General features: G+C 34.4%; 5 protein-coding genes across 7 annotated transcripts; 4 read left to right on the top strand and 1 right to left on the bottom strand.

The window, feature by feature from the left end:
- The first annotated feature begins 16625 nt into the window (after positions 1–16625).
- On the top strand, positions 16626–32766 carry LOC127170276 (uncharacterized). The gene is made up of 5 exons (XM_051118131.1): positions 16626–16753; positions 21983–22346; positions 24087–24392; positions 25195–25375; positions 31643–32766. The coding sequence occupies exons 2-5, from the start codon at positions 22121–22123 to the stop codon at positions 32445–32447; spliced, it is 1518 nt and encodes a 505-aa protein (XP_050974088.1). The 5' UTR covers positions 16626–16753; positions 21983–22120; the 3' UTR covers positions 32448–32766.
- A 3974-nt stretch (positions 32767–36740) lies between these two features.
- arpc5la (actin related protein 2/3 complex, subunit 5-like, a) lies at positions 36741–41519 on the top strand. The gene is made up of 4 exons (XM_051118135.1): positions 36741–37133; positions 38773–38844; positions 40952–41128; positions 41215–41519. The coding sequence occupies exons 1-4, from the start codon at positions 36993–36995 to the stop codon at positions 41275–41277; spliced, it is 453 nt and encodes a 150-aa protein (XP_050974092.1). The 5' UTR covers positions 36741–36992; the 3' UTR covers positions 41278–41519.
- Positions 41520–48676: 7157 nt separating this feature from the next.
- On the bottom strand, positions 48677–71310 carry golga1 (golgin A1). 2 transcript variants are annotated; one of them, XM_051118126.1, is made up of 23 exons: positions 71158–71310; positions 70278–70564; positions 67441–67531; positions 66655–66729; positions 63520–63650; positions 63241–63369; positions 62797–62966; positions 62463–62574; positions 60969–61064; positions 60180–60305; positions 60000–60095; positions 58577–58672; positions 58405–58500; positions 58075–58227; positions 57884–57979; positions 57005–57094; positions 56814–56916; positions 55168–55328; positions 54912–55067; positions 54746–54805; positions 54398–54664; positions 52154–52240; positions 48677–50223 (listed from the first exon to the last, which is right to left on the bottom strand). In XM_051118126.1, the coding sequence occupies exons 2-23, from the start codon at positions 70401–70403 to the stop codon at positions 50146–50148; spliced, it is 2595 nt and encodes an 864-aa protein (XP_050974083.1). In that variant the 5' UTR covers positions 70404–70564; positions 71158–71310; the 3' UTR covers positions 48677–50145. The 2 variants fall into 2 exon arrangements, with proteins under 2 accessions (XP_050974083.1, XP_050974084.1); XM_051118127.1 differs by lacking the exon at positions 66655–66729.
- A 3665-nt stretch (positions 71311–74975) lies between these two features.
- On the top strand, positions 74976–115475 carry si:ch211-158d24.2 (multiple epidermal growth factor-like domains protein 9). The gene is made up of 6 exons (XM_051118130.1): positions 74976–75635; positions 86282–86480; positions 97445–97584; positions 103055–103204; positions 109335–109604; positions 113587–115475. The coding sequence occupies exons 1-6, from the start codon at positions 75191–75193 to the stop codon at positions 114072–114074; spliced, it is 1692 nt and encodes a 563-aa protein (XP_050974087.1). The 5' UTR covers positions 74976–75190; the 3' UTR covers positions 114075–115475.
- A 10871-nt stretch (positions 115476–126346) lies between these two features.
- si:ch211-158d24.4 (uncharacterized protein LOC560966 homolog) lies at positions 126347–133965 on the top strand. Of its 2 annotated transcripts, none has more exons than XM_051118134.1 (5): positions 126347–126479; positions 130821–131229; positions 131824–131854; positions 132146–132211; positions 132372–133965. In XM_051118134.1, the coding sequence occupies exons 2-5, from the start codon at positions 131041–131043 to the stop codon at positions 132821–132823; spliced, it is 738 nt and encodes a 245-aa protein (XP_050974091.1). In that variant the 5' UTR covers positions 126347–126479; positions 130821–131040; the 3' UTR covers positions 132824–133965. The 2 variants fall into 2 exon arrangements, with proteins under 2 accessions (XP_050974091.1, XP_050974090.1); XM_051118133.1 differs by lacking the exon at positions 126347–126479 and adding an exon at positions 130163–130443.
- Positions 133966–141489: the final 7524 nt, after the last annotated feature.

The raw sequence follows: 141489 nt of genomic DNA, 5'->3' as shown, positions 1-141489 counted from the left end.
ACAACTAACTCAAACTTGACATTTCACAGGAGCTTGAGAATAGTTTAGAAATTTACTCTAATACGCAGCATTTTGCAAAATTCCAAATCATTCTAGCGAATTGATTTATTCTAAATAATTATTTCTTTTATATGTAGCGTTGGAAAATCTGATTCATTCTAGTGAACTGATTCATTCTAAATACAGTAATTCTTTCTTTTATAAGTAGCTTTGGAAAATCTGATTCATAATAGTGGATTGATTCACTGTGAACAGTTCTTTCTTCTATATGTAGCATTAGAAAATCTGAATCATTTTAGTGAATTGATTCATGCTAAATAATTATTTCTTTTATACAGCATATAGGGTTGGAAAATCTGATTTATTCTAGTAAACCAATTTATTCTTGATAATTCTACTTTTATATGTAGTGTTAGACAATGTGAATCATTCTAGTGAATTGATTCACTGTAAACAATTCTTTCTTTTATAGGTATAGTGTTGGAAAATCTGAATCATTCTAGTGAACTGATTCATTCTAAATAATTCTTTATTTTTATATGTAGTGTGGAAAATCTGAATCATTCTAGTGTATTGATTCATTCTAAATAATTATTTTCTTAATATGTAATGTTGGAAAATTTGAATCATTCCAGTGAACTGATTCATTCTAAACAATTCTTTCTTTTATATGAGTTGTTGGAAAATCTGAATCATTCTAGTGAACTGATTCATTCTAAACAGTTCTTTTTTTAACATGTAGTGCTGGAAAATCTGATTCATTCTAGTGAACTGATTCATTCTGAACAATTCTTTACTTAATATGTAAGCATTGAAATATCTGATTCATTTATAGTGAACTGATTCATTCCAAACAAACTTTCTTTAATCAATCTGAATTAAACTTTCTTTTTAAAATCTGAATTATTCTAGTGAGCCATTTCATCATCAACAATTCTCTCTCAAGATAACCCATAATCATTCTCATGAATTGGTTTGTTCAAAACATTAAATCTCTCTCATTTGTTGCACTGAAGTCTGAATAATTATAATTAATCGATTTTTCCTAAATGATTCTATCATAGCGCTGGAAATCCAAATCATTCTAGTGAATCAAATCATCCTAAACTGTTCTTTTTCTCAGTGAAAATCATAATCATTCTTGTGAATCAGTTTATTCTAAACACAGACAAGTCTGAATCCTTCTTGTGAATTGGTTCATCCTAGATGATTCTACCTCATACATAGTGTTGGAAAGTCTGAAACATTCTAATGAATCATTTTAGTCAATTCATTATAAATGATTCTTTCTCTCATATATAGCATTGAAAAATCTGAATCATAATAATCATGTACTAACAACTCTCTCTCAGAGCACTGAAGAGAAAAATCAGAATCTTTCTAGTGAAGTGGTTCAAACCAAATGATTCTCTTTTTCAAATGTAAATGTGTGAAGTCTGATTCATTAGACTAAATTGGTTCATTCAGATGTTTTATGTAAATTAACAGATTACAAGAAAATGATTCAGTTCATTTCATGTAATTTTAGTGTGAATTTAAGCTATTATCATTGTTTAAAAATAATAAAATGGCTTCAGCCATTCACCATTAAATTATTTTACTGCAAACTTTAATCAAAAAACATGGCTCTATTAAACTAGCTTTTTCACTGATGAAAGCTAAAAAACTGGAAAAACATGACTCATTCTAACTCAAGACACAGTTTCAAAACAGATTCCGCAACACTGATTGAAGTCAATGTTCAAAAGAGGAGTCAGCGAGGCTAGACTCTTTCAGTAATAGATGGCAAGTATTCGGTGTGTCCTGTCGTGTGTGCAAGCATTTGCTAACAGGATGTGAGGGGTACTGTATGAACAGCTGTAATCAGCAAAGTAGTAGCCCTCGTGACTTACACACACACACACACACACACAGAGTGAACGGGCACTGTAGGAAGCCATTGTAAAAACACAATGCAGTCTTTAGGAACGATGGAGTCAAATGTGAAGAATCAGAGGAATTCAGAGGTCCCACTCATGATGACAAAAGAGAGATTTATGTTCAGATAAATCTTTGAATGCAGTTATGCTTCACTTTCATACATCACTGCCTGAAATAAACAGCAGAAATATTGATGAAAAAACTGTTTCTACTCTGACCCTAAAGAAATACGGCCAACCCAAGTCATTGCTTGCTCAGAAAATGTCTGGGAGTCATCGCTTGATTGTTCAGATATAAAGTGCACTGTATTGGAGTAGGCCTTGGTGTAACACTCATCAACCACACTGCTGAGAGCTTCAGCTGCAGCAGAAACTGAATTAATGCAGCTTGTCTTCATTTATAGTAAATGTCATCCATGGGAAGACAGTCCAGAGAGAGAATAATGACCCGTGTTGTGACAGAAAAAGCTCAACATATTCAGACTGTGAGGTAAACTCCAGTCACAAGGGCTAAACTACTGCGCTCAAAGTCTCAAACTGAGAGGAAACAGAAATGACAAGAAGGGTCATGTACAGGAAGCTAAGGACATACATCTTAATATGCTGAACCACAAGGGGCACATTTGCCACAAAGCAGCACTACACCACTTAATAAATCTATGATAGAAAGCAACAGAAATCTTTTCCCATGGTTAGTATGTGGCAATGTACATTTTTATACAGAGGTCATATGGCAAAAAATATGACTTTCTTCTTCACTTCCGTGAATATGTGTCGAAGTATGACACCCATGGTGAAAAAACCAGCATATGCTGCTAGGTATGTTTTGATGCTGGAATGCTAGTTAGGTAGGTTTTGATGCTGGTTTATGCTGGTCCTTTGCTGGTTTATGCTGGTCCTTTGCTGGTTCATGCTGGTCCTTGACCAGCAACATGACCAGCAAAAACCAACAAAGGACCAGCTTAAACCAGCATCAAAACCTACCTAACTAGCATTCCAGCATCAAAACATACCTACCAGCATATGCTGGTTTTTTCACCAGGGACCATAGAGAAGAAATTGTGTTAAGTTGTTATTTTTGTTTTCTTTGCACACAAAAAGTATTCAAAACATTACGGTTGAACTACTGATGTCACATAGACTATTTTAACAATGTCCTTACTACCTTTCTGGGCTTGAACGTGTCAGTTGCATTTCTGTCTATGCAGGGTCAGAAAGCTGTCAGATTTCATCAAAAATATCTTTATTTGTGTTCTGAAGATAAACAAAGGTCTTGCGGGTTTGGAACGGTATAAGGGTGAGTAATTAATAACAAGATTTTCAATTTTACATAAAAGTCTTTTCAGTACACTTCAGTAGCCTTTTATTTCAATACAAATATAGCCGATTATTTTTCAGAAGGGAAGTTTTCACAAATAAAACTAATTTCTACTTTCCAAAGAAAAATTCCACATTTCCCATGTACTGTAAAGTGTAACAAACCTACAAACACAAGCAGAACATATTACTTCCAGACGCATTGAGAGATGACACAAGAGGAGAAACACAAAAGACAAAACACATCAAATTCAATGATGCAAAAAACACTTTTATTGATTCAGCAGTGCGAGCAATGGCGCTTGAAAGACCAAAAATATGTAACGAAGGGGTTACCCAGCTGCTTGCTTCAACACAATGGTGAGGCAAATGGCCAAGGAAAATACACCCTCAACACATGCTCAATCACCCATCCATCCACACAAACACATGCACACACAGAGTGTGCTGTCAAACGCCAGAATAATCAACTCTCGCGTGCTGTCCAGACTGAGTTCAGCATCATTGAAGGCAATGTAATGCTGTAAATAAACCTTGTGATTCAAGTCATTCAGCTGTGAAAGTATCTCTTTCAGCATGCTGGGAATGACGGGGTCAAACAAGCACAATAAACACAAGGTAAAGAGGTAATATATTTTAATCAATGTCCCAGCGTTGGCTAACACAATAAGCAATGTGGATGAAACAAGAATCCAAGGTGAAGTGTGCAATTTCAAGTGCCATTAGTGTCACCAAATGCGATTAAACCAAAATTCCCTTGCTCTTTTGACAAAAAAATTGCTCAAAATTTTGTTGTTAGTCTAAAAACAGCAGAAACCAAATGATAAAGATCGCTCTGAAGACAACAATAGGCTGTGCAGTGCCAAGTTTTGGAAAAAACAGTATTTGCATTGCCTTTCTTCTGATCCCAACGCTGAGAAAGAGTCAATGAATTTTATTTTTAATGACAATCCAGACTGCATCAATAAGAACTCCATTTCTTTATTTACTTAATTTTACCGCAGATTCGTAAGACACAATTCGCCCCGGATTTTCAAAAAGACTGAAACTAAAAGACAATGCTGTGCTGTCTATATTGGATCTGACAGTAATGTCACAGCACACAAGTATGAGTAACTTTTTATTACGTGATCACTATTGCTTTGTCTGTTAAAGGAGAACTCAACTTCCAGAACAACAATTTACAGATAATGATAATGAAGATGTTCTTGTCTTTCTTTCTTCTCTATAATGGAGTCATATGGTGCCCTGAGTTTAAATTCCAAAATGCAGTTTAAATGTGGCTTCAAACGATCCCAAATGTGGTTGTAAATGATCCCAACCGAGGAAGAAGGTCTTATCTGGTGAAACAATCGGTTATTTTTATTAAAAAATACAATTTAAATACTTTTTAATATCAAATGCTCGTCTTGTCTTTCTCTCCCTGAACTCTGTGTATTCTGGCTCAAGACAGTTAGGGTGTGTTGAAAAACTCCAATCATATTTTCTCCCTCAACTTCAAAAATCATTTCAAAATCATCCTACATCTCTGCAGAAGTACCGACCCAATCTTTGCAAAGTGAACATGCAAAGAAGATCAAACACCCTTAATAAAAAAGGTAAAACAGCGATATAGGATGATTTTTAAGTTGAGGGAGAACATGAGATGGGAGTTTTTCAACATACCCTAACTGTCATGAACCGAAAAAAAAAAAAAACAGAGGTCGGGAAGAGCAAGACAAGACGAGTGTTTGACATTAAAAAGTATTATTTTGGTATTATTTTTGTGAAAATATCTGATCGCTTTGCTAGATAAGACCCTTCTTTCTCGGCTGGGATCATTTACAACTGCATTTAGGATCCTTTGAAGCTGCATTTAAACTGCATTTTAAAAGTTCAAACTCGGGGCACCATAGTCCAAATATAAGGAGAAAAATCCCGAAATGTTTTCCTCAAAAAAGATAATTTCTTTACAACTGAATAAAGAAAGACATGAACATCTTGGGCGACAAGGGGGTGAGTACATTATCTATAAATTGTTGTTCTGGAAGTGGACTTCTCATTTAAACAGATCAGTTTTTTAACAATATATGTGGACCTCAGAGAACTGTACAAAATTAAAAAAAAGTTCATGACCCCTTTAAATATGAAAATAACGACTGTTTTTAAACAGGTTTCCGTGAACACTTCTACAGGCTGTCATTGGTCAGTCAAACAGATAGCCCCGCCTCAAACTCACACCATTGGTTGAAGGTTCATATTGTAGTTTCAATGCAGCTTCAAAGGGCTCTACACAATTCCAGCTGAAGAATAAGGCTCTTATCTAGCAAAATGACAATTTTATCTAGCAAAATGTTATTTTCTAAAAAAAAAATAATTAGGACATTAATTGGACGATTTTAAAGCTGGAGGAGAAAATGAGATGGAGTTTTTCACCTTACCCTACCTTTCTGAACCGAAGTACACAGATGAATAATAATAAACATGACCTTTTTTACAACGTGATTACGTAATGTGTGAAGTCCTCGACGTGCATCAGAGCTAGATGAGCATTTGTGGCTAAAAAAAGTACTGTATATATATATATATGTATATATATATATATATATATTTAGATAAAATTATCAACTGTTTCGTGAGATGAGAATCTTATTCTTATCGTGTCTGGATCGTGAGCCCTTTGAACTGCAATTTGGACCTTCAACCCATTGGCTCCCATTAGAGGCCACTATATCTACAAAAATTCCTGGAATGTTTTCCTCAAAAACCTTAATTTCTTTTCTGAAGAAAGAAAGACATGTACATCTTGGATGATATGGGGGTGAGTACATCATCAGGAATTTTAATTCAGGAGTAATCTAATCCTTTAAATTAGAAATGTCTGAAACAAAATTGCTACTTAAAGGGATAGTTCATCCAAAAATGAAAATTTGATGTTTATCTGCTTACCCTCAGGGCATCCAAGATGTAGGTGACTTTATTTCTTCAGTAGAACACAAACGAAGATTTTTAACTCAAACCATTGCAGTCTGTCAGTCATATAATCTCAGTCAAAGGGAACCACAGCTTTGACAGTCAAAAAAGCATACACAGACAAAACCAAATTATACCCTGCAGCTCGTGATGATACATTGAGGTGTTGAACAGTATTTATATCATTTTTTACCTCTAATTCTCCACAATGTCCAACTGTCCTGAGCATGTTCACAACAGCCGGCACGTGACGAGTCAGCGTGCTCTGGCATAGGCAATCAGGCTCAAAAGTTGGGAGTCGGTAAAAAGTCAACACTCCCAGATGAATTTGCACAAGCAAACATAATCTTTTAGGTTTTAATTGGTTGCAGCAATCAGAATAAGCACAAGTAGTTACCAATCTCGCTGTATAAACAATGAGTGACGTATACGCATTTACTATGCCAGAGCACATTGACGCATCACGCACCGGCTGTTGCGAATGCTCTCAGGACATTACGGTGGATCAGAGGTAAAAAAAAAAAATGATATAAATACTGTTCAGTTTCTTGCACAGACTTATTGTTATGTGTCTTGACACCTCAATGTATCGTCACAAGCCACTGGGTTTCATTTGGTTTTGTCTGTGTATGTTTTTTTGACACTCAAAGCCATGGATCCTATTGGCTGCCATTACATGGCTGACATACAGCAACGGTTTGAATTAAAAATCTTTGTTTGTGTTCTACTGAAGACACAAAGTGACCTGCATCTTGGCTGCCCTTGGGGTAAGCCGGTAAACATCAAATTTTCATTTTTGGGTGAACTATCCCTTTAAATGCAACATAACTGAGAAAAAAATCCTGTGAGAACTGGAAAGAGCTGAAACATATAAAACAATAATAGATGCTACATGAATATTGATGGAGCTTTAGACTGTCTGTTTAACATGACAGACAAAAAAAAAACAGAATGTGTTGCTCTCAGCAGCACTGCTGAAATGTGTGTTATTCCTCTGCAGAAATGTACTTTCATTTGTTTGGAAAGCAGTGGACTGTTGAAATATTTTCACTGTTTCTTGCTCTCTCTCTCTAGATGAAGGAGATTCCAGTTGCCTGGAAGCCATGAGTAATCGGAATCATGTAAAAACGAATCACTGCTCTAAACATTGGGAAAATACTTATAAAAAAGGCTGTTGTCAACAACAGTCGTCCCCAAAGGCATGTACTCTGGCATAAAACTAAAATCATTTGCTGGAATCATTATTTTATTCTCATGTGCATCACAAATTTCTAATAAAAAGCATTATTTTATTCCTGCTGTAAATTAATTGTCGTCTGGACAGACGACATTTAATAAATATTATGCAATAGAGTTTTATTGCACCCAATACTGCAAAATTATCATTGCATCAATTTTAGCTTTTTCACACATGAAAATTTACACATTCTATCACTACATACCAATTTCCCATGCAAGGTCAGAGTGTGTTCACAATATTTGACAAAAACACTAATCATTTGTTTCCTGTTCTGGCCCTGTTCCTGCCCAGACCCAACATGAAGAAACAACCCAGTAACTTGAACCCATAATGTGCACTTACATTTGTTATTCTAACTAATGCCTTTAAAAGTCACTCAGAAAAAAGGCTTGATGACATCACCCAAAGCCCCAGGTGATGCTGATACAAACCATAAAAGGCGGAGGCCTTACATAAAAGAAACCCTTCATCTGGCGCACTGTGTTTTACAAATGACACACATGAGCAACTATTTTTTTTTTCTTCAGCTTTTATTTATTTTTGTGTGTGATGCATTGCTCTGTTCAGCTGAGAGTTGAATTTTGTGGGTGTGCATTGTAATTTTTATTTTTATACAGGGCTAGTTGTCGCTTCTTACGCCATTAAACTGAAAAAATAAATCACTAATTTTGCCAGCACTAATAAAATTACAAACATTTAAAACACCTTATACATAACCCATTTTTCAATATATGCTAATATTGTTTTAATGCATATACTGAGATTTTGTAACAATTTTCAACTTCCTTGTAATAGCTTCCTTGTGTGACAACTTGCACCAATAAAATCTGATCTGCAGGTCCAAACCTCTGAGTAAAATCAAATACACATTTAATTAATAGATTAACCAACCCACCCTCCGTAAACTGGGTCAAAAATAGGGTGTAATATTACATATCTCTCTAGGACATGCTGAGATATGAGATATGCTGTGAGTGATATAACAGGATTTAGTGCATTACGAGTTTGAGAGCAGATTCAGTCAGGCATCTGAAAAATCCTGTTTAATGTGAGAATGATAAATTGGCCACAGATGTTTGAATGGGAGACACTGGGATGAGTGATATGCTTGAGAACAGGTGATGCCACATGTTGTGAAATCAGATCGCCCTGCATCTCCGATGGTTGTGGCTCATATCGTAACCAATTGTTATGCCTCGTTCTGCAACTGGCTTTGAAGCCAACGAGATTCAGATGCTGAGCCAATGCAAACAAGGGGTGAAAAGGAAGGTTTTGAAAAATAAACTTTGCTATCACCCGGAACTGAATCTGAGAAGGTTGAAGTTTGTCAGCGCTGGTGTCTGGAAAGAGTGGATAAGGAAACAATAGCTAACCAGCATGCCAAAACTCATGTTAAAGGCATAGTTCACTCAAAAATTAATGTCACTTGACTTTCTTTCTTTTGGAGAACATAATATGAGAAATATTGAAAACTGTACTGGTCACTTTTTTTTTTTTTTTCAATTTGGAATGATATTTTAAGCTTCAAAAGGACACACCATAAGTATCATATGGTTTTTGCACTCTATTTCAAGTCTTCTCTAAAAAACCCTCTAGAAAAAAGAAAAAGAGGAAGGCCAAGAAACACCTGATGCTGAGACCTTGAGGAAAATTGCAAGAAGATGGGCTACTCCTGGAAACGAAGTTAAGAAGAAAGCCCAAAACAGACATCCCTGGTTGACGGCCTGCAGCTTGAGGAACTGTATCTTGAGTATCTTGATGCTAAGACCTTGAGGAAAATTGCAAGAAGATGGGCTACTCCTGGAATTGAGGTTAAAAAGAAAGCCCAAGACAGAGATCACTGGTTGACGGCCTGTACCATGAGGAACTGTACCTTGATGCTGAGACCTTGAGGAAAATTGCAAGAAGATGAGCTACTCCTGAAATCGAGGCTAAGAAGAAAGCCCAAGACAGAGATCCCTGGTTGACGGCCTGTACCCAAGAGGGGTGGAAAAGTAAAATGATGATGAAAGAAGGACTTAAATTTTGTTTTGTTCCTTCTATAAAACTATTGTATGATTTCACAATACTTGCAATATAGTGCACAAGTCATATGGATGACTTTTATGACACACTAAAGGTGGGTGAACTATTCCTTTAACAATAATATAAAAGGCCAAAATGACATAAAACAATGGAATTAATACAGCTTGTCCGGCTCATTTGCAAACACACAAAGTTATATAAAGTTCTGAAACTCTAGTATCTCTATTTCACTCTCACATCTCCTCCAGAGGCTGAGGTGGACTGCGGTATCTGCATGTGCTGGGTAGTAAGATAAAGAGCTAATATAAAAGTGGATTTACTGGTGTCTTCCACAGAGCAGATGTTGGCAGGGCACAACTCCATTTGACTTGTAAAAGTCGAGCGGGAAGACAAAGATCTGGTGCAAATTCCTAGACGCTCATTCCATGGAATTGCCTGTTGGGTTTTTATGAAGGAAATAGCAGCATCTCTGAATCCAGCAGCACCAGAGTTATTTAGAGAGAGGATACATTACAGTGGATATGTAAGCCTTCAGTTCATCTTTCCATTGTTTGTCTTAAAGGGAACCCCGGGTATTAAGCCTTGCATGGCTTAATATAATGTAAATGATGTCTCTTACTGAAATATGTAATATTTAATGTTATTTAAAAAAAAATCCACATCATTTTATACATATTTTGGACTGTGGGGGCACCATTATTTCAGTTACGTCAAATGGTTGCAATTGCTGAGCTACTGGCACTACCTGTTGCTATTTTTACTGCAACACAACAATAAAATACTGATACAATGCCACATTGTGCAGGTTTTGGGTGTAATTTTCAGTCGAAGGGCAACAAGAGAATCGATTCCCAGCGATAAGAAGCCTGTGGATGAATAAAACTTTCTAAAGACCCACGTCTTTGTCCTCTCCACTTTAGCCCTGGTGCCTTTGAGACTTTTAGCTGACGACAGCTACTGAAAAAGCTTACATTCCTGGGAGGATGTAAACATGCTGACACTGAAGGAGTTTCTCAGCATGGATTTCACTCCATATCCAGGAGCATTTAGACTTTCTGTGGAGAAAAATCGATTATCGTATTTTATTTTCCGAGTTGTGGTAAAAATAGCAACAGGTAGTGCCAGTAGCTCACCAAGTACAACCATTTTATGTCATTGAAATAATGGTGCCCCCCATAGTCCAAAATATGTTAAAATAATGTAAATCTTTCATGGGTATTTCACATATTTTAGTAAGAAACATCATTTATATTATATTAAGCCATATAAGTCTTAATACCGGGGATCTCTTTAATGGGAGGGCAAAGCTATGGGAGCGCTATAAAAAATGTTTTCAATACATCTGTTTTTTATTACTTTATGGGCTGCCAATTGTAGCAAATATGTACTGATTTTATTAAGGAGCCACTGCTGAGGTTGCTGAGAAGATGAATGTGAACAAGTGTAAACTTAAAACAATGTGACAGCTTGAAATACATGCTGTTCCTGTGCTGTTTATTAAATATGTTCCACTTAGTCCAAGACGGCTACTTCATCTTTAGCGCTACTCAAAATCCAGCTTCAAACAATGTTAAAATACTTCTGTCATAATAAACCTCATATGTTTGAAAGCAGGGCCTTTGTAGTGATCCAAAGGATGTTAAATATCCAAGATGAACTTCTGAATGTGAGATAAACATGAATTTACCTTTACATTAGAAACTTTATAAGACCTGATAACAGTGTATCCATAGGATTAAAGCATTATTCCACACACAAAAAAAGAAAACTCTGTCTTCATTTGCTCTTCCTAATGCCGTCAGACATGTATATGTACTTTCTTTTTTTCTGTGGAACACAAACTATTTTGAAGAATAATCCATGTAATGCCAGTGGATGGGACCCTCAACTTAGAAAACATTGCTTCTAGAAGTGTGTTGTGAAACTTACACAAGTGTGTGAACTCATGAACATGCATGATGGTTGGCCAAAAGCAATGGTTTATAGTTTAAAACATTAAATTTTTTTTCCCAAACACCTATCGTTTCTCTTTAGAAGACACTGATTAATCAACTGGAGTCATGTGGGTTGCTATTGTGTTTGTTTTACATTAATTTTTTTAGATTCAACTTTAAGTGTCCCATTCACTTTATTATATAGACTCACAGAGTTGGATCTTTTTTTTTTTTCCAAATCTGTTTGTGTTCCACAGTGGAATGGCATTGGGGTGAGTAAATGATGAGAGAGCTTTCTTTTTTGGGTGGAGTATCCCTTTAAAGACTCCAGTTTCCAGTTAAGTCATTGTTAAGAAACATTTTCAGTCTATACGTATTACTTCCAAATATGTTCTTGGAGAGTAAAATAGCATATTTAATGGAAAAGGGCGGGATGAAACTTGACTCTGTTGATTACAAATTGAAAAATGTTGACAAATTTTGATGTCTGCTGAAAAGAAAGTTTTCTCAAAGTTCTGACATTTTTTAAGAAATTACAAATTTCGCCTGTCTTCTTTCTAAAAAGAAATTAAGGTTTTTGAGGAAATCATTCCAGGATTTTTCTCTACAGTGGACTTCAACAGGTTGAACAGGTATCTAATTTTTTAATTTTTTTTTAAGAAAAAGACTGATTGTTTCACTAGATAAGACCCTTATTCCTCGGCTGGGATCATTTAGAGCATTTTGAAGCTGCACTGAAACTACAATTTGGACCCACTGATTCCCACTGAAGTCCATGGAGAAAAGTCCTGGAATGTTTTCCTCAAAAACCTTCATTTCTTTTTTGAAGAAAGAAAGACATGAACATCTTAGATGACATGGGGGTGAGTAAATGATCAGGACATGATCATGGACAAATCCATGCAGTGGTTGTAAAAATAATATTCCCTTTTTCAAATTGAGAAGTTCTCAGATGCCTGTCGGTGTGCCGTCACACCGACAGAGGCCGCTCCCACGATAGTTGATTGACAAGAGCTCTTACCTCAGACCAGCTGTCACAGTCCAGTAACTTTCCTTGTTTCGATGCCAGAGCAGGGATGTAAGTTAGACAAGAATATCTCAGATTGAGCGATTAAGGTGTTGTGTTGCTGGATGTAATAATGAACATAGTGGTCGTCATTTACTCCCGACATCTGAGCAGCTGAAGATGCAGTGGATTACATTTGTTTGTGAAGGGAATGTGCCTCCCGATCTACATATATCAGTCTATGCTCGCACGAATCATTCATGATCCAGCTTCACTTACAGCAGAAGTGTGTATAAGCGTTTTTTATGAACCTTTGCAATCGCCTTTCCTCATAACGTGGTAGTTAGGAAGTTTAGCGGCTAAACGCGGCTAAATGTGGCTAAAGTAAACAAGATCGTCATTCCACAGAGAGAAGAGAGGGGCGGGGTGAGCAGAGCTCATTTGCATTTAAAGGAACAACCCCTTAGAATGAGATGATTTTTGAAGAGCTGATTTTGGCAAAGTAAAAAGGGTGTTGTTTTACAAAACCATTGAGAATTTTTAGTCAAAGTATATTAGAGACTTTAATTAAGACACTAAAGAATCATATCAACTTGTAGAAAATGGGCATCCGATGACCCCTTTAATAAGTATGTTTTAAATCTTTTAATTGAGTGTTTCCCATTCATGTCCCGTGAGGTTCTGAGGTTGAAAACCTCCAGAGCAGGAATAGGAAATACTGTTATTGAGCTTATGAGCTCCTTTCTGAGCCTGAGCATATTGGATGTAAGCTCAGTCAAGGAATCCTTATGTGTTTTAGACCTCAAACTGAGTGTTGAAAAATTACACGGACATTCACAAGCGATTTATCTCAACCCTCGGGCTATAATATGTGCTGCTTGAATTTCTACAGCACCGAACTGTTTGTTTGAGATGATATTAAATTCGATAAAGTAAGTATTCATTGCATTCCTTACCCGGAGACTTCCCTCGGTGACTCTATTGCCAACTGTCTTCTCTGATCCATCTGAAATGTAGAGGAAGAATGAGCGAGCAGCTGACACAGTCAGCATAAACTGTTCAACACTGGGATCTCACTGATTCTATCCAACACAAGCACAGCACCAAGCAAATCGCATTGACAAAGAATGCGTCTTATCATGCTTTACTGCTAAAATAATAAAAACCATGACTGAAGAGCTTGGCTGGAGTGGTTCCTATCTGTTTTTACTGCTAGTGGGCAATTTTAAAGCAACGTGGTTCTCCTAATACACATGATAGCATGTCTATATACCAGCAAGCTCAGCTCCATATGTGAAAATCAACAGACAAACGGAGAAAAGAAAGAGCTCTTGGATGTAAGGGAAATACTGGACCCCTGCCTGTCGCCAGATAAAGTGTAAATCCATAATATGCAGAGACATTCACTTTATAATGCTAATGTTATAGTTGGTTAATGTTGGGAAAGTTGTCATTATACAAAGAGCACACCGAGAGAGGCATTTGAGAGAGAAAAATGTACAATATTTCTCTTATATTTAGGTAATATAACTTTAACGTGAGAGGAGGCAATGCCTCCATCATGTTATGATTGGATATGACTGGTTATGATTGGATGTGACTGATTCATGTGATAAATCCTGTCTCTTGCGTTTGTGCATAATTCGTGTTTGTGAATCAGTCTTGAATGAATGATATAACAGTGTTCATGGGAAAACTAATTTTAAAAAGTAAGTAAACAACTCACATATAACCACTTTGTTACATGTAAGATTACATGAAAACATGATCTGTAGGAGTTTTTAGTGAGTAATCAGCTTGGTGAAATTTAAAGTAAATCTCTTTGTCTGTGACTAATATTTACTACAGAAGCCCTGAACTGCATGGTGGGGAAAAAAAAGAAAACTTATCTCGTTATTTAAACATCAGAACTCATTATTTCAACATAACTCGTTATTTTGAGATATTAAGTCGTTATTTCAATGTAAGATCTCGTTATTTTAACATAATATATCTCGCTATTTCTACATAACTTGCTATTTCAACATAATTCGTTATTTTGAGAGATTAAGTCATTATTTCAGAGTAATAACTCATTATTTCGAGATACTAATTTATTTCGACATAACTCATTATTTTGAGATATTAAGATGTTATTTCAACATAACTTGTTTTGAGATATTTAGTTGTTAATTTGACATAATTACTTGTTATTTTGAGAGATTGTTATTTTGACATAATTTGTTATTTTGAGAGATTAAGTTATTTCAACATAACTCGTTATTTCGAGATATTAAATCGTTATTTCGATATTACTCATCATTTTGAAAGATTAAGTTGTTATTTCGACATAACTCGTTATTTCAAGATATTAAGTTGTTATTTCAGCATTACTTGTCATTTTGAGAGGTTAAGTTGTTATTTCGACATAACTCGTTATTTTGAGATATTAAGTCATTATTTCAACATTACTCATCATTTCGAAAGATTTAGTTGTTATTTTGAGATAACTCATTATTTCGAGATATTAAGTTGTTATTTTGACATAACTCATTATTTCAAGAGATTAAGTCGTTATTTTGACATAACTCTTTATTTCAAGATATTAAGTTATTTCAACATTATAAGTCATTATTTCCACATAACTCATTATTTTGAGATATTAAGTCATTATTTCAACATAATAACTCGTTATTTCAACATAACTTGTCATTGAGATATTAAGTTGTTATTTCGATGAATTTTATCATTTTGAGAGATTATTTTGACATAACTCGTTATTTCAACATAACGTTACTTTGAGATATTAAATTATTTGAACATAACTCGTTATTTCGAGATATTAAGTCGTTATTTTGGCATAACTCGTTAATTCAACATAATATCTCGAAATAAGGAGTTATTATGTTGAAATAAGTTATGTGTTAAAATAAGTTATTACATTGAAATTATGACTTATGTCAAAATAATGAGATATTACGTTAAAATAATGAGTTATTATGTCAAAATAAGATATTATGTTGAAATAAAGAGATATATTGTTGAAATAACAAGTTATGTCGAAATAACAAAATACTATGTTGAAATAACGACGTAATATCTTGAAATAACAAGTTATTATGTTGAAATAATGAGATAAGTTCTCTCTTTTTCCCCACCATAAGTTTTCTTTCTTTTCAACAACATAAGTTTTTCCCCCGATACCACGTGGTTCAGGGTTTCCATAATTTACTGTGCTTTGATAACCGATGATCCAAAAAATTCAAAAATAGTTAAAAGTTAACTATTAAAAAGAATAGCTGAACATAAGTTCACAAATAAAATATATTGTTTACATTTTTACTACCTTGAGTTATTATTTTGGAACAAATGTAAAATGCATAAAAACACTAACTTGATGAGATTCATAGTTCTGGAGTGTTAAAAGAACAAAACCAGCTATTTCTGAAGAACTTACAATGATTAAATCACATTTCCCTCATTGCAAAACCCATCAGACAGAGCGATTTTATTATGCTTGCTAGCTGAAATGCCAAAATTTCAAACTTTTTTTTCAAGCATACTCTCAATGGAAATTACATCACCTGTGCTGCAAGGTAAAGTACATCTGTAGAGCTGACACAAGTCAGTAGCACTAAAGGATCATGGGGGCTTGCGTTGGCCAGTGTGCTGACAGACAGACAGGGCACATTTGGCGAGGTACTGAGACTATAGAATGAGACTTGTGATAACATTCAAATCAAAATTCTGACTATCAGGCCACTTGTAATAAATTGACAAAGCATTATTGTTATTGGAACCAAAGGTACATGCTGTTGAAATGAATACACATGGTTATAAATTTAAAACATGCTTTTCTTTAGCTAGCAGCCATCATCATGCCCTGACAGTTTAACAATGGGCGGGGGGCTGGGGAGGGGAATGAGAACGAGAACGTTAATCCATCTGTGATGTGTTTCACAATCTTTAGATGGTGTTTTTGCAGTTCACTACGGCTTTTCGAATGACAAAATGAGCAGAATGTGGATTACAGATGCATAGATCAATCGCGCTGCACATGTGAACACATTTGCCTGGAATGAAATTAAAAAAAGAAATCATGGAAACGCTGAGCGTTCTTATTTGAAACGGCACCCTGGTTTAACACTGAAACATATAATTACATAGTGCTCATATGAGGTTTTGTTGTTGTATCCAATGACTACATAATAGGTCTTGCTCATTCACCTTTGCCACCAGACTCTAAACAAACCACAAGCCAAAGCTGCAAGTTCCCTAGGAAACTCCAAAGATGGTCAAACCTCCAGCAAAGAGACATCTACACTTCAGAACTGCAGTTTAAAAGCAGAAGAATCACTCAGGACCTGAATTTTACAAGCAGGTAAGAGAGCAACTTTCTCAAACAAACAAATTGAAGCCTGTGAGGAAATCTTCCTACATGTTTCCCCATTTCTCAAAGGAGCTGAAGGGGTTTTCATGAACAATCCCTTTCCAGGGTTGGGCCATATGAAAGGGAATATATGCATCTCGGGTTGGTGGATCATTTAAAGATTTACAGATGTTGTGTATTTGTGAGAGCACAGGAATAATGCGGGACCTTCTCCATGTATTTCTGCATATTCCTAACATCACATACTAGAAACCTAGCTTCTGGTTACTTTAACTGTAAAGTTAATCGATATTACATTTAATTGATTACATTACATTTAAACTTAATATATATTTCAACAACTTTATTTTTGATGAAATCCAAGAGCTTTATGACTCTGCGTAGACAGCAAAGCAACTGATACATTCAAGGCCCAGAAAGGTAGCAAGTACATTGTTAAAATAGTCCATGTGACATCAGAGGTTCAACTGTAATTTTATGAAGCTACGAAAACACTCTTCTTCGTTATTTTTGTTCTTTGTGCACAAAAAGTATTCTCGTAGCTTCGTAAAATTATGGTTGAACCACTGATGTCACATGGACCAATTTTAACGATGTCCTTACTACTTTTCTGGGCCTTGAACATATCATCCCCATTGTTATAAATAGCAGGGTCAGAAAGCTCTCAGATTTCATCAAAAATATCTCAATTTGTGTTCTGAAGATGAACAAAGGTCTTATGAGGTTGGAATGACATGAGGGCGACTAATTACTGTAATGACAGGATTTAAATTTTTGGGTGAACTAACCCTTTAAGCCCCCTTTTTTCACAAGAAAATGCTCTGGATTTTGTATCAGTGCAAGGTAAACACTCAGACCATATATGATGAACATATGGATGCATGGTATGCAAAACATAATAAGCAGCTCACAATCTGTTGCTTTGGGAAAGCAGTTTGTATAATTGCTCTTTGTCATATTCAACATATAATGAATAGAAACAAAGTTAATTGCCTAAAGCTTGACTGAACGTCTTGCTGCAACATGAGGCACAGAGAGAAAAATCAAACCCACAAAACTTTGCACGATGAGCTAATTATGGACTAATGATGATGCCCTTATTGGTGTACTGTGACCTCACATTCCATATGCCATCAAGAAGCCTTTTCATCATGGGATTATAGTTTAACTGACTGTCCAAAATCATAAAACATCAAACGCAGAAAACACATGGGTTACGTACAGCAGATGCAGCTGTGACTTACATTCATTAAATGAGTCATGCTGGCACAGACTGATGGATAATCCCGGCTTAGAGGGGCTATTCTTCATTCTAGTACATTTTCATGACCCTGTTGTACGTCTTAATATGTTGGATAAAATATTAAACCTACAGTTGTTTAATTGTAGTTAGTATTCTATTATTACATTAAACAATGTAAGTTTTATCAAATGGCATTTTTGTCATGTCCCCGTGTTCTGCACTAATCTTTAACATAAAAAATAAGCGATTTATTATGATTTTTTTTTTTCAGGTAATTCTCTATATTTTTACTTTCTGTAAATCCAATAGTTTGTAATGTATAAATATTGTTTTATATGGTATATCGCAAGTTTTTCTGTCCTTTTCTATCTTTTTTTTTTTTTTTTTTACTTTTATCTATCCACTTTACTGCAAAACTTTCACATTTTCTTGTAAAAGTTCTGCATTAAAGAAACACTCCACTTTTTTGGAAATGGGCTCATTGTCCAACTCCCCCAGAGTTGAACAGTTGAGTTTTACAGTTTTCGATTCAGCTGATCTCCGGGTCTGGCGGTAGCACTTTTAGCATAGCTTAGCATATATCATTGAATCAGATTAGACCGATAGCATCATATTTTTCCTATTTAAAACTTGACTCTTCTGTAGTTACATTGTAACACAGTTGCAGCAGAGTTGGCGGCTGCGTAATATCATTGTGCCTGCAGCAAAGTTCCTTGATTATTGAAATGAGAGTATAGTTCCTAGCCATATCGACCTAGAAGATCACAACTTTTCATTTGTCGTCAATCTTTGTACACAATGTAACTACAGAAGAGTCAAGTTTTAAATAGGAAAAATATCAAAACTCCTTCGTCATTTTTGACTGAGATGCTATCGGTCTAATCAGATTCAATGATCTATGCTAAGCTATGCTAAAAGTGCTACCGCCAGACCTGGAGATCAGCTGAATGGATTTGAAAACGTTAAAACTCAACTGTTTAACTCGGGGAGTTGGAAAATGAGCCTATTTTCAAAAAAAGTGGAGTGTTCCTTTAATACAAGAGCTTGTGCTGACCCACAAATGGAATGAAATATTGTTTTATATCTCAACTTGCATTCACTTGCAAAACTATATATTTGGTAAGTAAACACATGCAAACTTGCAAACTAACACAAAAGCATTAAAATATAATTATTCCTACTTTTTCATATTATTGTTATACATTCACATTCAAAAGTTTTGCAATAGAATGCAAATGTTTTGCAAACAAACACACACACAAAAAACAAAAACAATATATAATTTTTCCTACCATCTCATATTGTTTAAATCTACTATGGAAACCTGTTTCCGCCACTGAATAAAAAGTAAAAAAGGTAATTGTTACTTTTTATCCCACAATTCAGACTTTTTTCAAATTTACATCTCTCAGAATTATGACATAAACTCACGATTCTGTCACCGCCGATAACCTTGTGGTTAGTGAGCTCACATATAGCGCAACTGTGCTCGATTCCCGTCTTGAGGTTCTTTGCCAGTCCTGCGCCTCTCTCTGCCCAGTACTATCCTGTCATCTTTCTACTGTCCTGTCCATTAAAGCCACAACCCCCCAAGAAATGAGGTCAGAACTGTGAAATATAAACACTAATTCTGAGAACACATCATTTTTAATAACTTGCAATTGTGAGTTTATATCTCACAATTCTGAGAAAAAAGTACAATCTGTGACAAAAAAAAGTCAGAATTGCAAGATATATTTGCAAGAAAAGATGAGAATTGCAGGTTTTTATCTCACAATTCTGACTCTTTTTCTCACAACTGTGAGTTTATATCTCTGAACTGCGAGTTTATAGCATGCAGTTCTGAGGAAAAAAGTTAGAATTGTGAGATATAAACTAGCATTTGGGAAAAAAACAGTAACACAATTGGCGGTTTATATCACAATTTTGACTTTATTTCTCACAATTGTGAGTTTTTATCTTGCAATTCTGATTTTATTTCTCAAAATTGTGAGTTTATATCATGCAATTCTGAGGAAAAAAATATAAATTGCGAGTTTCTATCTCATAATTCTGACTTAACTCACAATTCTGAGTTTATATCTCAGAATTTGGAGAAAGAAAGTCAGAACTGCAAGATAGAAACTCACAATTGCGAGAAATAAAGTTAAAATTGTGTGATATAAACTAGCATTTGCAAGAAAAAAGTCAGAACGGTTTTTATCCCACAATTCTGACTTTATAAATCACAACTGGCAGTTCATATCATGCAATTCTGATTTTATTTCTCGCAATTGTGAGTTTTTATCTCACGATTCTGACTTTATAACTCACAATTCGCAGTTTATATCACACAATTTTTAACTTATGTTAACTTTAACTTGGGTGTATTCACACTTGTAGTTTGGTTTGTTTGGTTCATTTGGTCCAGACCAAAAAGGAAAATGATAGCATTAGTGTTCACACTGGCATTTTTGACAGCGAACCTAAAGATACTGAACCTTAAGGCATAGTGATACGTTCACAACTTGATTGGTTGGGTTGAATGATGTATATTTCGCAGTGGAACTCACCGAACATCCCAAACAAAAAGAAAAGGTGCGTTCGACTTAAAGCGGCACTGAGGGTGTATGAAATCAAATTACCCTTTCACTGATTGGTCTGCTTAGAGTCGCTTTAAGTCGAATACATCTAATGCCGTCTGCTAGACTAAGTGCTCATTGTTGCATGTATATAATTTTATTTTCACTACCTGCGAACTCAGGAAAAGCACATAAAAGGTACATTACCTCCTCGTTGCTCGTTTGCCCTAAGCTCATTTTGTTTTGGATACACCGCTTGTGAAATCATGTCGCATAGCATCGCATCTTGTCATTACTTACTGTTTTCGGTTAGTTTACAAGTATTTGGTATAAACTGAGATATAAACTCAGAAATGTGAGTTAGTCAGAATTGTGAGATAAAAAATCGCAATTTTGAATTTTTCCTCAAAACTGCATAATATAAACTCAATTCTCAACAATTTTGAGAAATAAAATCAGAGTTGCAAGATAAAAACTCACAATTGTGAGAAATAAAGTCAAAAAGGCAGTATATAAATAAAGGTGATTTGACTTGATTTGGTCCTTGTTGCGTTCATATTTCATTCAAACCACACCGGAGTTTGGAAGCGGACCTATATTTTTAGCGGTCTCGGTACACTTGTTTGGTGCGCACCAAGGTTCGGATGTCAGCGTTCACACTTAATCAAATGAACCGCACTAACAGAGCAAATCGAGTTCATTTTAATCTAACCAAACATGACAAGTGTGAACACACTTTTTATTATTAATTGTGAGTTTATATCTTGCAACTTTGACTTTATAACTTACAGCTGAGAATTTATATCACACAATTCTGACTTTGTAACTCGCAGTTGTGAGTTTGTATCGCATTTCTGATTTTATAACTCACAATTTTGAGTTTATATCTTACAATTCTGTGAAAAAAAGAATAATTCGCAATAACCTTTTTTATTTTTTATCCAGTGGTGGAAACGAGCTTCCATACCCATCATCAGTTCTGTGTTTGCATACAAATGTTTTGAAAGTGAACAAACATTTTCTTGGTGGGATGGAAAGGTTTTGTCCCAGTGTACGCTTAGCTCATTCTGTTTGAAATATTATTTGTATTATAATGATAAAATATCAAAAGTAGTTAAAAAATATCAGTAGGTACATTCAGCTCTTTATTTTCATCTTGTTAGATTGCAACATGTTCATTTTCTTTCTGCTGTGTAAATAATCAAGTCATCATTAATTAAGTTGAGTTTGACCAGAACGTATTTTTGCAAGTCTGGAATATCGTTTATAGAAATATGGCCCCAATGGCACAGTAATTGTGTTAAATCTTAGAACATAGTTCAAAAGATAATACATAACAGAAATGACAGCACATGTTAGCACAAGATTTATAGTTTGCTGAGTTTCTCTGTTGTTCTTTCTCCTTACATTCTCTAGGTGTAACTTGTAAGCAATCACTTTAAATTCGGTGAGGTGGCCCTTGTTGACCCGTGAACAAAAATGGGCACAGCCATGCGATGCATTTCTGTTGTGTGAGACGTTTCTTACACAGGATCCATCAGAACAGCAGGCTCAATGGCATGGAACTCCATAGTGAAACAAAGACTACAGCTCCAAGTCACAAACCAGAGAGGGGTCCCACCTCTTAAAACATTTCCAGTACATCAACATGGATCATCTTCTCCAAACACTGGTGCCTATAGCAACAGCATGCTTCAGGGGAGGCCCCTGAGAGACTCAAGAAATCTCTCTGACAAAAATGCTAGGAAATCATTCACAGCCAAAAAAGCTCTGCTCATAGGTAACTACGTGTCAATGCTTCTCCAAAATGTGAGCCAAATGTTAAGCAAGTATAAAATATATGTTTAAACACAACATTACACGTGCTTAACAGGGGTTTACACACACCAATTAAACAGAGACTGTTTATTATATTACATTATATTATTTTATTATATTATATTATATTATAACAATAATTTCGGTTTATAATGTGTTCAAACCATGTCTGTGTAAAATGTATTGTTATTAAATGTAATATTATTAAAAGTATAAATATGATTAAAAGTATAAATTATATAATATTATATTATTAATTGTAACTGTAAGTTATATTTATAAGTTTTATTATTATAACCATAATCTCTTAAGAAAGCCCAAAACATAGTATCCCTTTCACATCATTCCTTATTAATATGATAAATTATGTACAGTTTATTATTATATTATATTATATTATATTATATTATATTATATTATATTATATTATATTATATTATAACCATATTATCTGTTTAGAAAGTGTTCAAACCATATTATGCCTTGCTCATTTTCCATTATATATTATTAATATTATCAATTATACATAGTCTATATTATACTATATTATGACCATAAATATGTATTTGAATGTTGAAACAAATTATCCCTTGCACATTATTCATTACATATTAACATTATCAATTATATATAATTACTATTACATTATATTATATTTATTATATTTAGAAATGTGTTTAAAATGTATTCAAAACATATCCCTCACATGTTATTCCATATATATTATTATTAATATTATAAATTATATAATATTTATATCATTAATTATAACTGTTTAGAATGCTGAAAACATATCATTTTCACATTATTCCTTATGTTATTATTATATTATATTATATTATATTATATTATATTATATTATATTATATTATATTATATTATATTATATTATATTAAAACCATAATATCTGTTTATGTGTTCAAACCATGTTATACCTTGGACATTAACCCATTATATATTATTAATAATATCAATTATAGTTAAAATTATATTATATGGTATTATATTATATTATTGTTATATTACAATATATTATACTATATTCTATCCATAAAAGTCTGTGTAAAATGTATTCAAAACATATTATACCTCACATGTCATTCCATATATATTATTAATATTGTATTATTAATTTTAATCATAAGTTGTATTTATAAAAGTTATATTATTAATTATAACCATAATACTACATTATTATATGATATTATTTGATATGATATTATATTATTATACAAAACTCAAAACTAATATAAAGCCAATGACAAAGCAAACTAATATGACTAACAATAGAATAAAAATATAATAAAATAGGTTAATAGGACAAAAACAAACAATTTCCATATTTTTCCAGCTAAATTAACTTTTATTATCTATCGACTCCCCTTTGTGTTGCATTACTTTTGCATTTTTTCAATAATTCATCAGGTGTCCATTATTGCTTACTGATACTTTGTTATTCAAAGGATTATGTACAGTCAACCGGTGATTACTGCAAAATAAATCCCATAAGGGTTATCATATTAAAGAGGTTTATTTTGCAATAATGAACATACAACTGTACATTATCTGGTTATTATTCAGGTACTTAACAGTTAAATAAATTTGCCTAATACATTACCAAGATTCAGTTGTCGCTGACAGCGGGTGCAGCAAAAGCTGTTTAAACCCTGTTAATCAAGATCTCTGTTTATGTTCTCACAGCATGCGGAGTGCAATGTGTCCTGTCACCACGACCCTCCAACTGCTCCACATCATCACCCCATAAAGATGAGAAAGACAGGCCTCATTCCACCTCCGCAAGAGGACAGAAAAGCAGTAGAGAAAACCGTGTTGAAACCGAGGGTGAACTGAAGGTATGGGATGCATACACTGTGATAAAAAGAACAGAGGAGAGACAGAGAGCGAGGAGCAGTATACACAGACAGAGAGTCCCGCCAGATTCAAGCCAGCGGCCTTCCACTGTCCCACTAGAGAATCAAACGGGACGCCGAGCACTAAGCACACCAGGTACAACTATGAAACACTTGTGTATTTCTGTGTGAGAACTATACCATTTTTTTAACTATTAAAAGCACAAACTGAACTGAATTGTTTTTGTTTAAAAGAACAGCTCTCCAAAAAATGAAAACGTACTCACCCTTAGGCCATTTAAGATGTAGATAAGTTTTTTCATCAGCACAGATTGGGAGAAATTTAGCATTACATCACTTGCTCACTAATGGATCCTCTGCAGTGAATGGGTGCCGTCAGTCCGAACATCTGATAAAAACATTACAATAATTAATAAGTAACAAGTAACAAGCTCTATTAACATCTTGTGAACTGAAAAGCTGTGTGTATAAAACAAATCCATCAACTGTGGACTATTGAGATGCTGCAGAGGATCCACTGGTGAGCAAGTAGTGCTGAATTTCTCCAGATCTGTTTGGATGAAGAAACCAGCACATTTCATTCTGCATGAATTCCATGTGAAATAAACACGATTCAATTACTGACAACAACAACAAAAAACTGCTTCAGAGATTTAACAGATATTCTGTGAGCAAAGGTAGGCCTACACTCAGAGTTTTGTATGGCGTCTGAGATGAGAAACTTGTTAACATGAGATGGAGTAAACTGTTTATATCATTTTGAAGGTCTCATGATCAAAGTTATAAACTAGCGGAAGAATGTTGTTGCTGTGTTCTCCCTCTCAAAGTAAATAGTGTCAAATGCTTACAAGACACAAAACAAGAGCAGCAAATTAAAAGATCATTCGCACAGTCCATTTCTCATGCACTAATTCACAATAATGTCATTCTTGTTGGAGAAACTCCTATCTGTAAGATTCTCTGGAGAAGAAAAGATGACCAAAATGTCCTTCAAGATAGGCCGCAAGATTTTACTGAAGATGAGAGTCTCAATCTAACCCCATCACTACATCTCTACCTGCCTTCATCATATCAGCTGCAAGAGCAGAAAGAAGACACAGCACCCTCACAGGAAAATAGGTAAAACTAAAACTTACCTGACAGATGATCATCATAAGAAGACCAGTACAACAAATTTTAAAACAGCTAAGCCCACAACTTCAAAAAGAGGGGTTTAATCAGAAACAGAATGCTTCACTGATTTGATAATATAAGTTTAACCAAGGTAAACAACCCCATCCGATAAAGCCGTATGTCCAAAAGAAAAACGCGCCTGTATACCGACACGAAAAGCGTCTGTCTTCATAGCGGAAAATCTTACCGCGCCGTCACTGTTACCAAGTCTGTGGTTTTCCCGCAGAATTGAGCTACTTTAACACTGTTGCCACGTATTATTCGTGTACAATACAATTAGCCCCTGGAATGCGAATTTTACCAGGGGAACCCCGCCAAAAATGTGTTTTTTTCCCCGCCGGTACGCAATTTTTACCGCGGGACCCCATCCGATGCACAATTGAGCTAGCTTGGTCTATTTTTGAGTAGTTTTTAATAGTCTAATAATTTTTAATCTAATAATTTTGAATAGTCTATTTTTGACTATTTGTAACTATTTTTAGCAGTTGGGTGGGTTTGGTTGTGAAAACCTGGCAACCCTGCGCTCCGTGAACGCATTCATACCTCATTCAAATGCGTTGAACTTACCATTTCTTACCGAACTTACCCAAATGCACTGGAGCCAGTGACTAACGTTTACACGCAGTTTACGATGAAATTGAATGCTTGGGTGCCATAATCAGTTATTTAAGTCTGAATCCACCTTATTCTTCTTCACATAAGTAAGTATATGGACGAGATATCCATTTTATTAGTCGCGATAGAGGATTTGCACTTACAGTACGTCACAATTTGGTCAGTTACATTACAGCGATATTATGTAAACAACAACATGGCTTACACAGCTAATGTATTACTGAATACTTTGTTCTGCTAATTTATACTGTCTAAACCACAGAAAAAGCATGTGGAAGCTGCAAACTCACATAGAAAAGGACTTAGTAAGCAGGAAAGGGCGCAATATTTTGACAAATTCAAGTTAATAGGAGGTAACGATATGTACGAGCAGTATTAATTAAGATTAGCCTAATATTTCACTTACCTGACCGGAAATGATAAGAACAAACACTAATGTTGTCAAAATTCTTGCTCTGGAAATCTGGTTCAGTTTGGCCAACCACAAACGCCTATTGTTCTTTAGACAGTTTTTTGCACTTTTCTCCTTGGTTTTTTATCACTTTTGGCAGTCTATAGTACTCCAAATGTTTTTCCTGGTCCGACCGATTAGTACAGCCCAAAACATGACAATAATTGACCATTTTCAGCAGCAATAATCAGTAAAATTTGTGAGTTCCGTGGCATTGATTGCATTGAGTGCCACCAATATGGCCAACTGATGGGGCGTTGTGAAAACACTCTTTACTGACACGAAAAGTCTACATAACTGGAAGTCTTACCACGCCATCAGTGTTGCCAAGTCTTTGTTTTTTTTTCTGCGTGATTGGGCTACTTTAACACTGTTGCTACGGGGTGTTTTTCATGTCTGCGGGTTGAAGCAACCCCAATAACGCAATATTTAGTCCATAGAACGCGATTTTTACCGGAGGACCCCCTCCAAATGCGACAGGGCTACTTTTGAGTAGCAATTGGGTGAGTTTTACTGTGAAAAACTGGCAACCCTGCGCACAGTGAACGCACTCATATCTCATTAAAATGCGATTATGAACTTACCATTTCCCTATCATGAAACGCACAACAGCCGGTGGCTTTTACGTTTGCACACTTCTACAGGGGGCAATTTATGATGAAGTCGAATGCTTGAGTAATAAATTATTTGGGCCTTATTATTCCCCAAACATAATTTCATGACAATACAATTGTGTCTAGTCACCTTATTTTTCAACACAGATGTAAACCTATGGGCGAGACTTTCGGTTTATTAGCCTATATGAAAACAATGGGAAGAATAACAATTGCAATAAAAACTGTAAAACTGTTTGCACTACAAACCAGTGTGCTCATAATTAAGATAATACATTAAAATAATACGGTAAGACACACCAGTTTGCAACATCAAGCAGCAAAACGATCCATTTTGTACTGCTACAAATAGCAGGATGTGGATGAGACAGGAAGCCAGACCCATAAAATTTACACACAAAAAATAAGGTGGATAGAGTGCTATAGGGGTGACGAGTAGGCTAAAACCCCAAATCGAGTTAGCAGTTTAACCCGCCAGGGTCCATCAACCTGAAGTCAATAGGTTTTTAATCGGGTTTTGGTTAATTGCCTGAAATAAGGTCTTAAGATATTTATTTGATCTTAGATATTTCTAAATCCTACTTGTATTGAACAAGCAGTTGCTAACAAGTAGTGTCTAAACGTTAAACTTAGATTACCTTCTTTCATAAACTTTTGTTGGTCACTGAGCTTATTTTCTGCAATCCAAAAGTCAGTACAAAAATCCTATTGGGTTTTTATGTAGGGAACCAGGGTGATTCTAGGTTACTAAAATTAACCATGGTTACTAAACTATGGTATTACTGTGGGTATAGTTTACCCATGGTACCTTGTAGTAAAAGTTGTTATACAAAGTATAATTAACCAAAACAATGGTTAGCCTACACTTTTACTGGAATAAAACCATCCCTAAAGGCTGCAGCACTCTATAAACGGCATATATTTCTCATTGATAGCATGTCTCTTAAACATGCGGCACTATTACCACTATATGGACGCCTTGGGGGTGAAAACATGTTGAGGGTGAAGCCCTTAAAATCTAGATGAAACGAAATAGATGACTGGCATATTCAAACCCCAAAAATAATGGAATCATTCATCCACCCCTCTAAGCAGTTAATGAGGACTCATGAGTGATATGATGAGTCCTCTGTGCCACTGAGGCACTATTAAGTGTCATTGTGAGCTGTGTGGTTAGTGTCTGGCATTCAGCTGGTGACAGTGTGATGTTCTCACTTCCATGGAAACTCACAACAGAGGCCAGACTAGAGTAACCCATGCTAGGAATGGCATTAACCTGATGTTCACAGATGAAGTAAATTTAACTCAACAACTGCACTTAAGAGATATTACAGAGCTGCGGGCCGCCGTCAGGGTAGGAACATTGTCTCAGCCCCTGTGGTGAGGGGGTCCCACTAAGGTCCTCTGTGATATAGGCTATTCATTTGTCTGGGATAGTGGGGTCCCACTCATATGGGAATCAGTAAGATTTTTTATGTTTTTTAAAGAAGTTTCGTATGCTGGTCAAGGCTGTATTTATTTGATCAAAAATACAGACAAAAACAGTAAAACTGTAAAATATTATTGCAATTAAAAAAAGTTTCTTATTTTAATATACTTTAAAATACTATTTATTTCTGTGATCAAAGCTGAATTTTGAGCACCATTACTCCAGTCTTAAGTGTCACATGATCTTTCAAAAATCAGTTTTGGAAACAGTTGCACTGCTTAATTTTTCGAAAACTTTTGATACCTTTTTTAGGGTTTCTTGATGAATAAAAAGTCTTTACTATCACTTTTGATCAATTTAATACATCCTTTCTGCATAAAAGTATAAATTTCTATCAGAAAAAGAAAAGAAATACATTTTCATTTTTACATAGTTGCATTAAATGTTACCATCTATATTTGAATCAAGTTAAAAAGAATTCTACAATTATTATTTTTATTAATAGTAGTATTAGTATTAGTATTATATAGATACACTATAGATATATTGAGGGATACATTTTTATATATTAGATATATATTTTTCATGACTTTCAGGCTTTTTTTCTTCATTATGATGTCAGGACAATTTTACTGACTATTTTTATTGTATGCCCCTAGAAATATATAAAAATTTATTTTATGCCCCTAGAAAAATATAAAAATAAATTTTAATACAGAAATTACAAACATGCTCACTCCAGAAGAGGTATTCAAGTCAATGTGTGCATACAGTGCATACGGTTGAGGTTTAAAAGTTTACATACACCTTGTACAATCTGCAAAATGTTAATTATTTGACCAAAATAAGAGGGATCATACAAAATGCATGTTATTTTTATTTAGTAATGTCCTGAATAGGATATTTCACACAAAAGACATTTATATATAGTCCACAAGAGAAAATAATAGTTAAATTTATAAAAAAAAGACCCCATTCAAAAGTTTGCATACATGTGTTGTTACCTGAATGAGCCACAGCTGTTTTTTGTTTTGTTTAGTGATAGTTGTTCATGAGTCCCTTGTTTGTCCTGAACAGTTAAACTACCTGCTGTTCTTCAGAAAAAATCCTACAGATCCCTCAAGTTGTTTGGTTTTTCAGCATTTTTGTCTATTTGAACCCTTTCCAACAATCACTGTATGATTTTGGAGATTCATCTTTTCACACTGAGGACAACTTGAGGGACTTTAAACACCATTAAAGGAGAAGTCCACTTGCAAAACAAAGATTCACATATAATGTGCTCACCCCCTTGTCATCCAGGATGTTAATGTCTTTCTTTCTTCAGTCATAAAGAAATAATGGTTTTTGAGGAAAACATTTCAGGATTTTTCTCCATATAATGGACTGATATGGTGCCCCGATTTTGAACTTGCAAAATGCAGTTTAAATGCAGCTTCAAATGATCACAAATGCGGTTGTAACCGATACCAGCCGAGGAAGAAGGGTCTTATCTAGCAAAATGATCGGTTATTTTTATTTAAAAAATACAGTTTAAATACTTTTTAATCTCAAACGCTCGTCTTGTCTTTCTCTCCCTTAACTCTGTGTATTCTGGCTCAAGACAGTTAGGGTATGTTGAAAAATTCAGACCGTATTTTCTCCCTCAACTTCAAAAATCATTTCAAAATCATCCTACATCGCTGCAGAAGTACCGACCCAGTCTTCGCAAAGTGAACCTGCGAGGAAGATCAAACACCCTTAACAAAAAAGGTAAAACAGCGATATAGGATGATTTCGAAGTTGAGGGAGAACATGAAATGGGAGTTTTTCGACATACCCTAACTGTCATGAACTGGATAAAAACAGTCCAGGCAGAGTAAGACAAGATGAGTGTTTGGTATTAAAAAGTATAATTTGTATTATTTTTATTAAAATAACCCATTGTTATGCTAGATAAGACCCTTCTTCCTCATTTGGGATCGTTTGAAGCCGCATTTGGGATCGTTTGAAGCCGCATTTAAACTACATTTTGGAAGTTCAAACTCGGGGCACCATATCAGCCCATTATATGGAGAAAAATGCTGAAAATTTCTTTACGACTGAAGAAAGAAAGACATGAACATCGTGGATGACAAGTGGGTGAGTAAATTATTTATAAATTGTTGTTCTGGAAGTGGACTTCTCCTTTAAGAGCTGGGGGGTGAAAACTTTTTGAAGTTGTAAATCAGGGTAAACTGAACTTATTTTGTCTGGGAAACATATTCTGTAGCTTCTGAAGGGCAGTACTAAATGAAAAAAAATGATATTTTGGCAAAATAAGAAAAATGTACACATCTTCATTCTGTTCAAAAGTTGCATCATTTTTCCTTCTGGAGCATCAGTGAGCATTTGAACCTTCTGTAATAGTTGTATATGAGTCCCTCAGTTGTCCTCATTGTGAAAAGATGAATCTCAAATCATACAGTCATTGTTGGAAAGGGTTCAAATACACAAAAATGTCACAATGAATATGTCAAAACATGAGCATCACTGACTAAAAAAGATTTACTAATGCCCACTGGTAATGTAAAAGCATTTTCAGACAGCAAATAATGCGTAAGTCCCCCAGTCTACCTCAAATTACAATGGACAATTGTACATATTTTCACATACATGTTTTTAGTTTCCCATGACTTCTCTGTTCACTGCATGTTTCTTTGTATCTCTGTATCATAGCAGCTGTAATACAGCTGTAGGTCAAGCTGCAAATATCATTTCACATTTGGTATTTGCAGGTTTCGCTCATGTTCTGGGCTAGCAAACCTCGTTTCTCTGAACATAGGTCTCAAGGGTGCAGCAATCGAGAAGGGATTTCTGGTTTGCTTAGCCTTAGGATGTAATCACTCTTTATAACGCTTGGACATCTGAAACCGCATAGTTTTAGAAGTAATGTGCTGTAAAATTATTTTGCCCTGCAGACAAACTGTCTTTTAATCTGTGAACAAATATTTAAACTTTATAGCCCACATGCATTGCATATTACTTGGAATCTTTCAGGTTCAAGATGTGATGTAAACACTCAGCTGAAAGCTGTTTTGTACCTTTTTCCCTTAAGTGTTGACGATTTGTTTTCCTTAAAAAAGCAGCTCAGAAGTACACGAGAAGCAAGACGTCACAGAGGAACTCACCATGGAGAGCCAAAAACAAGACATCACCCTCAGTAAAACAGAAGGTGAAGAACAAAATGATTTCACAGATGGCATACGATGTGATATTACGGATACCTGGCAGAATGACATACAGAAAGATACTCCTGAGAATGACATGACTGAAGAAAGACCTCCACAAGACGTCACAGATGACGACAGACAACAAGAAACCATGGAAAATCAATGCAACATTGATAGATCTTTTAATATTGTTGACGACAAGCAAGAATATGACATTATAGAGAAGCCTGAAGTCATATACAGGAGAAACAGAAGTTCATACAAAGCATCCGATGCCAAACTCACAGTCAAAACACGTTATCCAGCTACAGCTACAGCGCTAACGTTCCCATCCACCCCGACGCATAGAAATCCCTCTCCCACTCTTAGCCTCCTGCCATCGTTTTATGGAACTTCTTTTGGCTATCGCGTCAGAACCACATCTGAGCCCTGCCGATCCAAAACAAGGATCAGAAAAGCTTGTAATGACAATAGAACTACACAGCCCATGACTGACATGCGACATACCATAGAAATAAAAGGAAATCCATGCATAATACAAACAAGGGCTGGAGTGCCAGTCAGCCCCCACCCCAAAATAATGAGCACTGAGAGGGGGTCCCAACCTCATAAAATCAAAACCACCAAGACATTTTTGTGGGGACCAGAGGGGCCCCAAGAGACTAAGACAGTGTGTGAACTACACAGTCAAGTGAACAGGTGGAGAAGCCTGGATTAAGTCTGACAGAACAGTTGTGTGTGGCTTTTCGTTCCTTTCCAATACAGAAAATCTGCTTTGCTAAATGATGTTTGATTGAATCAAAGCAGTGCAGATTGACATGTTAGACCACTTTAGGTTTAAACTCAAATGTATTATGACTTTGAGAGGAACAGCTTTAGCACCGTTTGCAATGTTCAGTTTAGTCCAGGAAAGAAGAGTGATAGCGTTTTTTCTGGTCTTCCTCAGTGAATGGCGCTTAAGCTGTATTGACATTGATTATGATGTTATTATGATTCATCGAAAATTAAATCCTTGCAGGTTTTGGTGTTTTCCCCCACTCTGACTTGATTTATACTAGTAGATCATCGAAAATATTACTCCATCCAAAAATCATTTCTGGTGACTGGCTTTCAGCACTGGGGAATGACGTTACATAATTCTAATGTCAAAAAGAAAAATGTTTCTGCAACTGTTGATTCTGAAACTAAATGGCATATTTAAGTGATGTGCGGTGTGCACTAAAAGGTCAGTTACAGATATGTTGATATTAGTTTCATGAGTTGTTTTGTAAACGTGTCTTTATGATAGATTCATATACACTACTGTTCAAAACTTATGGGTCGGTTAGATCTAAAAAAAAAAAAAAAAAAGGATTTTATGCTCAGCAAGGTTGCACTTATGTGACCAAAACAAAGCAAAAAAGTTTTCTATTTGAATGTAATTTATTCCTGTGATCAAAGCTGAATTTTCAGCATAATTACTAGTTTTCAGTGTCACATGATCCTTCATAAATCATTCTAATATGATGATTTGCTGTTTAAGAAACAATTTTAACTGAGCAAATGTATTATATATAAATTATATATTAATACATTTCTTATGTGTTTTTTTTTAACATTCTATTCATATGCACTACCAGTCAAAAGTTTTTGAACAGTGAGATTTGTAATGTTTTTAAAGACGTCTCTTCTGCTCACCAAGCCTGAATTTATTGTGAAATATTTTTAATATTTAAAATAACTCCTTTCTATTTGAATATATTTTAAAATGTAATTTATTTCTGTGATCAAGCCTAAATTTTCAACATCCAGTCTTCAGTGTCACAAATATCCTTTAGAAGTCATTCTAATATGCTGATTTGCTGTTCAAGAAATACTTTTTATTACTATTATTATCAATATTTAAAACAGTTAAATACTTTTTAAAGGATTCTTTGATGAATAGATCCAAAAATCAGCATTTATCTGAAATATAAAGCATTCAAAAGCTTGGAGTAAATTTATTTATTTATTTTAGGGGGAAAGAAATTTTAGAAATTAATAGTTATTTAGCAATGATGCTTTAAATTGATTAAAAGTGATGATAAAGACATTTATAATGTTACAAAAGATTTCTATTTTAGATAAATGCTGTTCTTCTGAACCTTCTATTCATCAAAGAAACCTGAAAAAAATCTACTCAGCTGTTTTCAACATAATAATAATAATAATAATGATAATAAATGTTTTTGAGCTGCAAATCAGAATATTAGAATGATTACAAGCGACTGGAGCAATAATGCTAAAAATTCAGCTGTGAAATCACATGAATAAATTATGTTTTAAAATGTATTCAGACAGAAAACAGTTATTTAAAATAGTAAAAATATTTCTCTTTTTTTTTTGCTGTATTTTGAATCAAATAAATGCAGGCTTGGTGAGCAGAAGAAACTTCTTCAAAAAACATTACTATAAAAAAATCTTTCTGACTGGTAGTGTATAGGATTTCTGGATGAATAGAATGATCAGAAGAACACCATTTCTGTGATATATATTTATGTAAATCACAGTCATTCTTTCTTAGTCTGTTTCATTGTATCCATATGCTATACTGTTATATGTTGAATGAATTATTCAGATTCTGAACATGTTCAAAGAGTGTAACTTGAGTCTCTCATCAGTGCCATAGATGGTCTGATTAAATGAACACTACAGTCATATAAAGCAGCAGGGTTGTGTGGAAATACCCAGAGGTCTCTGTCTCCTAGCATTCCCCTTCCAGTTCAGACTCTGAGTAAATATTTGCATTGCCCTCTGAAAATAAGAGAGAGGATGTTAGCTGGGCATTGATAAAGCCTGTACATACACATTACTTAGCTGCAAGGCACAAGAAACAATAAAAATAGAAGCAAAACATACATGTAGAAGTAAAAACACTAAAAGTAATTACATTGATGTCATTCAAATGAATGGATGGTATGGGAACAGATCGGGTCAGTCGCTCCCAGAGATCTGCACGCCATTTCATGAAAGTAAAATGTGAGTTCAGCATCTTTTTTAGATTCTATTTACTCAACAAATTAGTTTATTTGCTTGTTTTAAGTTTGTGTTTTAATGAATCCAGTTATTTATTATAAGGCAATGAATGGCGTCATCAAGACACATGTTTTACAGTGTCAAAGAGCATAAAATGAGGAAAAGATTTTGAAAATGTTGTAAACAAATAAAAGAAATTTGTTCAAGATGGTGTACTGGTTTGATCCATGATCCATCTCTAAAATGTACATATTAGATTTACGAAATGCAATCCATTAATATGAAAACATCTGCTGTCCTCTAGTGGTCACTTGCTGCTGTTGGCCAAGTAGATTAAAAAAAAAGTTTCAATAATCCTCAATGACTTGGAAAAACGATTTCAAAGCTATACTAAATAATCTAAATCTATACTAAAGAATATCTTACCGTTCTTCCAACTCTAGTACGCTTTAAGATACACCATGTTAAATCTTTAAATAATACAATTGTATTATTTTTTAATAATATTTGTCACAAATTCTCCAGACTTTATTTTATAACAGTTTCTATTTCAATACAGCTTGGGAAACAATATAGAGGTTTATCAAACAGAACATGTTAATAACAAAAAATAAATAAAAATAAACATAGGTTGCAACTGGGAGATGCAATATAATTATATATTTCATTACCAATTAAATTTAAAAAGCACACTGCACAATTAATAATATTATTGGAGTTGTATATATGTAAAATGAAAACAACAAAGATATTAGAGTATGTATTGATGAATTATTGATAAAAAGAATATATAATAATAAATAATATAATTAATACAGTTAATAATAATAATAACTGATTTACATTTATTGTTGTTGTGGTTATGATTATTATTATTATTTATAACAATAATAATAAACATATTTCAGTGACCACTGGATAGAACAGGAATATTGATATTGCACATGAATACTATTAGAAAAATTGTAGATGTAGAATGAAAATAAAAAGGATATTTTTTTTATAAATAAATAAATAATATTGAAATATAATAATAATAATAATAATAATAATATAGCTAATACAGTTAATAATATATAATAATAATATATTATTATATAATAATAATATAGTTTATTGTTATTATTATAATAATATTTAAATTATTATTATAACTATTATTATCAACAATAATAATAATAATAATAATAATAATATAAAAATATCTTTCGGTGACTGTTTGATAGAACAGGAATATTGTACATGAATATTATTAGAAAAATTATAGATATAAAATGGAAATAAATAGAATATTAAAGCATGCATTATTTATAAATAAATACATAAATAAATAAATAATATTTTATAATAATAATTATAATTACAACAATATAACTAGTATAGTTAATAATAATATAGTTACATTTATTATTATTATATAAAATATTATTATTATTATTGTTGTTGTTGTTGTTGTTGTTGTTGTTGTTAAAATATCTTTCTGTGGCCACTGGATAGAACAAGAATAATGTACATGAATATTATTAGAAAAACTGTAGATGTAGAATGAAAATAAAAAGCATGTACTATAATTACACGTATAAATAAATATTATAATATTATAATAATATTTTATAGTATGAATGATTTTTTCTCTTGGTATTGTAATCTATAACATGCAATTATGTTTGGGTTAACAGAAATTTTCATTAAGAGGAAAATAAACATTTTAGTTCACAACTATATATAATATGTAACAGTGGCCAGTGGATAGAAAATGCATATTGTACAGTTACTAATATTATTAGAGAAGTTGTATATACATAAAATGAAGAAGAAGAAGAAGATGAAGATGAAGAAGAAGATATTAGAGCATGTGAAATAAATAAATAATTAATTAATAAATGTATTTATTTATTTGTTTATATTTTAATAGCTCAGTCCAACGGGACAATATGCATACCTTCTATACATTAAGCTGCAGATTCCATGGTTGCATCACAGGAAACGGAAACACCGTGTGATAGCGTAAACCATGGTGTGTAATTCCGTTTCCGCTCCAGTCGGGATTTTTGTCCGCTCTGCAGGAATGTGTGGAGATGCTCTCGCTGTGGGAGAGGTAACAGCCGCACCTTCCTGCTGACAGATGAACCCTCTAACGGCGCTCCGTGCCTGCGGCTCTCGGCACTGAGGGAAGCGGAGACACACTCGCATCCGCGCGGCTGCAGATCGGTCCCATTATCGCACATTCCCGGACTCGCATGATTGATTGACGCCGCTGTTCCTCCTCATGGCGAAAAACACCCTGTCCTCACGATTCCGGGGAGTCGACATCGACGAATACGACGAGAATAAATTCGTGGACGACCAGGACGAGGCGGCCGAGCAGCAGGGACCGGACGCGTGTGAGGTGGACGATCTCATCAGGCAATATCCTTCATTTCACAGCAGTGCTGCTGCTGCTGCTGTCATGATCGATTATACTGAACGATCTTATTTATCATCTCTGGTAAACATGCCAGGAGTAAGTTCAGCTCTCTTAGGTCACCCAAAAAATAACCTTGTCCTAGTTTAGATGTACCTCATACATTATTTACACACAGGTTGCGTCTCAAACCACTTTCAGCTGCCTACAGAGGCACCAGCGCCCAGAAAGGTTGTCGGGTGTCTAGATAGGCGGTTCACTGTGATTTTTAATGTAAATAATAGTAAACCGCATAATGACTGTGATGTGGGACAGCTTTAGTTTTTTTTGTTTTGTTTTTTTCCCCCAAAATTATTGCTGTTTTGTTATTGTATTTAAAGTAACAATTTATTTAGAGGAGATATTGTTGGTTCTGATTATTTTCTGTTCTAGTAATTTTAATTATGTCTATTAATAATTTATTCTATAATTTTTTTTGACATTTATTTATTTATTTTTTAACTTTAATTATGTATTTATTTATTCAATTTTATTTGTTGTATTTTCCTGTCCAGTAGTTTTAGTTGTCAAGATTGTCACTCTGGTTATTTTATTTTTTATCTATGATTTTTTGTTTTTCTGGCTTCAGTTTAGTTAGCTGCAGTTTTTAGCTGTTATAGATCAAGTACAAGTTATTTTATGTTGTAAATTTTGATTTAATATCCTTTAAGGGCTGTTATTTTAACACACTGACCAAATAATGAATTATTTTAATGCACTAATTTGTTTGCTTTGGGTGCCATTGAAATTTTTTTTTTTTTTTTTTTTTTATGATTACATTATTTGAATAACCTTTGAATAACCTTGAATATGACAAGGTCATGCAGTTTTGACATGTGAGATATATATAGTCTTTTTTGTGTTTTTAAGTGACACACCAGAGTTGTTAAACAACTATTACATTTCGAAGAAAAAAACTCCCTCTCTTTTCCCCCAACTGTGCGTGAATGTCGGTTATTTAATCAGGTCATCAGTGGTTGTGACTGGAATGATCCATTTTTGGTGCTCAGAGGCACATTTTTAGATTGTAGGAGTTTTAAAAAGGTCTGACTCTGACATCTCCACTAATATGATAAAGACATGAATTGCGTGGTGTTTGTCTTTGCAGGTTTTGTATTTTCATTTGGTCGTTGATTTCTGTAAAGAAGATGATTTTGCAATGACTTTCTGCATGAAGGTAGTGAATATTAAGACAGAAATTTTTAAAATCTGTAAGCTTAGTGTGTAATAATGATTGTTTTCAAACTGGTTTCTTAAACACGCCCTCCTCGTCTGTCATTGGTCAGACAGGAAACATAGTCCCGCCCCCAAATGTCATGTTTTTACATGCCACAGAGAAACAGTTTACACTTTCAAAGAAATCACAGTGTAATTTTTGTTGTTGTTGTTGTCTCTGCATATAACAATGAAAATAATTATACATTTTAACATCATTCGTAAACAACCAGTGAGACAATCTACTTAACACCAGGTTCTCTGTAAGCTGCTTTCCAAAATTTTAACCACACAAAAAATAAGTTTTACTTCACATCTAAAGAATGCTCTTCAGGGTTTTTGGGAGTGACTGACTGGTTGGTCGGCTTTCCTTAACTAAGTGTGATGCACAGGGGACATGATGACAGCATTTCACATCGCCTTGAGGAATCCACCAATCAACTCCAAGAATCCAGCAGTGAAAGTAAGAGCCAGTTCTGTTACTCAGACAGTCTGATGTATTGCTTTCAGATGTTCATGAACACTGTTATTAGAGGCCCTATTTGTGCATAGCGGGTTGTCACAACGATTACATCATGTCTAAAATGTGTTGTTGATTTACCTCGAGGGGTGTGAAATTCTGTGCTCTGTAGATTTATTACCACAAGAATAATTACTACTTGTACATTCTTTTCTCTTAAAGAAAAAAAAAAAAAAATCTGGGCTGTGCTGAGGCTCAGACAATAGTGAAGTGTGGGCAAATTTGTAATCATTGACATACTCCATATTTCATTAAAAAGTATTAAGTTTTATTATATAAAAGTTGAGTGCATTAACAGTGTGTGTTATAACATGATTTGACCTTGTTTTTGGTAAGAAAATGAAGGTTTTTTTTTTTTTTTTTTTTTTTTTTAAATGTACATAATGCCACAAAAGCTGTTAATTGAGCTTAAATTGTACATGGAATATTCATTTTGAACAGGAAAACAGGAAAAACTACATTTGGTTTCAACAGAAGAATTAATGTAATTGCTTTTGTAAAATTTTAAGCTTAACATTTCTGTTTTAAAGCCTCCACAAATTTGCCCTGTATTGTAAGTTTCTTACCATAACTTTGATTTTAATTGTTTTATTTTCAACACATTTATTTCATCAAAAATACAGAAAAAACTGTAATATTGTGAAATATTATTACAGTTTAAAATAATGGTTTTGTATTTTAATATATTTTAAAATATATTTTATTCCTGTGATACAAAGACGAATTTTCATCAGCCATTACTCCTGTCTTCAGTGTCACTTGATCCTTCAGAAATCATTATAATATGCTGATTTATTATCAGTGTTGAAAACAGTTGTGCTACTTAATATTTTTTGCAACCTGTGATACTTTTTTCAGGATTATTTGATGAATAAAAAGTATAAATTACAGAGTTTATTTACAATGTAAATCTTTTCTAACAATATAAGTCTTTGCTATCACTTTTTATCAATTTAACACATCATTGCTGAATAAAAGTATTAATTTCTTTCAAAAAAAGAAAGAATAAAAATTTACCAACAACAGACTTTTAGATTTTGAATTTAAATATACATACATATATATATATATATATATATATATATATATATATATATATATTTTTTTTTTTTATTTATTATTTTTTTTTTTTAACTTTTCTTTTCTTTTTTCTTTATTATAGAATCCTGGGAAAAAAGTATCGCAGGTTCCAACAGAATATTAAGCAGTAAAACTATTTTCAACATTGATAATAAATCAGCATATTAGAATGATTTCTGAAGGATCATGTGACACTGAAGACTGGAGTAATGATGCTGAAAATTCAGCTTTGCGTCACAGAAATAAATTACATTTTAAAAAACACGCACATAGAAAACATATTTTAGATTAAAAAAATTATTTCACAGGGTTACTGTTTTTTCAGAATTTTTGATCAAGTAAATGCAGCCTTGATTAGATGCAAGATAGATACATTATATATTTTTATTTTATTATGTATTTATTTATTTTTGTAATCAGTAGCGACAATGATGAGTTTAACTTGTATATGGAATATTCCTTTAGTATTAAATTATTATTATTAGTGATGCACTGAAATTTCAGCAGCCAAAAATATTTGGCCGAAACGGGAAGAAAAAAATTATTTTGGCAAAAATAGTTTTTGGATGCCATTGAATTAGCACTCTTGATGGTGGAACATGTATAAGCTACAACAGGTAAACAAGTTGGCAGTGTCAATGCATTTTAATTATATATGTAAAATATGTAAATATTGATAAAATTTGTTCAGCTGAAGGATCGAGACAACTTGTTGCTCAAGAACTTTACTACAAGTGTTTTAATCCATTTCTGTTTAGTTATCTAGTTACCCAAAATTAATAATTAAAATTCTTTGGCTTCTTAGCTTAAAAACTTTCGGTTTCTGTGTTTTGAATAAAATATATTTGCATCACTAGTTATTATGTGTTTAAACAATCTAGTGAGTACATATAGACATTCTCTTTATGATGAGTGTTTGTCTTTTACACCACCTACACTTGTTTCTTGCTCCCTCCACCTCCTCTCTCAGGAGCGGGCACAGGCGGTGGTGTTACGAGTGCTGACTGCATTCAAGAGCAGCGATATCGAGCCAGCCGTGAAGTCTCTGGACAAGAACGGAGTGGACCTGCTGATGAAGTACATCTACAGAGGCTTCGAAAAGCCCTCAGACAACAGCAGCGCCATCCTGCTCCAGTGGCACGAAAAGGTCGGTCCTGGAATAAAGAGACGTGATCTCTTCTGAGTCTGCTTTTCATCTCACACGTCTATTTCTATTCTTGTCTTCTCGCTCAGGCTTTCGCCGTGGGGGGTCTGGGGTCCATCGTACGGGTGCTGACTGCGAGAAAATCTGTCTGAGGAGCCGAAAGAAATCGAGAGATAACCAGCCACGGGATTTGTTTCTCTTTCTTAGACACGGACAAGTTCCTCTCTCACAACTCAACCTTATCCGAGGGAAAACCAGTTACGCTCAACCGCTTATTTCACTCAAAAACAGAGATATTGTATGATATTTAATGTAAATTATTGATTCTTCGATATGTTGTTACGGAAGACACGATTCTCGACTAATGAAGGTGAACGGTTGTGCGACGGAAGGACGATGAGTCTCGTGACGAGACTTTGCTGTCTAAGCCCTGATCAGCAGTTTCAGGCCATGAAATACTGTGACAAATATGAAAGTTGTATTTGCTTGTTTTACTTAGTTGGCACTCTCGGATGTGTAGTTTCCATTTCTTTAGTTCCAGTTCTTATTTTTCTTATTGTACAGAAAGAGGATGATGTTTAATATATAGTATTTAGGTGGTGGATTTATGGTTCAAATCGTAGTGTGGGGTCGGGTTGGGAGGGTTATTGTGAAGTGCCTGGTGCAATAAAGAATATTAAGAGTGTATTCCATTTTGTTTAAGTTGACGTACTTAAAAAAACTGACAAAAAAAATTTAAATGCAAATAACAAAAACAAAGCAGTATAGTAGCTCTCCAGGAGCAGGGTTGGAGACCCCTGTTAAAGACATTTGTTGATACACAATTTTACTGCAAAACTCAAAATGGTGACATTCAAAAAGAGTTAGAAAAACTAGGCATTGTTCGATTTGGTATGCCGTTCCAAATCTAACAAGACCAAACTTATGTTTTTGGCCGAACTGGTGAGAAGTTATGTCAAATTTTTATATCTTATGACTAGTAGGTTTTGCTGTGCCCAAACTACTCATGTACCCTCGGGTCATGCTTGTTATAACACATACCAAGTTTGGTCAGACTCTTGCTAAACCATTGCAGAGATACAGCCTCATGTCCATTTTGTACATATTTCGTCAAATTCATTAACACGCTTTACCAAAACAGGTTGGTATATCAAAAAGCTTTTCATAGCTTTTTGCCAGAATGCTCTGAAGATAATCTGAGCCAATTTTGGACAAACCGTCTATGACGAGTTCTAAAAAGTTGATTATTTTGGAAAATTTGAAATTGTGAAAAATCTTGACCTGTAGAAATTTACATTTTGTTGTGCATTTGACTTTGTATGAGTGAAGGAATCATAGGAAAAAATGCGTGCAGAAACATGCGTGCAAATTTTGGCCTATTGGTGGCGCTAGTGAGTTTGATTTAAAGAATCCAAATTTGCTGTGGTTAATGATGAGACTGTCCTCTATCTGTGTGCCACATTTCATAACTTTCCTGTAAGCGGTTCTATAAGATTCATAACAATACCTTAAGGCGTTTGTAAAGTACAGCATTTTACTACAATATTCGAAATGGTTCACACTCAGAATGGATGACAGGAAAATTTGGTATGCTGCCCTGATCAATCATATGAACTGTTTAGAAATTATACTTGTTTTTATATTTTTTGACCTGCAGGTGGCGCTGTGCTGAAACTACTCATGTGCCCTCAGATCATGTTTGTTATAACACATACCGAGTTTGGTCAAAATCCGCCAAAAAATTAGTTTGTTTGCACAAACTTTGTCAAATTGTTTATGACGCTTTACTAAAATGGTTTGGTATAACCAAAAGCTTTTCGTAACTTTTTTGCCAGAGTGCTTTGAAGATAATCTGAGCCAGTTTTGGTGAAAGTTGGATAAACTAAGTTCGAAGAAGTATTTTTTTTTTTTTTTGAAAATTCAAAATTGAGAAAAAATCATGACCTGTAAAAATTAAAATTTTCGTGTGCATTCGACTTCGTATAAACTGAGGAATCAGAGTAACAACTCATTTTGCTTTTAGACCTTACAATTCAAAAGCTATTAGCAGAAACATGAGTGCAAATTTGGCCTATTGGTGGCGCTAGAGACTTGATTTAGAGACTCCTAATTTGCTGTGTTTAATGATGACACTGTCCTCTGTCTGTGTGCCAAATTTTATAACTTTCATGCAAGCGGTTCTGTTAGATTCAAGAGTTTGTAAAATACAGCATTTTACTACAAAATTCAAAATTCGGTCCACACTCAAAATGACTGACATAGGAAAACAGAATAGTTTGATGCTGCTCTGAATCTAACAAGATCAATCTTATGATATTTGTATGATAAACTGTTCTTTTAACCAGTAGGTGATGCTGTGCTAAAACTACTCATGTGCTCTCAGGTCATGCTTGTTATAACATATACCAAGCTTGGTCAGAATTCACTAAGGCATTGCAGAGATACAGCCTCATGTTCATTTTTGCACAAACTTTGTCAAATTTTTTAACACACACTTTATGAAAACGGTTTGGTATATCAAAAAAGCTTTTTTTTTTTAAATAATAGGCCATTGCCCTTCGTTTTACTAATACACGTTTTCTTATTTGTGTAAAGGATGTCTAGGCTAAAATGCCACAACTTTATAAATTGTATATTTAATATGTCTAATATACGGAGCTGATTTCATCATCATGACAGCCTGTAATAGGCTTGCATTGACTACATTAGGCTAATTGTTAATAAAAACCTTTAAACCTTACCTTGTTCATTATGTAATGAGATAAATTCACATTTATTACGATCGATTTTAGGCGAGTTTTAAATGTAATGTTTAAAGGGGACAGTTCGATTTTGGTACTGTAAAAGTATGTAAAATTATTGTAAAAGTTGGTATTGTATAATTGTCACTTATTGTTTTTTTAAGATGTGTTCCACTTTTCATAAAGTGTTAACATTTAAATGACAGAATCAACAGTTCTCCATATACAGTAGCTACACATACCTAGGCTAAATAGAGGTTGATTGCTTTGATAGTTTAAATAAGTAACATGACATTGACCTTCAGGCCTTGTTCATCACAACTTGATATGAAATTAGTCCAGGTCCTCCACATACTGAAAGATGAATAAAAAGTCATACATTACTTATTTGGGCATTTTATATTTATTATTTTACAAAAATAATTCAATTTAAAATGTTACAAAAAATATACACTACCAGCTAAATGTTTTTGAACAGTAAGATTTTTTTTTTTAAGAGTCTTCTGCTCACCAAGCCTGCATTTATTTGATCCACAATAACACAAAATTTAAGCTTCTGTTTGAATATATTTACAGTGTAATACATTTCTGTGATCAAAGCTCAATTTTCAGCATCATTACACCATTACAGTCTTCTGTGTCACTTAATCCTTCAGAAATCATTCTAATATGCTGATTTGCTGCTCAAGAAACATTTCTGATTATCATCAATATTTAAAGCAATTGAGTAAGGATTCTTTGATAAATAGAAAGATCCAAAGATCAGCATTTATTATTTTATGCTTTTGCTATACTTTGGATCAAATAAATCCAGGCCTGGTGGGCAGAAGAGACTTCTTTAAAAAAACATTAAAAATCTTACTGTTCAAAAACTTTTGACTGATTGTGTTTAACAAAATATATGTTCCAAATATCATAAGTCTGAGCAGTTGAATGATCAGACAAACAGTTTGTTATGTAGTACACATACCTACATACATAGGCTACACAGAAAGATTATTCACAGGACATGGCATGAGGCCTTGTTCATCAAGACAATTTGATATGAATGTGTCCAGCTCCTCCAGATACTCAAAGATGAATAAACAGACATCTCTTGCTTCATCCGATTCTCCCCCCCGGTAGTCTTTGATGGCATTCTGTTGATTTTTACTGTCCATCTGTAGAAAGGCAGGACCTTTCACCACCCCACAGAATAACTCACAATGACCGTTTCCAGCACCACGATGGACCTTTGCAGACTTTCACTTTATGTCCTCTTGGTGCTCCTGATAAAAATAGAGAATACATATGTGTTGGAAGATATATGTGTCCACTAAAAAGTATTTACCTCATCCTTCTACATACAAACATATGTATGATTTATATATTTATTTATCTATATCAATATCTAGAGAAATGTGCTCACCATACCTCCATGCACCACTGCATGGCTTATGTGGTCCTCCAAGTGAATTATAATGAGTCATTTTCTTTACTGGTAAAACTGCAGCAGGGACCCCTCAACCCGGCAGAACTGCCCTGCATCAGGCTTAGACTGAAAATGTATAAAATGCACAAAAACATTGACAAACGTTATGTGATCTTTCCATTAATATAGAAGAATACAAAGATCATTTGTGACATACACAGAATTATCCAACAAGACGTAGTGAAATGATGCGGTTACTCATCTGATTTACTGTGCATGGGTACTGTGATCAGTGTTTATCATAAGATGTGTGTATGTGAGTGTTTTGTGTGGGGGGCCAGGTAAGTATATATGTGTGAGAGGGATGAAGTGTGTCTGAGTGGGTGAGATGACTGTATTGTGTGGGGGTCAGGGTATAAAAAAAAATGCACATTGATTCAGCATTCACTTTATGTCATAAGACGTAGATAGATAGAATAGATACTATCTATTAACACATGTATGTATATATGTATTTGTGTGTATGTGTGTACAGTATACACACACATATATATATATATATATATATATATATATATATATATATATATATATATATGTGTGTGTGTGTGTGTGTATATATGTAAATTTGTTGTTAGCTAAGTAATAACGTGTCTGTGTGAAGTTTAAAACATACTAAGCATGCCGAACTGTTGTTTATGTACATGAACACAACGACGCACACATCCTTAAAAGTTGTCAATGTTTTTTTAGTTACGGTAACGATCAAAGATATATTTTTTACTTACCCACACGGCAAACAACTTAGCGAACGGTTAGCGAACAATACGAATTATCTTCTTATCGATGTTCTTCCTGTTTCACAATGAACGCATGAATGTGACGTATTTGGACACGGGCGTGGTTTGTGACGTCACACTTGGATGTGGGCGGGGTTGGATGTCCACCGCAGGCTGCAGCGAGACGCTCCTCGATCGATTTCCTGTTTCTGTGAAGGCCCTCCCTCAGAAGCTCGCAATGGGCTCTGATTGGTTAGCTGGCGAGTGCGTTGTGATTGGCTAAACCGCCTCTAGTACGCGTCTAAACGTCCCGCCCCTTATCAGCACCATATGTTCTGGTTGCATTGCAAACAAAGGCGTCGTCTATATTGCTTATCAATTTGAGACCGAATGAGACGCAGAGGATATTAGTGAAGAGGACCCTGCAGAACTCGTGCAAGCACAGCTCTTAGTGGTAGGCCTATGTTTTTGTTTGCTGTTGTCTCATACTTTTAGATAAGTTGTTATTAAGCTATCGCTTAAGCTAGCTTTTAATACACGGTTTATCAGCTGTGCTGAAACTACTCATGTGCTCTCAGATCATGCTTGTTATAACATAAAAAATGTTTAGTCAGAATCTGTTAAAGCATTGCGGAGATGCCTCATTTTTGCACAAACTTTGTCAAATTCGTTAACACGTTTTACAAAAACAGTTTGGTATATCAAAAAGCCTTCATAGCTTTTTGTCAGAATGCGCTAAAGATGATATGAGACAATTTTGGTGAAAACTGGACAAACTGAGTTTGAAAAAGTAGATTTTTTTTTAGAAAATTCAATTTTAGCCTTTATACCTCACAGTTCAAAAGCAGAAATGTGAGTGCAAATTTGGTCTGTTGGTGGCGCTAGAGAGTTTGATTTAGAGACTCTAAATTTGCCATGGTTAATGATTCGACTGTCCTCTATCTGTGTGCCAAATTTCATTACTTTCCCGCAACCGGTTCTATAAGATTTATAACAATACATTAAAGCATTTGTAAAATACAACATTTTACTACAAAATTGTAAATGGTCCACACTCGAAATGGCTGACATAGGAAAATTTGGTATCGTGTAATTTGGTATCGTGTGATTCGGTATGCCGCTCTAAATCTAACAAGATCAGTCTTATGATTTTTGGTCAAACTGTTCAGAATTGATAAACAAAAATATATAAAATAAAAGTTTATATCGTTTGACCATTAGGTGGCACTGTGCCAAAACAACTCATCTGCCCTCAGGTCATGCTTGTTATAACACATACCAAGCTTGGTCAGAATCTGCTAAAGCCTTGTGAAGATATAGCCTCATGCCCATTTTTGTGCAAATTTCGTCAAATTCGTTAGCACGCTTTATGAGAACAGTTTGGTCTATCGGAAATCTTTTGATGAGTTTTTGCCAGCATTGTCTGAAGATGATCTGAGCCAATTTTGGTGAAAATTAGACACATTGGATGATTTTGAAAAAGTCGATTTTTCGCACAATTCAAAATCGTGACCCTTTTAAGAAATTTAAATTTTGCATGCATTTGAGTCAACATGACGCAAGGAAACAGAGGAAAACTGAATTTTGCTTCTAGATGGTTCAAATGAGTAGAAATAGGAGTGCAAATTTGACCTGTTGGTGGCTATGATTAATGTTGACACTGTCAGTTGTTAGTGTGCCAAATTTCATGACTTTTCTGCGAGTGGTTCTATGGGCTGCCATAGACTTCCAGAGCAAAGAAAACTGGATAAAAAATGGAAAAAAAAAAAGGAAAAAAAAAACAAAAACATTATAGATCCGATACTTTTTAGACAGTTTATACAGGCTTTATTGGAATTTTACAAAAATAAATAAAAAATAAAATAAACTAATTCTGTCCATATATGCTAATCAGTCACATCTGGTTCTTTATTTTGTAGTTTTTATGCAAGTAACAAGACATTTTTAATAATTTTGAGGAAAATATATTGTCTTCCAGGTTTAGACCATGTATAGACTGGAAATTGTGGTCCCTGGGATCAAGTCAAGAATCAATGAGATACTTTTAACCTATTTTGCTATGACCAGTTATTTGGAAGTACAGTTAAACAAAAATAATTTCCTCAGTATTCTTTTCCCAACTGAAATATGTAAACATCCTTAAATCATGAAACATTTACTTTAGATTGCAAAATGAAGACATTTAGTCTTGTTTTCTGAGAAACGGAACTAAATTAAGAGGATATGCTTGAAACAAGAACAAACATCTGTCAGGGGGGTATGAAAACTTTTTTCCTCTGAACTCATTGAAGATTTTTTTTTTTCTTCTGTCAAAAATGACCTTTCTGGGCCTTGGACTTGTTGCATTGCTGTCTATGCAGGCTCAGAAAGCTCTCAGAAATAATCAAAAATATCTTAATTTGTGTCCTGAATGAACAAAGGTCTAAAGGGTTTGGAATGACATTAAGGTGAGCAGTTAATGACAGAATTGTCATTTTTGGTTGAACTATTAAATTCTCTTTACTTGGTCTTGGTCTTTACTTAGTTTTGCTCCGCAAGGATTCAGAAATGCTTTGTCTCATCACTTTCAAAAGCACTAAAGTCAGCACTGCTAACCACACAAATGCATCCTCAGACAAAGTCACTGAGAAAGATTTTAATTTTTATCAAGTTTTGATATTCCTGACATACCATGAAGTGAAACCAAAGTAAGGATGTAGTGGTATTTTGCTGAAAGCAGAGGCAATGGATACTGTGACAGCTGCAGTATCATAACATCAAACCAAACATGAATACAGTTGTAGAAAAGTGCATTTTGGATCCTTCAATAGAAATCTCATTCCTAAGCGGTTCATACACAGGCCATTTGCATTTTCCAGAGAACCCTCATTTACGGCAAAAGAAATTTGATTGATTCAAGCTTCATAATAGGAATTCCATCGGTCTTTACATAAAACAGAAATCTTTGGGTTTCATTTTCTGAAAACAGGAAACACACGTTAAGCATCCCGCAGAGATGTTCAAGTCTCTATCCAGCTATTTTTTACCAGAAAGAAGAATCTGTCATTCAGTGTTAACCTTAGTGCTGATGTGGCCTTAAAAGTGTTAAAACACACAAAATTACATTGTTCTGACAGCAAAACACTGGCCCCGTCTGAAACCCACTTTGTTTTCACAGATAAAAATGAAGGAAAGCTGTTTCTATCAACATGTTCTCAGAGAAATACAAATGCAGTTAGCCTTGAACGTTAAGGCTTCAAGTGTACTCAAATGCTTCAGTAGACACTCAAAACCAAAGTACAATCAAAGCATTCGGTATAAGGCATGCATGCTTGTTTCCTCGGTCTGTGCATATATGCCTCTATATTACAGTTTCAAGCCCACAGTGAAGAATCTCACACACATATACATACATACACACTCGTATGAACACAGTTTGGAGACTAATGCATGTGTACGATGACAAAAAGAAACATTAAGTTATGCATCCACTGATTTATAAATCCTCTTGTCACTTATATACAGGTATTCATATATAAATACTTGCATGGAATGTACTTTACACATAAACAAGGCAGATTAAAGTAAGATGCTTTCACATATTCAAAATCACGACAGTTTATGACATCCCATTCCTGATTTTCATTGACGTCCAGAATTGAAGGAAAATGACAGGCGTTTATTGTCTTCATAAATACTACTGAAACGGAGCAGTGGATTCAGATTGGAGCTACAAAAATGTAAATGAAAATCAGAATTGTTTTCCATCCTGTTCCAGTTGAAGGATGTTAGAAAGCAGTTGTAGTTTTCTCAAAGCGAATGAAACTACAGAGTACATGAGTGAGACGGATGCTGCCTTTTAACCATTACTTAAAAGATAAAATTCCCCAGTCACGAAAAGATGATGTTCTTAAAGCATTTGTTTCCAGTCCCTGCAATTTTTAGTGAAAAATGGACAGTGTTGTTTTTGTGTCCCATTGTTTAAAGGGCATGAGCTACATAGGAACTGTTGAGGCAGAGATTGAAACCGCGGAGTCGGCAATTGCTCCCTTCGGACGTCAGTAGTTTTTCTACTGTTCCTCTTTCATTTCGTCTCTGAGTATTTGTCTCTCAGCTCCAACTTGAGGTTCCTGAGATGGAAGGCCGTATGATACCTTTGGGTGAGGGTTTGGAACCAAACCACGACATCTGAAACACATAAAACATTAGACTAAAACAGTGTTTCTACCATTCAAACACATCATTCTGTCAGTGCACAAGATGTGACTAGGAATGCACTGCTATAGAAATTTGCAGGAATTTCATAAATTGTTCATACATTTTTTGGAAATTGTATTTGAATTTTTAAATAACAAAAGAGTCTTAGTTGCTCTATCTATCAAGTTAAAATTTATAGTTGTAGTTCACAGTATTTTAAGTAAACAATATAAAATAAATAACATTTATAATAAACATTAAAAATATATTAAAAATTACAAGCATGAAGATTTTTTTAGAAACACTTTATTCTTAGCTCATGTAATTTTCACATATATATTTACACTACCATTTACAAGTTTGGGGTCAGTACAATTAATTAATTCATTCATTTATTCCTAAAGAAATTAATATATATATATTTTTATTATTTTTTAATAATAAAACTGTTGTAGTTCACAGTATTTTAAATAAACAATATAAAATGAATACCATTAAGAGTAAACCTTAAAAATATTATTTAAATATTTTATTAATTTTTATTTTTATCAATTTATTATTATAAATTATTTATAAAAGATAAAAGCTTGATGTCTTATAAACACTTTATTCTTAGTTCACTTAATTTTCACATATATATTTACACTACCATTTAAAAGTATAGGGTCAGTATAAGCTATTTATTTATTAACTTTTAATTAATTATTTTTTCCCCAAATAAATCATAAAAAAAAAAAAAAAAAAAAAAAAAAAAAGTTGTAGCTTACAGTATTTTAAATAAACAATATAAAATAAATACCATTTATAATAAACAAAAAATACTATTTATAAAAATTAAAAGCTTAAAGATGTCTTAGAAATACTTTATTCTTAGTTCACTTAATTTTCACATATATTTACACACTACCATTTGTTTGGGATTGTTATTTACTTTTTTATTTTTTAAAGTTCACAGTACTTTAAATATATATATATATATATATATATTTTTTTTGTAAAGAAATTAATACTTTTATTCAGCAAGCATTGAATAAAATACATTTTTTAAAAAAACAGCGCAAGTGTTTGTAACATTAATAAAATGCATGTTTCCTGAGCACCAAATTGTATTGGAGTGATGATGCTAAAAAGTCATCTTCACCATCAAAGAAATAAAGTTCATTTTACAAATATATTCAAATAAAATGGAGTTGTTTGAAAATTCTAGTATTATTTCACAATATTACCATTTTTACAGCATGTAAAAATGAGCATGTTTGATCATGCTCATTTCCCAAAATGGCTTAATTATTAAAGAGATGATGAAAGTCAACAGTTATGTTGTTTCTAGATCATTTGGGATCACATCCTGAGCAAATGGTGACCAATTGTAGAATTAAGTTTTTTAGACAATTACGTGTCAGAACTTCATTAGCTTCATTAGGTTTGAGCTTAGGATGTTTGGGGTTCATTCAGACGTGTACTTCTACGTCCTCATCACTTTTTCTTACAATACGTACATCCACAGTGACATTTCAAACAGACCCCATTTCAAACAGGGTTAAACTTCTATAATAAAACAATCAACTTTTTCCACAAATCCTCCACACAGACCACAGGGTTTGAACCGGGCAGCAGGGACTTATGCGATGAGCGTAATGTAGCACAGTGATGTGCTGTGATTTCCATCACTGCTGCTGGGGTAAGCTATAAATACCTGCCAGCTGCTATTCCTGACCGTGTCACTGAGTGCTAATGGTTTGATTCAGAGCGGTGAGCCAGATATCCTGACCCACATTGTTAGCCGCCTTAGCAGAGTGGCCTAGTTAGCTCACGGGTGCGGAGGAGAGCGCTGCTGGGTGCGATGAGGCTAGAGAAGAACGCAGGTTGACCTCCAACACACTCACAGATTTATGCATTTACATGTGTTTGTCTCACAAACCTTGTACTCCAGTGTCTGTTTGAGCATGTCCTCCTCTTCTTTCGTGAAATGCAGAAGTACAGAAACGGCTCTGATGAGCTGGAAAGCCTGAAGAGAGAAGCAGAGAGACGCAGAGAGACTCAGAGAGAGGTAACCGCTCAGGGGAGCATTCATACAAGCATCACTTATGCTGCTACAGTCAAGAGTTAGCAGAGGACTCTCTAGTGCTTGAAAATCAGTGATGCACACACCAACTGGATTGTATTGAGAAGTGAATTAGGGTAAATAATGTAGCAGAAAATCTTTTATCGGACACTGTGGCTCTAATAATCTGCACTATAAAGTAAATGCTACCGCAACAAAAGATGATTGGATGTACACTACTGTTTGAAAGTGCAGGTCAGTTTTTATGTGTTTAAAAGTTTTTTTATTCTCACAAAGGCTGCATTTGTTTGATTACTTATACAGTACAAACAGTAATACTGTGATACTATTGTCCATTTAAAGTGTCCTTGCTGAATAAAAGCATTTGTGGTTTAGTCCAAGACTTGTTTCTTCATCTAAACAGATCTGGAGGAATTTAGATCCAGTGGATCATCTGCAGTGAATGGGTGCCATCAGAATGACAGTCCAAACAGCTAAAAACATCACAATATTTCACAAGTAATCCACACCACTCCAGTCCATCAACTAACATCTTGTGAAGTAAAAACCTTTGAGTTTATAAAAAACAAATCCATCAAGGTGTTTTAACTTCAAACCATCACTTCTGGCCAATGTCCATCCGCTCTTGTCCTCTCACATCAAAACTCACAGTCATATTTTTTTAGAACTGTTTTAAATTGTAATCAATACTTGATCTGTGCGTATTTGTATTAAAAAAAAATCAGTATTATGGATAGAGGACTCAGTATTACAGTATATACATAATTTTAGCTGGAAGCAACGGTTTTTAGTTAAAAACAATAGAACTGTTAATTGACGAGTGGTGTGGATTACTTGTGGATTATTGTGATGTTTTTATCATTTGTTTGGACTCTCATTCTGATGGCACCCATTCACTGCAGATGAGAAAACTCATCTACATCTTGGATGGCACAAAGGTGAGTATATTTTTAGCAAAGTTTCATTTTTTGGGTGAACTATTCCTTTCATTTCCTTGGAAAGAAAATCTAAGTGATCTGAAAAATTTTAACGGTAGTATATGTTGGATTTTTTTTTTCTGTTACATGCTCACTTAATCATCTGCCAGATTACAAACTAAAGGTTAATAGGGCCCTATGAAATATGTTTTTGTGAATGTTTTTTTTTTCCCCCAAAATTCCATTTTATTTTTCATAATTCCATTTTTTTTTTCCCTTTTTCTTTTTTTTCTGGATTCCATGTTTTCCCATTTAAATGTTCTAAACTAAGTTTTAATGGTTCAATAATAATAATAAAAAAAAAATTAAAACAAAGTTTTAAAGTTTAACAAAAATTACATTTTTAAGGCCCTGTGAAACACATTTTTGTTTTCTTTCAACTGCGGAAAGACTTAAATACACAAAATTTTTCAAGTTTACATCCACCGAAGTTAATTTACTTTCCTATCTGTTTTGTTTGTCGGACAAGATAGCGAGTTCGACATTATCATTGGTCAGATTGTCTGTCAATCAAACCTAAAATGAGGCCAACCTCATTCCATTCTTTGGGGTAAAATATTTTTTTTTTGGCAGGGTTCTCCGGTAAAATTCATATTCCACCGACTAAATATCATGTTATTGGCATCGCTTTGAACCGCAGACATGAAAAACAACTTGCGGCAACATTGTTAAAGCAGTCCAATTCCGTGGGAAAACCTCAGACTTGGCAACACTGCTCTCAGAGCAGGTTTAGAGATTATGTTCATGTATTAATGTACTCGTATAACAAGGCAGCAGAGGCTGAAAATGAAACCGTGTGTCTGCGCCATTCATTCACACAGAACATGCTGGATTCATATTTGAATAGTCTTTTTGCAGCTTAATATTCAGACACTAGTCCATATCGCATTTTGATTTTAATGTACTGATCTACTTGCGTTATACAGTAAATTCTGTTTTTATGACTAAATTCCTCAATTCGTTCTTGTTTTCCACATCGCGGAAATCATAGAGCCCTAGGTTAATACTTATTTCTAGGAGTTTGTTCTTAATCCCAACTCCAAGAATGAACAGCAGTAATAGTGACACATTAATTACATCAGTCTGGTGTAGCAAACAGGTCAGATACCGATAGAGCCCTCACCTCTGCCTCTCTGGATGACATAAACTTCAGCACCACGTGTTTGAGATACTCAAAGTTGATCTCTCTCGTGTCGGTAAGGTCTGAACTGTTGGTGACTGTGGTGTTGGGGGTGATGGGAGGTGGGCCTGGAGTTTGGGTGAGTCCTGGGGCAGGGGTTGGAGCTGTGGCGGGCATCTGTGTCTCTGAGACAGTCTTATCAACTGATCTCTCCTGCCTGCTTTCCTGGAGTCTCTCCTTTGTCTCAGAATCAGGATCTGGCTTCAGTTTCTATTGCATGAACACGTGAGAAAATGTTTACTGACAGTTGATGTGGACATTGACATAATGCTTCTGAATAGACACACGCACCAGCTCTTTCTGTAATGTCCTCTTCAGTTCCGCAAGCCTCTGCTGTAGTTGCTTTATTGTCTGACAAAAAATAAAACAAATATTTAAATCTAAATACATGTGATTTTGTATGATTTGAAATATTCAGAACAATCTACTAAATTTCGCTGATTTTCTTTGCTCTCACCTTGTTCTTTTCTGCCAGTTGTTGTTCCATGTCTTTATTGACCTTCTGTAACTGGTCAAGATCACTTACAGTAACCGTCCCGTTCTGCTCACCGTCACACTCATCTGCATGTGACTGTGCTGTTAAACTCAACACCTCGCTCTCGAGATCAGACACCTGTTACACACAAAGAAATATGCAAACACCAAAACATCACATTTGTATCTAACAGCAACATGCAGCTGAGATGTGGTCAGGTGGGTAAAAGCATACAGACCCGTGTCTGGTACGTAGAAAGTTGTTGTGTTTTTGTGAGAATTTCCTGCTGCAGTGATGTCAGCTGAGAGTTGAGTTCTCGCTCTTGCTCCTCAGCCTCCAAACGACGAGATTCACACTCAGCTTGCAGAGAAGACAGACTGCTACGGGCAGCGTGCAGCTCTGACACACACAATAAGAAACAGAAGGTTTTTTTTAATGCAAAGCATTATGAAGCACAGAAAGTTTTCTTGCAATACTGGATTTAATGTATAGCACCAATCACGTCTGTGTATTGCATTGTCTTTGTGGGATGAACTCAAAAACTACACAATTGTAGCCCAGTTCACAAAATAATTGAAGTTCTGATGTAGGTAATACATTGCTCAAAAAGACTCACAGCTCATAAGTTCTCATTTTAACAAATCTTTCCAAATCAAATCACCAAATTAGTCAAAGCCGTTACGGAATTAACATTAAACTTATGCACTGAAAAACACTTTTTGACCAAAATACTTTTGGACATGTCTGAATCTAAATGAAAGAACAACTGTTTTGTGTTCTTAAGGTTTGAGAGCCTTAGCATCATTATCAGAGATTTAAGATCAAAATTAATATGATTTGGTTGGCAATATAAAAATATGCTAAGATTTATATTATATTATATTGCTTATTTATTTATTTATTTATTTATTTATTTATTGTCAAATTATGCCATGACAATTATGCAATTATTCAAAAAAACAAATTATAAATGACAAAATAAAACACTCAAGTATATTTTAAATATTTAAAAGAATAAATTGTAAAAACTTTTTTTTTTTAAATAAAGTTCAACTAAGGGGCTTTAAACCAGTGTTATTTAAATACTATTATAGTTTTTTTTTTCTTAACATTTCAAATCAGTTATACACTACCAGTCAAAAGGTTTTGGACAGTAAGATTTTTAAGTCTCTTCTGCTCACCAAGCCTGCATTTATTTGATCCAAAGTACAGCAAAAGCAGTAATATTGTGAAATATTTTTGCCATTTAAAATAACTAATTTCTATTATAATATATTTTAAAATGTAATTTATTCCTGTGATCAAAGCAAAATTTTCACTATCATTACTCCAGTCTTCAGTGTCAGATATGCATTTTAGATAAATGCTGTTCTTAGTTCATCACAGAAACCCGAAAAAAATTTACTCTGCTGTTTTCAACATAATAATAATAACAATTACAACAATAATAATAATAATAATAATACATGTTTTTTGAACAGCAAATCAGAATATTAGAATGATTTCTGAAGAATCACGTGACTGGAGTAATGATGCTAAAAATTCAGCTTTGAAATCACAGGAATAAATTAAATTTTAAATACATTTAAATAAAAAAAAAGTTATTTTAATAGTAAACCTATTTAAAAATTTTACTGTTTTTGCTGTACTTTGGATCAAATAAATGCAGGCTTGGTGAGCAGAAGAGATTTCTTTTTAGTTTTTCGCTTTTTCGTTCGATTTCGTTTTTTTTTTTTTTTTTTTTTAATTATGTAACTTTATTTCTGTTAATGCCTTTCTTTACGGTTTTAATTTTAGTTTAGGCTAACTATAATAACCCTGGTTTGAGTCAGGAGGGTTTCTGAGGGGTGGACAGGGGCTGCCAAAATGCAACTGGTCCCTCACCTTCCTTTAGCGTGTTTAGTTCCTCCTCCTTCGCTCCTAAATCCTGAGCAAGACGACTCACTTCCTGTTCCGCCTTCTCAAGAGTCTCTGTCATTTTACTGACCTATTGATATCAAGCAATAAATCAAGTTCCTGCCACAGGTAAATGACTTCATGAGAAAAAAAAAAATGCATGTTTTCAGTGAATTAACCTGTTGTTGGAGCTCCTCCCTCTGTTTTCTGGTTTCCTCCAGAGCTTTGGCAATTTCTACGCTTACTGTCTGTCTGCTGATTAACTCCGCCTGTAACAGACAAATTTGCCACATTAATGTTACACTGGTCAGCAACATAACTCAAGCTCACAAAACACTTTTTTTTTTGTTTTTGCATGACCATTTTATAATATTCATTTTACTGGCTTTTGTTTTTAACTTACACTACCTTTCCAAAGTTTGAGGTCAGTTAAAATTTTTTTTTTTTTTTTTTTTTTTTTTAATTAATACTTTTAATTAGTAAGGACACATAAATTGACCAAAGTGAGAGTAAAAACTAAAAAAATAAATAAATAAATAAAATAATAATTTTCTATATATATATATATATATATATATATATGTGTATATGTGTGTGTGTGTGTGTGTGTGTGTGTGTGTGTGTGTGTGTGTATATATATATATATATATATATATATATATATATATATACACACATATATGTGTATATGTGTATATATATACACACTATATATATATATATATATATATATATATGTGTGTATATGTGTATATATATACACACTATATATATATATATATATATATAAATAAAGCAGCACAACCGTTTTTAACATTATAATAATAATAAAATATGTTAATAATAAATGTTTCTTTAGCTTTGCCATCACAGAAATAATATAAAATATGAAAAAGTGTAATGATTCTTCCTGATATTACAGTTTTTACTGTATTTTTGATTAAATAAATGCTGCCTTGGTAAACATAAATCTTATCGACCCCAAATTTTTGAATAGTACTACTGTATGTTATATAGTGAATCTGTGAAATGAATCCGTCATGGCAGATGATTCTCACTCTGGACTGCTCTAGTTCTGCGGTCAGTCTTTCTACAGTGCTTTCAACCTCAGCTTTGCTCTTCAGCAGTGAAGCTTTTTCCTCCTCCAGTAACCGCTTGAGAAAAAGAAACAGACATCAGATAAACGTTAAACAACTTTCCCATGTTAAGTGTATGATAGTTAAAGAAAGACCAGTGATGTTTCACACACCAGGTTGTCCTGATGCTTGCTGGCCTCGGTTTCTCTCTCCTTCTGTAGTGCAAGAAGTTCCTCCTCCAGTCTGGCTGTTTTCTCCAAGCCTCTCTGTCTCTGTGTCGAGACCTGCTGCTGTAGTCTCTCTCTCTCTTCTGCCCACTCTGCCTTCTGTGGGACCAAAGGTCAAAGGTCAACACTCTAAGGCAAAACTAAAAGGAGTTAGCCAGTCGAGCACCCATAAGTTCATTTTCTTGTCTAATGCGTTCCAGTAGGTATGACTAATATCTGACAGAAGGGGGCGGCATTTCAGCAAAAAACAGTCTGAGACGAACTGTCAGCACGTACCAGCTTTTCTGCATGCGCTTCACTGATTTCAAGTTGCTGTTGCAGACTCTTCATTTTCTCTGTGCACTCAGCCAGTCTCTGCTCCAGATCTGATATCTGACACAACACACACGTCATTCAGATCATTCAGCCATAGTCACGTTAACTGTGGGTTAACTGTGGGTTAACTAACCTGTGCGTCTGTCCTCTCTCTGTAAGCCTTGGACGAGTCTTCTTTGTGCTTGACCAGAGTCTGCAGATCTGTGATGCTGGCGTTCTGCCGAGAGATCTGGAATCGAATGAGAAACAGGAACTTTGTCATCAAATTAAAGTTACTGCAGTTCAATAGTTGTATATTGAACAACATAGTGTATAACTGTACAGTACAGTAGAGCAGTGGTTCCCAATTCCCAGTGCCCTGCTCTGCACATTTTGCATGTCTCCCTTATTTAACACACCTGATTGAGATCATCAGCTCATTAGTTCAGTTCATGGCTCCCCTAACAAACTGATGATCTCAATCAGGGCCCGTATTTATCAAGCTTCTCAAAGTGCCATTTTAGTCTTAAGTGCTGAGTAGGGCTGCAACGATTAATCGAACGATGTGTGAGGCGCGTTTAGTCAATGAAGCCGGTACGTTGATTAGTAGTAAAGCTCCATCACGTGCGTTCAGCTGGAGCAGCAAGTAATACACAGAGCCGTAAAGCACTGACAAGCTACGCCAAAATCGCGCTCAAAATCGAATTCGATTTTGCGGCCGATTTGGCGTGGCTTGTCAGTGCTTTACGGCTCTGTGTATTACTTGCTCTGTGTACTGAACGCACGTGATGGAGCTTTACTACTAATCAACGTACCGGCTTCATTGACTAAACGCGCCTTACGACATCGTTCGATTAATCGTTGCAGCCCTAGTGCTGAGATTTCATAAAATTTACTTCTACTTTCAAACTTAAGTATAACAGCAAGTTATCAAATTTCTTAAAGCTAAGAATCACTCTTACTCTCCCAGTTATTTAAGACAGCTCGAGAGGTCTCTCAAGTGGTTAGGAGTTGAGAGAAAGCACGCCTTTTTAATGAGAGTAAAGAGAATCCACCTGCGAGAGAGAGACTTGTGTGCTTGTGCATTCTGATGCGTACCGCATTACAATGTGCTTTAGACATTTGTCATTGAAATAACGCAATAGATACCGCCTCAAACAAGCTATTAAAATAAGAAGAAAGTCACGTCTGACAAAGCTGCATGTTTTTTTTTGCTAACTGGTTAAAACGAATGGAGAATATCCGTGTGTTTTTCCGTGTGCGCTCGACCATTTTGGTCGGTGGTTCTACATCACTTGATAAGGTCCGCAAATCCTTTGCGCAGAAACTATGCCGCAAAAAGAATAACTAAAAAGCTTTTTTTAAAAAAGACAAAAGAACACATGGATGTTTTCTTAATATGATCATTAAAAACCAACAGACTGATGAAAATGCGGGACATTTTCTCAATATGACACGAGCGGGACAAAGGCTGAAAATGCGGTGCGGCACAACGCAAAGCAGGACAGGTGGTCACCCTAATTACAACTGTAAAACATTATGTAGAGCAGCGCATGAGTTTTAATGCTGAGGTTTACCTGGGCCTCCAGTGAACTGACCGCAATGGTGTGATTTGTTCTCTCCTCCAGTAACTCTCCTCTGGACTGCTCTAACCTCTGCTCTAATAAAGACTTCTACACACACACAAACACAACATGTGGATATTAGATGACAGAGACTGCATTAAGACAATAGGCAGTACATGTGTGTCCTCTGACCTCTTTAAGCAGTTCCTGTAGATGCTCATCCTGAGAGAAGTTCGCTTCTAGTCTCCTCTCTAAGGAAGCAGCCTTTTCCTGCAGATTAGCCAATAGACGCTCTCGCTCCTCCTCTGTCACTGCAACCTGACCAATCACAGTATGGTATGAGGAGTTACAGCGATATGAAAGTGTTGTGTGTATATATATATATATATATTTTTTTTTTAAACCTGACAGACTAAATCAACAGCAACCATGTCTAATCAATTTAAGACTGAAATTATGTAGTATACCTACCATAAGTGAAGACCAAAACCACATAATTAACAGTTCATTAGTTAATGAACATTTAAACATTTATGTTTAAATGTTCCTAAATATATGAATCAAACTTTCAGGACATCCATAAGTATTTGAATGCATTTGAAATAATGATCATTAAGTAATAAAATGTTATATTTAAAATCAATTAATGAAAAAAATAGCTAGATGCAGTGCAAAGAAAGAAAAAAAGTACAAGATGCATTGTTAAAACAATTTTTATCTTGACTGTCTGTCTTAAAAACAACTTATATTATAAAAAGCCATGAAAAGCAGACAAATGTATTTTGCTTAATAATGTTGGATTTTGTAGGCCCTAATAATTAGTGAAGGTTTATTCTGATGTAATTATGTAGCCTACAGGTTTTGATTAGATGCTACTCACACGTGCGTCTGCATAATTTAGCACATTCGCAGACAGTAATTTTCACTTGCAAATGCGAGTAAAGGCTTCAGCATCAATGAATTATTTGTAGTCAATCAGACCTTGTTCTTGTGCTGCTCGTGCTGTAGCTTTAGCTTATTGTGTTCAGACTGGAGCTGCTCCATTGATTTCTCTAGTGCCTTTGCATTGCTTTGTGCCTGGAAAACAAAGATGAAACAATACAGAAATAATGTGGAAATGATTTTTACCATACCATTCAAGTAAAATGGAAAACACTTTCAAAAACATACTCCTGTTTTTTTTTTTTTTTTTAAACAGATCTTGACTTTTTTTTTTTCCTCAGGAGTGTCTAATCTGGAGCAATTTATGAAAGGAAGGGTTTAAATATTTATATAACAGATTATGTTTTTTTTTTTATTTACATTCATTTTTAATAATTTAATTAATTACAAGCTTTTTCCAAGATATAAGTCTAGAAGGGTCCAAATGCCAAATTTTTGGTAGTCAATTGCAATTCCAAATTTTCAATATCAAAGCAAAACCAGCATATTATTGCACACATATTGCAACAATTTAAAAAAAAAAAAAAGCTGGGTTTTGACAGATTTGATTCTGATTCACAAGCTTTCGATCTGATTTGATATCAAAAGTAACAAAGCACAAAGCTAACTGCAATTTATTGTCATCCAAGATGTTCATGTCTTTCTTTCTTCAGTCGTAAAGAAATTGTGTTTTTTGAGGAAAACATTTCAGGATTTTTCTCCATATAATGGACTGATATGGTGCCCCGAGTTCAAACTTCCAAGATGCAGTTTAAATGCGGCTTCAAACGATCCCAAATGTGGTCGTAAACAATCCCAGCCGAGGAAGAGGGGTCTTATCTAGCAAAACGATCAGTTATTTTCATAAAAAAAGGAAAAATACAATTTAATTACTTTTAAAACTCAAACGCTTGTCTCGTCTTGCTCTCCCTGAACTCTGTATTCTGGCTCAAGACAGTTAGGGTATGTAAAAAAAAACTCTGATCGTATTTTCTCCCTCAGCTTCAACAATCATTTCAAAATCATCCTTCAGCGCTGTAGAAGTACCAACCCAGTCTTTGCAAAGTAAACATACAAAGAAGATCAAACACCCTTAACAAAAAAGGTAGAACAGCAATATAGAAGCGATTTTGAAGTTGAGGTAGAACATGAGATTGGAATTTTTCAACATACCCTAACTGTCATGAACCGGAGAAAAAACAGAGTTTGGGCAGAGCAAGACAAGACGAGCAAAAGTATAGAAATTGTATTATTTTTATTAAAATAACCAATCATTTCGCTAGATAAGACCCTTCTTCCTCGGCTGGGATTGTTTACAACCGCATTTGGGATAACAATCGATTTTGGTTCATAAAAATAAGAAATGATTAAAACTGAGAAATCAATATTTTCTTACCCAGTCCTATATATCTATATAAAAGTGAAGGAAATGAAAAAGTGCAAGGTGGGCTGAAAATACTTTCAAATGGGAGAGGTGGCTTTGTTGGCAAAAGCGACCCTCTTAGATTCTGACTGTCATCTGTACTGATGAGCTCAAGGATACCAAGTGCTCACCTTCTGGAAATCCTCTGACACCTGCTGGATCAGCTGCTGTAACTCCTGCTCTCTCCTCTCCAGTGCCACAACCCTTCTCTCAGCCTCTGTTCTCTCACTCAACAACTCATCCCTGAAGGAAACAAATGGACAAATAGAAGATTTTATTTCTTTCTTTGAGACATTATGATAGTTTAGTCTGAAATAAACTTCTTCAGAAAGAACAATTTCCATAAATGCCAAAGTGGTTCTTGGAAACATCTCCATCCCATTCCAAATATTTTGTAGTAGGGATGAATCAGGGTCTGAACTATTCCTTTAAGGAAGTCAAATTCTTCTGTACTTCTGCACACACCTTTGAGCTTGTAGCTGTGAGTTGATCCTGGACATCTCCTCGTGTTCTTCTCCCAGCTCATACAGCTTGTCTTGGGTTTGGCTCAGGGTCTGTCTTGCTGTGTTCAACTCCTCTCCTCTCAATTTGAGCTCTTTCTCCCGCTGACTTAGCTGTTCCTCTCGCCTCAGCAGCTGCAGGACAAATTTCTGATTAGTCTGCTTAAACGGCTTGGGATAAATTATGTTCTATACTGCAGTGTATATGTGCTACTCTAGTCTGAGTTTTCGGTCACTGCTTGATGTTAGATTAAATATTCCTTTCATTTGGATACATATTAGAGTAAAAATTATTGTTGAGTGCAGGAATGTGAAGGAAGGTGATGTGTGTAATTTTTCTAAGCATGTTTTAATGCTATTCTTGCAGTAAACAAGTAATAAAACAATACTCAAGGTTCACTGTGCTGACCATGTGTTTGACTTTGGCCAGTTCCTGCTGCTGAAAGCCCTCCAGCTCATCCAGGTCATCTCTCTTCTGGAAAAGACTTAAACTCTGCTCCGTCATCTCATCTAGCCGGGCTGCCAGAGACGACTTCTCCTGTTTGAAAGAGACACGACAAAATTACAAAATGATGTTAAAAACAATCATGTAGCAGATGCTTTTAACTCAAAGTGACTTACAAAAAACTAATTAAAGCAACAGTCCGTCAACCAAACCGTAATCCAATTTGTTACAAAGCATCTTTACCTGCTCCAGTGCAGCCATCTTTTCCATCCACTCCTGGTCCTTCTTCTCTAATGCTAAGGCCATGCCTTCTGCCATCTTGGCTCTGTTGGCCTGGAAAGTTTCATTCTGGTCCTGAAGCTTGCGCATGGACGCTGATTGAACACAGAAATAAGATAAAAGCTTTAATCTTTCTGATTTCCGCTTTAATCTTTCTAATTTGCTTCTCAAAGTAATATTCCAGATCATTTTCATCATAATGTCTATGGGCTGCATCTGTGTTGCACGCTTGGTCTTCATAGATGAAACTTCAAATACGTTTCTCAGCGTGTGTGTATAATGAGCTGCAAACATGTTTACATTAAATACATTTACACTGACGGTTTAGCAGGAAAGAGATTTGGAGGGCCTAAAGAAATCTGCAACTTATAAGCACTTCAACTATTTAGTATTTTTTTTTTTATTTCTATAACCCTTAAAGGAATAACTCACCCAAAAATGATAATTTGCTGAAAACTCACTCACCTTCAAGCCATTTAAGACACAAGTGAGTTCATCAGAACAGATTTGGAGAAATGTAGCGTTACATAACTTGCTCACTTTGCAGTGAATGAGTGCTGCCAGAATGAGAGTCCAAACAACTGATAAATACAACACAATAATCTACAAGTAATCCACACACGTCCCAGTCTATCAATTAACATCTTGTAAAGTGAGAAGCTGCAAGTTTATAAGAAACAAATCGATTAAGACATTAAAACCATTGCTTCTTCCAAAACAGTCCATAATCCATAAATACATTTTCTCCTGTGAATTAGTTGGGGATTATTGTGATGTTTTTATCAGCTGTTTGGACTCTCATTCTGATAGCACCCATTCACTGCAGAGGATCCACTGGTGAACAAAGGATGTAATGCTACATTTCTCCAAATCTCTTCCAATGACAAAAACAAACTTTACAATCATCTTGGATGGCTTGAGGATGAGTACATTTTCAACAAATGTTTGCTTTTGGGTGAACTATCCCTTTAAAACAGACAGACGTGATATGAAATCAGTGGTTAAGTGTTCCCACAGATGGTAATGTTAGACCCAATATAAAGTACTTTATACAGTTGAAGTCAAAAGTTTACATACACCTTGCAGAATCTGCAAAATGTTAATTATTTCACCAAAATAAGAGGCATCAAACAAAATGCATGTTATTTTTTATTTAGTACTGACCTGAATAAGATATTTCGCATAAAAGATGTTTACATATAGTCCACAACAGAAAATAAAAATGACCCCGTTCAAAAGTTTACATACTCTTGATTCTTAATACGGTGTTGTTACCTGAATGATCCACAGCTGTTTTTTTGTTTTTTTTAATTTAGTGCTAGTTGTTCCTGAGTTCCTTGTTTCTCCTGAGCAGTTAAACTGCCCACTGTTCTTAAAAACAAAAAAACAAAAAAAAAAAAAAAAAAAAAGTACTTCAGATTCAACAAATTATTTGGGGGTTTTTTTCAGTATTTTTTGTCTATTTGAACCCTTTCCAACAATGACTATGATTTTGAGATCCATCTTTTCACACTGAGGTACTCATATGTAACTATTACAGAAGGTTCAAACACTCACTGATGCTTCAGATAGAAAAAAAACTATGCATTAAAAGATAGGGGGTGAAAACCTTTTGAATTTGAAGATCAGGGTTAATAACTTATTTTGTCTTCTGGGAAACATATAAGTATCTTCCGTAGCTTCTGAAGGGTATTACTACATGAAAAAAATATGATATTTAGGCAAAATAAGAAACACGTACACATTTTCACTCTGTTCAAAAGTGTTCACCCCGCTTCTTAATGCATTGTTTTTATCTGCTGTAGCATCAGTGAGTGTTTGAACCTTCTGTAAAAGATGGATCTCAAAATCATACAGCCATTGCTGGGAAGAGTTTAAATACACAAAAATGCTGAAAAACCAAATAATCCGTGGGATCTGAAAGACTTTTGAGCAGTTTAACTGTTCAGGACCAAAAAAAACAAAAAAAAAAAAACAGCTCTCAAGTAATAACACAGTATCAAGAATCAAGTGTATGTATACTTTTGAACAGGGTCATTATAAATATAAATTCAACTATTATTTTCACTTGTGGACTATATGTAAACGTCTTTTATGTGTAATATCTTATTCAGGTCAGTAGTAAATAAAAAAATAACGTGCATTTTGCATGAATCCTTTTATTTTGCTAAAATAATTAACATTTTGCAGATTCTCTAGGTGTATGTAAACTTTTGACTTGAGCTGTATATCAACACATAAAATACTCATTTTGTTATCTTTGTTAGTTTCATTAATCAAACTTTATTGGAAAAAAGAACAACATTGCTAGTAATTCCCAGACATCCTTGTTAGTACAGCTGTAAAACAGATTGTTAGTACATGCATGTATTTTTTTAGTTGATTATAATCAGTGTATTTTTCCCTTTTTAGTTTGGGCATGTCTAGAAATGGGATCTGAGCTTTTAGATTCATGACACTTCTGAGGGATTTTTTTTTTATTAGCTTGCTATAGCCACAGTTTACAATTGCCAAAAAAAAAAAACAACAAAAAAACAAATGTCACCCCTTATAAAAATGTTGTTTTAAAGCAACAAAAGACTTTAGATTTCACATCTAAAACTCAGAAGCCATGTGATTAATTCACCAAACAAAAATTGATGCCTCAATGTTTTATTTATTAATTACTCTTATAGTAACAAATGGAATTATTATACTTTAGCTGTAATAATAATAATAATAATAAGTGTAAACTGTACTTTTTGAAGTGATATCTGATAATTTTAGAAAAATAAGGTAAGAAAGTGATTGTATTACAGTAGTTAACAAACAGGGGAGAAATAATATTCTGTGCTAATCAACGTTATAAAAAAAGCTTAACTTATATTAAATCGTGAAGACATTTGTGATTAAACAAATAAATTAAAAGTAAATTAACCAATCAGCTATCTTCACTTTTACTTTCTGATCAAGAACCAACCTTATTTGTCCATAAAAATGTACGTTTGATTTGTGTGAGGTTTGTGTAAAAGCATCAGACAAACGAATGGAAAACATAGCAGAGGAGAGAAAGCCAAAAGAAGGAAGAGGTGAAAATGGGAGGAAAAGAACGGTACGTACAATCCTGATACTTCTCTAATGCAATCTCAAGCTTCTCCTTGGTCTTCTGCATTAGCCGAAGCTGCTCAGCGTAGTCTAGGGTTGGGGAATGGGATACCGACACACACAAAAACACGACCGGAGGGAGGCAGAGGAGGATGAGGGAGGGGGAGGATCACGGGTAGGGTGGGAGGAGGGACAAAAACAGGGGGGAGAAAACAAAGGGATAAATATGATTGAGAAGATAAACAAATGGAGGGAAAAACAGAATGATTTTCTGAGATGAGAAAACCAGACTGATTGTGAGGCTGTATAATGACTGACCTTTGACCTTTGTACTTACAAATCATCCCTGAATCTGACTGAGTCAATTATGCAATCATTTTATCTAGTACTGCTCATTTAGGGTTAAAGGAGATTCTAGATCAGGCTATGTAATTGCATACCATGGCAGGCTGATAGTGAGAGCCAGGAATCTATTATTTATGCTGATTTTTCCAGGCTGTTACAGTGGAGTCATTTACATGCATTCCTGCCTTGCTCTGCAAAAAATGTGTCAAATCTGTCAAATTACATGTGCTTTATACATTTCCACTGTGACGAAAGGGTTTAGAAGTGTCCAAATACAGACTGAAATAGATTCAGCATGAAAGAATGGCGAGTGAGAAGGATAGTCTCTAGTTTTTCCCTTTTCTCATTGATTTCCACTGATGTTTTGTAAAGATGGCCTTTCGTATCTTTTTCCTCCTTTCAGTCTTTTTCTCTTGTTGTGTTTACATGGGTTTCACTGTATTGTGTTGGCGATACCTGAGAGTTTGGCCTCCAGCTTTCGTATCTGATCGTTTCTTCGCTGAATCTGAGAAGAAACATCATCTCTGGAGCTGCTGCCATCAGATGCCTAAGAATGAATGACACAGATGGAGACACATTTATCTTAAAACATTCCATAGGAAAAAAAAAAAACTGCGAATGCATCAATATTAAAATTATGGCTAATACTGATCAGCATTATTTATTATTTAACACCAATTAGATATTATTTCAAGTATTTTTGTATTAGTTTTTCAATGTTACAGCCATTAGCTGATAAACTGCTATTATTGAAACTACATTCAATTAAGTAATTTTAAATAATAAATATTTTGTGATAAATAAAATAAATACATACATACATAAAAACACATTCAAAATACAACAGGCTTAAAACAAGTGAATTAAGGATGCAAAAAAAATTTATATGCATTTTAAAATATTCTAAAGATAATATTTAACAGTGTTATTTGAGCATCCATGACAGCAAAGACAATCTAAATGTAAAAACAGTGGAAATGAGCGTGAACAATTAAATATACAATATTGACCAATACAAAAAAAACAACCACTAATAACAGAGAAATTACCAATATAATTGCAGATCCTTTATAAGACATATAGAAGGCAAACGATAAAAGATGTTCATTTATATTGCTAAGAATACATAAAAGTTCAACAGCACAAATGCAGAATTATTTAAAGCTTATTTTTATGAAGATATGATAAGCATTTGCACAAACAGTATTCTTGTAGCTTCATAAAATTACGGTTGAACTACTGCTGACACATGGACTTAATGATCTTAATGATATCCTTACTACCTTTCTGGGCCTTGAACATGGTAGTTGCATGCAGGGTCAGAAAGCTCTCAGATTTCATTAAAAATATTTCATTTCTGTTCAGAAGATGAACGAAGGTCTTACAGGTTTGGAACAACATGAGGGTGAGTAATTCATGGCAGTATTTTCTTTTTGGGGGAACCATCGCCCAGTTTTTATTTTATTAATTAAAACATTTACATTGGGGTCCAAACCAATTGGTTTCTCTCAGCAAAACACCTCTGTATAAGAGCAGCTTTGATTTAGACCTGTTACTGATACTCTCATCCTCCAACTGGCCTATGGCTTTAATTATTTAGGACGAAAGACAACCTGAACCTAACCCTGAGTGTGTTTGTCATTAATTGCTAGAGGACAAGAGTGTCAGGTTACACTGGTTTGTCCAAGCATGTGATATTATTTGGCACTCGCTAGATTTCACTGCTTTCTCAAGAAGCATAGCACAGCGCTAGTAATAAACTTCATCATACTATTAGATCATTCCGGTGCAGCACTGTGCAAACATACTCAGTACACAGTCATATAACTTCCTCTAGACAGGATACTGTGAATATACCAGGCACTGAAACAGGAATAATTACTGTGCAGATTTATTAGGGGCCATTCTGCTTTTGTAATAGGAAATAATAAAGTATTTACTATGTCTACGCATCAAAATGTGCCAACTGGCACTGATACCTAGGTGTGAAAGTACACTACCAGTCAAAACTCTTTGAACAGTATGATTTTGAATGTTTTTTTTTTTTTCAAAGAAGTCTCTTCTGCTCAACATTTCTATTTGAATATATTTTAAAATGTAATTTATTCCTGTGTTTTCAAAGCTGAATTTTTAGCATCATTACTCATCACATGATCCTTCAGAAATCATTCTAATATTCTGACTTGCTGCTCAAAAAACATATATAATATAGAATTATAGAAAAAAAAAAAAAAAAAAAAAACTCCAAGATTTTGAATGGTGTAGTGTATAATATTACAAAAGCATTTTATTTCAGATAAATGCTTATCTTTGGAACTTTCAATTCATCAAAGAATCCTGAAAATCCTGGTAATAATAATAATATTTAAAATGTTTCTTGAACAGCAAATCAGCATATTACAATGATTTCTGAAGGATCATGTGGCACCAAAGACTGAAGTAATGATGCTGAAAATTTAGCTTTGATCACAGGAATAAATTACATTTTAAAATATACTCAAATAGAAAACTCTTTGAATAGTAAAAATATTTCAAATTTTTACTGTTTTCACTGTACTTTGGATCAAATATACACAGGCTTGGTAAGCAGAAGAGACTTCTTTCAAATTAAAAATCTTGCTGTTCAAAAACTTTTGACTGGAAGTGTACGCTTGGAAGATTTTAGTTTAGTTAGAAATTATTTTAGAGTCAAAAAAGCTTAGTTGAATGATTATAATATTGTATTAATATTCACATGTCAAGACCTAGTAACATTTTTCATGATAATACTTTTGAGAATGTTTTTTTTTTTTTAACCACCATTCAGTACAAGCCTGAGAAAAATACAATGCAAAATTATTTATTTTTTACCAAAATCCAAACTCTAAATAAGCCAGGAAAAAAAATTACATTTTAACATAGATCAAAAATAGAAAACTGTCATTTTAAATTGTAATAATATTTCACAATATTACTGTATTTTGATCAAATAAATGCATCCTTGATCTTACCAAAAATATTACCAACCCCAAACTTTTGAACAACTGTGAATCACCAAAGAAAAACCAGTGTAGACCAAAGTACTCAGTATATTAATGTTTGAAAAAGCATACAATAAACATGAAGAAGGCCGTAACATCACAGTATGATTGAAATCATATCCTATCATATCTAATCCTGGAATGATTACTGTATTACTGGTATTACATCCAGCTAGAATTGGAAAACAGACCAAACAACTTCATGGGTCTAAATATTCCATGAAGATATGATATCGCAAGAAGCCAGAGACTGAGAAGCAAAGATCTACTCACAAAGTCATCGCCTGAATCAGCGCCCACAGAAGTGATAGACTCTTTGCTCATGGAGCGAGGGATGCGACCTGATCTAGGAGCAGTGGCGGCCTCCTCCGCCAGCTTCTTCTTCAACTTTGCGAACATCTCTGTAGTGTAGATGTAGCGTATAGACGTGTGTGTGAAGAAATGTTTTGAACGTCTCTCCAACTGTCAATGAGACACTTTAGGGTCCTCGTAAAGCAGAACGGCTTGTATCCAGGGCATATGCAGATCTCATTCTGGTGTTACTCACTGTTGCCTTGACTCTGTGGAGAAAATCACAACATTAGGATTCCAGTAGCAGAAATATCTAGTGGTCAAAATATAATCAAACAAGGCTTTTAACCAGCAGATACCAACCTGCATGCTAAGAGTGAATTGCTTAGTACAGCTCGCTATCTAGTGTACATATGTGTCTGTTCATACAGTTAATGGAACTGACATATCAAATAGTGCTGCACTTGTATTACTGATACTCAAGTTCAGGATTATTTAAAGCAGATGCATTGTTTTTAAGCAAGACACGGGAAATATAGTTAAATATCAGCTCATGAAACTACATTCTGGTGCGTTTCGATGTTTTAGAATAGACTGAATGCAAGAGACTCAATGTTTACATGGTTTGATATGCTACATTTTAGTAAGCTAACCAGGGTCAGATTTGGTTATGACACGTAAGCTTAATGCCAGAACCATTCATCAATCACATGCTGACGGTACATGAGAACATATTTCCCAAAACTGTCGATAAAAAGCCCAAAGCCGAGCAATTATGGATAAATTGTAAACAGAGCTAGCTAATGTTAGCTCTCGTCCATTTCCTTTATTATACCAACAAAACAGACAAGCATAAACCTACCGTAAAAACTCCATAAACTCTGGCAGAACTGACGTTCATTGTAATGGAAATAACGTTTAACGCAAATATTTCTCCAGGCGTTACATCTGTGTGTCTTTTTGTCGGGCTAGCAGCTGGCTAACTAACTTCACCACGTAATCTTCAGTCACCAGATTCCTGATGACGTTCCAGGAACAACTTGCCGATTGTGCTCGTTGCTGATTGGACGACAGCAAGAGGGAGGCGTGGCTATAGGTTCGCCTGATTTCATGTCAATCATGCAAGCTGTCATACTCACACAGTATAGTAGTCCTACCGCATTGATAAATTAGACGCATAATATTAATAAAAAGTGTAATGTCACATTAATGTATTTACACTTGTGACATATTAAAATAATAATTATCGATTGTGCACTACCATTCAAAAGTTTTTGAACAGTAAGATTTTTAATGTTTTTAAAGTCTCTTCTGCTCACCAAGCTTGCATTTATTTGATCCAAAGTAGAAATCTTAAATATTTTTACTATTTCAAATAAATGTTTTCTATTTGAATATATTTTAAAACGTAATTTATTTCTGTGTTCAAAGCTACATTTTTAGCATCATTAGAAACATTTTTTTTTAATTATTAATTTTATCAATATTTGAAAAAGTTGAGTGCATTTTTTTCAGAATTCTTTGATGATAGAATGACCCCAAAAACAGCATTTATAAAAATAAAATTATAAATAAAAAGCTTTTGTAATATTATACACTGCATTCAAAAGGTTGGACAGATTTTTTATTTTACTATTATTATTATTATTATTATTATTATTATTATTATTTATTTTTTTGGTGGTGGGGGGATAAATTATAACAGAATATTAATAGACTTAAATATTAATAGAAATTAATACTTTTAGATAAAAAAATGATGATAAAGACATTTATAATAGACATTTATAGTTACAAATGTATATGTACAAATGTTTCTATTTCAATAAATGTTGTTCTTCTGGACTTTTTTATTCATTAAAGAAACCTGAACAAAAATTCTGCTCAGCTGTTTTCAACATAATAATAATAATAATAATAAATGTTTTTTTTTTGTTGTTGTTGTTTTTGCAGAAAATCAGAATATTAGAATGATTTCCGAAGGATCATGTGACTGGAACAATGACGCTAAAATTCTGCTTTGAAATCCCATTAATAAATTACATTTTAAAATATATTCAGATGCAGGCAGTCATTTTAAATAGTAAAAATATTTCAACATTTTACTGTTTTTGCTGTACTTTGGATTATATAAATACAGGCTAGGTGAGCAGATGAGACTTCCTTAAAAAACATTTATTAAGTAACTTTTTACTTAATGTATTCTAATGTTGGAATTTTTTTTTTTTTTTTTTTTTTTTTTTTAAAGCAACTCCTTTTTGTTTAAAAGCAACTCCTGAATAATAGCTTGCTGTTTTGTTTCTTATTAAATATACATCTGAATATGAGCTTTCACTAATTACAGGACTATCACATATGGAAGGTAAAAGAATTAATACAAACTCACTTTTAAATAATATGTCTGGAATAGCCAGTTAACTTTACCTATATGGATTTTTAGGTTGAAATGACTCTTCTTCCAAACACTGATATAATGAAAGCATTTAAAAACTAACCTTCAGATGCCAGTAATAAATACAAGATAGGAATATATTGCAAATAAATACAAGAAAATATTTATAAGTTGAAGTTGGAAATGTATTGGAAAAAAAAAAAGATTACTATATCAGGGCTAAAAGTTTATTGGACAGGTTAAACGGATAGTTCACCCCAAAATAGAAAATTCTGTCATCATTCCACTTGTTCCAAACCTGAATGTTGGTGACCAAACAGCTGGCAGCCATTAACCTCGTATTTTTGTCCATGTTATGGAAGTCAGTGGCTCCATCAACTGTTTGGTCATCAACATTTTATCTTCTTTTGTGATCAACAGAAGAAAGATACATTTGGAACAACTTGAGGATGAGTACATGATGACAGAATTTTCATTTTTAGATGAACTATCACTTTAAGGTTGCTTCCATGCATTGTCTACACTGAGTAGGCCTACACGCCCTTTAAACAATTCTCATGTGTTGTGTAATCACCACCAACAGCGCGTGTTTTGGCCATCATATATTTTCACTTTCTGTCCCAGGCCTACATCAGTATTCTGAGAAATGTACTGTCCGTAAGCAGGTGTTTCTGTTAACACTGTGCATAATTTACAATGCCATTTGGGACTCTTTTAATTGGTTTATTTTAATAACCACAACCTGTCACCCCCAAAACTAAAAGCATTAAAATAATTTAAAACCAATTAAACGTTCTTTCAATGAAGGACAAATGTAGACTTCTACAGATTCATAACTTGTTTGGAGAATCACTGTTTTGAAGACCTTAGTATAGTCAGTATGCTAAATACACATATATTGAATTTTAATAGTATCTTGTTACTGATCTAAAATATAAAGGCAGAAAAGTATCAATGTAAATGGGTTATTTAGAAAATACCTCTCACCTTCTGTTTTGTCATACCTGTTTTACTTGTTTACAACATTTAGAAGACCCATATCAAAAGCAATTTCTGGTTTTATCATTATTATGTGTCTCCACCTGTACATTGTCACAGCTCACTGCCCAAACCCCAGGCGTTCGTCCACACATCCATGAGATGTCCATATGGATGTTGGCCTTCACCTTAATGAGGTCTAAAAACAGCAGGAATGTGGATGAAGCATAAAAGAGGCTCTGTTGTAGGACTGGAAATTCTCAGAAATATTTTTTTTTATATTTATGTTTTTCGGTGCAACCAGGATATAAAAATATTGTGATCGTTCTGCCAGGTTTTAGATATACTGCATGTAGCAGCAATTCCATCACACTAATTTATTTATGATTTTTATCATAAAAAGCAAAACAATTTCATTATTTATACACAAATGCTAAATATAGAAGGCTAACTGCATATGCAAAAGGGAAAAAAAGCATAGTAATTTATTAAACTGGCAATTATTACTGTAATTTGAAGAGGTCTCTAGTATTGAAAGCTATTGTACAATCTAATAGATCAACTTGAGTCCTCCATCTTGCTAATATTAATGGCTTAAGATATCACAATCCCACCACAGGACATCTGCAAAATTGTTCCTCATTTTTTTGCACAACCAGAAGATGGTGCTGCTGATGATCATAACCTATACTGACAGTGCTCAGCAATTGATGCCGCAGAATATCAACACAGAGCTGCAAATACCACCACAATAAATGAATGACTGAACTACTAAAATAAAATAAAATAAATAATAATAAAAATAAATAAATAAATAAATAAGCAAGGAAACAAACAAACAAACAATAATAAAATAAATACCAAAATGTGGAATCAGATCATTTAGGCATATATGAAATAATAACACATTCGAATAAAACTATTAAGCTATTCGTTGTTCAGTGTAGCGTATATACTAATCCCTTTAGACAAACTTTAGTTCGCATTTAATGGTAATAATGCATTAATAATTGCGCACAGAGACGCAGAATGAAGAAGCATCGCATGATATTGTTGTTTTGAAATTCCTTAAATATTCTGAAACGTATTTTCTTATTTTTATCCACGGTGGATTCAACAATAGGCTATAAAATGAAAATATTCTAATGATCGCCTGACTGCATGAAGCAGCCAGCGAGGTTTCGATGCGCCTGATTTGGACCAATCAGACGCCTCACCGTCTGTCAAGCGCTGCGAAAAAACACACATCTCACTACAGCGGTTATCTCGTCCTGCATTCTGATTGGCTAGTAAGTGTGCCACTCCAATGCGCTTCGCTGCTACTACAGGTCGGTGCGGATCAAACACCTTGCAGTCGGTTCAGAGCCATTGAGAAAAAGGGGGTCTCTCTCGGATATGGTGGAGTAGGCTACATCGGGGCGGCTTGGAAACCACCTGGTTTGGAATAACCCGATGGAAATTGGAGGACGGGGGCCTTGCGAAGTCCGTTTCGAGGAGGTTTTCATGGAGCGTTGAGATTATTATTATGTGGTGGCTTGCCTTAATGATGTTTACATCTCCGGCTTTCCCATTCATCGTGTTTGTGTGCATGGGGTTATCCGAGGCGGCTCATTCCTACGATGCGCTGCCTTTAGTAATAAGGAAATCTCGTTCAGTCGCCGAAGAGCATCCAAATACGAGCGCGAACGGGTTTCCAGGGTACCGGCTCGGTATTGTCGCATTAACACCAGCGCCCACGATCGCGTCCGCCAGAAAACCGATAAATGTCGCCGCACCAGCAGCCACCATTAAACCACCAACAACGGAGCCCACCACCCCATCTCTGTCTAATCCCAGCTACATGGCCGCATTTGCTCGGAGGAAGCTCAGCTCTGTTGAAACACAGATGAAAGAATCGCAGATGTCTGATAATAAAGCGGACAGATCGGGCGTCGTGCCCGATTTTAGCACAACCTCTGACAATTCTCAAGGTGAGTTCAAATGGTTAACGAAATAACTTAATACTTAAATGAAAAAAAAAAAATCATTTCTGGCAACAGAAATGTTATTTAAAATCAGAATATTCTTAAAATCATATGCTGTTTAGTCTAATCAGCATATCTAATCAGTTATGTGCGATTATCAGGCCTTTCCTGCCTTCTGCTTCGTGATCTGTCATTTTGATCTTGTACTGTACCAACACATCATTCCTGCAGTCCGCCGTCCGCCTCTCAGGAATCACTTCATTAGCAGTCATAGCTATGCAACATGATATATTGATGAGGTATCGATCAATATCACCCTCACTCTACCAGTGACCCTATCTATCTATCTATCTATCTGTCTGTCTGTCTGTCTGTCTGTCTATCATTCTGATGTTATATCTATCTATCTGTCTATCTATCTATCTATCTATCTATCTATCTATCTATCTATCTATCGTCTGTCTATCTGTCTATTGTTCTGATGTTATATCTATCTATCTGTCTGTCTGTCTATCTATCTATCTATCTGTCTGTCTGTCTGTCTGTCTGTCTATCATTCTGATGTTATATCTATCTATCTGTCTATCTATCTATCTATCTATCTATCTATCTATCTATCTATCTATCTATCGTCTGTCTATCTGTCTATTGTTCTGATGTTATATCTATCTATCTGTCTGTCTGTCTATCTATCTATCTATCTATCTATTGTCTGTCTGTCTATCATTCTGTCTATCGTTCTGATGTTCTATCTATCTATCTATCTATCGTCTGTCTGTCTATTGTTCTATCGTTCTGATGTTCTATCTATCTGTCTATCTATCTATCTATCTATCTATCATCTGTCTGTCTATCTATCTATCTATCTATCTGTCTGACTGTCTGTCTGTCTGTCTGTCTGTCTATCTATCTATCTATCTATCTATCTTATCTATATATTGTCTGTCTATCTATCTATCATCTGTCTGTCTACCTATCTATCTATCTATCTATCTATCTATCTATCTATCTATCTATCTATCTGTCTGTCTGTCTGTCTGTCTGTCTGTCTGTCTGTCTGTCTGTCTGTCTGTCTGTCTATCTATCTATCTATCTGTCCATCTATCTATCTATCTGTCCGTATAACTATTTATCTATCATGCATACCTGCTATAGAGTCTAAATCTAAATCTATCTATCTTTCCATCCAACCATGCACTGATTTAATACACAGCTTGACATTTATTTTATGCAATCATTATGCAGCAGGCTATCTTTTGATGTCTAATGCTGGGTAAGTGCCTATCCATTGATATATTATGGCAAATAATAATGTAATGGGCCCATACAGGCCCTTCATTGATTGAGCTGCAGGGTATTTGTCCTAACTAGTCAGTTGTCCTGACTTTACCCCTTCATTATGAAGGGATTTAGGACCCGTGGGCTGTTTCAGAGCTGTTTTAGGATATCATCAGATAGTCTTTGTATATATGTTCATATGTAGTAGAGGTTATTCACATTCCTGTGAAAATGGTTTCATTAGCATAATGCTAGTAAGTTAGGAAATAAGGTCCGCAGATTTCCATTGTGTGTATGTGTTAAAAAAACAGGTCACACTGTTAATGAGAGTTAGGGCTACATACATCTCGCATTTACATGGTCGATTGGGTGCACCAATTGTTCATATGGCATCTATATTGTATCTATATGACTTGGCCTACTTTTCCATAATAATGCTAAATCCCCAAGATAACAAAACCAACAGTGATCACCAGTGCACTGGCAAAAGGGTCACTTACCTCTGTGATTTTACAATGTATAGGTTTAGATGTTTGCACACATTGAGAAACTTATACTCACTTTAAAAAGAACAACAGGAGAAGAAAATCAGCTGGCTCACCGAGGGGTGTTTCTGCTTAAGAAAATTTTGACTAAAATTGCTTTCTTACACTATATGTTCTACCACATTCCTAATCCAAATGGCAAGAAATGATCTTGAAAAACATCAACATATTTCCAAATCATAAACAGGCAAAATGTTACAGATGTTTAACCCTTCACTGCCCTGCCATTGTGATTACACATTCCACAGCCATTGTTCCTGATGGTGTGGTTATAATCGAGTGACAATGTTCACAAAAGCATGGACTGTATCTAAGCCTGCCTTTATTAGGACACAGGAAGTGCTATGGGAGCCCTTTAGACAACCTAAGGGCTAGATAGAGTGGGCTAGAAATCAAGAGTGGACACTAAATGGAAACATACTTCCATTTAGACTGATATATTTCAGTATAAAACAGCCATCTTGTAAAAAGCATTTTTATTGTGAAGAGAGCAGGGTTGGGCAAATATAGAATTTAACGGTTTGTTCTCTATTCATGAGTTGGAATTTTAAAACGAATCAGCCACATCCATTTGTAAACTGAATGCTGCACTGGAATTTAAATTAGATGACATTTTGTTGGTGGGTTAGGCTTATGCAGTTTCCCAAATTTTGAACAGCAGTGTATCAAAAGTTTTTGAACAGTAAGACTTGTAATGTTTTTAAAGAAGTCTCTTTTGCTCACCAAGCCTGCATTTATTTAATCCAAAGTAAAGCAAAAACAGTTAAATTCTGAAATATTTTTACTATTTAAAATACCTATTTTCTATTTGAATATATCTTAAAATGTAATTTATTCCTGTGATTTATTATTCTGATTTGCTGCTCAAAACATTATTATTATTATTATTGTGTTGAAAACAGCTGAGAGTAGATTTTTTCAGGTTTCTTTGAAGAACAGCATTTATCTGAAATAGAAATCTTTTTGCAACATTATAAATGTCTTTATTATCACTTTTGATCAGTTTAAATACCCTTAAAAAGAATGAATTTCTCTGAATTTCCAAAAATAAAAATAAAAATATAATCTTATAATGTTATATATCTTATTATTTAAGATAAAAGCTGATCTTTGGATCTTTCTATTCATCAAAGAATCCTGAAAAAATGTACTCAACTGTTTTAAATATTGATAATAATAATAATAATAATAATAATAATAATAATAATAAATGTTTCTTGAACAGCAAATCAGCATACTAGAATGATTTCTGAAGGATTATGTGATACTGAAGACTGGAGTAATGATGCTGAAAATAGTAGTAGTTTTGATCACAGGAATAAGTTACATTTTACAATACATTCAAATAGTAAACAGTTATTTTAAATAGTAAAAATATTTCAACATTTTACTGTTTTTGCTGAAAGTTGGATAAATAAATGCAGGCTTGGTAAGCAGAAGAGACTTCTTAAAAACATTAAAAATCTTACTGTTTAAAAACTTTTGACTGGTATATATATATATATATATATATATAATTTATTTTTTGTTATTTGATTTAGCTTTTTTAAAAAATTTTTTTGTATTGTTTTAGCTTTAATTTATTATGTCATTTCTTATGACCTAATGGAAATATTTCCAATGTTTGTATATGATAACACGGGTAGTTCATACAGAAGAATGAAATTTGAAATTATTATTGAAAATTACAATAATCTTAATTTATCTTTAATTTTTATGTTCATTTATAACTTTCTTTTCATTTTATTCCATGTTAATTTGACTTTCTTAAAATTACAGTTCAGTTTTCTACATCAATTCAAATTCAAGAATTGAACTGGAATTTAAAAAAAGGCAATTTAATTCAGAATGGCGTATAACCCTAGAATGTTTCTTTACTAATTCAGATGCATTTGCAATAGTCAGAGCTTTCTTCTTATGTATAGGATTTTTGCTGGAAAGGAATCTATCCAAAATATTGTAATGGAAAAAGATAAATCCTGAGTATGTTTATGACTTAAGAGGTGAGCGACTTTGACCTACATCCTAACAGCTGTGCATTAGATGGCCCAGTGAACTCTCTTTACCCCCTGCACTCGAGTCTGTATGCTGGAGTGGGATAAGTGCCATTTCCACTGCTTCCACTAATGGACAGAACAATATCTTTGTGTCTACAGACACTCTTTAACACTGAGACAGCTTTGACAAGTCTTATTTCTTTTGTTGTCTGACACCCAGTGTCCGTCTTGTCTTTTCGCTTCATATCCAACATCGTACCACCGCTAATATACAACGGCACCCTCCTTCGAAATAAACAAAACATTTAATTCCAGTGTTTATTTACTGACAGTTCATTATAACACCACGCCTGAGGTCAGTGAAGCCACATCACATTTACCTCACATCAAAGGTTCATCCTCTCAGTTGGTTCGGTTGTAATCGCACTGTCATATTTAATATTTTTATAATATTGTCATAAAGCGATGAGTCTGGTCGGCAGCCTCATTTACATGGATGTATGTATAATCTGTCAGACTGGGATCTGTAAGCTTCTTATCCGCGCCCTCCACAGCCCCCCTCAGGAGCAGAAGGTGTTTACGTACACACTCCACAGCTCTGTGTGTGAGAAGGTGTGTCTGTCTCTGCATACAAATTATGTTTTTCCCTTTCGGCAGGTGCCCCTCTGGGTGACCTACTGCAGTAAATCTAGTAAAATGGGTTCTTGGGGATGAAGGCATGAGAGATGCACAGAAAGACGTCTGGCTCTTAATGGAGTTCATTGATCTGAATCTTCAGTCATATGCATTAAACTGCACATTGAACATGCCATTGTTAATGTTATCGGTAACATTACATTGACTGTGTTCGTTAATAGAGGTGACTGAGTGCATTGATTATTGTGCTGTTATATATACACTACCAGTCAAATGTCGGGTTGGTAAAATGTTTCTATCATTCTCACAAAGGCTGCATTCATTTGATTAAAAATACAGTAATATTATAAATGTGACTTTTTTTCTCAGAATTGTGTGATATAAACTGGCAATTGCGAGTTATAAAGTCAGAATTGCGAGATATAAACTCACAAATCTGACTTTTTGCCTCAGAATTGCGTGATATAAAGTCACAAATCAGAATTGCGTAAAATAAACTCGCAGTTGTAAATTATAAAGTCAGAACTGCATGATATAAACACGCAAATCTGACTTTTTCTTAAAACTGCATGATGTAAACTCGCAGATCTGATTTTTTTCTTAGAACTGTGTGATATAAACTTGCAAATGTGACTTTTTTCTCAGAATTGTGTGATGTAAACTCGCAATTACGAGTTATAAAGTCAGAATTTGGAGATATAAACTTGCACATCTGACTTTTTCTCAGAATTGCATGATATAAACTTGCAATTGTGTGTTATAAAGTCAGAATTGTGAGATATACATTCTCAAATTTCAATTTTTTTCTCAGAATCGCATGATATAAACTCGCAATTGCAAGTTATAAAATCAGAATGGCGAGATATAAACTCTCAAATCTGACTTTTTTCTCAGAATCGTGAGATATAAACTTGCAAATTTGGATTTTTTTTCCCCAGAATTGCGTGTTATAAAGTCACAATTGCAAGTTATAAAATCAGAACGGCGAGATATAAACTCGCAAATCTGACTTTTTCTCAGAACTGTGTGATATAAACTCGAAATTGCACATTATAAAGTCAGAACTGTGAGATATAAGCTCACAAATCTGACTTATTCCTCAGAATTGCATGATAAAAACTCGCAAATGCGAGTTATAAAGTCTGAACTGCACGATATAAACACGCAAATCTGACTTTTTCTCAGAATTGCGTGATGTAAACTCGCAAATCTGGATTTTTTTCCTCAGAATTGCATGATATAAATTCGCAAATCTGACTTTTTTTATCAGAATCGCGAGATAAATTTTCAGATCTGACTTTTTCTTAGAATTGTTTGATATAAACTCGCAATTGCAAGTTATAAAGTCAGAATCGACATGTAACCTCACAATGTTGAATTTTTTTTTATCATAATTACAAGTTTATATCTTGCAATTGTGACTTTAGTCTCAGAATTCTGAGAAAAAAGTAAGAATTGCAAGATACAAACTCACATTTGCAAGAAAAAAGTCAGAATTGTGAGTTTTTATCTTGCATTTCTGACTTTATTTCTTGCAATTGTGAGTTTATATCATGCAATTTTGAGAAAGTCAGAACTGTGAGATAAAAAAGTAGCAATAACCTTTTTTTTTTTTTTTTTTTATTCAGTAGCGGAAAAAGGCTTCCATAGAGTTACAATGGTTTAACAATGATTATAAAATTTTATGATCCAAAAAAACTTCTGTCAACATTTACACACCCTCAACTCATTCCAAACCCATGTCATTTTTCTTTTATTTGTGGAACCATGTATATGAGAATTAATATGTGTTTTATGAACCAATTATTTACTCTTTTGAGTTGGATCTTTTCAATAAATCCAGTTCACAGAATCAGTCTGAATTATTTGCTCATCAATCAAACTGATTTGATTCTCAAGTTTATTTGAGTTCACTCTGTGATTTGGTTTCAGCTCACTGGATTATCATCAAACAACTGCTTAAATTTCAGTCTGTTCCTCACATAAAGCTGTCAAAGAGCTTCATGAGACTATAAAATATAGTCATATGAATACTACTGTGATGGTTTTATGGCGTTTTTGCTTGCTTTTCGAAGCTGGAAGCCTTTGTACCCGTGGGAACTAATTGCATGTAAAAGATTGACAACTAAAATTCTCCTGTTCCATGGAAGAAGTATGGCTTTGGGACAACATGAGGGTGAATAAGTGATAACAGAATTTTAATATTTGGATTAACTATTCCTTTAACACCTTGCCTGGCTTTGATTTCTGTCCCCTGAACTAAATGACCCACCAAAGGGAATAAGCTGTCCTCTCTAGGGATAAGAGGTTGCTCCGGGTACACACGGATGAACAAAGGCTGATGAATAAAAACATGTATTACATGAAAGATGGATTCAAATGCAGTCTTTCAGATTTACATTTTTATAAATACAGCCGTCTTTGCTTTTCGAGATCAAACGCAATTGATCATAAGCAAAACATAGAGGAGCTGTGGCCTAGCAGTTAGCACATGCTGTGGCGTCCATGTGGGAAAGGCAGGTTCAAATCTGTCTCTCTCTAGTGTCTCTATCAAATAGAAAAAGAAAATATACAAGCAGCTATATTCCAAACCTAATCACAGCTGGCTTCCTCATCCGGATGTTCCTGGTCAACTCAGTAATGTGTAGCCAAATAGTTACCATAATCAGTTACACTGACCAAAATTATAAATGCAACACTTTTGTTTTTGCCCCCATTTTTCATGAGCTGAACTCAAAGATCTTTTTCTATGTATACAAAAGGCCTACTTCTCTCAAATATTGTTCACAAATCTGTCTAAATCTATGTTAGTGAGCACTCTTTTGCTGAGATAATCCATCCACCTCACAGGTGTGGCATATCAAGATGCTGATTAGACAGCATGATTATTGCACAGGTGTGCCTTAGGCTGGCCACAATAAAAGGTCACTCTAAAATGTTTAACCAATCAGTATGTGGTGTGACCACCATTTGCCTCATGCAGTGCAACACATCTCCTTTGCATAGAGTTGATCAGGTTGTTGATTGTGGCCTGTGGAATGTTGGTCCACTCCTCTTCAATGGCTGTGCGAAGTTGCTGGGTATTGGCAGGAACTGGAACACGCTGTCGTATACGCCGATCCAGAGCATTCCAAACATGCTCAATGGGTGACATGTCCAGTGAGTATGCAGGCCATGCAAGAACTGGGATGTTTTCAGCTTCCAGGAATTCTGTACAGATCCTTGCAGCATGGGGCTGTGCATTATCATGCTGCAACATGAGGTGATGGTTGTGGATGAATGGCACAACAGTGGGCCTCAGGATCATGTCATGGTATCTCTGTGCATTCAAAATGCCATCAATAAAATGCACCTGTGTTCATTGTCCATAACATACACCTACCCATACCATAACCCCACCGCCACCATGGGCCACTCGATCCACAACATTGACATCAGCAAACCGCTCACCCACACGACGCCATACACGCTGTCTGCTATCTGCCCTGTTCACTGAAAACCGGGATTCATCCATGAAGAGAACACCTCTCCAACGTGCAAGACGTCATCGGATGTGAGCATTTGTCCACTCAAATCGGTTACAAACGTCAAATCGGACGACAAACGGCAGTCAGGCCAAGACCACGATGAGGACGACGAGCATGCAAATGAGCTTCCCTGAAACAGTTTCTGACAGTTTGTGCAGAAATTCTTTGGTTATGCAAACCGATTGTTGCAGCAGCTGTCCTGGTGGCTGGTCTCAGACGATCTTGGAGGTGAAGATGCTGGATGTGGAGGTCCTGGGCTGGTGTGGTTACACATGGTCTGCGGTTGTGAGGCCGGTTGGATGTACTGCCAAATTCTCTGAAACGCCTTTGGAGACGGCTTATGGTAGAGAAATGAACATTGAATTCATGGGCAACAGCTCTGGTGGACATTCCTGCAGTCAGCATGCCAATTGTATGCTCCCTCAAAAGTTGCGACATCTATGGCATTGTGCTTTGTGATAAAACTGCACATTTTAGAGTGGCCTTTTATTGTGACCAGCCTAAGGCATACCTGTGCAATAATCATGCTGTCTAATCAGTCTTGATATGCCACACCTGTAAGGTGGATGCATTATCTCGGCAAAGGAGAAGTGCTCACTAACACAGATTTAGACATAGGCCTTTTGTGTACATAGAAAAAGTCTTAGAACTTTGGGTTCAGCTCATGAAAAATGGGGGCAAAAACAAAAGTGTTGCGTTTATAATTTTGGTTAGTGTAAGATCAGTTTTAACATATTGCAGCAACACTGCTTCGAAAATAATCTTTGATTTAATTGACATTTCTACAAGCTTCAGTTGTTCCCAGCAGCTGGAATTTGCTTCCACGTTAAAATATAACGTCACTGATTTGGATTAGAGTTTGTGCTTTCTTCAGCGGTTCTACATCCTGTCCTGCATACTAAAGATCTGCTCTCTCAGTCTAATATCAACTTAATGAGCTATCAAAGAATCAGGCTGCAGGGAGTCATTTATTACAGCCGGCAGAGATCAGCAAGATGGAGTAGTGTGATGCGTAGCGGACTTGAACTTGAAGGAGAAACTTACTACAGAGCAGCAGGGCTGCATTAACAAGACTTTATGTTTGAACGCTGTATGGGTGACAATTTGTCATGGATTTCTCCATTAGTATGGGGTATGTGTACCCCAAGGGTGCACTTGGAACAATTTTACTTTGTTAAACCTATGTTGTAAAAAATTGTTATAAAGAGTTGTTGCCATACAGAGCTATTTCAACCTGAACACTTACATTTAGTTCTGTTGTTGTAACGTTATTTATTTAAGCTAATTCAGTGTAAATAAATAATATTTTTGACACTTTTTTCCCAGTGTATAAAACCAGTCCGACCCAATGAGAAAATGTAACTATTTTACATTTTGGTGAAATAAATGGCTAATTTGTATAAATACACTGGGTAACACTTTACAATAAGGTTCATTAGTTAACATTAGTTAACTACATTAGTTAAAATTAACTAAAAATGAACAATATTCTACAGCATTTATTAATCTTACTTAATGTTAATTTCAGCATTTACTAGTGCATTATTAAAATTATAAGTTGTGCTTGTTAACATTAGTTAATGCACTGTGAACTAATATGAACTAACAATGAACAACTGTATTTTTATTAACTAACATTAATAACATTGACTAAATAGTGCAACCAATGTGACCCTCGACCACAAAACCAGTCATAAGTAGCTTGGGTATATTTGTAGCAATAGCCAACAATACACTGTATATGGGTGAAAATTGTTAATTTTCCTTTTGCACCAAAAATCATTAGGATATTAAGTAAAGATCATGTTCCACAAAGATATTTTGTAAAGTTCCTCCCATAAATATGTCAAAACTTAATTTTTGATTAGTAATACGCATTGCTAAGAACTTCATTTCGACAACTTTAAAGGGGATTTTGAAATTTACCTTTAGGTTTTTGGTCCAGGGTCACAAATGTATTGTGCATTGTTCGTTCATGTTAGTTAATAAATTAACTTATGTTAACAAATGGCACTTTATTGCAAAATGTTACCATACACTGTAAAAATGATCATACGTTTAACTGTAAAGACTGTAAAATGCTATTAAAAAAAAAAAAAAAAGTTAATTATTTAATCCTAATTTTTAGCATATTTATGAAATGCCACTAAAGTGTGTTATATAAAACAGAACAAAATGATAAAAAAAAGAATCATGAATTATCTAATATTTTTTATCTGCTTCTTTTAATATATGATAGCTCTGTTATGATAGCTCTGTTAAGGAAATCAAATTTAAATAAAAAAATATATATATTTAATGTTAATTTTTAAAAATGTTAATTTTTGTGTAAATGACTTTCATTGCAATATATGTGCAAGTTTGTGGACCTGTTTTTTTCACCAGAGTACTGGTTGTTTTTTTTTCACGTGTCTGATTAATGTTAATTAATTATTAAGTTATGTCAAAATTGGAACACATTCCTGGTTTGATGTTAATTAAGGGATTCTTGAACCTTACTTAAATAGCCTGTGGGGTTTTTAAAGACAAAAAACATTAAGATATTAGGGAGAGAAGATATGCAGGATGACTTTGTTAGTGCTTTATATCAATATTTGATGATCTTTGCATTGCCTGTCTTTGCTCGTCAAAAATTCATAACCAAACCTTTGTCTGTGTTTTCTTTGAAGAGCTGGTGTGTAACTGCAGCGGCGAAGGAGTGTCGGACCCTGACGAGTGCGACCGCGAGACGGGTCAGTGTGACTGTATGCCGGGTTACACTGGGCTGCAGTGTGAAGAGTGTGAGGAAGATCACTTCACCAACGGCACCATCGGATGCCTGCCCTGCGCATGTGACTCCTTCGGTGCCGACGGCTTAAGCTGTGACAGGTGAGAGATGCGTTGTGGGAAAAATGCATTATTATTTGTCTTGTTATAAGAGCTGTTTTGACATCTTGCAGATTTACAAAATTGCACAACAAAACCAATAAAACCAATAAAAATCTGGAATCTGAAGGTGAAAGGAGAAAATTGCCTTTAAAGATATCCAAATGAAGTTCTTAGCAATGCACATTACTAATCAAAAATTAAGTTTAAATATATTTATGGTAGGAATTTATTAACGAAATGTCTTCATGAAACATGATCTTAATATCCTTAATGATTTTGGCATAAAAGAAAAATCGATAATTTTGACCCACACAATGTATTTTTGGCTCTTGTTACAAATATACCTCTGCTACTTACGACTGGTTTTGTGGTCCAGGGTCACATATATGAAATTACGTTTTTATGGTTTTTGGCTGGTGTTGTCTTCGCAATTTTTGTACAGCTTCCATTTCTTCCAGCAGCTCTGAAATAATTTATTTTTAAGCCTTAAATTATGAATCAGTTTTCACTGCAGTAGATTTCTTTAAGTCCATTGTCCATTTAAAAGAGAAACATGGACACCAACGTTTTCTACACTTCTGTTGTTTTCATATAAATCTAATTATAATTATTACACATCAACTTGATCTATATACTTCAAATTTAGATTCAGTTCTGATTAAAAATAACATTTACTTATTTATTTTTGAATCATTTTTAACTTGGAGAATGTTTCTGGATCTCCCCAGAGGAAGATTTTTGTCAGATTTAGCTAATTTCCTCCCTAAAGTATAGCAGTTAATTAGGCAGATTAGCTCAATCCTGTATTGCTTCTATCGCTCATAGCCTTGAGGATGTATCAATTTCCTGTTGGCATATTTCTCCTGTGTTTTAATTGTTTGGTAGTTTTGCAATGAAACATGCTGAGTATTACCAGTTTGAGCCTAATTAAATGACATTCCCTGCAGGGAGCAGATTGTTGTGATCCCAGATTTGTTTTGGGACAAGGGCGCAAAACCGAAATTATAGGATTAAGCTTGAACTATAACATATCTTTAAGGCCAAATGTAGCGTTATGTTGGCTACAGCTGAGAATATGAAGTAATATCAGTTCTGGAGTGCAGCATATCTGCCACGTAAGCCTCACATTATAAAGGTCATATTTTATGATCTGTTTTATGCCTTTTCAAAAAGCACCCAAGCATTAAGTCTCATACATTGTAACACTGGAGAAATAGCTGGTGCCTTGCTGTAGCTTATCAGTCACTGTTCAGGTGGACCACCATGTTTTAAATCAGTAATAAAGCTTTGATGTTTTTTGATCTTTGTAACAAAGCTTCTAATAATAATTCTAATTATACTGTACTTGGAAGGCTTGTGTGGTCTGCTAAGGCCGGTATCCTGCTGTGTTCGTACCTCAAGAGCTCCTCAGGGAAATCATAACGGCCAATATGAATTTAGTGCATTATGAATTCTTATATTAGCATATCCTAATGGCCCTATCAAAACTGGACTTGCAATTAGCTTTTTTGTTCTTCAGTAGAGATCAGCTTCCCATAGTGCCCAAGTTAAGGTGCATCTACACATTTGAAATTGCATTTGCGATGTATACAAATTGTATGGACATTACTCATTATTTGAATCTTACAGGAGTGATTTCAGGACTGATTTAAGTCGTATGTGAGCAAAATCATCAGTTCTACATCTCTATTATTAACACTTAATTTTACCACATCGGCTCTTGATTGGGATTATGTTCCCAGTTTCTATAAAAGCTTTTACAGTTTAAAAGAATAGTTCAACCAAAAATGTAATTCTTTCATTAATTCATTAACAAGACCTTTGTTCATCTTCAAAACACAAATTAAGATACTTTTGATGAAATCCGAGAGCTTTCTGGCCCTGCATAGACAGCAACGCAACTGACACATTCAAGGCCCAGGAAGGTAGTAAGGACATTGTTAAAATAGTCCATGTGACTTCATAATTTTATGAAGCTCTGAGAATACTTTTTGTGTGCAAAGAAAACAAAAAGAACAACTTTATTCAACAATTTCTTCTTATCCATGTCTACCTTTCTGGGCCTTGATGGTGTCAGTTGCATTGCTGTCTATGCAGGGTCAGAAAGCTCTTGGATTTTATCAAAAATATCTTAATTTGTGTTTCAGAATGAAGGTCTTATGGGTTTGGAACAACATAAGGGTAATTCATTAATGGCAGAATTTTCATTTTTGGGTAATCTAACTCTTTCAGTTTATAATAAATGCAGTTAGCTAAACTTTAGAGTGCTTTTTGATGCTAATATTTTTGAAGTTAAAAATGTAACAGATTATTGGAGAAAATACTATTTCAGTTATTCTACTTAAACATTTTGATATTTAATTCAGCATCTTGCTGTTTCTTTGTAATTAATTATGAAAGCAATATCTAAGTAAAAATTCCTTCTAAACATTTTTTTCTAAACCAAGTATAACTTTATATGTAATTTCACAATTTTAAATGAGGTTGAAGTGTATTGTTGAATGTATTTACAAACATTTATGGTAAACTAAAATATACTGTAATGTCAATACTATTGAAACTTGTGTCATGTATTAAAATCACATTTATTAAAATGTAATTACACATTTGTAATGATGAAGCTGCAATTTATTTAAAATATTAATGTTAAATGTAATATTGAATAACACCCCTAGTGAAAAACAAATATACTAAAATGTATTTGAAATACATGTATTTAAAATTAAGTGTATAATACAAATATATTTACATAGTTATGTATCTAAAAATACCCTGCAATTGTACTTTTAGAGTAATAAATTGATATACTTAAAGTCTGCTAAATTGGAAGTACTAATTTTGTACTTAATGTACATTAAATGTGCAGAAGTAGTGCTTAAAGGAGAAGTCCACTTTCAAAACAAAGATTCACATATAATGTTCTCACCCCCTTGTCATCCAAGATTTTTATGTCTTTCTTTCTTCAGTCGTAAAGAAATTATGTTTTTTGAGGAAAACATTTCAGCATTTTTCTCCATATAGTGGACTGATATGGTGCCCCGATTTTGAACTTCCAAAATGCAGTTTAAATGCAGCTTCAAACGATCCCAAATGCAGTTTTAAACGATCCCAGCCGAGGAAGAAGGGTCTTATCTAGCAAAGCGATCGGTTATTTTCATAAAAATAATACAATTTATATACTTTTAATCTCAAACGCTCGTCAGCGAAATGTCAGTAAATATGTTCATAAATTTGAACTATACTTAGTATGAAATAAATGTTAAATATATGACTTTTTACTAGTGACACTACAATTATAATATTATAATGAAGTGCTTTACATGTGCTTTAGTATGTTAGTCAACACATTAAAATAAGTGTATGTGTTTATCATAACAAAATATATGTACTTCAAAGTAAAATTTTTAATTTGACATTATTTCAAAGTGTAAGTAAGTGAAACTCAACTGGAATGGGACAGGACAAAGTCCCAGTGTTGTAAAAAGTCTCACACACATAGCGCTGCTCAGCCAGTCAAATGAAAGAACCTGCATACTGTTCCAAATCAGTCACCAATTAGCATACGCTGTATGACATATCAAAAATATAGAGTAGTGTCTGATTTAAGACAGTAAAGTATGCTGCAAGTAAGGGTATTTGTATCTGCACTGCATCAGTTGCTTGGAAACCGGATCTTTCATGCATTCTTCCCCCTTTAGGAAAACATCTAAGTCTTTCACTTTGAAAGCATCAGGCGAGGTTCTGAGCAGCCCGGTTCCACGGTTGTCATGGTTGTGAAGGATGCAGGCTGGAGAATGATGCTGGCATCTCCATGGCAGCAGAAAGAGAGAGAGAGAGCGCAAGGGAAGGGGGGTCCAGTCGTTGTGTAACACTGACCTAGTTAATATGCAGCTGATCTGCCCCAGGGTCTCTGAAACATTAATGAGCTTTCTGCTACTGCTGCCTGCTCAACGCAGTCAGTCTCTGTGAAAACACACTCGTACACACACATACACAACCAATCCAAATGATTAAGGAAGTCCCTGGTGATGGTATTATGATACATTAAGTGTCAAGCCAGCAGTGTTGGAGTGCTAAAAAACGGCTGTGCTGCCTGATGCTGGTCGTTTTTTGCTTTTACTTGATCAAACGCCATTTTAGCGTGAGGATTATAAGGGTTACGAATGAAACAAGCACAGTCATGAGCATTTAAATAATTTTAATTAGTTTAGTTTTATTAATGCTTCAATCTCCAAATTTTACATTTTGTTTCATTTTTAATTAATTCACAGTGCGATCATAATTAAACATTACTTTTATGTTTTATAACTCAAATAAGTTATATATTTGGCTTCAAAATATATTTCTACACTTAAAGATTTGGGGTCAGAATTTTCTTTTTTTTAATGTTTTTGATCAAAAATGCAGTAAAAAAACAGTAATTTTGTGAAATATTGTTACAATTTTCGAACTGTTTTCTATTTTAATATATTTTAAAATGTAATTTATTCTTGTGATGCAAAGCTGAATTTTCAGCATCATTACTCCAGTCTTTAGGGTCACATGATCCTTCAGAAATGTTTTTTTGTTTTGTTTTGTTTTGTTTTTTGGTCGAACCATGATAACTTTTTTTTTCTCACAATTCTTTAATAAGTAAAAATGTTAAAATAAAAAGTTGAGGCTGTGGGAACACCTCTAGGGAATACCACTTAAATAAGTTTATCATGTGCTGTACATTTGATCAATTTATTTCATATGCAAGTAGTATTTTAGTGTCTAGTACTATAGTATTTGATCATTATTGTAGCTAACATTTAAATTTAAATTTAATTTAATTTAATTTAATAATTTAATTTAAATTTGCATCCAAAAAAAGTTTTTGTGTACCCAGTATATGTGTGTGTACTGTATATATTTATTATATATATATATAAATACTAATATATTATTAGTATTTATATAATAAATATTATATATATTACTATATATTATAAAATAATATAAATATATTAATACTATTATAAAAAAAGAAAAATGTTGTTTATATATTAAAATATATATATATATATATATATATATATATTATATGTATATAAATATAAATATAAATATATGTAAATACATATAAATATTTTCAAAATACATACTGTATGTGTGTGCATATATATATATATATATATATATAAGAAATATTACCAGTACACACATATATAATGTACACAAAACTTTTATTTTGGGTGCGATTAATCGTGAATAGTTGTTGCCCAGCAATTTAATTTAATTACATTTTTAATTTAATCACATTTTAAATTTCATTTCATTTCATTTCATTTCATCACAGACTCTGTTTGCAAATATTTGTGTACCGCTCCGAAATGTTTATTGTGAAATGTTCTGGGAGTCTTGTGTGACGGAGTATCATATTACCAATGACCTGTCATCATGCCATGCTCACACAGCTAAGATGGTGCTAATGGCTAGACAGGTTTATTTCTGGTATTACGGGTATTTTCACTGATATTATGGCAACAAATAACCTACATCCTTTGCCAGTCTGGATTTTAGTAGCCTGCTTTAAAATTCATTTTAAAAATGTGTTTTAAGCCGCATTTGCCAGCTTTTCCTGATACACAGTGTTGTTTTTCTATCCGTACGCTTGGCTTTTTTAATAAGGCTAAATTTATTGCTGTGGAATGGGGGTGGATGCCTTTAGATAAGCATCTTGATGCTAACAGCTACAAAACGCCAGCCTGTTTCGTGTTTACACAAATGCTAAATGTGCCACCCTAATGAATGGTTCTGCTCAACAGCTGGCTTTAGAGAGCTGTTTGTGGCTCACAGACACACAGACGACGGCTCTGTCTGCTAATGAATGTCAATGCAAGTGAAGGCCATGAGACAGGGTTTGATTGATCATTATCTGACCTTGATAATCACTGTTTCTGTGTGATACAGTGTGTGTGTTTGAAAAACAGGCATCGTTATATGCTCTCACTGACTCATTTGTATTTTTAGGAAAGGCAGATGTTTATATTTTGCATCCACCACAAGAACCCTTTTCTCTGGTTGTATTAAAGTGATAACAGTCAGCCTTTTTTTCCTTCTTGATCTCCTTTGCTCTTTCTCTGGAGAATGTGATTGATAGGTCATATATGTCACACCTCACTCTCATTCCCCAGAATGCTTTGGGAGCCGAGCCATCGCCATGGCAACCTGTCTATTGGCTCGTGCACATCCACATATCCTCATACCCACCCACACGCTCTGCCACAGCATGTGCAAATGTATCTACTAACACCCCGCTAATGTTAAAAGAATGTGTGTTAGGTAACAATGCCGAGTTTTTTTCATTTAACATGTAACATATCCATAGTGGTGGCAGCACACATTAGGATGTGTTAGGAGGGGTTACAACATTTCCAGTGAATGAGGGCTACAGCAACAAACTTGATATGCGTCAGAGTAGATGACATATTCGCCTCAAGGGGAAACAAGGGAAAAGTGAATCTCATTAGGAAATAAACAAGTCATATTTCACAACAAAATTAAGACAAAATATAAGATATGATATAGAGTTGTCATGATTCCTTGTTTCAGTTTGAGTACTCAATTATAAAAAATAATCGATTGTATTTTGCCAAGTCGAGTAACCGGCAAAATACAGGAAGTGGCACATTCAGTGGATGAGAATCCATGAAATGCATTATTAGACCATTTTCTAAGGCTGCATGATATATTAAACTCATTTTGGATTTATTATAATGTTCATCTGGTAATGCAACATGTGCTATTTCATCAGATTTTAGGGCTGTCACTAAGGATTATTTTGGTAATCGAACTTAAAATACATATATAATAGCAATGAGGCAATAATAATTAGTTAAAATGAAGTATCATAAGCAAGTAATCTTATGGTTTTACCAAACAAAACTGTTAAAATACATGATGTATTATAAACAATAGAGCTAATGTACATTATGCGTTATTAAAAATTACTGCACTGGGCGCTAACGGCCTAACAATTGTTTTTACACTCTACAGCGCAATCTAATCCCTCTTTAATATTGACCCAACAACATTTAAAGGGCTAGTTCACCCAAAAATGAAAATTCTGTCATTAATTACTCAACCTCATGTTGTTTCAAACGTGTAAGACCTTTGTTCATCTTTGAACACAAATTAAGATATTTTTGATGAAATCCGAGTGGTCTCTGACCCTCCATAGACAGCAACACAACCTTAAACACCAACTTTTAATTATTATTGCCTCATTGCTATTATATATGTATTTTAAGTTATTTGAAAGGCTATTGTTTGCTTAGGTCTATTTTTATTACATCAAAAAATGTAATATAGTCATTTGATTACTCGATTAATCGTCAGAGTAATCGACTGACTACTCGATTACCAAAATAATTTGTGACAGCCCTAATATGATAAATTGCATAAAGAAAATAACATTTAATGACAATTCTGCACATTTTCCCCATTAAATTCTAATTACTGTGTTACAAAAAATATAGTATATAAGAAAATATGAAAATGGAGTGTCTATTTACACTAAGTGCAAATAGCCCGCCTTGTTGGCAGAGGCTATTTACACTAAGTCCGCCCACCAGCGTGTGTTTGGGCTAGTTAGTATTACAAAAGATAATAGTCTAACAACAGCCCCAGTGGTGCAGATGGTTAAACGCTTGCCATAGTTTTCATTGATGCAGTCGACCCAAGTTCAGATCCGCCTGTTGCCGAACTTTTTTCCCCTCCCTTTTCAAATCTCGTATCACATCAGAAAGGCCATTTTCAATAAAAATAAAGAAAACAATTGAAAAGTTGAAAATCATATCGGGTGTAGGGAGGCCTTATATGGTTCCAATAAGGTGGCATCCATTTAATAATTTTAATTAAAATTCTAATTTATACTAATACGTTATTATTGCATACTGTTTTATAATGTACTACAATACGGTGCAGATAATAGCCACTCTTTGCAATAAGCAGTATAAATAGCAGAAAATCCTGCTATTTTAACAATTTGCACTTAGTGTTAATAGCATATTGCTAAAAAATACCGCCATTTTGACTTAGTGTAATTAGCTTCTATCACCATTTGCACTTAGTGCAAATAGCTGCTGCCATATGAAAATGATCCCCATCTGGACATTTTTATAAAAGTCAGCATTAAATTGATTACAGCAAATAATAAATACATATATTCTGAAGAATACTTACAATTATATTTTTATAAAAAAATATTACAATAATGATAAGGTTTATTATAATGTACAGTAGGCTACTGTGAATCAGAGGCTTAATTGTCATGAAAATAATATAACAATTATAATTGTGTGTGTGTGTTGTATTTTATTGTATTATTTATATTATATGTGTTTGTATAAAGAGAGTATACATATTTGAAACATTGTTTTACATTGTGACATTTTTATATAAATTGAAAGATACAGTACAACATATTGAACAGACATTTGTTTCTCACTAGCTCATTTTCACTCATTTTCACATCATATTAAATATGTGTCTTCTCTCACTAAGATATAGTCAAAATAAGGTGTAGCACTCTTTGTCTCTGTCTCTCTTTTTGTTTTTGTTCACTCCCCTGCTTCCTCTAGGCCAGTAATGTATAATTTAAGATGTGTGTCTGCGTTTATTCATTCAGATTACCAATTGCGTGAGTGTATGTAGGTGCAGGGCAGGTGTGATTCTTTGATGCATTGCAGGAAGCATCTGTGCAAAACAGAAGTGTCACAATTTCCATATGTCATAACGATAATTTGCGTGTAAATGTGGGTGGATGGTGAGGATACTGATGATGCTGGTCCTGTCCAGATTCTTTGGCATTGTTTTGTACTGTATTATAAAAGACATCAGCCATGATGCTTTGTTTTTTTAGCTTCTTTCTCTTCCTCTTTCAAAATCTCCTTACTTCCTCTCAAATCTCCTCTTTCTTTTGTGCTTCATCCGTCGGCTCTTTTATCGCTGCTGTTGTTGTTTTTCTGAGGTCCCCAGTGCTGAGCTTCTGTCAGCATGGCTGAGTGCTTTAAGCTTGTCCCACGGGTGTCGTCATCCGCCCCCCTCTCATCTATCACTCGTTCCCCTCACACACAAGAACCAATCACACAACCTCTGGAAACCCCACCTCACCTTAACCTTCACCCCAGACCTGACGCAACAGCCCTGGGATGTGAGAGTGTGTGTGATTAATGAAGGCGTGTTTATATGTTTGGGGAGTCGACTAATGACTGTTTTACAAGAGTGAGGGCTAAAGCATCCATTAAATGACATCATAATCAGCAAAATCACTAAATGAAAGAGTGATAAGTATAAGGGCTCATTAGTGGACTTGCTAAGGCAAGCATCCCTGCTGTTTTTGCTTAAACATAGTGTTTGGGATTTTATCTCAGTGGTAGTTTCTCGGTGGGTGCAGGAGCTGCCGGAAGTTCAATTTGAAAGCTGTAATCTTTGCTAATGGATGCTTAGTTCTGGCCAGCCACATGAGCCGTAATTGACCCTTCAGGTTGATTAACAGGCTATCTGACCAATCGTAACGGCGAATCTTCCATTTTGTCTGCCAAACAAACCAGGCAGGGTTGCGTTTCCCAAAAGCATCGTTAGCCAACTATGGTTGCGAGTTCCGTCGTTATGAAAATAGTTCAACGATTCGGTGTTTCCTGAAACCATAGTTCAAACAAACATTCGCAAACAGCGTCACAAACTTACGTGGTTGGAACTTCAGCTCTCGACCTGTGGTTAGAAGCATAGTTCCTTGGTAGTAAGACATATGGGCTCAATAAATTATGCTATATAATAAGCAAGCTAACATGCAGTACAGTCTATATCTTTCATTCAATCTAAATATAATTGCATTTTAATCTATGTGTTTTTAAGCTTCCTCTGCAAGTGACGTTTTTGAATAGTGCGCATGTGCATAAATGCCTACGGGAACCCCGGAGTATGACGTAAGAGGGAACCCACGATGAATCAAACATCAAATAAAGCGAAATGACGCAGAACAAAAAAATAGCAAATTAGTCATCAGGTGCCGTGTTTAATATAGCTGCATTTTAGAGATCGCTAATAAGTTAAATAGCATAAATTATTACCCGGTGACGTCATTAACAACAGCCCTACATTGTTGAACTAATGTGGTTCAAACGACAGAGATGCGACCTTGTTCGGGAAACAGTCGTGACTAGCTAGTTAGTTTCCACAACAGTGTATCGTACTATGGAGGTTAATCAGCGAGTTACGTCACTGTACGGTAAACGCATCCCCAGGAGAGTAGATTAACGTAAACTTGAAAAATTGTGTGTATTGATGTCTTTCCGCGGTTGAAACAAGATACCTTCTGATGTTCATTCATGTTTATTTTGTGCTGTAATAACTAGTAAGGAGGATACAACAATCTACAGCAATACAACAAATAAGTTAAATTTACCCTTATCTTCAATGTATGTAAACTTTTGAACAGGGTAATTTTTATAAATTCAACAACTATTTTCTCTTGTGGACTATATGTAAACATCTTTTATGTGGAATATCTTATTCAGGTCAGTACTAAATAAAAAATAACACATATTGTATGATCCCTCTTATTTTGGTCAAATAATTAACACTTTGCAGAGAGAGAGATGCAGAGGGATTCCTGGAATCCGGTCTAATGCAGCAGATGGTTTTCAAATGTGGTCTTGGCCACAAGTTCCTCATGTGTACCCACATGTAGAGATGGTGGAATTAAAAATGAAAGGTCTAGACTGCTTTAAAGTGTGCGTGACTGCGTTTTTGACCAGGATTGTTAGCTGTCTAGGGCCAAGCCACGTTTGTGTGTGATAAGATACCACAGGAACTGGATGCACAAAGAGGACGCTGTTCAAAAGCAGGCAACATTTCCAGGCTGCCAGTGTGATGAATAAAGTCAAGCAGTGATATGGTGTTATTTCATGCGTGCTTTCTCTGCTTCTCTCTTGCAGTTCAGGACTGTGTAAGTGTAAGACAGGTGTATACGGGCCCAAGTGTGATGACTGTCACCCTGGATTCTTCCACTTCAGCAGTACAGGATGCCAACCGTGCCAATGCAACAACCACTCTACCTACTGCCACCCCCAGTCAGGTCAGTCCAGCTCACTTTCAGCATTGCTTAAAGTGTCATAAAAACACCTATTTCAGAACTGGTTAGACATCACAACATAACAACTACTTCTTATTTAGTTTCACAAATGCAAACTATAATTTACCATTGCACACAGTAAAATGATCCAAAATAGTATACATGGGTTTTGTAAGTTCACTGTACATATAATATATCCTGTGACAGCTATAATGTAGTGCACAAATAAATCCACAGCCATATGCGATTGTAGTTGCATTTTTAATAACTTTTGAGACTTTTTGCAGTGTTTATTCAAGCTGTTTGGTTGGTTATAATAGGAAGTTCTAATCGAATTAGCGTCAATTCGGCATCAGTTGATTGAATGGATAACATTGACAAACTCACTTATAAGTAGAATAATTAATTTATTAACAAAATGAATAAAAATACACCATGCTAGACATATAGGCCTAATATAAACTAACAGATAACTTACAGAAAGTTTAAATTAAAAAAACTGAAAATCAGCAAACACGGTGGAACCAAATAAATAAGAAACAGATGTTTAAAAAAAACTTTCAAAATCACTTTGAATGCCATTGAATGGCAAAAGTCAACAGGCCAGAATATTTTTAAAACAGGAACTTTTGCATTTCGTTTTGAAACTGAATCTTCCGCCATCATCTTGTCTGTCTCACTTCACTCTTCTGGTCAGAAGAGTTAGACTCACTATATGAAATCTGACTACTGTTCTTGTAATTTCAACTTTATTCTCGAAATATTTTGACTTTATTCCCGTAATTTCGAGTTTATTCTCAAAATATGACGACTTTAATCTCATAATTTTAGATTTTTTTTTTTTTACATTGCATTAAAATGCCATCGTATGAATGAATGATTCAATGACAAATACATTTTTAACAGTCATTTGTTGCCATCTAGTGGCAAAACAAAGTAATCAACAATTTGAAGTGGAAATTTAAAAATAAAATAAATGAATAAAAAAATCAAAAATGTAAAAAAGAAAAATCAAAAGATAATTTGCTGTATTTTGGTCGCTACAATGGACATCAGTGTTTATATCCAAACTATAAATAGTTGAAAAGACTGTTTGTAAAGCTTCATACCTAAACATGAAAACCGCTCTCTCTGTATCAGCAGCAGCATGCACACAGATTTGAATGTTTGGATATGACTTTATCAGAGGTTTCATAAACACAGACGGATCATTGTCAGTTAGAAATAAGATCACGTGGGTGTTTGAATCGAAATCTCGATCTTTTAACGATTAATCATGCAGCTCTACCTCACAGAAACTCTTGCAAAGTTAAAAAAAAACACTTTAGTCGTGATCCATGTACAGATTTCAAAATTATCTTTCATGATCTTAGTTTGAAGCATCTGTTCTAGTGAAGCAACACTATAGGTGTGAAAAAATGTCATATGCTGTTGTTAACACAAAGAAGATTTTAAACCTGGAAGATGAAAAAACAGCCCCAAACTAACCAGTTTTCTCATACAGTTACCAAAAAAAAGTATGTTAACATAGTCTTCTATGATGAGCAACACAAACACCTCTGATAAAATCTCAGAAAATATAGTTTAGTGTTTTATGACACTTTAATATCTCTACATTGAATATTGAGTGAAATACAACTTCTAATCTGGTTCTTGTGATCAGATGAAGATTGTTAATGAATAATGACTTAAATTTCAATTTATTTTTACACAAAGCTGTCATTTCTCTTCAGAAGACTTGAAATATTATTAGACTATAAACCTAGATCAATTCAACATAACATCAGAAATTCATTAAAATTTCATTCATTAAAAAGGTGATGATATTTATAATTTATGAAATGATAATTAATGTAAAACACTCTTTAAAAAAACGTTAAAAACCATAGGCAAAATCTTAGCAAAATAATGAAAGATATACAAACAGACTTATTTGACACATATTTTTATAATGCAAAATATGAAAAAAAAAAAAGTCTAACCAGATTAATTAATAAATAAATAAATAAACAGTCACAACAGTACTCAATACAAAACATAACATTCTTCCGGATATTCTCTGTAACAATATGGTACTTACGATTTATAAACATTTACAAACACATAATGCTCAATATGTTAATTTGCATTTAATAATTAAGCATAAAATTGCATGCAACTTATATAATATAATATAATATAACATAATATAATATAATATAATATAATATAATATAATAATACATTTTTAACTTATTTGGTAAAAAAAAGTTATAAAACAAATGAACTACACTATATATATATATATATATATACACACACATATATATATTTTTTTTTTTTTTTATGTGTATTATATAAATATATATATATCATATAAAATTCACAGAAGAATATTATGATACTTTTATTTTATAATGACATGAAGATTAATAAATAACGATTTTCTTGTTTTTGGGTGAACTGTTCCCTTAAAATGATATCTCCAGATTTGAGATTGACTCACCTAGAGCGATTCATCACAACATCCTCCACACTTCCCTCTCTTTTTCTCTCTTCCTCTTGTATCCTAGGCAACCTGGGCTTAATTAACCTCAATTTGAATCAGGACCAAAAAACCCTATCAACATAATGCTCACACTGGTGTGTGTATGTGTATGTGTGTTAATTTGTTAAGCAAACCTGCTGACATCTGAGAAATGTAGGCGTGTTTGTCTTAAATCATTTCACCCGGGCCTCGGTCTACTGATGTCACAGACGTGTTTGTCAACTGCTTGTTGAAGTGCATGTGCACGCGTGTGTCTAGGAACCCATCTGTCTCTGTCTTTCTCTCTCGGCGGTGTGTGTGTGCAGATGGTAGCTGGTAACCTTTCCCCGATGCGGAGAGCCACAGTCAGATTTACAGCCCTCCTCAGTCATAAAACCCAATCAGCATCTCCGGAGACTGCTTACAGTTCATAGACACACAGCCGGCCCCGCAGCATAATACCACACACACACACACACACACACACGAGATGTGCAGTAACTCACAGAGCCTAAACAATACTGCGCCTAAACAGTTATACAAAGGCTTTTGGTCTTTGGCCAGTTTCGTCATTGTCCACGCAAAACACCTACTGGAAAACCGTAACATACAGCTTCAAATGTGATAAAGCCCAAACCAAATGCAATACTTTCATGTAATTGAAACAAAAAACAAAGAAGAAAAATATAAACTCTGACATAATGTCACGGTGTACGTTGTAGGGAGGATGCAGGAGAAACGGAGCTCAACATAAACAGACTTTAATCAACATAAAACAAGGAAAATCCAAAAACAGGGGCAGGTAAACATACGTACAGCAAAATAAAGACCAGACAAAGGGAAATGGAACAGGGCAGGAACTAATATACACAAGATGATTAGGAACAGGTAGAAGACTAATCAATTAACCAAACAAGAACAGGAAGGAGACCAAATAAGGAAATACAGGAAGTAAGACAGGGGAAACAAAGCAAAACAAGTCCAAATCCCTGACACATAAAGTGTAAACATAATTAAACCAGAGGCAAAATCTCACAAAAATAACAAAGATCTACTGACACAAGACTGCATATTCTAATCAACCACAATATGTATGTACCATGTATACAAAACATGTAAAAATTTGCTTTAGGTACTTAGATGCACTCTTAAGAGGTAAATAAGGTGACTTTTGTCTTCATACTTTTAGCCTTTCAGGGACCCCTGAGTATAAAAACCTGGATTTATTTCCCCCTGTAATAATTTGAGGCTTTCATTAACATTTATAAACATTATTATAACATTAAGTACATTGTGCTTAATATTTTCTGTTTGATTTTAATGATTTTAATTAATATACTTGAAATTACATGCAACTTTGGTTTATAATATAATTTTAATGTAAAAATAAACTACTAACCTGTTAATATAAACAAATATATACAACAGATGAACTACACTTAGAAAAGTATTTTGAATTTATTTTTCTTTAATTATTTATTATTATTGTTTTTTAATATTTTGAAAATTTATATAAATGTGTATATATTTTTTTTACTTATATTTTTGTAAAATTCATATAGATTCAAATGAAATATTTGAACATTTAACATAACTTTAAACAATTAGATTAACTTATTGACCAACTGTCTAACCTAAATTCATGCTGTGCTGGTTGTGTTTTACGTTCAGTTTCATAAATGAAAAAAGTCAGAAACCTTATTTTAGTGTTATTATATATTACTAAAGTATTAGTACTTTAAACAAGCTTTTTTTTTCATTTTAGGTTTTTATTGGAATTTTAATTTACCTTTTTCTATTTAGCTTTTTTTTTTTTGTTTTAGTCATTTTAGTACCTCAACTGAACCTTTTACATTTTTAATTAGTTGCCAAGGTAACATTTCAGCATTTTCCATCTAACATTTATATTTTATATTAGTTCATCTTAGTTTCAATTAACAATAAAAATTAAAAACAATTTTAATACTCTGTGTGTGTGTGTGTGTGTGTATATATATATATATATATATATATATATATATATTGCTGTAAAACGATTAATTGTGATTAATCGTTATTAATCACAATTAATCATATCCAAAATAAAAAAAAATTATTTACATAATATATGTGTGTGTACTGTGCATATTTATGATGTATATATAAATACACATGCATGTATATATTTAAGAAAAAATATGTTATGTTCATATATTTAAAATATTTATATATAATATCAATTATATGACTATAAATATATAAATGTAAATGCATGTAAATATTTTCAAAATGTATACTCTATGTATGTGTATTTATGTATACATAATAAATATACACAGTACACACACATATAATGTAAACAGAAACTTTTTATTTTGGATGCGATTAATTGTTTGACAGCACTAATATACTATATATATATATATATATATATATATATATATATATATGTATGTATATTTATTAGTACTATAAATTAGCTTTTATTTTTATGTTTTAAATTTTATGTTTTTTAATTTTAGTTTACGTTTTAGTAATTGTAGGTGTTTTTATCATTTTTATTTATTTACTTTTCAAATATTTTTCTTATTTTAGTTTTGGTAATTTATTATTTCAACTAAACCTTTTTAAGGTTTACATTTCAACATTTCTCATCTAATATTTATATTTTATTTTAGTTCATCTTACTTTGTATTAACAAAAACAACAGAAATGGTTTTATATCTTGAATAGTGTTAACTAGAGCTCCAGTACAGTGTTTCTTCATCAGCAAATTACCTAATGCACTAGTAAGACTGAGAGCACTTTTTAGGTTCTTCTCTGAAAAAGCAGATTTCTTTGTTTTAGAAAACTGCTTTTCGAGACTCACTGTGCTAAACTAGTCCTTACCTTATGTAAGATTTACGTAAGACTCTCAGGAAGTATCATATTCAGTCTACACTGTTTCTAATGATCAGTTGTTCTGTATATTCTCATTCTTTCCCTCAGGTATTTGTTTGGACTGTCAGGACAACACTCAGGGCCACAACTGTGAAGAGTGTCTGCCCAACTTTTACCGGCGTCATGGTGAGGGGTCCGCGGACGCATGCCTGCCTTGTCCCTGCTCCTCTGAGACCTCCAGCGGCAGCTGCCATCTCGGTGAGTCTGCATCTCTGTGACATGATGACAGGCTTCAGGGCAGCTTCTGAGTTCAGCACATGAAGTCCTGAGAGTGACTGGAATTATACAGCAGTGCACGGAAAGTTCAATTTTGATGAAAGATGTGATAACAAATATATATATATATATTTATATATATAAATATATCAATATATATATATATATATATATTGCCTTTTTTGCAAAGCATGCACTAATGAATCTTTAGCACAAACTTTTGAATGGTAGTGTTTCCACAAAAGTATTATGTACCACAACAGTTTTGAACAGTTTTGAGCTGAAAATGCAGTTTTGCATCACAGGAATAAAATACTTGTCCTCAAGTTTGATTGGGCCAAAAAATACAGCATCTCCTGTGACAAAATTCGCTAGTTCATTATACAGTAGTTCATTAGCTCACCTGACATACGTTATTGCATTAGGTTGAGTCGCAACCTATTCCTTCACGGATTTATACACAACCTGGATGGTCTTATCAAAAAATGTACATGGTACTGAGTACCCAATCAGAGACCTTGTTTCCATCTCAGGTGCACTTCCATTGGTTGCAATTGCACAGCAACAGCTATGGTGATGTGGTTTTGGGTTATCACTTTAAATTTACGGTCACTGGAGCCTGAGGAGGAAAGTCAATGAGCCAGTGTGAGGAAGAGAGAGAGAAAGCGACAGGGCACTGAAAGTTTATAAGAACTCTTATATAAGTGTACTCAACATTATTTATATATTTATAGGTTAAATATGTGAGGCATAATGTACAGTCAGCTGGTTATTATATTTGTACTGATAATGATCATCAGACTGTACATTATGCCACCTTATTACGTGGTTACTTAACAAACTAACAATATGTGGACTTGTAATATTCATTTAAGTTTAAATGATTTTATTGTTTTGTATAGGAGAGAGGGGGAAAATGCAAGAGAGTGGAAAATGAGGGAGATGAAGCAGTAAAGTAGTGATTATAAGTGTTTTAGCAAGCCCACAGCTGCGTGTCTCACCATCCACAACTAAAGACGCTTTATTTTAAAGGGATAGTTTACCCAAAAATGAAAATTCAGGCATTAATTACTCACCCTAATGTCGTTCCAAACCTGTAAGACCATTGTTCATCTTCAGAACACAAATTAAGATATTTTTGATGAAATCCAAGAGCTTTCTTACCCTGCATAGACAGAAACACAACTGACACATTCAAGGCCTAGAAAGGTAGTAAGGACATTGTTAAAATAGTCCATGTGACATCAGTGGTTCAGCTGTACTTATACGAAGCTACAAGAATACTTTTTGTGCACAAAGAACACAAAAATAATGACTTTATGCAATAATTTCTTCTCTTCCGTGCCAGTCTTTGACACGCATTCATGAGAGTACCACGACGCATGCATATTTCATTTTGTGAAGTGGTGTAATAGTTCAAGATTTGGGCTAATGACTGATAGAAAAATAGTGCAATAATTTAAATAAAATAATTTATTAAATAATTACATTATAAAAAGCTAAATAAAATTAAAACGTTTGAATTAAAAATAAATAAAAATTAAAAACATAAATATTATTTTTAATTTCCATTTTTTAATTTGTAATTTTAAATGAAGAATAAAATGTCAAATTAAAAATGTTAATAAATAATAAATCATTTAAATCAAATAATTTAAAATAAATTTAAATAAAAATTAAATATTATTTTTATTTTTCATGTGTAATTTGTAATTTTAAATAAAAAAGTAAAATTAAAAATAAATGTTAATGAGTAATAAATCATTTTTAAATCAAAATGAATATAATAGTTTAAAAAAAATAATATAATTATAATAAAAAAAAAAATAATAATATTAAATACTTAAAGTAATCTATACTAATAAATAATTAAAAAAAAGTGATTAATATAATATTTAAAATAATTAATATAATATTTTTGAGGAAAAAAGTAATAAAAATAAAAATAAAATAATACACAAAAAAAGAAGCTAAAATGTAGAATTTAAAATCAGTACTGTTTTAATTTTGCTTTTTAAAGACAGACTCACAAAAATGTAGGGATATTCAAAATGTAAAGAAAATCTAAAAAGTTAATGCTTTTTTCATGCTATATCAGAAAAGTAGGGCATTTAAGTAGAAGCATGCAATGGTAATTTCTTCATCTCAAACAATTTATTGAAACAAAAGCTAACAACAGTGGTGGGTATACCACAACAAAAAATGTCAATGTCTCAATAACTTATCATGTGTCCTTGAGCATCAATTACAGCTTGACAACGATGTCTCATCCTGTTCACAAGCCGACCTATTGTCTGCTGAGGCATGGTATTTCTCGAAGGGTTTCTCTCAGGTCATTGAAGTTCTGGGGTGCAGGGTTACAACCCTATGCACGACGTCTCAGCTGATCCCATAGGTTCTCTATGGGATTCAGGTCTGGAGAAAGTGCAGGCCACTCAATTTACCCAAGGTACCCCAGCCTGGAGCAGCCGTTCCCTGATGATGCAACCTCGATGAGCTGGGGTATTGTTGTCCATGAAGATGAAATCAGGCCTGTGTTGCTCATGCACAATAGGCACAATGACTGGATTTAATAATGTTATTCAGGTAGTGCTGGCTTGCCACAGTAATATTCACAAGGTGTAGGGCCGTTCTGTTTTGACTGGACACATTATATTATATACATTATATAAATTATATAATTTTTTTTTCGAGTTTTATGTGTACACTACTCAATGTCAAGACATTTCTTAGTCAAAAAACCCTCAAAGCACTCGAAATGAGTCCAAACGTGTGTGTGTGTACATGTCTCTCTCTTGAGTTGTCTCCCCCTTGTGACGCTAAAGGTGGTAAAGCCTTGTCTGTTGGCATCACACTGTCAGTAGCTGCTGCATGAAGCTGGCACAGGGCACGGCCAACAAGTTCTCATGGCAGGAATGGGAGGAGTGCCGAAATGAATTCCTCCACCTTCTGGACACTTCCTTCTGTCGCTGGCCGGCAGTGTGTCTCCGTCTCTCATGTCACAGGCTGTGACAGCGAGTGAGGCCGGTCAGTGGGAGGGGGTGTGAAGAGAGATCTGCTTCAGGGAGGGGTTGCCCTGGCAACAGCAGCCATTGAGAAAACGGATCGGCGGTGTCATGACTGTTGAAACTGCAGAGAAGCTTGCATTACTGCATGATGTTTCTGGGAGCAGGCGGTTGTAGGTCAGTCAGTGAGTACTGCAGTAGTCAGGCAGGTCAGGATGTTAATTTAGTGCAGTCATTCACACATCCTGCTAACTGGGTTCCTTTCCAATCATTAATATTTCTAAGGATGCTTTAAACTTTGCTCTTCTGTATTCCACTTACAAATACAGTTGAGGTCAAAGTTTGCATCCCCCTTTCAGAATCATTAAAAATGTTAATTATTTTACTAAAATAAGAGGGATCATACAAAATGCATGTTATTGTTTATTTAGTACTGACCTAGATAAGATATTTCACATAAAATTTATTTACATATAGTCCACAAGAGAAAATAATAGTTGCATTTATAAAAATGACCCTGTTCAAAAGTTTTCATACACTTGATTCTTAATGTGTTGTTACCTGAATGATCCACAGCTGTTTGTTTCGTGATAGTTGTTCATGAGTCCTTTGTTTGTCCTGAACAATTAAACAGGTACTCATATGCAACTATTACAGGTTAAAACACTCACTGATGCTTCAGAAGGAAACACAATGCATTAAGAGCCAGGGGGTGAAAACTTTTGGATTTGAAGATTAAGGTAAATTTAACTTGTTTTGTCTTCTGGGAAACATGTAACTATCTTCTGTAGTCTCTAAAGAGCAGTACCAAATGAATAAATTATATTTAAATGATATTTAATCAAAATAAGAAAAAATGTACACATATCCATTCTGTTCAAAGGTTTTCACCCCCTGTCTCTTAATGCATCGATTTTCCTTCTGGAGCATCAGTGAGTGTTTGAATCTTCTGTAATAGTTGCATATGAGTCCCTCAGTTGTTCTCAGTGTGAAAAGATGGATCTCAAAATCATACAGTCATTGTCGGAAAGGGTTCAAATACACAAAAATGCTGGAAAACCAAAGAATTTGTGGGACCTGAAGGATTTTTCTAAAAAACAGCAAGCAGTTTAACTGTTCAGAAAAAACAAGGGACTCATGAATAACTATCACTAAAGGAACGGAAAAAAGACAGCTGTGGATCATTCAGGTAACAACATGAATCAAGGGGATGTAAACTTTTGAACCAGGTCATTTTTTATATATATTCAACTATTATTTTCTCTTGTGGACTACATGTAAATGTCTTTTATGTGGAATATCTTATTCAGGTCAGCACTAAATAAACAATAACATGCATTTTGTATGATCCCTGTTATTTTGCTAAAATAATTAACATTTTCATGATTCTGAAAGGAGGATGCAAACTTTTGACCTCAACTATAAATGGCAATACCATGATTTATGGGTATGGCACTATCATAATACCATGATATTTTAAAGTATCTTTGAGTACCATGTAAATACCACGAATATGGTAATCATTAAATGGATAGTTCACCCAAAAATGAACATTTTTTCATTATTTACTCACCCTCATGTCATTCCAAACCTGTGAGTTTCTTTCTTATGTTGAACACAAAAGAAGATATTTTGAAGGATGCTGGAAATCAAACAGATGTTGCATTTCTTTCCCCTACTATAGAAGTCAATGGGGACCAACAACTGTTCGGTTTTTCAAAATACCTTCTTTTGTGTTCAACATAAGAAAGAAACCTATACAGGTTTGAAACGACAAGAGGGTGAGTAAATGATAACAAAAATTTCATTTTTGGGTGAACTATTCCTTTAAGTACAATCTAAACATAATCATTTTATGTATAAATTACCACCTAATTTCTATTTCGTTTTATGCTCCATTTATGTAGAATATGGTGTCAGACGAAATTTGGTGTTATGGCGCTATCTAGTTGTTGTAGTTGGAACTACAAGTGGTCTCTAGAAGTATTTTACTCTTAAGTTAATATAAAAAACAGAACTATCTGCACTTATCAGGGCCATTTTTGCCAATATTTGGAGTGTTTTTTGCAAAGATAATTACTCAAAAAAGGTTTGATTGACATCATTTTTTATTGTTTCATCAACAGTAACAAAAACAAGATTAAAAAGATTCATTGCGAAAATAAATTGATTAATTAAAATAGTACTGTTGACAAAAAATATGCCACAATTACAGTAAGAATATCAATATACTAATAATACACTAATGTTTTTAGAAGGCAAATCTAATTATTTGATGCTTCTGATTTATTTTATGTTGATAAAACCTTGATTTGTTTGCTGTCATTAAATTAATAAATGGTCATATGTTTACTTGAATGTTTGAAAATGTTGTTAGGGTTTGACATGCTTTTTCACAACTAAAATAGTCAAATAATATATCATTTTCATTGACAAAAATTTTAGTCAGAGTGAAATGGAATACATTAAAGGTACAGTTCACCCAAAAATGAAAATTCTGTCATTAATTACTCATTTCATGTCGTTCCAAACCTGTAAGACCTTTGTTTATCTTCGGAACACATATTTTTTGGATGAAATCCGAGAGCTTTCTGACTCTGTATAGACAACAATGCAACTAACAAAAAATTGCAAGTCATCCTCTCTGTCAACCACACAGGGACTGACACAGAAGACCAAAGGTCTTACAGATTTGGAACAACATAAGGATGTGTAATTAATGACAGAATTTTCATTATGACATGACAAATATGGCTAAATAAAAATTACTTTTTTTTTTTTTTTTTTTTTTTTTAGCAAAAGACAAAAACCATGACTAAACTGTAAAAACTGTGAATAGACTGCAAGTCATTTCCCTTCAACTTCACAATGGTGTCTGACAGATTATGGATTTTGTTGCATTATGTAAAGACTTTCAAACTCTTTTAAGTGAGGTACAACTATCTAAATACCTTTTAGGCCCACTGTACATTAAAATGAGTCCAGCATGCATGACGAGACTGCAGTATAATTGTAATGCTAGATAAAATAAACTACAAATCCCTTATTTGCTATATTTGCACATGTGTGTCATTATGTAACTCAGGTCTGTTCGATTGCATTTACAGATTCCAGTGGACGACCTGTATGTGACGAATGCAAGCCTGGCTTCTCCGGCCCGACATGCAACATGTGCGCGGACGGATTATTTAAATCGGCAGGCGCCTGCGTGCCCTGCGACTGTAACGGGAATGCGGACCCTCGCTCCATGCCACAAATCTGCCACCCTGAGACTGGCCACTGCCACCGCTGCGTCAACCACACAGCGGGAGCACACTGTGAGATCTGCGCTCCAGGATACATGGGGGACGTCCGCTACCACAACTGCACCCTGAGAGGTACAAGTGTGTATAAGCACTGATGGAACATACACTACTGGTTAGAAGTTTGGAATGATTTAGATTTTTTTTGTTTTTGTTTTTGAGCATATCTTATGCTTACCAAGACTGCGCTTATTTGTATTTAAATATGTGTTAAGTAGCATGGGAACATTTGTAGCAATAGCCAAAAATACATTGTATGGGCCAAAATTCTAATTTTTTTTATGCCAAAAATCATTAGGATATTAAGTAAAAATTATGTTCAATAAAGCTATTTTGTAAATTTCCTACCATAAATATATTAAAGCTTAATTTTTTATCAGTAATATGCATTGCTAAGAACTTCATTTGGACAACTTTAAAAGCGACTTTCCCAATAATTTTTTTTTTTTTTTTTTTTTGCACCCTTGGATTAGTTGTATTTAATCCAAAAATTGTCCTATCCTAACAAATCATACATCAGCAAAAAGCTTATTTATTCCACTGATGATGTATAATTCTCAATTTAAAAAAAAATGGACCCTTATGACTGGTTTTGTGGTCCAGGGTCACATATAGTAAAAATAGTAATACTGTGAAATATGATTACAATTTAACATTTTTATATTTTAATGTATTTTTAGATATTAGAATTATCAGCATATTAGAATGATTTCTGAAGGCTCATTTTACACCAAAGACTGAAGTAATGATGCTGAAAATTAAGCTTTGCATCACAGGAATAAATTACATTTTAAAATACATTTAAATATAAAACAGTTATTTTAAAATGTAATAATATTATAATAATTAATAATGCTACCATATTTTTAAAAAAGTAAACATGTTTTTATTAATCCTATTATTTTTGTATTTTAGTGTAGATACAAACATTCCCTGACATGTTGTACTGATGACGTACTTGACGTGATACACCGACCGTAGTTTCTGTCCATCTAAAATTACCAATTATTTTTAACAGACACTCATATGATATCATGAAACTTGCAGTTGCTTGTAAATCCCGTGATTTGTTCTTCCTCAAAAGTGGTATTTAGCACAGTTTCAGGCAGAGTGGTAAAAACGTGCAGGCAGATTCCTCGAAACTGCATATCTGGACGATTTTAGAAAGTGTTTGCTGTTTTATGTGCAATATTTATCAGGTGGTTATTGAGTCTGTCAGTCCCACTGATGAAAGAGCATGTGTCACTGCATTTTTTATCAGTAACTCATAACGTCGGTATGCGAGTACATTTGTCACTGAAGTGGTTGCTAGGATCCCATCACATGAGTCATGAATATTGAATGCAAGCTTTGTAGTCTGGATAATTTTTAATGATTTTATTATACTGTTTGCACTTTTACCTTAACTTAGGACAAGGATCCTTGTGGGGGCAGCTGTTTACGGTCAGTAGAGACTTCCTGTGTGGGAAGTCTATGCATATGACAATGTCTGTAACATTAAAGTAACTTTAGGGTAGATGACAATTGGACATGGACGTATGGATGACAAAGTTTAAAGTATATTTGCATTTTTCTTTAACTCTTTGGACAGATTTGAACAGTTAGACTCCCATGTGCTGAATCCACACTAATTTGTAAAGTTTGTTAATGCATTAATGCTTTCCGTCATGTGGAGGTGTCACACCACAGGACTGAAAATATGAACAAAGTTCATAGTAGCTCCATGTCAAATATTACAGATGTGATTAATAGTGGGGTGAGAAACTTGACGTGCTGGACGTGTCTTGTCTGCTTCCCGTTGGGGTGCCTTTTTAAAAAAAAAATTTCTTTAAATTTAGCCTATTTTGAAATGTACTTTGTGAGTCACATAATGCAATAAGTAATTACAAAATAGGAAATTGACCTAATAACAGAGTATGGAAAAATAGTTTTATTTTTATCCATATTTTCATCATACAAACAGCCACATCACAGAGCAATTTCCTTTTTTTTATGTTTAAACAAAAATTGAATGGATCATTTTGTTTATAGTCAACACCTGCATACTTTGCTGTCCAAAGGATGAGAATCTATGAGAAAAACACAGATCTACATATTAACAAAAATGTAACGTCAGCATTGTTTCATACTCAGATATTCATAACACATCCATTGATGTATCAGTGGTGTGCGGAGGTGTTTTGAAATGAGGAGGTCATCAATTTTTCATTTTTTTTCAATCGAATGTTTCAATCACAGTTGATCAAAACCAGTCATATTCAATCATATCGCAATGGAGGCATTGCCTCTTCTCCTGTGACTTCCCCCCATTCATTCTCAAGTACCCCCCAACAAACTCACTGCACGCTTTAGGGTGTCTGTTAAAACTCAATGGGCTCAGGGGAGGCAAGAGAGACCTCCTAACTTTACCTGCTGGTGTCACTGTTGGACAATATTTCTCTAGAAAAACGAGTGATTTATACACTTTTTAATGTTAGATTTCTTAATATTGCCATTGTTTATATTTTGTACTACAGTTTTTTTTTTTCTCATCCAATATTTTAAAGAGAAACTGTTTCCCCTGCCTTCTTGGAGGAAACACCCCTGATATATACAGTTGAGGTCAAAAGTTTACATATACCTTGCAATTTTTTTTTATTTTTTATTTTACCAAAATAAGTGGGATCATACAAAATGCATGTTATTTTTTTATTTAGTACTGACCTGAATAAGATAATTCACATAAAAGACGTTTACATATAGTCCACAAGAGAAAATAATAGTTTACATACACTTGATTCTGATACACTTGATTCTGTGATGCCTGAATGATCCACAGCTGTGTTGTGTTTTTTTAGTGATGTTGTTCCCTTGTTTGTGCTGAACAGTTAAACTGCCCGCTGTTCTTCAGAAAAATCCTTCAGATGTCACAAACCTTTTTTCAACATTTTTATGTATTTGAACTGAGGGACTCTTCTGCAACTATTACAGAAGGTTCAAACGCTCACTGGTGCTTCAGAAGGAAGCATGAAGCATTAAGAGCTGGGGGGTGAAAACTTTTTGAATGTGAAGATCAGGCTAAATTTACCTTTTTTTGTCTTCTGGGAAACATGTAAGTATCTTCTGTAGCTTCTAAAGGGCAGTACTAATACTAAAATATATATTTAGGCAAAATAAGAAAAATGTACACATCTTAATTCTGTTCAAATTTTACACCCTGGCTGTTAATGCATCGTGTTTCCTTCTGAAGCATCAGTGAGTGTTTGAATCTTCTGTAATAGTTGCATATGAGTCTCTCAGTTGTCCTCAGTGTGAAAAGATGGATCTCAAAATCATACAGTGATTGTTGGAAAGGGTTCAAATACACAAAAATGCTGAAAAACCAAAGAATCTGTGGGACCTGAAGGATTTTTCTGAAGAACAGTGGGCAGTTTAACTGTTCAGGAGAGTCTATCTCTAAACTACCACTAAAAAACCCACAGCTGTGGATCATTCAGGTAACAGCACAGTATTAAGAATCAAGTGTATGTTATTTTTATAAATTCAACTACTATTTTCTCTTATGGACTACATGTAAATGTCTTTTATGTGAAATATCTTCTTCAGGTCAGTACTAAATAAAAAATAACATCCCTTTTATTTTGGTAAAATAATTTACATTTAGCAGATTCTGCAAGGTGTATGTAAACTTTTGACCTCAACTGTATATACGTACTGCTGTGCAACTGTTGTGCCTTTTCCACTGGATATACTCAAGACACATAAATTGTATTGTCAATTTAAATGATTTTAGAATGTTTTTCACAAAAGTCACATTCAAGGCCTGCACAGTTATGAAAAACGTTGATTTTAATTGGAACGTTTGACAAAAATGACACTAATGCCGTCTGTAGGGCTGCTTATCAATTGACCTTATATCAGTTGATGAACTTTACACATTGACGCAATTCTAATCCCACTTTAGTTTGGTTTATTGGCAGATTTGTGATTAAATACTTGTTCTAATTGCTCTAAGTTAATTATTTTCATTTATGTCCTTTTGACACACTAACCATTTTAATCATTGACTCTCTCTCAGCTGTGAGAATCCTCCCAACTCAAGAAATCAAGACCTCCACTACAGAAATCCCCAAATCTACAAGTTCTGTAACCTCTACACCTCCCTCCCATCTCCTTACTTCCTCCTCCTCCTCTACCACCCACCCAAGCCTACCGACCCTTCAGTCCGGCACAGGAGACTCCTCAGGACACAACAGCACGGCCTCTGCCCTAACAGTGGTGTCCTGGACGCAGTTCAACATCATCATCCTCGCCGTCATCATCGTGGTAGTCGTTCTCCTCATGGGCTTCGTCGGAGGCGTGTATACGTATCGCGAGTACCGCAATCGGAAACTCAACGCACCCTTTTGGACCATTGAGCTGAAGGAGGACAACATCAGCTTCAGCAGCTACCACGACAGCATCCCGCACGCTGACCCCAACGGACTGTTGGAGGAGGAGCCGTGTGTGGTCGCAGCCAATGGGCAGTTAGCGCTCGCCACTGCCGCCAACATGTACAAAGCGTGAAGTCGTCGGTACGATTGTATCTTCTCTTAAAAGTTCAGGCAAAAGTGGACATTCTGTTATCGCTTACTCGCTCTTATGTCGAACCTGACTTCGGTTTTTTTAGTGGAACATAGAAGAAGATATTCCGAAGACACTAAAGTCAGTGTCAGTAAAAAAGATTAGTTCACTCCTGAATTAAAATTTCCAGATAATTTACTCACGCCTATGTCATCCAAGATGTCTTTATGTCTTCAGATGCAAAGAAACTAAGGTTTTTGAGGAAAACATTCAAGGATTTTTCTCCATATAGTGGACTTTAGTGGTGGCCAACGGGTTGAAGGTCCAAACTGCAGTTTCAATGCAGCTTCAAACGGCTCTACACGATCCCAGCGGGGGATTAAGGGTCTTATCTAGCAAAGCGATCGTCCATTTTCTTTAAAAAATGAAACCACAAATGTTCATCTTGCACTAGCTCGACGCATTACGTAATCACGTTGGAAAGGTCACGCGTGACGTAGACAGAATATTCCTTGGCTGGGATCGTGTAGAGCCCTTTGAAGCTGCATTAAAAATGCAATTTGGACCTTCAACCCATTGATCCCCATTGAAGTCCAATATATGGAGAAAAATCCTGGAATGTTTTGTTCAAAAAGCCTAATTTCTTTGTGACTGAAGAAAGAAAGACACGAACATCTCGGATGACATGAGGGTGAGTAAATTACAAAGAAATTTTAATTCTGGAAGTGAACATTTCATTTAAGGGTGAGTAAAGAACCAAATTTTCATTTTGGTTCAGCAAACTGTTAATTTTGATGATTACTGAAAGAAGGTAGCTAGGGAGCCAACTTTATGATTTGATTCTACGCACTATTTAGCTCCCCATTGCTTCCTATGTGATATCCTCATGCAAAGTGTTTTCACGTACAACATTTCAGCGATGACTCGAGGAAATACCAGACAAGCCATTAACATGTTACTCCTTGGAGACAAAAACGCTAAAATGTGAATGCATTTGCTCTTAAATGAGTCCGTGTGTGTTTGGGATGCTAAACTTCAATTGAGGAATTCACTATTTCAGAGGCAATTAAAAAACGTTTGGATCTACACGCCAAGACAATTTCACACAAAACTGCTGTTTGTACAGAAAACTCGCAAGGTTTTCAGACTGTCCCGACTGCGCCGCCTGGGAAGTTCATTTTTGCTTTGCAGTTTTCAGTGGAAATCAGGAGGAGTTTATTCACTCTGCAATGCTTTTGTAAAGGAAACAAAGACAGCCAGTTTCAAGTCCTTTGTGCGTGTGTGTGTGAGTCTTTGACAGATACTATTTCATACAATGGCGGGACTCTGGATTTCTTTGGAATGCAGTCTCGCTTCGATTTCCTCTTTACACGATTCCTGTCATGGATAGGTTACCAAACTGAACATGCTACATAACAGTCATACCTGTACCACTAGCACCTGTTTCAGCCTTATTGTATTTATGCGTGAGTGGGTGGATGTGTATCCGCGTGAGTGGGAGAGAGAGAGAGAGAGAGAGAGCCAGTGTTGTGTGTGGGAACAGTTTCAGATCTAACTGTGTAGAGCTGGATTCTACACAGGAATGTACAAAAAGACTGGATTGATCCTGCTGCATAGTTTCACGAAAACTGATCAAACGTTTGACACAATATTGTAGACATGAAAGCCATGCGTAAAATGACCCAGAAGGAGCGTGTTCAGAGGACTTTGTGCTTTGTGAAGTGGAAAGACTGTTTTTGGCAACCTATAAGGTACGACGATGGACACGGTGTTTGTTTGTTTTTTTTTTCCTCCATTTATCCGCAAGGACTCTTTTAAATGTGATTCAGGATATTTTGATGATTTGGACAAACGACCGGTGTTTTAATTACTGTGTGTGTGTGTTTTTCTTTTTCTATTCAAATTTGTCTTGTTAATTCCTATTTATTTATCATTTGTGTTTGTCTCTGTGGTCTTATTTTATCGATGTTTTTCAATCTTCATGCTGCATTGTACAGTGTACCATACCGAATGCAAACTCTGTAGACCGAGTTGTGAGCACAACCTCAAAGATGTGTTGGAAGTCTTATTTTCTCCTCTTATTTTCTTTCTAATTTATTTAGTCAGGTTACATGTTAATAACTCACAGTATACAACGGGATGTCGGTGGAAAATACTGTATTTTCTCATTGCTGAGTGGTCAAATGACTGAAATTAAAGGATTATTGAATCAAAGGACATTCTTCAGTGAGATGATAGACTGCTTGTGGGGGCGTGTGACTTTTTTCAATGTTAACGGGAAAGCAAAAAGGAAATTATGTAGATCATGTCATTACAAACCTGTGACTTTTTTTTCTTCTTCTGTGGAACACAAAACAAGTCTGTTTATACATAGAAAATCCTTTTTCATTATATGGATAAATAGTTCTCAGAACATTTTTCTCATTTCGTGTTCCACATTAAATAAGTCATATTGATTTGGAACAACAAATTCATGACTGAATTGCATTTTTTTTTTTTTTTGATGAACTATCAGTTTAAAATCTTTTTTTTTTTTCTCAGTTTAATGTGGACAGACAACTCTAAGTTGGTTGCAGACTTGTTTCACCTAATCTGTGGTGTTATCAAAACATCGCTCTGTTTCATCATCCCGACGAGCCTGACGCAGCAACTGCTAAGCCAATGATGTGAGTTTTAGATAGGGTATCCGTATCAGATCTGCAGTCTTTAGTCGTGTGCGGATACTCACGAAAGTGTGCAGTTGCTTTTGTATTCTCTGTGGTTTTTGGCTTTCACCTCTGCTTTGAATTAGATCACAGTCAACAGAGAGGAAAGAGGAGGCGTGTGAAAGCGATTCCAATTGTATCCCTGCTCTGCTTTGTTATCATTTAAATTTAGGATGATTAATTAAAATGATATCTTTATAATTATCATTTCATTTTTTTGTCCATGATGTAAACAGGCCTTAAATCTAAAGTTTCCCATTTGGGGGAAAAAATAATTTTGGACACGCTTAAATATTTTAATTGCATAATTAATCAAATTAGCAGAATCAATTATCTTGCAAACTGGAACAGCCTGCAGCCATGTGTTTAGGTTTCACCGTACTTTCCCAGTAAGTCATGCTCAAAAAATACTGTAGAACTGCTAATCAGAAGACATCTGAATTTACAATGAACTGAATAAAATTAGCCAGTTGGAAGTTTTGGTTTTCAAAACAGCCTTTGTTACTTGAGGGTGTAACTTTGTCCAGCTCAGCCAAGAGTAATTCTGACCCAGCCTTTCTTTTACCCAAAAGCTATTGGATGACGGCCATCTGTCTAGAATCATTATACTGGAATGAGTGAATGATATGAAATGATTAAGATCAAAAAGTTTGTTTTACAAATGTGTGGATTTTTTTCTGGTATAAAGGAAAAATGTAAATCATGCAAAGTTTTTAAATTACTTCTTTTACAGGCCTGTCAAGCACTTTTTGTGCACTTAAGTAGCCAACAGAGGCTATAAAAAAAATACTGTAAACTGACAGTGATATCCAGATGCAATATATTACTTAACATCAAATTATCACAACTGTGCTGTTGTTTGGCATAAGAAACAAATGGTTTCATTTAGCAATGACATATTACATAAATCAAAAGTGTCAACAAAGTTCAATAAATGTTGTTTTTGAATGCTTTTTCTAATCAATCCTCACATTAAAAAAGTTCACTTCCAGAAAATTTCATAATAATTTAATTCAAGATGTTTATGTCTTTCTTTCTTCAGTCAAAAAGAAAGGAAAACATTTCTGAGGAAAACACTAAAAGACTTTTCTCCATAATAGTTAACTTCAATGGTGGACAACAGACTGAAGTCTTTGAAGTGCATTGCGGACATGGGAGTATTAATGCACGGACTTTAACGAGAGCCCAGGGGCCTACACTAGGAAGGTGGCCCACTGGCTGCAGGGAAATTACGTTTTAACTACGTAATAACTTTTTTTATATATGGGAGTTTGCGGCAGTGACAACAGCATTCTGTAAGAAAACACACACTCATTTTCAGCGGCGCCCTGGTTGTAGTAGCCTATATTGAATGGTTCAGTTTAGGTTCCCCCCCACACAGTTTTTATAGTTGGTATGTTCCACCAAGTGTTTCATCGATTTAGGCTACAGTACTGTACAGTACTGTGTGAAAGGAACTGGACCGCCCTTACGAAAAAGTTTATTCAAGTGTGCTATTAGTATACTTCTTTTAAACTAAAAAATAGGAAAGTATACTTTCAAGTCTACTTTTTATGTACTTCTCTGAAATGTGCTTTATATACTTATCAGAAAAATACATTTAAGTATACTTGATTTATACTTAGAAAAAGTATTTGAGCTATACTTGTGCTCTGAGAATCCGTGTTTTTAATTGTTATACACTAGGGGCACTAATTTTCAAAACACAAGTGAAGAAGAAACCGAAATGCTTCCACGTCTAATCTAACACAATCGTCAGACATAAAACAGCATCAAAACCATATATATACATATATATATATATATATAAATATTTGATCTATACTTGCGCTCTGAGAATCCGTTTTTTCATTGTTATACATGAGAGATGCTATTACACATCTTCTGCACAAAATTTCCAAAACACAAGCGAAGAAGAAACCGAAACAGATGCTTCCACACTGTAAAAAAAGCAAATACATATATTCCATTTTACGAAACAAATACTAAAAAATGCTATTTTTTTTAAAACTAAAAACCCTTGTCAGACCAACAAAATTACACAAATGTTGTCCCAACTAGTCAAACACAGTTGTCTGAGCAAAGAATTTCATACTTTGTAAGTTCCCAGCATGCATTGCAGCGTGAATAAATTATCCAGTTACTGTTATAGGATTATTGTTTTGCTGTTTGCTGACTTAATTTAAACTTTTTTGTTGTTTTGTCATTATTGTTAGTTATTTGTTGTACTGTGACGTAAAGATCTCATCTTTTTAATATTTGCTGATTGCCACTGTTCTTGAGGTTTGTGTATCTAGTTTTGAGGCCTAGATACTTTCAAGTACTTATACCCATTTCCTGGATATCTTAATCTTGTGAAATGCTTTACAAAGAAAGACGATGTTGTCTATATATTAGACTAAGTTATTCATGATGTTTTGTATGTCCAGATATTCATATAACAAAATATATACAAATTAATACCTAAATAGGGACATAGTAGTATGCTTAAAGTATGATATAAAGTTCACTTAAAGGAAACTTATGAGTATACTCACAGTATAAAACTACTAAACTAGTAGTTTACTGAGACTTTTAGTGTACTAAAAATGCATAAAAGTATTTAATTAGTAAACTATCAGTACACCTATTAGTTCACTTTTAGTATACTTGCAGAACAAACTGAAAACATAGATGTAAACTAGTTGTGTACTCAAAGTTTACTACTGTTATACTTAAAGTATATTAAAAGTATACTTTTATATACTAGAAAGTGGGCCAATTTAGTCCCAAGGAGTATTAAAGTAGTACACTGAAAAGTATACTACTAGTATGCTGATATTTGCATACTTACTACATAAAGTATACTTAAAAATGTACTTGAACTTTACTTAAGTATACTTAATAAAATAAACTTGAAGTATACTTTTTTTTTGGTAAGGGCGGACAACTTTCTGTAACATCATACAGTGCGAGTTCAGTACCTTGTCACCTGAAGGATTTCGATTAAATCACTGTTCTGTCAAAGGTGCTGCTTCAGAGCCTCAATTTAAAATCCGGGGATGGAAAAATAGGAATCGCCCTATTGCTTAAATGTGATCATTAAACTTTAAACGGCTATGATTTGAATAATTAAACGCGAGCACGTTGTTTAAAAAAAAAAAACAAATCGCCTACATTTATGCCAACATTCCAAGTGATGATGAATAATGAATATGAATATTCATATAATAATGAATATTTTGTGTGACTTATGGAGTTTAAATCATACCTGTAAAAGGGCATTTCATTTTCATATTACCTCCGTATGCCTGTAATAATTTAGAATTAACTTTATGTAACGGCTACAATTCAACTGTTCCTCAAGCGCCACCTTCTGGCAAAAGAGTGAATTTGCATATTCACTTATATCCACACGCAGAACAGTGTTGTAAATGTTAACTTAGATATTAACAAGGGAACAAAAAAAACGAAAGTTGACATAAAGGAAACGGTGCAAGATGACTATTTGGTTAAAAAGTATAGAGATTTGTATTTTTTTTTAACAAAATGACAGATCCTTTTACTAGGACTTTCAACCTGCTGATCCCCAAGTCCACTATATGGAGAAAAATTCTTAAGAAGCAACTGTTTTCAAGACAATTAAGCTTTGCTATCACAGGAATAAATTACATTGTAATATATATATATATATATATATATATATATTCAATAGATAATCCCTTTTTAAAACTGTAATAATATTTAAAAATATTAATGTTTTTGCTGTATTAATCACATGCAGCCTTGCTGCCCATATCAGACTTCTTTCAAAAATGCTACAAAATACAATTCACAAGTTCGCCTTCCCATCCAGTCCTGATGGGCAATGGTAAACAAACTTGGCATGCTGTCCTTAATGGAGGCTCGAACCCTGAGGCTCGGCTTGAGTGCCGAGTTCAACCCCCTTGCAATATTACCTAGGAGAAAGGGAGGTGAAGGGGTGCCTGAAGAACTGACGCTGGGACGGTGCAATGAGAGCTGCTTATATAGGCTCGTAATGATGATTGACAGAACTGAATGATTAGGTTCCTCCCGAAACTACGTTTGGAACTTCATTACGAAACAGACCAACAGCACCACTGAGATGGTGCTTTTTAAGTTAATATTGAATAACTCACATTTTAGACAAATATTGTTACTTACTTCAGCCAGTTTGGTTCTGCCAGAGATTCGCAACAAATATTGAACAAATAATGAATCTATTATGTGAATAATTCAATGACCTAGTCATTTAAACCTGGAAATACAAAAATGCTGCATAATTTCTAAGTCACTAATCAAATAAGCAAATCTGTGATACTTGGGCAATCAGATGTTCTTGCTCTTTGGATCATTCTCGCAACATTCGTGGAATATACAATGATTTTTGAAACATGCAAATTTCTGATCAACTTGTAAGCACAAACTGTAAAAAAAAAACCTGGATACTTTTCATACTCACACAGACTGAATCAATTATTTGTGTCACAAATAGAAAAAGATTAGTGAAGACAAGAAAAATATTCCAATCATGCATAGTCAGTTGGAGCTCTGCAGTTGAGAAAAATCATTCATGGCTATCTTTGACATTTAAACATATTGAATCACTTCAATAAACCATGAGTAAAGGGCCTTGATAATGATACAGCCACATGTTTTTATTGTGTCTGTTTTGGATAACTCTGCTGAATCCAGTAAAGGGGATTTTTTGGGTCATTTTAACAGTTAAAGTTATCACCATGATCAGAGTTGCAATGAATACCTGGAACACTTTTGTTCAAAATAATGTGTAAAACTGAGCGTGAATGATCTGTGTATATCAGCAGGTTATAGAAACTATCAATTACCTTCAGACCTGATGGACAGCAACAAGAATGCCCTACCTCATGTTTGGATATTTTTTGTCTAAGAATGATAAGGAACACTTTGAACTACAAAAAACGACGGAAGCTGAAAAGCAGCATTCCTTTATGCAAGATTGCTCGTAAGCTTCCATTACCTAAATAGACTGGGTTGAGATGTCAAGCACTGTAATGACATCCACGTGCCCAAACAGTAAAAGTCAAAGACAGTAAACCAGAAGATGTTTAATAAATAACTGCAAGATTAGAGAAAAAGCAAGGCACTTTTATATTTTGTTTCCAATGAGAGGACTTAACTGACAACAGACAAATGAGGTATAAAATGTTTAATAAAAAACATATCCAGTAAGAAACAGGATCAAATGCATAATGGCAAAGCAAAAATAACATCCAGGCTTCACCTCCTATCTGAACTTTTTAATCCAAACTTACAAAAAACAATATTCCTCACAAAGTAAAGAGAATAAACAATTTGTCAAAATGCTTTAGAGAAATGTAAGAATGTGATTTCCCTTATTTTCCCTAAACGCTTCCAATGAAAGGAGGGGAAAATGTCATTACTCACAAAAATTCTTCTACTATTTTTTTTTTTTTCTGCACAGGAGGAAAACAAAAAAAAACAAAGGCAACTTGACACCAGAGTTTTGGAGCTTTGCAAATAAGTTGTTTACAATAATGTCAACACGTTTTCCCAGAACTTTCACTTTGCAACAGTTGTTTCACTGTTCTACATACCTAAAACCTACATGCCAGGCAATGTGTATCATTCCTGGCCTTGTGCCATTCCTGTGCCATTTTTCTGCAATCTTCTTCCAGAGTATAAATGTTCTGTGCTGCTGCAAAATATTAGAGGTTTCAAATGTGTTAAGTTTTAATATTTTAATGTAATTATTTAATATGAAATTATTTATGCATCTAGCAGATTGGCCAGTGTTTTTGGTCTGATTTTAACCGAGACTAAATGTGGCTTCTGTGGCTACGTTGGTGTTTCATAAATACTTTACGCTGATAAATATTTTAGATAACTTACATTTCAAACAACACAGGGTTACATTAAGTCAAGAGTCAACTACATAATGTGTTCTGAGGACAAGGGTACTGTTTATAAATATCAAGTTGGGGCAAGTTGTGTGGTAAACGCTCTAATAATGTTCGCTGGAGTATTGTAGTATTGTAATGAAACTGAATGGTGCTTGTGAAGCAGAGTATCACTTTAATCATCTCACATGCTTGTTAGTAGTGCATTACTGGAAAGTATTCTTTAAAAACATCCTGAATTGAGAAATCAGCTTTCAGTGAAAGTCACTGTACTATGAAAGCATCCACGTCAGTTTCAGTACTCAGCAGTTCCTCATTAGTGTAAAAAGAGCTTCCTTTGAAACATATTGTTTTGTATTTCGTCTTAGTATGACGTCATAGAGTGAGAATAGATCAGCACATGATTGACACCTATTTCTACATCACTGGCTCTTTAGCCCCTCCCACTAATCTCTGCACATAGGAGGTGAGTAATACGATGCAGACAGGCCTAAAGGGATCATGAGCTGCATTTAAAATTTTTTTAGAATATTCTCTGACCCTCTTCTTTGCAACTTGCTTTTGATTTTTAGGTGTGCCGCAAATGTCCATTGCTATGATTAGCTAACAGTTTTGCATATTAAAATAATAGATGCATGCTGCTGTGATCTACTCTGAAAACAACATGGATCATTTTGGTTAAAAACGTATAGTCAGTACATATCAAACGATCTGTAACAGAGAAAAGCAACAGTGTCTCACACCTGTGTGTTGCGACATTGCTGTTGGATCCAGTAATAGGACTGCATCATCATCAAGGTGTGTCTTGTTTAAAAACAAATTCTTCTGTGGCCAAGGTTATGTGGCTATGCAGAAACTGTCCGGATAAGTAAAGCATGTAAAAAATTATCCCCAGTGTTAGTCATGCAATATTTTTATTCAACATGAATTGTGTTTATAATCAGTATTAAGCATATTTTAAGCAAGGTTTTGAACTCAGATTTTTTTTTTTTCTCTCAGAATTGTTTGACACAAACTCGCAATTCTGACTTTTTTTTTATATCGCAATTCTGACTTTATAACAGGCAACTGTGACTTCATTTAGAAGTCAGAATTAAGTCAGAATTGTGAGATATAAACACATATTTGTGCATGCATGCGTGCATGCGTCCGTGCGTCTGAGCGTGCGTGTATGCGTGGGTGGGTGGATGCATGCGTTTGTTTGTGCACTACTCACTACTGTGTGTGTGCACTTGGATGAGTTAAATGCAGAGCAAAAATTCCAAGTATGGGTCACCATACCTGGCCACACGTCACTTTCTTTCCTTTCCTTTCCTTTCCTTTCCTTTTTTAAACTCGTGAGAAAAGAGCAATTCAAGCAATTCTGAGATAAAAAACTCAGAATCACAAGTTTATATCTCTCAGTTCAGACTTTTCAACTCGCAACTGCAAGTTTATATCACACAGTTCTGACAAAAAAGTTGCAATTCTTTTTATTTCTCAGAATTATTTCACACAATTCTGAGAAATTATCAGTATTTTTTCCTCCTCAGAATTGGACATCATAACTCGCAGTTGCGAGTTTAAATCTTGCAATTAAGTTTTTTTCTCGCAATTGCAAGTTTAAATCATGCAATTCTGCGATAAACAGTGTTTATATCTCCAATTTCTGAGGAAAAAGTCAGAATTGAGAGATGTAAACTCGCAACAACAAGAAAAATTAAAGAACTGGGAGATTAAAAAGTTGCAACTACCTTTTTTTATCCTTTATTAAGTGGCGAAAACGGGCTTGTATATGGATCTTTACAGAAAACATAATGGTTGATAATATTAAAGCTTCAATCTTCAGGTTTTGCGACTTTGTCACCATCTCTGCTTGAAACCTGCAATTGCAATTATTTGCGGAATTTACGTGGGTTGTGCATCGGCACGGCTCCTCACTGTGGAAGAATCTAATATTTTGAGGTGTGTGTGTGGCTATCAGCTGTCAGCACCGTTGTGGATACCATACTTAGAGTAGGAACCACTGATTCTACGGAAATAGGCCTATGACCCAAATAACAATTTTCACCAGATATTGTTATCCGAACAAGTAAGAAACATGTCTGCCACTTTTGTTCTGACCAACTGAATAAAAAAAAAGCATTTCAATAAATCGTGTTACCAGTGGTGATTAAATCTAACGATCGCTTAGCTCATATCACATCAAATTGTGCAAATTATTATTGCTGTTATTCTTTGTTCTCAAATTGTTAAATTAAGAACATCAGCATTGCGTGACTATGTGTGTATATAGTGTGTATGAGCGTTAGATTTTAAATTCTGTATAAAAAGTTCAGACTGTAGCTTTAGGTATACATACAGTGAAGGTAATCAATATTTTGAGTATGTATGCATTGCAAGTATGTATGCATTGCCTGAACTATTTTTTTATGGCTATACGTTTAAAAGAAAATGAAAATAAGCAGTGGTGTTTCCCTGATAGCACACATATATCATTGAGATGTCTATTTGACGTCTGCATTTACATCTGGAAGACGTATTTTTTACATTGTTTGCTCATCTGCAATACGTCTATAGGACGTTTCCTATCAGAAGTCAAACAGACGTCTATTAGATGTCTTTAAGATGTTTATGATTTAGGATGTATGTAAAACAGACATGTTACAGACGTCTGTCAGATGTTTGTACACAGCAGATGCTTTCCAGATCAAGTGATCTTTAACAGACATCTTAAAGATGTACGTGTGCTATCATATTTCGTTTTATTGTAATGTATGTATGCATTGCCTGAATCACATTTTTTTTTGTTATTAATATGTTTAAATGCAAATGAAAAGAGGCAGTGGTGTTTAATGTGTTTAATGTGTCTCTTTCCTGCAGAGTTTAGCTCCAACCCTGAGAAAAAAAAATAAAAATAAAAACACCAGGCTTTAGCCTATTGATTAGCTTGTTCAGCTGTGTTCAACTCTGAACTTGCCTGTCCTCATCCTACTGCTACTGGGGGATGTAATAATCTGGCGGAATGGAATCTGGGTCAGAATTAGACCGAATTTAGAATTTGCACTTGCCAAGCTCAAACTACCAAGGACAGAAGTCTGAAATTGATTATTACAGGTTAAGGTTAGTTTTGAACACTGGTTATGTACTTGCGCAATAATTGATTTTGGATAATTTTTAACTAAAAATGCAACCGAAAGCAGCTTTAACAGAGCTCATAGGTTAATAATCACTCTGTGATTCATCTCTGTCCCAAAATAAATTCATAGTTACTAAGCATGGCTTAACCTAGATTTTGTGTTCTGGTGATTTAGAAATGGAAAGAAGTTTTTCCAGATCTGTGATTTATCTATATCCCAACACAAATTAATATTTTATGAAGTGATTTTTTTTTTATTTAACTGAGGAAGAGGAATGAATTCTTCTTCTTCTTATTATTATTATTATTATTATGAAACTTTAAAAAATCTCAATACATTAATACTGTTAAACAATCAGGGGTGCGTTTCCCAAAAGCATCGTAAGCTAACTATGGTAGTTAGTTCCATTGAAATCTATTGGTAACGACGGAACTTACGACCATAGTTGCTTTCGGGAAACGCACCCCAGAGTGGGAGACACACAGGATCAGTATAACTGGCGTGTATTGAACAGATAAGGGGAACAGCCAACACTGAATAGCAGTAGGTCAGAGGAATGAAAGAAGTAATTTCTTAACTAACAGTCCCTTGTGCATACTGAAGAGGATGGATACTGAACCAGAGAAACACTGACGAAGATGATGGTTGTAGACGAGTTCAAAGAAGTTTAGAAGCACTAGGCAGGTAAGTAGTCAGGCACGTAGCTCACACACTAGTAAGGTCAAGACCAGAGCCTATATGTATAAAACTTCTCAGAAATGCTCTTGAGCAAAGTCTTAAACATTGACTTATGTGTCACTAAATTTTTATTAAAAAGTAGGACTTTTCTAAGAGTAGGAGACTTTTATAAAGACTTTCAGTAAAGGGGACACTTAAGTATTGTGAACTAAGGACTACAATGATGGCTGCCCTCGACCTCTGAAACAGCCAATAATGAGCCTGCTCATGTTAAGTCACAATAAAATAATTTAATTAAAACACTATTTAATATTTCAATGTATATTTAAAATACTTTGTATTGTGCAAAATTATCACAAATGATTACTGATATTTTGAAATCCCTTTCTATTGGTATATCTCCTCAGTCGGAGCAATGACTTGAACATGAGTTCCATCAACAGTTCCAATAACTCCAAGAAAGCCCACAATCACCATAAAAGTGGCTTGTTTTTGCAACAGTCAGTTGTAAAGTCAATGAACTGATATATAGTAGCTGCCAAGAGAAAAAATAATTTTTACTGATTTTGTAAGCATATTGCATATTTGCTTGGAGTCCATTGTTTTATTTCTGATAATAATGCAATAAAGTCACAAAAAAAGACGAAGCGCCGCCAAATGTCCAAAATCCAAATAAACATGGAGCAAGCAAAAAATTAAGATCCACACACAGTTCTATACCAAGTGCAAAACGTTTTCGAGACAAAGCTCTTTCTCATGTTTGATAATAACGCAATGAAACATGCCAAATTGTGTGCTCATAATTTTTGGCCATGCTGTCAAACAAAGAAATTATGAACACATGCAAAAACAAGAGAGGACCAACAAAACTGATTATGTTTCAATTGCCAATTTAGTGATGTTTAGTGACTTCCTCACCACTTTTTGAGACTTTATTCAACAGCCTATCAATTTCTTGGACAAACCTTAAGATTACAACACTGCCCCAGGTATTTATTGCAAAAACTGACCATAAACAAGCAGTATAAAAGCATTACAAACAAGTCCTATTGCATTCCAAGTCTGCTAAAGCCATACGCTCTCTTTATGCAAAGACTGAAGGTTTTAATAGCTGAAATGATCCCGCTCCATTAACACGCTGTCGTACTCACATCTCATGCAAAAAGATACTCCCGAACATTGGCGTGACGCAATCGGTCACGAGAGACACAAGAGGCAATAGCATTTCACAACAAGGCTGTTGAAAGGCTGGCGGCATTTTTTGAATTCGCGCACAGACAGACAGCACACAAGACGGCGGACGGAGATGGCAATCGCGTCTATTCTTCACACAAATCAATCATTTTTTCTCAGAACACTTAGAATAGTAATACTTTCTGAATAAATTATGAATATAGTTGTATCTGCCTGTTATATCTTGTGTTTTGTCGACAAATGGTTAGGTTTAGGGGCAGGGGTAAATAGTGTAATATAAATAAAACTCTTGTGACTATTTGCATTGAAAAATCACACCCACAATATATACGCAATAATGGCAATATTATTGCCCAATATATAATTTAATCATGACGATAAAATTCCCAGTGCCTTTCATGTCAGCACATTGACGCCAAGGGTTTCTTATTTAAAGCACTGGAGGACCGTGCACGTCAAAAAATGACACTAAAGGGGTACCCTAAATGTCAAGAAGTGACGCCAAAGGGTCCTGATCAAGCATCAATGTGTGACGAGTTGGGAGTGAGAACGTGTTGGATATATTTATATTTAGTGTGTATACTTTTTAAGCACAACAGCTGGTGTAGCACAGGTTCTGGGATGCGCGTTCACGACGTTACGTACTATTGAATCATGTCGAAAGGTCATGCCGAATATAGGCGGAGCTACAGACCCAGTGTTTACAAAGCGAACGCGCAAAGACTAAGAAAGTGCAAGTAAGTCAAACACTGTTTATAAACAAAAAATTACAACGTGTCGGACGATTCTGAGGTTGCAGGAGAAAATGAGATGGAGTTTTTCGCCATACTTTTTTTAGCCGGAGTACACAGACGATGAACTTCGTAGTAGTGATGGGGAGTTCAGATCATTTTACCGATTCAGACCTTTGAGTCTCATTCAGCAAAATTAACTAATCTTTTTTTTCGAGTCGTTTCGTTAATTTTAGCAAAATCAGCATCATGTGACAGCCCCATAAGATGAATGAATGACTCGAAAAACCTGAAGACTCGAAACAGGTGAAATAATTCTAGTACAGCACCTAATAGGATGTTGTGCACGTGCGACTATACGAATCACTCCCCGAGACGACTCATCACATTAAAGATTCATTCAAAATGAACGAATCGTTCAAGAACGACCCGTGGACGTGCATCCGAGAGCCTGTGCTACGCTAGCTTTTGTGCTTAAAAAGTATACAAATTTTTATTTTGCCAAAAAAATGAACGATCGTTACGCTAGATAAGATCCTTCTTCCTCGGCTGGGATCGTTTAGGGCCCTTTGAAGCTGCATTTAAACTACATTTTTGAAGTTCAAAATTGGGGGCACAATTGAAGTCCATTATATGAAGAAAAATGAAATGCTTTCCTCAAAATACATAATTTTTCAGGGCTCTCAAGTTTTAGAAAAAGTTTGGAGTGAGATTATATCTGTTAGGACAGGAGCCTCTTTGCCCCATGCAATTCTCTCCAGTTTTTGCTAAAAATTAAATTTTATCTATTGTTCATAATTGACCAGCACAAAATAGAAACTATAACAACTGGTAAGTTTGATTAAAGCAAAATTTGTAAGAAATTATATATTTCAAAAATACAAATGTATCAAAAATCAAAAGAAATTTGGCCCCAAATGAGCCAATGAACAGCAGTGCTCAAAATACATACTGTAGGCCTACACATACAGTATTGCAGAACTTGCCCTGAGCATGTCAAGCTGTGTGTGTGTGAGAGAGAGAAAGTACATATTTCATCTTATGAATGGCATTTTGTATTGCAAGTGTTTGTTGCACATATTGATGCCTTGATGACAGTGGTAGGGGCTCAAACTTAACTAGCAACTAGTTACATGTAATGGAATTACATAATTTAATTACAAAAATAGTTGTAACTAATCGGTTACAGGGTTAAATTACAGTTACTTATGAAAATTACAAAAAGGTTGCATCTTAATATTTTCACACAGATTTGATTAATTTCTTTCCCAAATTGCATTGACTGCTCTAAAATTTGAGACAAAATGTTTCAGAGGTTTAGGACACAAAATAGGACACATGCTTATTCAATAACGGATTTATTTCCATATTTGGGTTTATCTATATGCTTTATTTTTTAAGATTTTTAAGACTGTTTTTCCCCCCAAGGCATTGTTAGATTCCAGTGTTTCCAGTCATAGCAAAGTATTTAACCTAACCTACCCTAGGTGCTAAAGTCTGATTTTGTGGTGGCTGTGCTTTAAAATTAATTTATTATAATCTTAATTCAGGTGATGAAGGATTTTGTCTGACAGTAGTTAGTGTTGAGTGCTACTGTAAGGTTAACCGTCACTTGCCTGTGAGAAGAATGGGTTCCCTACTGCATTTATTTGGTTAGTTTTTAGTAAATACAAAACTGCACAAAACGCTTTCACTGCTAGAGAAAGCGGCAGCCACGCGATCGACGATTCCACCGCTTGCCTCGTCCCGTGTGTGCGTGTCCATGTTGCCGAGTGACAAACGTGACTGAAGCGGGATCACGTAATTTACCCGAAAACACACCAAGGTGGTATTTAACTGTCAAGACAGTTATGAACTCCCCCTGCAAGCCTCCGCCTCATCCATTAACAGTATATAGCGGGACAAGCTATCCCTTACTTTTTAGCGTGAGAAATACAAGGTGTGGCGTGAGAGCGTGTGAACTGGTTGAAATGCGTGAGACTTGAGAGCCCTGATTTTTGTACGACTAAAGACAGAAAAACATGAACATCTTGGATGACAAGGGGGTGAGTAAATTATTTGTGAACTCTTGCTATGAAAGTGGACTTCTCCTTTAATTATGAACACATTAATGTGAACAGTTCTACCATTTACTGCATGTTGTTATTAGGCTTACTTCAGCGTTAAAGAATAAATAAATACATAAATCCATTTATTATTATCATTATTAAAATAAAACATTTTATTGTCATAAAACAATAATATTAATACATTCACATTCAGAATATTAGATAGATATTTAAATGCGTTGAGGGCGCTAAGGGACCTGGAAAATAGTTAGAGGAGTGCTGTGATGAGTGCTGAGAACCACGGCTTTACACTTCAGAGCATTCACTAGGCTGCTAGCTATGACGAAATGTTATTTAATTGTTTATTTCCTCAGGCTGTAAGAATTTTGGCACGGAGTCACGCAGGTCTTGCATGAGCAAAGCAGGAAGCGACACTGGATCGACTGGACTGAGAGATTCATGTTTTCATAGTGCCGAAACTACACGAGTAGGCTGTTTGTTTGGGGCGTTGAAGAAAACACGTGGGAGAAATATACATATATATAGAGGCGTCTGAGAGCATGGAGCGGCGCTTTTAAACTGTCCTTCACGGAGATGGCAAACGAAGAGGCAGCCTGTAAAGTCTACGCAGTTTTAATGGAGCCCGAGACCGTGAACCGTCTGATGATAAAGTATCACTCACTGCGGCGACAAGTGTGCTTCATCCAGTCCGTCAGCGTGTTCTTCTGCTTCAGCTGCTGCCTGTTCACGCTACTCTTTCACGCGTTCCCGCCGTCCTGCAAGGTAAGACGCACATATGTTCAAAGTCAATGTCAAACGCTCACGTTACTGCTCAGTGGACCTGTGAAGTTCATTATTTGATCATTTTTAGAAACATCTGTAGCGGATTCAACGAGCTCATATGTAATATTCATACTTGACAACACAATATAACCGTTTTAACATTAACGTTTATTAGGGTATTTATTTAGATACTAAGGTTAAAAAAGCTTACTAGTGTTAACTGGATTATAATTAATAGATAATGATAGCTACTAATAGGAATAAGTAGGAAATAAATTACTAGTAAAACTAGAAAAATGAGTGACTGTAATGCACACTGGTCCGAAGTGAATAGCTGATGCACAGAGAATTCAGTGGCAAAAATTTGCAACATTTTACTAGCATCAATGGAATATAATGACTAATAATAATAATAATAAAAATATAAACCATGGAATACATGCTAACATCTAAAAAATACTTAATAATACATAGTTACTAGTGTAATGGAAAAAATATGATGGCACATAACTTAGTTATTGACCAGGAGAATCAGTACATTGATACATTTAAGATTTACTTTGTGTATTAAACTGTTTTGCTCTCTTTTCACAGGAGAACAGAACCAATGAGGCACCTAACATTGGTAAGTTCATTATTTACTACTACACATTTTCAAGTCAAATCACCTTTATTTATATAGCCCTTTTAACAATACAGACTTGTCAAAGCATCAAAACAAGGAAAACAAGAGTGTCGATAATGCAAATGAACAATAGTAAACACTCAGTTTTCCATTCAAGTCAGTTTATTGTTAATTCAGTGATGTTATCGTCCAGCTTAGCTGAGTTCAGATAGTATCTGTGCAATCAAGTTGACAATATTGTGGGTTATGTAAACCCGCAGTAATAAACATCTTGCTTTTTTATCCTTATAGAAAAACAGTATCAAACGAAAGATTTTTTCCTGACCCAAAGAGACACATCTTTCACTCGTCTGACAGGTAAGAAGATGCACACTGACTGCAGTCAATGATGTAATGCAAAAACATAATTCCACTGTAAGTTCAATGCTGTCACTAGGGCAGTTTTCAATCTCAGAGATACTTATGAATGTGTAATATTTTTTGGCCAAGTGTGTTCACACATTTCCCTTCTCTCTAGTTAAAAACGGTGCCAGTCTGCCTGAAAAAGGATATGTGCCATGGATGCCTACACCAGAGTATCCGTCATCAAAGCCTATCAAGCCCTACTTCATCTTGGATGCCGATAATGAATCTCTGAAAGTCCTTCAAAGTGGAACGTATAAACTTTTTCTGCAGATTACATACAGAAATTTCAGCCAAAAGCTGGAAAAGGAAGTATTTTTGCAGCATGAAATTCATCATTTTACTGACAAGTATAAGAAAGACGTGCCCCTGCCTTCACCCCTGCTGACCTACTGTGAAACAGTGAACTTGAAAGACTGGAGGAAAACCATGTTCTCTGAAGGTATTTTTGTTCTTGAATCTGGGGATAGACTGAAGGTGTGGTCCAACAATCTGAACCTCGTTGATGTTGGAGATAAATTTGTGGAAAAAACTGTCTTTGTGGGACACCCTCATTTTTCCACATGAGGATACGGCGATGATCACAGAAGACCATTTCTTCTGTAACTTTGCGTAAAGATCAAAGGGGCTGCCTTGAAGTATCATATTTGTGCTATGTCAATAGCAGAGCCATGTGCTGTACAGAAGAAAACCCTGATAAAAAAAATACTGTGGTACTGTGGTAAAAATGTCAATTGGTAATACCAGGGTACTTTGATATATACTATGGTACTGAAATTCACTGCCTCTAAGGCGATTTAAAGAATATCATAGTGCTACCATGGTTCGTGTTAAACAACATGCTAATACCATAGTATTTTTGGTATTTTGTATTAAAAAAAACAGCTGGGGACAAAACAGGCATTGGCTTGGGTTTTTAAAAGCTAAATTTTTTAGCACTACAACTCAGTACAAAAATAAACTGTTGTATGCATACACTTAATATATACTGTAAATATTTATGCTATTGTAATCATATGATATGCTTTTCTATGTTATTACTGTCTGATTAAGGATTTGGGCTGTTTACTGGTTCAGTAAATTTACAATGTGACAAGAATGATGAATACCCTCACTGTATTTGTTGAGTCAACTTAAAATATTTTGTTACTCTGCTGCCCTAAAAGTTTAAGTTCAGTCAACTTAAAATAAGTTTAGTCAACTTGAAATGTTAAGTTGTACTAAGTGACAACTTAGATATTTGAGTTCATTCAACTTAAAATGTTAAGACTTACGTTTAACAAACCAAATTTTTTGTTTAGTGAACTCAAGTATCTAAGTTGTCACTTAGTACAACTTAACATTTCAAGTTGACTAAACTTATTTGAGATTACTGAACTTAAAAATTTAGGGCAGCAAGGTAACAAATTATTTTAAGATGACTCAACAAATAGTGTTTTTTTTGTGCTTTACGGTGCTGGAGAGCTCTGTTCCCTAGTGTTTTTTTTTTTTTTTTTTTTGAGGTGCATCATGGGTGCTGTTATGGGAAGCAGTAGGCTGTAAGTTACTTTGTATTAAAAGGGTTTGAAATCACCAAATATGATCCCCGTAATGATTTGCATGAAATTTTATGTATTTGAATATATCTTTTATGTATTTGAATATATCTTATTATCATAATGACATTATTTCGTTGACCATGAAGAATCAATAAATACTACATAAAGCTGTCTTTGTCTCAGAAAATTCATAATATTTAGGGGTTCAAGTGCGTAGCATTAAAACCCTATTGTAACTCTTAAAATGGCCAAGGATCTTCAAACTCCACGTAAAACTGATCGTGCAGACCAAACCGTAAGTCGTAGAGACTTGAAACTTGGAGGGATGGTAGTACTCATATCATCGACAACGTCACCAAGGCTCGCCCCAATCAGCCTGACAGGGGCGTTACAGCGATCAAAAGTACGAAATCGGTCATAAGTCCTAAACTATCCAAGTAGGGCTCACTGCAGTGGACGCTGCATCCAACCCCGCCCACATCCACCATCGCCACGTCCGAGCGTGACGCCCATATCAAATACGTCACCTTGTGATTCCCCAATCCCTATACCGAGGAAACCCGGAAGTATGTCGAAGCAACTTACGGTAGTTTTGGGGATCTATATAAAATAATAGGCCGTTGTCCTTCGTTTTACTAATACACGTTTTCTTATTTGTGTAGAGGATGTCTAGGCTAAAATGCCACAACTTAAATCTAATATATTTAATAAGTCTAATATACGGAGCTAATTTTGTCAACATGATAGCCTGTAATACGCTTGCATTGACTACATTAGGATAATTGTTAATAAAAACCTTTAAACCTTACCTTGTTCATTTATCTAATGAGATAAATTAAGCTTTATTACGATCGATTTTAGGCAAATTTTAAATATATCAAATTTAAAGGGGACAGTTTGATTTTTGGTATTGTAAAAGTATGTAAAATTATTGTAAAAGTTGGTAATGTATAATTGTCACTTATTGTTTTTTAAAGATGTGTTCCACTTTTCATAAAGTGTTAACATTTTAATGACAGAATCAACAGTTCTCCATATGTAGTAGATTACACATACCTAGGCTAAATAGAGGTTGACTGCTTTGATAATTTAAGTCACATGACATTGAACTTCAGGCCTTGTTCATCACAACTTGATATGAAATTAGTCCAGGTCCTCCACATACTGAAAGATGAATAAAAAGACATACATTACTTCTTTGGGCATTTTATATTTATTATTTTACAAAAATAATTCAAAGCAAAAATTCACCAGCAAAAAGTTTTTTGAACAGTGAGATTTTTATGTTTTTTTTTAAAGAAGAGTCTTTTGCTCACCAAGCCTGCATTTATGTTATCCAAAATAACACAAAATTTAAGCTTTCTATTTGAATATATTTTAAAGTGTAATATATTTCTGTGATCAAAGCTAAATTTTCAGCATCATTACAGTCTTCTGTCACATGATCCTTCAGAAATTATTCTAATATGCTGATTTGCTGCTCAAGAAACATTTCTGATTATCATCAATATTTAAAACAGTTGAGTACATTTTTTCTGGATTCTTTGATAAATAGAAAGATCCGAAGATCAACATTTATCTGAAATAAAAAGGCTTTTGTAACATTATACACTATACCATTCAAAAGCTTGGAGTCAGTGTGTGTGTACATTATTATAGAATTAATAGATTATAGAAATTAATAATTTTATTTAGCAAGGATGCTTTAGATTGATCAAAAGTGATGATAAAGACATTTGTAATGTTTCAATATATATTAAATTTTAGATAAATGCTGTTCTTCTGAACCCTCTATTCATCAAAGAAACCTGAAAAAAAAATGTACTCAGCTGTTTTCATCTTAATAGTAATAGTAATAATAATAATATTGAGCAGCAAATCAGAATATAGAATGATTTCTGAAGGATCATGTGACTGGAGTAATGCTAAAAGTCACATTTGAAATCCACGGAATTAATTACATTTTAATAGAAATATAGAGAACTGTTTCAAATAGAAAAAGAGTTATTTTAAATAGTAAAAATATTTTAAAATGTTACTGTTTTTGCTATACTTTGGATCAAATAAATCCAGGCTTGGTGGGCAGAAGAGACTTCTTTAAAAAAAATACACTGACTACAGACATGAGCCATAACTAATAGTAAATAAAAAAATAGTAACTTAAAACCAGCTATGAACTGGGCCAGAACAAGTTTTAATAGTGCTACCCAATCTCAGCCTTCAGTAAACTACATACAGACCAGTCTATAACCAGAAAACTCATTTTCACTCATTATTAACCAGATTGACTTTATTTCTGTGACACGTCTACAGAAGCTCGTATTGAGAATTAACAGAGGAACAGATGTTTTATTGGTTAAAACCATCATGGAGATCAGTGTGTGTTTTAGTTGTGCTCTTCACCCTTGACTTTGTTTTTCTGATCTCTCTCTGTAGCAATCCATGTGGTCTTATAAATCAAGGGGTTAGTACTTCACATTAAACTCCAAGCAGCTGTTTATATAAGATATGTATCATGCTCAGATTTGATTAAATCTAGATTGGTTTTCCTTGCATTCATGTAATTATGTTTTGCATGACTAAAGCTGAGAAAATACAACATATACATGAAGCCTTGCTTTTAAAATTGCTGTTAATGACTGCAAATACAAGCAATGCATAAAAACTATGTATGGTAGAAATGTATTAAACGGACACACATGACATCAAGAACCAGCATATGAATCTCAACAATGGTGACAATCAACAAAACACTTGCATGCTGGGTACCAGCACAGAAAAAAAAAAAAAAAAAAAAAAAACTCCCATCATGCACTGCAGTATAAATAATTATTGTCACCACTGTTGAGGATCGTATGATAAATGTTCATGTTTAAAAGCCTGAGGTGATAAAAATCCATGCAGTAGTTTTTAATTAATCTATAAAAATAATATTTTCTTTTTCAAATCAAATGATTCTCAGGTGCTTGTCAGAATGGCATCACTCCCACAAAGTTTGTTCCTACGATAGTTGATTGACATGAGTGTTTTATCTCAGATCAGCTGTCACAGTATGTCCTCTTTGTTTTGGGTTTTTTTATGAATCTTTGCAATTGCTTTTCTTAATAATGTGTTAGTATGTTTAGTGGCTAAACGCGGCTGAAGTGAACAGGCTTGTCTCTCCACAGAGAGAAGAGAGGGGCGGGGCGAGCAGAGCTCATTTGCATTTAAAGGAACAATCCCTCAGAAAGGGATGATTTTTTCAGAGCTCATTTTGACAAGGTAAAAAGGGTGTTGTTTTACACAACCATTGAGAATTTTTAACAAATTAAGACTTTTCATTAAGACCCTAAAGAATCATATCAACTTATGGAAAATGGGCATCCGATGACCCCTTTAACATTGTGTGCAGTGTTTACTGAAGATTTTGCTGTGTATGTTGTACATTTCAAAAGTTCAGATGTGTGAATTACAGATGCTTAATTGTCTAAAGTTGTAAAGTTGTGTGTTTTATTGCCTACTGATAGATCCACGGCTGATTTTTTTTGGCCTTTTTATGGCTCAGTTTTGGGGTTTCTGGTTAAAGACTGGTCTCTGTGTGGTTTACTAAAGACTGAGATTGGGTACCACTATTAAAACTTGTTCTGGCTCAGTTCAGGGCTGGTTATAAGTTACTGTTTGGCTGAGATTTGGTCCAGTTATGGCTCATGTGTGGCTCTTGTCTATAGTACAGATCTGGGCCACTCAAGGGCCGTACTTCTTTGCTGCATTTGGGCTGAGTGTAACTGCTTGCTTGGCCCAGAGCTGGGCCAGATGTCAATTGCTATGTAGACAAATTAATGTCATATGGACCTTGTTCAGCTCTTGGACAGTCTGATGTACAAAGGAATGTTTTATTTTCACTCTTAAATCTTGGGACTTTAAACATTCTTAGCCAGCCTTAAGAGGTTCTTACAATAAGAAAGTTCATATAACTTTTCAAGAGGCTGTCCTACTGCCTTTGAACAGATTTTAATTTGGTTCCTCAACTTTGTCTTTAGCCTCACAGACAAACTCATGTACCAAACAGAATTGCAATACTGTAAGACACTCATAATTACAGACATAAAGAGTAGTGCAAGAATTTGTTTTGATGCTCCAAAAGACGTAAGACGACGCAGAAAATAAATTCTGTGCTTTGTCTTATTACTCAAACCATCAATATGATCTTTCCATGATATCTTATTGTCTATCGTTACACCTAAATACTTATACTTCTGTCTGATGTTTTTATTATGTATAACTACGGGCTTTGTCAATACATCTGATGTGGACCTAAATACAATCTCCTCTATTTTTTTTGTTGTCACACCACTCCATTAATTTATTCACCCCCTGTTGGTGCAGTCCCGCACCATCTACATCATTCAACACAGATATTAACACAGTATCATCAGCGTACTTTAAGATGAATTGATTAGACCTGTCCACAGGACAGTCATCTGTACACAGTGAAAGGCACAGCAGAACTAACGCAACCTTGGGGTGCTCCAACATTTGTTTTAACTGCAGTTGACAGAGTTGTATTCAGTTTAACCATCTGAATTCTATTTGTAAGAAAAGAAACATACCACCAAATCAAATAGGGATTTACATCCAACCTAAGAAGTTTAGACACCAGAATATCAGCTCAAATTGTATTGAATGCTGAGGAAAAATCTAAAAAAAGAGTTCTCACATAAGTATTAGGTTTATCTAAATGTGGGTCTTTTTTAGCGGTTAGCAAACAATACAAATTATCTTCTTATCGATACTTGTTCCTGTTTCAAAATGAACGTATTTGGACACGGGCGTGGTTTGTGACGTTGTGTTTGGATGTGGGCGTATCATATCTCAAAAAAACATGGCCACCACTGGCCAATGAATTTTGAGCACTGCTGAATTTAGAACCACTGCTGTCCATCAAATTGTTTGTTAAATGATTGAGAAGATGGAGAAAACCTACTAGTCCTACACTGCAAAACAATTTGTTGAGTCAACTTAAAATAATTTGTAACCTGGCTGCCTTAAAATTTTAAGTTCAGTCAACTAAAAAAAAGAAACCTGAAATGTTAAATTATACTAAGTGACAACATAGATATTTGAGTTGAATCAACTTAAAATTTTAAGGCAGCTGGGTTACTTACCCCTCTGTTAAGTTTAGCAAACACAAATATCTAAGTTGTTACTTAGTACAACTTAACATTTCAAGATGACTAAACTTATTTTAGTTGACTGAACTTAAAATTTTAAGGCAGCAGGGTAACAAATTATTTTAAGCTGACTGAACAAATTGTGTTTTTTATTTTTTACAGTGTAAAAAAAATCAGTTACATTTACGGTAAAAAAAAACAGCAGCTGTGGTTGCCGGAATTTTACAGTAAAAGATACGGTAGCAATGTTTTACATTTTACGGTTTTCATTTAAAGTTACAGGTAAAAATTGTAATTTCATTAACTGATTTAATGTACTAGCCTATTAAAGTAGAAAATTAAACAACAACAACAACAAAAGAAAAAAACATGATGAACCAAAGCTCATCACAAGCGGCTTTTTAATTGTAACATACATAGAAAGTGCACAGTGTCATTCACACAAACATTAAACACCATCATGGTAACACACATGAAACAAATAATGTAATAAACATTAATTTAACAACATTAGATTTAACATACAACCCTAATGTACAAAACTGCTAAGAAAAAACTAAGAAGAAAGAGTTATTTCACCAAAAAACATCAAATAATAATAAAAAATGTAACACAGGAAATTCTGGGAATGTAAATTTTTATGGTTATTCACTGTACATTTTACAGTTTTACCGTTAACCATTTAACAGGTTTTTACTGTAGCATTTTTACAGGGTTTTTTTACTGTTAAATTCATGGTAATTTTTTACAGTGTAGGTTTTTCACTCAATTCGAAAAAAAAAACAAAAACACTGCACTACAATTCTCTGGACTCTCTAGGTCCATCATTTTTTAAAAATGTTGAAATGTACCCTTTGGGAAGCTATAACAGGGTCGTTTAGAACCTGTCCAAATGTTCCCAAAATCTGATAAAGCCTAAAGGACAACTCAAAACTTCACAAAACCTGGTGATCACATGTGACAGGTGATTCTAAACAAGCATCATTTTTTTTATAAGAACGGACCACAGCTGGCACTATAACAGTCATAAACAGTAAAAAAAACCATAATATTTATATGGTAAATTACCTGGATTTGCCAAACATGCTTTTTTAAATCATTGATTTTGGTGGTTTCAATAATCAGAAATTCTTGCTAAATAATGTCTTTTTTCAGATGTGCTTAAATGTCTTAAAGCACTTGAACATCTGCTTGCAGCTATATATATTTTTTTCTGGATTTTTACCCTATATCAGATACTTAATATATTTAAGAGATCTATTATTGCTGGGCAACGATTAATCACGATTAATCGTGATTATTTGCATCTAAAATAAAAGTTTTTGTGTACATAATGTGTGTGTGTGTGTGTGCAGGTATATATGTAAGAAAAATATGTTATGTTTATATATTCAATTTATTTTAGTATGTGTTGTGTGTGTCTTTATATATACATAATAAATATACACAGTACACACACATATGTACACAAATACTTTTATTTTTGATGCAGTTAATCACGAGTAATCATTGCCCAGAACTAAATTTAAGATAATTTAAGGATATAGAAAAAGTCTATATACAATATAGTTTATTTACACACTGGAGACAAATAGTTGTTAAATAACACCTTAACATCAGTACATTAGTAACTCCTGATAGAAACTGCTTTCACGGCATTTGCTTCAGACTTGTTGTCTGACAGATAAGAGACTAAACCCACAGTTATTTGCTTGGCAAGGAGTCATTTTGGCTTTGAAGGCCATGGGTTTTAAATAAACAATCATAATTATATCTTACAATTAGCAGCAAAAATGCATGTTGTTAAAACATTTTAAAAAAAACCACAGAGAAAAGAGACTAAACCAACAATTATCTGATTAGTGAGCAGTCCTGTTGGCTTTGAGGACCAGTCATGGCTAGACATCTGAAATAAAGCATCTCAAAAGTTTTGTTCGGTATTCCTGGTATGCATTGATTTGTACTTACCAAAAATGCTGCAAGGAAGAACTGCGTGAACCAGCCTTAGGGTCATGGGCATTCAAGACTGTCTGGTCCCATTGCTGAAAGGAGCTACTGTAGCTCAATCTGCTAAAAACGTGACAGAAAGGTCAGAAAAGCCTTCAGATTGGCCAGATAACCTTTTTTTCTTGGATGTACTTTACTGTTGTGGTGAAACTCCTTAGCTGAAACCCTTTAAGGAGGATGGAATCATGTGACACTCACATTCACCTTAAATGACGTGTGACTAATACTTGCAATGTTAATTTGGTGTGACCTGTGTGTGACCTGTGTGACCCAGTGCATTCTGGTTACAACATATCTCCCATGATTAGGCAAGTGTACAAGAATCAGTGCATAGCGGAAGCACAGAATGTGTTATATGTAAAAACTAAACCATATTTCCTGCATGACTTGATTTTAATAACTTAATCACAGACATGATACAAAAATCTCCTCATTGGAATTAGCCAAGTGTTTTTTCAATGCAATACAGTCATTACAGTCACTATCTTTTAATTCTCAAATTAAAAATCAGTCATAGCAGACATAATCACAGACGATG

Source organism: Labeo rohita, chromosome 8 (assembly GCF_022985175.1).
Source record: "Labeo rohita strain BAU-BD-2019 chromosome 8, IGBB_LRoh.1.0, whole genome shotgun sequence".
In the NCBI taxonomy this organism is placed as follows: domain Eukaryota; kingdom Metazoa; phylum Chordata; class Actinopteri; order Cypriniformes; family Cyprinidae; genus Labeo; species Labeo rohita.
Note: the sequence above shows the minus strand (reverse complement) of the source record. Positions and strands in the feature narration are given on the sequence as shown.

Bases quoted from the DNA above. Each gene is read 5' to 3' on its own strand.
- LOC127170276 (XM_051118131.1), top strand. From the start codon at position 22,121: ATGGCATGGAACTCCATAGTGAAACAAAGACTACAGCTCCAAGTCACA. The intron at 24,393-25,194 runs GTACAACTATGA...TTCTTGTTGGAG, and splicing joins CCGAGCACTAAGCACACCAG to AAACTCCTATCTGTAAGATT. The intron at 25,376-31,642 runs GTAAAACTAAAA...TCCTTAAAAAAG, and splicing joins GCACCCTCACAGGAAAATAG to CAGCTCAGAAGTACACGAGA.
- arpc5la (XM_051118135.1), top strand. From the start codon at position 36,993: ATGGCGAAAAACACCCTGTCCTCACGATTCCGGGGAGTCGACATCGAC. The intron at 38,845-40,951 runs GTAAGAGCCAGT...CTCCTCTCTCAG, and splicing joins CCAAGAATCCAGCAGTGAAA to GAGCGGGCACAGGCGGTGGT. The intron at 41,129-41,214 runs GTCGGTCCTGGA...CTTCTCGCTCAG, and splicing joins TGCTCCAGTGGCACGAAAAG to GCTTTCGCCGTGGGGGGTCT.
- golga1 (XM_051118126.1), bottom strand. From the start codon at position 70,403: ATGTTCGCAAAGTTGAAGAAGAAGCTGGCGGAGGAGGCCGCCACTGCT. The intron at 54,665-54,745 runs GTGCGTGTGTCT...TTCATGCAATAG, and splicing joins GGACATTACAGAAAGAGCTG to AAACTGAAGCCAGATCCTGA. The intron at 50,224-52,153 runs GTTTGTGAGACA...TATGTGTTTCAG, and splicing joins AACAGACACTGGAGTACAAG to ATGTCGTGGTTTGGTTCCAA.
- si:ch211-158d24.2 (XM_051118130.1), top strand. From the start codon at position 75,191: ATGTGGTGGCTTGCCTTAATGATGTTTACATCTCCGGCTTTCCCATTC. The intron at 97,585-103,054 runs GTCAGTCCAGCT...TCTTTCCCTCAG, and splicing joins CTACTGCCACCCCCAGTCAG to GTATTTGTTTGGACTGTCAG. The intron at 109,605-113,586 runs GTACAAGTGTGT...ACTCTCTCTCAG, and splicing joins CCACAACTGCACCCTGAGAG to CTGTGAGAATCCTCCCAACT.
- si:ch211-158d24.4 (XM_051118134.1), top strand. From the start codon at position 131,041: ATGGCAAACGAAGAGGCAGCCTGTAAAGTCTACGCAGTTTTAATGGAG. The intron at 131,855-132,145 runs GTAAGTTCATTA...TTATCCTTATAG, and splicing joins CAATGAGGCACCTAACATTG to AAAAACAGTATCAAACGAAA. The intron at 132,212-132,371 runs GTAAGAAGATGC...CCTTCTCTCTAG, and splicing joins ATCTTTCACTCGTCTGACAG to TTAAAAACGGTGCCAGTCTG.